At 42.8% G+C, this 144,179-nt stretch overlaps 4 protein-coding genes across 5 annotated transcripts; 3 read left to right on the top strand and 1 right to left on the bottom strand.

The window, feature by feature from the left end:
- Nucleotides 1–22,610: 22,610 nt before the first annotated feature.
- On the top strand, nt 22,611–23,066 carry LOC311183363 (large ribosomal subunit protein uL23-like; the record flags this gene model as incomplete). Its single annotated transcript, XM_084252700.1, has 2 exons — nt 22,611–22,679; nt 22,788–23,066. 2 exons carry the CDS (start codon nt 22,611–22,613, stop codon nt 23,064–23,066), a joined length of 348 nt encoding a protein of 115 aa, XP_084108826.1.
- Nucleotides 23,067–47,872: 24,806 nt separating this feature from the next.
- Nucleotides 47,873–56,590, bottom strand: HAUS1 (HAUS augmin like complex subunit 1; the record flags this gene model as incomplete). The annotated part of the gene is made up of 9 exons (XM_084252699.1): nt 47,873–47,923; nt 49,114–49,161; nt 49,402–49,473; nt 50,209–50,274; nt 50,637–50,760; nt 52,853–52,987; nt 54,055–54,190; nt 55,659–55,833; nt 56,432–56,590. The coding sequence occupies 9 exons, from the start codon at nt 56,588–56,590 to the stop codon at nt 47,873–47,875; spliced, it is 966 nt and encodes a 321-aa protein (XP_084108825.1).
- Nucleotides 56,591–58,908: 2,318 nt separating this feature from the next.
- ATP5F1A (ATP synthase F1 subunit alpha) lies at nt 58,909–67,063 on the top strand (the record flags this gene model as incomplete). 2 transcript variants are annotated; one of them, XM_084252104.1, is made up of 12 exons in its annotated part: nt 58,909–58,968; nt 60,182–60,260; nt 61,496–61,665; nt 63,391–63,498; nt 63,657–63,823; nt 64,035–64,183; nt 64,505–64,656; nt 64,766–64,990; nt 65,820–65,927; nt 66,051–66,195; nt 66,592–66,742; nt 66,860–67,063. In XM_084252104.1, 12 exons carry the CDS (start codon nt 58,909–58,911, stop codon nt 66,939–66,941), a joined length of 1,596 nt encoding a protein of 531 aa, XP_084108230.1. In that variant the 3' UTR covers nt 66,942–67,063. The 2 variants fall into 2 exon arrangements, with proteins under 2 accessions (XP_084108230.1, XP_084108229.1); XM_084252103.1 differs by having other exon boundaries at nt 63,391–63,564.
- An 8,589-nt stretch (nt 67,064–75,652) lies between these two features.
- On the top strand, nt 75,653–142,525 carry PSTPIP2 (proline-serine-threonine phosphatase interacting protein 2; the record flags this gene model as incomplete). Its single annotated transcript, XM_084252324.1, has 14 exons — nt 75,653–75,688; nt 99,012–99,112; nt 116,246–116,323; nt 121,483–121,517; nt 123,471–123,577; nt 128,842–128,904; nt 133,528–133,626; nt 134,676–134,721; nt 136,120–136,199; nt 138,517–138,615; nt 139,840–139,936; nt 140,042–140,123; nt 141,403–141,437; nt 142,476–142,525. Exons 1-14 carry the CDS (start codon nt 75,656–75,658, stop codon nt 142,523–142,525), a joined length of 1,005 nt encoding a protein of 334 aa, XP_084108450.1. The 5' UTR covers nt 75,653–75,655.
- Nucleotides 142,526–144,179: the final 1,654 nt, after the last annotated feature.

Raw genomic sequence — 144,179 nt, 5'->3', positions numbered from 1 at the left:
TATTTAGATAAATTTAGACAGATATATTTAGAGCAGTTTCTGAATTTTCAGCCTGCCTCTTAACCTAAGACTAAATATCACACTACAAAAAGACACCTCCTTTAACCAAAATATTCTTAACATCTGGATCTTTACAAGAGATAAATCGAGTTGTATATTTGTGTAAATCAAGGCATATCTACATTTTACATTTAAACAGGTAAACAAGACTGCTCCTTTGATAATTTTCTCTAAAGAAAAAAAAATCTATTGATTTGATTCATTTTCTAGAAACCACACAACCACCATTTCTTTGGTATCTTTTTATTTGGAGAAAACGGTGTAGTTTCCATACAGCACTTACTCAAAATTATGCTCAAGGCAAATCAAATGATTTTGGAAGGAAAGGAATTATTCAGCAAGAGAATTATAGTTTAAGTAGTCTCACAGCAGTTTAATTATTTTAGTCTTTTTTTTAAAAGGTTACTTCAAAGTCTAATTATTAGCTGGCTTACAGTTTAACTATTCAACCGTGCATGTTTATTACCAAATTCATATTTTAACAAAGATACACTTTCCAAATACTAAAAATCAAAGCAACTGGACTGCCTCCACATGACCATAAAGATATGTCTTATATATTTGGGAATGGGGCTGGGAAGAAAAAAACAAAAAACAAAGTTATGAGCCCGCCAACAAGAGTGTAGCTAACTCCTTAAGATAATAGAAGTTTCTGCCTCCAAGACAGTTATGATATAAAAGATTCCAGTTTGCAACTAACTCATTTTTTTTAAGTAGCAGTAACTTACACAATAAATGGGATCCAGATTTAAAAAAAACAAAATCTATGACAATCAGTTATGAGTCTTTTTTTTTAAAGATTTATTTATTTATGCATACAAGAGCTGGGGTACAGGCCAGAAATGCGGGGGGTGAGTATCCACCAGAGACAGAGTAGGGAAGAGAACAGGCAGATTGACTGAAATACACTGCTGAGGGAAGCAGCGGGTGAGACAGGAGAGGTCTGCCTCGCCATGTGGGTTTCTCCCTAACCGGCTGTGCAGAGGCTGTGGATTGCTTCACAGTGCGGTGCTTAGCCCCTTGCGCCACCAGGGAGGCCCTTAGTTACGAGTCTTTAAACCCATCCTTACTTGTCAAACTTTGCCTACTCTAAGTCTATAAACTTTTTTAAAAAGATTTATTTATTCATGCATACAAGAACTGGGGTACAGGCCAGAGGTGCGGGGGGGAGAGGGAGGGAGGAGTCACCAGAGACAGAGTGGGGAATAGAACAGGCAGACTGACTGAAATATGAAATACACTGCTGAGGGGAGCATCGGGAGAGACAGGAGAGGTCTGCTGGACCATGTGGTTCAGCTCCCTGGCCAGGGATCAAACTAGTGCTGCAGTGGCTCTGGAATGCTTCATAGTGCTGTGACTTAACCCCTTGTGCCACCAAGGAGGCCCTAGAAACTTTTTTAAATACCCAAATTAAGAAGTTTTTAGGTTTTGCTTAGTTTGTTTTTTAAATATGAAAAATAGAGACTAAGCAATCCAGGAAGATAATCCAGGAAGATAAAACTAGAATTAAACTGGGATTTCAAGCAGTATTATGTGCCTACTTCCTTCTAGCATGGCAAGTGACACAAAACAATTTTAAAGAGATTCCATGGTGTTAGACAAGTTGGCTATCAGATTAGATATTGTGACAATCTAATGATGGGTGAGGAAAACAATACTAGCAATTATCCAAGAAAATTAGCACCTAGTTGGGCCTCCCAGGTAGCACAGCAGTTGAGTGCTGGGTTGCGAAAATGCCCGCAGCCTCTGCAAGTGCTTGGTTCGATCCCCAGCTGCTCCCCGGCCACCAGAGGAGGGTCCCACATGGGGCGCAGACCTCTCCTGCTGCCCTCTGCTCCCCTCAGCAGTGTACTTCGGTCCTTCTGCCTGCTCTGCTCCCCGCTCTGGCTCTGGTGAATTCTCTCACCCTCCCGCGCTTCTGACTGTACCCAGTGCTTGTATAAATAAATAAACACATCTTTGAAAAAAAAGAAAATTAGCACCTAGCAATTGTTACCTGACTTTTCTGACTGTGGCACACAACCACAACTGCTATTAAGAGGAGAATTTGGGCCTCCCTGGTGGCGCAATGGTTGAACGCTGGGTTGCGAAGCTGCCCACAGCCTGTGCGGCGCCGGTTCGATCCCCGCTGCTCCCCGGCCACCAGAGGAGGGTCCCGCATGGCGCGCAGACCTCTCCTGCCGCCCGCTGCTCCCCTCAGCAGTGTACTTCGGTCCTTCTGCCTGCTCTGCTCCCTGCTCTGGCTCTGGTGAATTCTCTCACCCTCCCGTGCTTATGACTGTACCCAGTGCTTGTATAAATAAATAAATAAATCTTAAAAAAAAAAAAAAAGGAGAATTTTTTAAAGTAAACAAAAGCCACCCCATACGCAGCAATAATTGAGAAAATTTAAGCCCAAGAAACTAAAAGTTACATGGGAGTGAACTAGTTATTTGTATAGATGGTTTTTACTCACCCTTTCAGTCCCTTTATATTACAATCTCTTTAGAAAACAGATGTTAATCATCTCACAAATCCTAACACATAATAAATTAAAATTTATTAAAGTTATTAAAATTTGTTAAAAAGCACTTAAGAAATATTTGTTGAATTGAACCAAATCATTTTAAAATCACCAAGACGGGCCTCCCCAGTAGCGCAGAGGTTGAGCGCTGGGTTGAGAAGCTGCCCGCAGCCTCTGCAGCGCCGGTTCGATCCCCAGCTGCTCCCCGGCCACCGGAGGAGGGTCCCACATGGCGCGCAGACCTCTCTGCCGCCCGCTGCTCCCCTCAGCAATGTGCTTCAGTCCTTCTGCCTGCTCTGCCCCCCGCTCTGGCTCTGGTGAATTCTCTCACCCTCCCATGCTTCTGACTATACCCAGTGCTTGTATAAATAAATAAATAAAAATAAATATTTAAATAAATAAACTTAAAAAAAAATAAAATCACCAAGACAACAAATGAAAAACCTTGCTTAATTTAATAGTACCACTGACTTGTAAATAAAAACAATATTCCGTAAGATCACCACTTCTGTTAAGAGTAACTTTCCTTTTATCTTCCCACATATTTAACATAAGACAAAAATGGGCCTCCCCGGTGGCGCAGCAGTTGAGTGCTGGGTTACGAAGCTGCGCGCAGCCTCTGCAGCGCCGGTTCGATCCCCGGCTGCTCCCCGGCCACCGGAGGAGGGTCCCACATGGCCCGCAGACCTCTCCTGCCGCCCGCTGCTCCCCTCAGCAGTGTACCTCAGTCCTTCTGCCTGCTCTGCTCCCCGCTCTGGCTCTGGTGAATTCTCTCACCCTCCCGCGCTTCTGACTGTACCCAGTGCATGTATAAACAAAACAAACAAACAAATAAAATAAATAAAGCATGCCTCTAATAAAAAAATAATAAAAAAAAGACAAAAAAAATGACACAGCTACTGAAAGCCTATTAAAGCTTACATTCAGAACACTATTTTAAAATCTCATATATCAGAGACTGTGTACATTGTTGTAGATTAAATATTTGGTAAATCTAAGCAGGTTACTTTATAAGTGAAATATATTTTCACAACATTTAAACTTGTAAATATGAATCAATGAACAAACATGATTAAATAAAAAATATTCACATAAAGTGACTGTATTTACACATAAAAACGAAAAAATCAGGTACTCTGAAACTAGACATATTAAATTACGTAAAACAAGATAAAAAGCATTATCTTACTAAAAATCAAATTGACGCCTTCTCTCCCCTATAAATTCAATTCCGAGACTCTATAACAGAGATGTCCCCAATCTTTTGAAAGAGAAAAAATAACCTTATTTCTAATTTTTATATGCAAATACCAATTTATTTAAATGACAACAGTGTTCTATCTGAAATAAGCACCACTGTCTCAAAACAAATTTGGCTTCTGAAAGACTTATTTCAATTGTCCAGGATTCGATGTTTGGTTTTTTCCACTTAAGTTGTGGCATGGATAATGTGGACAGCTCAGGAAACAAAGATATCAAGATTGAAATAAAAAGACCTACAGAATTACAATTTAGTGGAAAACAGCTTTTCTCCACTGTAACTCAGGTCTTAGCTCTAAAAAGAAGAGGTTGATTGAGCTATAAAGAAGATATAAAAGACTAAAAATTGGGTAAGATGGAAGGCCTTCAGACTGTGGAATTATGTGTAATTAACCAAGGAAGCTAGGCAATGAACATCAACAGCTCTTAACATCAGAGAACCAAATATTATGTGCATCCTGATCAAATACTCTACATGTCACCTATATTTTTGCCCCTGGAAAGGTAAAAGAGAGAGAGAGAATATATACTACAGAAATCAAATCTGATAAAGCCTCTAAGCCTAATGACAATTAACAAGAATCCTGGGGGACAGAAAAACATGTTTAACACCACCACAGGAATGTAAATGGCAAACTCAAACTGGGAAAACTGCTGTGTCTTCAATAAATAATTTAACAGAAAAAAGAAATGGAAGAGGAATCTATAAATTACAAAACAATACACAGACCTTATTTGACTCCTGAATAATTATAAAAACACATTTATAAGATAATGAAGAAATCTGAACACAGTATCATGATATTAAGGAATCACTACTAATTATTTTTCAGTGTGATAAGTTACTTGGCTATTTTCCCCTCAAGAGTGGAAGGTGACTAAGAAATTGGAATGCTGAAGACTTGTTACACAGAAAGGGAAAACAAAAATTAATGCAGTTGACTGATTTGGCCTACCAGAATTGAAATATAAATTGTGAGATTGCAACCAAAAAGAGCAGCTTTGAATGTGTTTGCCAGCCAACCTTTTCTCCACTGATATAAGCTCTAAAAATAGGCCAAGAGTGATAATGGCTGCTCAAATCACTTCATGTTGCAGATATTACCACTTCTGACATGTATCTGGCCAGGCACCAACACTGTGAATAAACTAGCATCAAGTAGGAAGCCAAGGAAGTTACTAACTGCAAAGAATGCACCGCAGCTAATGGAAGACCCTCTAAGCACTCAAAAAGCATCATCAGTGTAAATCAAGAATAATTTGAAGTGCAGGTTCTTGATTTCCTCTAAGATTTCTGTGCTAGCCATTCTCTACCTTCCTCAGAAGATAGTTCACATAAAGACGGGTCACCACATGCTGGGAACTGAGGTCCCCAAAATAAATGCTGCCAAAAATCTGCCCCGGTATATATGCCCTCAGGCCCACAGCAAATATTTAGTGAATTGCATGGAGAAAAATAATGGGAATCCCTTAATGACAAAATATTGATATAAGAGTAAATGTTTCATCCATGCTAATACAAAGACAGGATAACGCTGAAAATCGTAACCACATGATGTTTAGTTCTTAGTACAGAAAGAAAAATAGTCCTGTTTTCCTAGAGTTTTAGTCCACACCCAACTTTCCTATTCACAATACCTTTCTCTAACTGTACGGCACCAAAGTGCAGACTCTGAACATATGGTTTTTTTTTTTAAAAACAAACAACTCAGTACAAAAAAAAACAAAACTTCCAGGGCCTCCCCGGTGGCGCAGAGGGTTGAGTGCAGTGCTGTGAAGCTGTCCGCAGACTCTGCAGTGCAGGTTCGATTCCCAGCCAGCCAGGGAGAAAGCCACATGGTGCGGCAGACCTCTCCTATCTCGCCCACTGCTTCCCTGAACAGTGCTTTCGGTCCATTTGTCTGTTCTGATCCCTGCTCTGTCTCTGGTGAATCCTCTCACCCTCCCACGCCTCTGGCCTATACCCCAGCTCTTGTATAAATAAATAAAAAATCTTTAAAAAAAAAAAAATTCCACTAATGCCTTGGTCAGTATCTTGTTTCCTTGATGTTTAAAAAAAAACATGCTAATGAAATTTTAAATTTCTAGATTACCTAAAGACAATCCATGGAAATGGCTGTAATACGTTTTAACTGATTTCATTTTGTTGCTCTTTGAATATGAACTAATTTACTGATATGTGGGGACTTTAAGTCCAGGTAGACAAAAAAATATTTTGCAAATGAACAAAAAGGAATATTGAAGTTTCCAATTATTTTCTTTTAAAGACCCATTTAAGAAAAAAGCTCTTGCGGCCTCTCTGGTGGCACAAGGGGTTATAAGACACAACCTATGAAGCTGTCCACAGCCACTGCAGCAAGAGTTGGATCCCCCAGCCAGCAAGGGAGCTGACCCACATGGCGCAGCAGACCTTTCTGTCTCCACCACTGCTCCCCCTCAGCAGTGTACTTCTATCAATCTGCCTGTTCTGCTCCCCACTCTGTCTCTGGTGAATCCTCTCACCCTCCCACACCTCTGGCCTGTACCCCAGCTCTTGTATGCATAAATAAATCTTTTTAAAAAGGGGGGGCTCTTTTCTAATACCTTATTTTAAACGATTTTATAAAGAAAAAGACTAGCTCCGTACTATAATTGTTTTGTTATACAGTATTTTTTTCTCCTACAGCCTACTCTTCTATCCACATTTTAAAGCAGGAAAGAAATTCATCTGGTTCCCTAGATTTGAGTTCCTTGGGCAGAAATAGTTTTTCTTACTTTTGTATCCCTACCTACCTGGCACATAAGTGCTCTCTGTAAATGGTTTTTTTACTTAACCAGGTATAAATACCCTCACACACAATTAAGCAAATTCTGTAGACAGATGTCTACTTTCCATTAATCTTCACTTAACTACAAAATACTCATCCAGGCAGCTTTAAAATTAAATAAAGTCATGTTAATAATTTAGGATTTACACCATCTATCTATTGGCTATTAAGTGACAGCATCTGAGCAAAGAGGAAGGATGTGCCCAATAAAGACAAGAAATAAAACTTAGTAAAAACTAAAGCCACAAATCCTGAATAAGACAACCAATCAAATCTGAATCTATCAGTTATTTTATAGTATTTTAAAATCATATTTACAATACCACCATCACTACTAATATGTGAGGACAGACTATATAGTATGTACAACACACATTTCCTGTTTTAACAGTTTAGGAATATGGAAGAGAATAAAACAGCAAGATATTTTTTAGTTTCACCCTGCTCCTTGCTTTTACCACAAGGACCTGTAGGCTGAGTGTGAAAACTGACAACATCAATCCCACTTGTGCTGAGAAGCTGCCCACACAGAAGCAGAAAACACTGTTTATTTCCCTTAAGTTCAATGTGAGTCCTGAAAAGAGTAAGGGAAATAGGTACAATTAAAAATAAAGCTTGAGGGCCTCCCCGGTGGCGCAGCGGTTGAGCGCTGGGTTGCGAAGCTGCCCGCGGCCTCTGCAGCGCCGGTTCGATCCCCGGCTGCTCCCCGGCCCCGGAGGAGGATCCCACATGGCGCGCAGACATCTCCTGCCGCCCGCTGCTCCCCTCAGCAGTGTACTTCGGTCCTTCTGCCTGCTCTGCTCCCCGCTCTGGCTCTGGTGAATTCTCTCACCCTCCCGCGCTTCTGACTGTACCCAGTGCATGTATAAACAAAACAAACAAACAAATATAATAAATAAATAAAAAAAAAATCTTTCTAAAAAAAAAATAAAGCTTGAAAGGATTTAGGAAATTTTCATAACAGCCAAATTTAAATTTGAGGCAAATTAAACAAGAAAAACAACTATCCGATTAGTTTACTGATGATCAAGAATCAACCTGAAAAAAAAATAAAACCAATAGAATTTCACACATTAAGGATTAAAAAAACTTTTTTTCAAAAGGAATGCCTATCTCTACTTCGTATTCCACCTGAGGTTTTTAAATCCAAAAGAATAAAATTAATGAGTCATTTGCAGACTAAACTACCTCTTAAAACCCAGCCTTACCTTCATTTACCCTACCCACCTCTCTGTAAACTCAAGGCATTGGCCACACTTAACCACTCAAGATCATTGCTATACATACCCTGCTGAGGCTGTTTCCTACCCTGGAATGCCCCACCTGTTAATCCATCTTAGACCTCCGGCTTAAATGTATAAATTCCTTGAGCCTCAGGACCTTGTTGGTCTTACTCACTACTATTTGTCTAGCAACTAGGGCACTATTTGCACACAGTAAGCAATCAATAAATTAGTGTTGTAAGAATAGAGCTGTTCTACCCACATACCGCATCCTCTGGGTTTTTTCAATTTTATTAATAGCTTTTCCCCCTTTCTATGTGTCACAGCTCTTCACTTAGTTATTAATGTTTATTTCATTTTTACTACCTAATTACAGCTACCCAAGAGACTTATTTGGCCCCAAACTCTTTCCAAAATTAATATAATACTGAAATCAGTGTGGTTCAAAAGAAAACACATTAAAAGTACATTTTTTAACTTTTACAGACTTTTTAAAGTATTGTCAATTCAGTAAACATGAATATAACAGTGGCTTGCGGGAAATGAGGATGGTCTACCATGATTTACCAGTTACAAAATACAGGGTTTTGGTCTCTATTATTTACCAGTTCCAAACTTTAAATAGAAAAAAACAAGAATTATAATTGCCATATATTAAGTCTATCCATACATACACCAAAACAAAATCATAAAATTGGAGATCTCACCCTAATGATCCCTTGAATAGAGAGTGACTTAACAAACTCACAGAAGTTACTAGTTTTATACTAAGGAAAATTACGGTAACATTGTCACTTAGGAAAGGGAAACCTTTGAAAGACATACATTTAGCACACCATTCTAACAGAAACCCACTAAATTAGATCCTGTAGCAGAATTTATCTTTAATAGTCGGGTCTTGGATTAATCATGACATTCGAGTCTTGTATTAATCATGACTATAAAACAAAGTGATATCACACTCTTAAATACATTTAAGAGTAACAGAAACTGATTTAATGAGTGATGTAACAATTTCACTGCAAACTGAATATGAAACTAACAATGGGGGAAATGTCCTGCTCCAAAATCTAATCCATTCCATCTTTCATAAAAAGATACTGGGGGAAATTTTTTTCCTATTAAGAAATCACTGAGCTGATCCTTTGGGTATAATTACACTGAAGTTTCTCCCTGCCTTTCATATTGTATGCACTTATTTTGAAGTTCTTACCTATGTAATGCTAACATTGTGAAAAAGACGTTTTGAGGTTTTAAGATTACAGTGGTACTGAAAAGCACTGCACAGGAAATGTCTTTATACACGATTTAGAAATGTCAATATACTTTTATTTCCCACTGAATGACTGGCTTGAAATTTCACTTTCCTTATAAAGTAGCATACAGGTCATAGTGGTAAATTCCATTCTGGTTTCCTGAGTGCAAATTTAATTCATAATTTTCTATTTACGGAGCACCTGCTGTGCATGAACTCAATTAGGCATGGTATTGGGCAGATTATTCAACCAATATTACACTTCCGACTAAAAAAAACAGTTAACGTTGTGACTCTCCAGGACAGCAGGTAGTGACGATCAACTGCATGCCTCTAAAACCAAAGGCTCGTTAAACCAAAAGGCAATGATCTTACTGGAGGTCTCCAGACGGCCAGGATCAGAACGTTAATAGCCTCCATCCTCAAAATATCCCAGGAGAAGAAATGGAGTGATTCAAACTATTAGCATGTGCCCAACAATACCACACAACACAAGCCGAAACACAACTGCCAGATGTGTTTGTTGTTAAGAGGTTCGACCACAACAAAGCATCATCCGCGAGATTTTCACGCTCCTGGGTGGCAAGACTCCGAAAGCAGAGGCTCCGGCAAGAAGCGCCACACACGCACCCGCACCACCTGCCCGCGCGGCACGGGGCGGGAGACCCAGCGCAGCCCTGGGTGGCCTCCACCTGCGAGAGTCAGGAGGCCGCGGAGACGGCGGTTGAAAAGGGAGGATGAATGAAGCGCGGTTCGGGGCCGAGGGGAGCTGCCCCTGCAACACACCGAGGTCGGTGCCACAGCAGCAAAGAGCCCAGCACCGGGGCGCGGGGGAGAAGCGCGCTCTCCCTGGAGCCATCAGCAGAGACGACGGTCTTGAACTTGGAGGGAGCCCGCTCCATCCTCGCCGGTGTTCCAAGGAAAGTTGACAAACTCGCCAGGAGAGGTCAATTTTGGGCACGGGCATATCCCTCCCACTGACAGGCGGCCGAGGACCGGCGGGAGTGGACGCGACGCGAGCGAGGCGGCGCCGAGCAGCCTCTTCTCCCTCCTCCGGGGCGGGCGCGCGGGCTCCCGGCCGGGTCCGGGCAGGTAACGCCGACAGACCCCGGCTCGCCGCGCGGGCCGAGCCGCCGCCGCTCCCGGGGCGCGAAAGTTGCGCGCGGCCAACTCCAGGACGGCGCGCCGCCCCCGGGTAGGGCCGCGGGCCCCCAGCCTCCCCCCGGCCCCGGGGAGCAGGGACCCGCCGCGCCCGCGCCCAGCGACCCCGGGGGAAGCGGGGGTGCGGGGTGCTCATCCGCCCGCCGCCTCGGCCGGACCGGAGGACGCGCGGGTCACCGCGGGCGGGCGGGGGGCGGGCGGGGGGCGCGCTGTCCCCGTCCCCGTCCCCGCCGAGCCCGGGCGCTCCCCCGGCGCCCCCGCCGGCTCCGTCACGACTCCGGCGCCCGGACGCCGCGGAGCCCGGGGCAGCGGCCCGCACCCCTCCGGCTCAGCCCGACCCCAGCCCGGGACGCTCCCCGGGTCCCGCGGCTCGACCGGCAGCCCGGCCGCGGCCCTGCGCCCCTTCCCGCCTCACCTGCGCTCCCGCCCGCTGCGCGCGCCCCGTCGGGGCACACAGCGACCCCCGGCCGGGACGCGCCCGGCCGCGGTGACTCGGGGCGCGACGGCCGCCGCCGCCGTCTCCTCCTCGGCACCAGCCCCGGCGGCGAGCGCAGGGTCCCGGTCAGAGCCCGGCCGGCGCCGAAGCGATTCTCGCCGCCTCCGCAGGCTGCACCACCAAGTCCCTTCACTCGTCCGCGCCGCCCGGAGAAAATGTCACCAGAGGCCGTTCCGCTCGGCTCCTCACTTCCGCCCGGAACCACAGAGTCCGCGCCGGTCGGCTAGAGCGGCCGCTGCGGCGGGAGCCTCTCAAGACCGGGGCGGGAGGCGCGGGGAAAGCCGGACAGCGCCATCTAGCGGAAGGGGAGCCTCGTTCCTCCCGCTGCAGAGCTCCCCGAGCGCGGGCATCGGCTTTCCAGACTTCTTTCCCGCGCTGTCTCCATCTGCTGCGCAGCGCCGGTTCAGAAATCTCTTTCCAGGAGGGTTAGGAAAGTCAGTCAACGCGAACCGAGCACACAACTCTAAGAAAAGGGCGGCGCTTCCTTCTCCGTGCGCTGCTCAGTACTCACCTGTCTTGAAGCCTTTCCACACGAAGCTCATGGTGTCTGAAGACTTGGGTCACTCCAGCAGGGAGGCCGCTCTCCTCTCTCCCCACTTTTTTGCAGACGCGGGTAGCTCGGATGCGGGAGGCTCAGCTACGCTCTTCCCTTGCAGTGGCATCAACATCCCGTTCAAGTTTCTGGACCCGAACCTTGCAGGCCTCCAAGATGCACTGCCACCTGCTGGTGGACGGGGTCCGCCAGGGAGGCCCGCTCCGCCCCTACACCCCAAATTCCACCTCTGCTGTCACTTTCCGACTTGCTGTTTACCGCGGAAAGAGGGACGCACACGTACTTTATGAGCTTTCGAGCTGCTTCTTTAAGGTCTGGGATCGAGGGGAACGTGTTAGACGAGGGGCCGGGAGGAAAGGTGAGGTATGCACAGACCACCTGGCGAACTAACCTCACTACTCAAGATCTGGCCACAGGCCCCTGCTTCCTAGAGGCAGCGGAGGGAGGAAGGAAAGAGGGAAGAAAGGGATGAAGAGAGAGAGGCTTCAGGATTCATACTGGTACCTGCGGTGAGACTCCCCAAGAGGAGAGTCTGAAAATCTGGCCCCATTCTCACCTTAAACACAAATCTCTCCTTCAGATCAGGCCTTTCAGCTCCCCCCAGTTTACTCATTTATTCTATCTGCCTACAAGCATGGGACTTTTTTTATCCCTAACTAAATGAATAGATGGGCAAAATAATTTTATAACTGATTTTATTGAATGCTGACTATGTGCCCCACATTATAGTGTACATCTGAATAGGTTCACTTATTTAATCCTCACAAAAACCTTACCTCTTTGGTGTCCCTGCCTTGTAACAGTATGACTAGTACCAGGTGGAAACTGAGTCAAAGAGTAGTAAAGTGACCCACCCAAGGTCACACACCGGTAAGTGGCAGGACTGGTCTGACACACAGACAACTCCAGAACCTGCTTTCTCAACTGTCTCGTTGAGATTCAAGAACATACTGTGTGCCTGATAAAGCATTATGTCTATATATGTTATTTCACTCATTCGCTCACTACTTATTCATTTATTTCCTTGCTACTTTAGTCCTCAAGGAATTGGAGAGGTGGTGGGTAGTAACAAGATCCCAAGTTCTTTCAGGAGAGAAGAAGAACTGTTGAGATCACAACTGTCAGACTTGATATGAATGAATGAATATGGACTGATACACTCAGTTTTAAACAGCTTCTTGACAATAGCATGACTTCTTGCCAATGCTGGAGATACTGAAATAGGACCCTGACTATTGAGGGACCGGGACCATTTGGTTCCTCCTGCTTGAATCCAGCAAGTCAATCCCCAGTAAATGACGTGTGTGTATTTTTGAAGACTGGGGCATTTGATATCATAAGAACTAATATCCTACCTACTGCTATGTTTATCTTGGTCCTTAGTACTATTATGTTTATCTTGCTAAATAGGGCAATTGCTTTCTTTAAGAGCAGGAGGGAGAGGGCAGTTGATCCTACTTCTGCTTTGGAATTGTCTCCTAGAAATCTCCTGTGGCTTAAATACTCAGCTCTCCAAGCTCCTGAAAACCCACTTCCTTGATAAAACCAGCCCAGCCCAGATACAACCAACTTCACCACCCTCTCCATTCCATTGCCTTTACAGAAATTTCTGCAAGACTTCTCTGCACACAGATACTTTTAAAAAACATGCCCTAGCCCGTGGCCTAGCCATGGTGTTTCTACTGTGTCTCATCAGTGGTTCTCCTCTCAACTTCTGTCATGAGCCCTGGACGCCAAGGTCAAGCCTGTCTGAATCACTCTTCACCACCATTTCTTGTGCTTGATGCATCACCTGAAAGGGGTCTGGGCCTGCAGCAGGTACCTGTTAAAAACAGTGACCTGAGCAATAGCATTAGAGTGACGGGCCTGGTCTTGACTAGGTCTGTTCCTTTCCTCCAAGCAGGTTACTTCTACCATCTTCCCCTAAAAGCTGAATGCTATTATTAGAACTACTCTTTGGATATGGAAAATAAGGGATCTGAGGGGGCAGGACCTTCATTTCTGGGATTTGGCTCATCTCTCTCCTCCTTTTCAGATTGCTAAGAACTCTCTCTCTCTCATCATAACTGCCCACTCCCAACATGACTAGAATCCATGAGAATCCCCTAGCATCTGCTCTAAGGCAGTAGAATTAGGAAAATGCTGCCCCTCTACACTGTGGTGGCCATGTAACCACAGACAGGTCACTGCTTCCAGAGTTTACCTTACCTGCTTGGCCTCTCAGTGTCATTCCACAGAATTCGATTGCATCCTCCATATGAAGAACACAGTCATCAGTATTGATATGCATGAATATGAACTAATACATTCAGTTTTACAAGAAGTTCTTGACAATAACATTGACTCCTGGCCTCTAATACTGGAGACACTGAAGTAGGTCCCTAACTATTGAGGGACCATCTTGGGTCCTCCTAGAAACTTTCCAAGGAAGGTCACATGTTCATCAGTACCAGGACCTCTGGAGTCCGACAGATATGAATTTGGATTGGGCTCCATCTCACTGTAGCCCAGTGACCTCAGAGCACCCCACATTCCCATGGAGCCTCAGTGTCCTCACCTGCCAAGCACTGATGACCCCTCACACCACTCTGCAGGCTCTGGTGAGGGGTAATGAGTTGGGGGAGAGGGGTGCACCTCTCATCACAAATCTTGACTCAGAACGAACTCTTTATAAACAGGGCCATTGTTGTGATGGCAACGGTCCAGGCACACACTCACATTGATGGTGCCATCTCTACAGACTCAGCTTTCCTGAGCAGCAAGTTCACGGGACCAGAATGGAACAGAGCAGAAAGATATCACAAAGGTGGAGACATGTGGTGGGCCAGGGTGGCTGTGGGGATATTACAGAGGTGGGTGATTGAGCCTCCTCCGTGTTGAGCTCCAAGTCCTTGTTTCCAATCAGGCGATCCCTCTGACCCTGCTATATGGAAAGCCTATGACTTCTATTGAAAGAGGAAAAATAATACAAAAGACAATTTTTAAATTATCAACAAGTATTTATTGGCTTATCATTTTCTCCATGAAAAAAGAATAGCTGTTAGGACACAATGTGAGACTTTATGGGACCCGGGGTAGGAGGGGCGAAGGCCTCCTCTGACACCCCACTGAACTAGCATCCCCACTGCCCATAACTGCACCTGTGTGTTCTCTTCATAACAGATGCCCTCCCGTGTGCCTCTTGTGCATCTTCGGGTCCATTTCCCACAAGGAGAGCAGGGTAGGGGCAGGTCGAGCTCTCCTGGGAGGCAGAAACTCTGAGCGTGTGTATGAACACAGGAAGTCGGAGCATCTAGCTGGGAGGCTCAGACACCTGGAAGAATGTCCAAACAAGGAAACGGTATGAGGTGCCAAGTGGGTGAGAGGCCATCAAGGAATGCCTGGGGAAGATCTGGAGCCTGAACCACAGTTGTTAAGCCAAGGAAGGCAGAGCTCAATCACTCCTTCCTCCCAGCCGGATGTGGGCCAGGCAGTTCAGTCAATGTTGGGGACTGAATGAGCAATTGTGCAGAGGAGCTGACCTCTGGGGGAAGAGGGCAAGAGGTGGGGAAACCCCTCGGATGTTTGGAGGATAATAACCCAGGGCAGCCTGGACACAGAGAAGGCAGGAGGGAAGTCGGAGGTTGGATGTGAATGGAAGACGGCTGGGCTTTATTAATCCAGCACTAATGGGGAAGCAGGCCCTGCAGTTCTTGCTGAGATTTCTACTGAGCATTAAAGGTCAAGAGCTGGAGGAAGCAGATCCTCCTGACCCATCAACACCTTGGGCTGGGAAAGTGAGTGACCCCACTACTCCTGGAGGCAGGTGGAACTGGGACAGGAAAAGACTAAATTGAGAACTGCTGAGACAGAAGAAAGGAAGGAAGGATTTAGGAAAGAAGAAAAGGGCTCTGAGCCTTAGGGGCCTTCCTTGTCCGTGCACCCCTCTTTTGGGATAGAGGGCTCATAGGGCTTCCTGCCACTGAAACACCAACTTCATGGAGAAGGCCTCTTGCTCTATCTTTCCTGTCTGGCTCCAGCTCTGAAAACTACAACATTTAAGCAGGAACATCAGGGAAATTATGGTATAATTAAAAATACATCTTTGGTCTTATTCCTCAGTTCCTGCCTTGAAGCTCCTAAAATCTTTGGAATTTCCTGAGTGTTAGGAGTGCCTTTTGTTATTCTGAAGAAACCCCTTTTATGCTAATGAAGTTACTCTTGGTTGGGCCCCCAGGTAGCTTAGGATGGGTGCTCCTGGCCAGGGAAACCCACCTCCAGGAAGGGGAGAAGGGCTGGCTATTGAGTTCAATCACCAGTGACAGTCATTTAATCAACTGTGCCCACATAATTAGGCTTAACCGGAAAAAAAAAAAAAAAAAACATCATAAATGATGAGGTCCAGAAGCTTCCAGGTTAGTAAACACATTAAGATGCTGGGAGGGTTGTGCACCCAGAACCTCTGAGCCAGCTTCCACCTCTGCCCCTACTTATGTTTCTCTTCTATTTGACTGTTCCAAGGTGTAGGGTAAGGAAAAAGTATCAGGCTTTTCTGCCTTCCCACCATTAGGATAGATGAGGGAACCCTGTGGTCCTGAATGCATGCCTGATGGCGGGCACCTGAAGTGGGTACACCTGGGCTGAGAGACTGAGTTTATAAGGGCAGCGTCGCGGGGATGCCAGCAGAAGCAAAGAACGAACGAATGGAAGCGGAGAGAAGAAGAGAAGCAGAGAGAATGCCAGAGAGCCCAGATACAGTGAGGATTTGCTGGGGGCTGGGAGGTCTGCCAGCCTCCCGGCCCCCCAGCACCCCTGCCTGCCATGTGCCTGGTAAATCTAAATAAAAGACCTGCAGAAACCACTGAGGACTCCGACTCCTCCTTTACCCTGTCTGCTGGATCAGAAAACCTGCCCTGTGTCATTCCTGCCACTACACAAAGTCATAATCTTCACAATGAATCAGTAATAGTGTTACAGGGCAGCCCCGATATTGAACGGGTTGCCTGGCTGTGGGTCCTCACCTGCGCGCTTAAAAGGGACTTATTAATACTCCCCCAAACAATAGTAAGTGAAGTGTTTTTCTGAGTTCTGTGAGTCATTCTAGTAAACTATTGAACTTATAGGGGAGTGATGGGAACCCTCAAATTTACAGTCTTCAGAACAGAAGTGTAGGTAGCCAAGGACCCTCCTGGTGGCTGACATCTAAAGTAGAGCAGTCTTGTGGGACTAAGTCCTTAACCTGTGGGGTCTGGGCTAACTCTGTGTAGCGAGTGTCAGAATTGAACTGGATTATTGGACATCCAGGTAATGCCAGTACTTGGCATCAGTGGGGGAAAAAAAAATAACAAAAGCACACAACACAGGATCCTAAAACTGTCCTCAAAATCTGTTATATTTGGCTTTAAATAATCATGTTCTATCAAGCAAAACTGTTAGGGGGATAAGGATGTCCTGAAGCTAATTCCATACAGGCTTTGTGGACTCCACCCCCACCCCAGGCCAAAGCCAAATACACTGGGAACTCCAAATCCCATCACCACCAAAGGGAAGGTAGCTGGAACCTGAGGGTGGGGTTCAGCAGCCAGGTGGATATAAAAGACAGACATGTGGGCTTTGGAGGGGTCCCCCATTTTGGCTCTCCGCCAGCTCGCAGTGTCCGGCCAGCTCGGAGAGTGACTTTGGGTTTCCAGGTAGTCAGATCGGGTAGGACGCATTAAAGACTTTATTTCCCTATTTTCTCCCTGAGTTGTACATTTTCCTTATTTCCTTTCCCTTGTAAATAAACCTTTTATTAACCTTTTGTGTGTGCCTGTAGTGGAGTATTCATAAGTCCCTTGTAAGCGCGCAGGGGAGAACCCACAGCCAGTCAACCCGTTCAATATCGGGGCTACCCTATAACAAAACTAGTCCTAGGCCAAATCTCTTCAGAGACCTCCCCTCCCTTACCAGTGACTGTGTCTGCTTTTCAGTTGGAAGCCTCACTGCCCTCAGCCAAGACTCCAGAAGGTGGATTGGGTGCATGCTTTGCCTCTCTGACGGTATTGAAATGGCAGGGAGTGCCTCTGAGGAGGAATTAATCTTTCCTGGTGACACTGCAGGTACCAAATCCTGGGTGGGGGAAATATTACTGGGTGGGGATCACCCAACATTCCTCAGATGCTCCTGTACGTGGCTACCTCCTGTACGTGGGTCCCAGGAGAGCCTAAAAAATTATGCATACTGCACAATTTTATTCAAAATCCACCTCTTGGAAGTCAGCCACCTGACACTGGTAAGCTTTTGTCATGTGGTATTTCATTAATCCTACCTCAAGGAGGCGGGGTAAGTTTTACAGAGAGGAACTGACACTCAGAGACGACCATACCTGTCACCAAGGTGAAGTGACTGAAGGGGAAGAGCTAGGATTCCTGAGAGAGGACACGGTCAGGTCACCTCTGTCCATCTATTAATAAGAGCCAGTCTAGAAACAAATCACAAGTAGTTCACATGGGAAACCTGGCAATCTCTGAAGAAGAAGAGGGACATGTGGGAGGGAGAAACTAATCTCACGAGCATAAAGGACTTCCTGAGAGTGTACGCCTTTGACAAGGGCCTCGGGCACAAAACAAGGCTTCCAAAGTCAGAAGTGAAGAGTCTTCCAGGCAAATTCTGGCCTGAGGAGAGGCTGGGCTTGGTAAGTGCTGGCACAAAGAGACACTTAAGTGATACATCCAGTATTAATAGTCTGGGCCCTTATACCCCATCCTTCAGTTCTGTCTCTATCTTTTTGCTTATTAATACCAATAATGTATGTACAGAGATTACCCTGAATGCTTCATGTGTGAGTTCATCAACTCTTCTCAACATTCCTGAAAGGTAGGTAGAGCAGACATTATACCCATTTTGGAGAGAGAATCTGACTGGCTGATCACAGGAAATTCTGAAGAAGTTCTTATTCAATAAATGAATGACTTGCCCAAGATCACTAGCACTCCGTGGGAAAATTAGGCCCTAACCTTGTTCTGCTACCTCCACATCCCAGCCTCTTGTCTCTGGGGGACTTAGCAAGGCCATTGTTTGTGTATTGGGGGTGGGGAATTAGGCTCATGATTGTGTTTCATAATGTGCTGATCATTCAAAAAAGACTCTCGGCCTGAGAAAAATACAAGCATTCATTAAAATACTTCAATAGGGGCCTCCTTGGTGGTGCAAGGGGTTAAGATGCAACCTATGAGGCTCTCCGCAGCCACTGCAGCAAGAGTTCTATCCCCGGCCAGGGAGCTACCCACATGGTGCAGCAGACCTCTCCTGACTTACCCACTGCTCCCCTCAGAAGTGAATTTCAGTCGCTCTGCCTGTTCTGTTCCCCACCCTGTCTCTGGTGAATCCTCTCACACCCCGCGCTTCTGGCCTGCACCCCAGTTCTTGAATGCATAAATGGATAAATCTTTAAAAATAAAATAAAATACTTCAATAGACTGACAGCAGCAACAATAACTTAAAATTAAATTAAGCAGAGGATCTCATGTGACTCTTCTCTTGAGGAGTCATTGCAAAAGCACCAGGTTTTGGTACAACAGGATGGGCACCCCAGAAGACAGACACAGCAGAAGGTCACAGACCCTGTATGAGGGCAGCAGGCTAGGAGGGTCCCCACCACCCCAGGACTCCAGGATACCAGGCAGCTTCCAAAGCCCCCTCTGTTCTTGAGTAATTGTCATTCATTGAGAACCACAAGTCACCACTGGGCTAAGGAGAGAATCATAGGTATCACCCTCTAATTTTGTAGAAAAAATGGTATCTTTTACTCATGTTACTTTTTTGGAGAAATCTGTCCCTTAAAGTGCTTAGTAGTGCTGTTCTGGCCTTTTAATTCTGCTCCTGGCTGCTGCCGTTAGTCTTGAAGTCCTAAGAAGGGCAAAAGACCAGCTTTGCAGGAAGGCAGCTCAAGATTCCTCTCTGAGGTGATGGGAAGGCTTTGCTGTGTGAAGCCAGGCCCATTATAAGATCAGGCTGAGTACAAAGCTGGAGGATGAGGGCCAAAATGACTCCATTTTTGTAGCCAAGAATGTATGCCCATGCCCTCCAGGCCAGACCAAGAGGAGTATAAAATGTAAACAGTCCCTGGCCATAGAGAACTAAGACCTTACAATGTACAGAACACTGTGAAGTCAAAGTTTGTCCTTGGTGTGTCTCTCCCCACTACATCCCGAATGCTCCTTGATCAATCAGTGCCCTCACATCTTACCACTCAAACCCTCCTCCTCTCTGCAGACAACCAGCTCCTCCTGGACAAGAATTCAATCACTTAGGCTTTTTGTCTTAACAACAATGAATTAAGGCACCTAATTCATACTAGGATGGTATTTGATTAGTATATTATCCTTGCCATGATGAAATACTTTGTTCAGCTAAAATAAGCAATTTTCTAAAAGGTATCAAAGACTGACATACAAGGTAGGAATTTCAGTCTGTAAAACAGGTCAGCTGGTAAGAGGAAGATATTTTTGGTTATCCAGGCTTTCAGAACTCTCAAATCTCAACATTCCAATGGCCTGGGAGGACCAGTTTAGCATACATTCATCTGTGTATTCTTACTGAGCCTCAACCCCAACTGCTTTTGCAGTCCTGATGTACACAACCTGGTACACCAGGAACCTGGGAAATACCAAAAAGCTCTAGAATTTAAGATTCAAAAAGACAAGCATTACTCAAAGAGAAAGAATTATACGAAAATAGTTGAAAGCTAAATCTGTGCTTTTGATTATTAGCCCTACAATAATTCAGAGAAGAGAAAGATGGAAGCTGTGTGGGAAGAGTCCCATGGTATGGTGGGATGAAACTGGGTAGAAACGCCACATAGAGTACAAATATGGAATGCTCTAGACCTTTTTAAAAAGTTCTGAAAAAGCTGCTAAGGGTCCTCCCTGGTGGCGCAAGGTGTAAAGCACCACACTATGAAGCAATCCTCAGCCTCTGCAGCACAAGTTCAATCCCCGGTCAGCCAGGGAGCAAACCACATGGTGAGGCAGACCTCTCCAGTCTTGCTTGCTGCTCCCCTCAGCAGTGTATTTCAGTCAGTCTGCCTGTTCTGTTGCCAACTTTCTCTGGTGAGTCCTCTCACCCCCACACCTCTGGTCTATATGCCAGTTCTTGTATGCATAAATAAATAAATCTTAAAAAAAAAAAAAAGCGCTTAAACTAACCCTTGAGCACTAACCATAGGTCTGAGGCATCCAGAGGAAGAGGAGTGAGATGGGTGGGGAGACAGCACAAAGGACTATAGTGGAAGACTACGGGTGATATGGTGGTGGGAGAGCTGTGGTGACTACACCTGTGAAGGGAAATCCTATACAGTCAAAATACTAACAAGGATGTGAAACAAGGGGACTTCACTAAAAATTAAATAAATCAGGACTTTCCTGGTGGTGCAGGGGTTAAAGTCTCAGCACTATCAAGCTATCACTGCCGCCTGAGTTCCATGCCCAGCCAGGGAGCTGACCCACGTGGCGCAGCAGACCTCTCTTGTCTTGCCCACTGCTCCCCTCAGCAGTGTATTTCAGTAGATCCGCCTGTTCAGCTCCCCATTCTGTGTCTGGTGAATCCTTTCACCCCTCCTCTTCCCCTCACACCTCTGTCCTACACCCCAGTTCTTGTATGCATGAATAAATAAAACACATCTTTTTTTTTAAATAGTATTTTATTTTATTTTATTTTTAAAGATTTATTTAATTTATTTATTTATACAAGCACTGGATACAGTCAGAAGCCCGGGAGGGTGAGAGAATTCACCAGAGCCAGAGCGGAGAGCAGAGCAGGCAGAAGGACCAAAGTACACTGCTGAGGGGAGCAGCGGGCGGCAGGAGAGGGCTGCGCGCCATGTGGGACCCTACTCCGGTGGCCGGGGAGCAGCCAGGGATCGATCGAACCGGTGCTGCAGAGGCTGTGGGCAGCTTCGCAACCCAGCGCTCAACCGCTGCGCCACCAGGGAGGCCCAAAACACATCTTTTAAAATTATTAAATAAATCAATAAATATTCTAAAAATATGGTGCCCTTCTCTTACTTTTTTCTTTATAAACTTAATTGTCTTTACACCAGTATCAGCAGTAATACAATCCACTAGAAACACAGCCACACAGTACAGAAACACACCAAAAAAAAAGGACTTCACACCATTAACACCTCCCCTCCTCAAAGGGAATGCCTATAAGCACTGGTATTCATCCTTTCAGACAATTTTCCCTACGAACATATGACTTAGTCTTGTACTTGTTGATCTCTTTTTAAAGGTTTCCTCATTTCCATTTGTATGGGCATCCACACTGAAGGGTTTTGCAGACGTGTTTTGGTACACGTGTTCTGTGCAATGAAGGAAAGAGAAGATGCGACTCCGCTACCACCCATTCCCATGTTCAACAAGTCCTGTGAAATTTTTATCATTATTTCAATTACTCAGTATTTCCATATTTAGTGGTAAAACTAGGGCATAGCAAGTTTCATTCATTTGAATAAAGCTGCATAGTCAGAACATAGCATCCAGGCAGTCTGGCTTTTGAATTGATGCTCCCAGTGGTGATTTCCAGCAGCCTTGCCAGAAACCCAGCTGTGCTCTCTTACTTTTCCACTTACACATCCACTTAATCTCCAGAAGCGTCAAGAGCCTATCCCTTTAAATCAATGGTAAGCCAGTAAAAAAATGATTAAAAAAAAAAAAAAGCCCATTTTATCAAATCCATGTAATCCTAAGGGTTGGGAGTAGGAAATGAATGAACTCAACTAGGTTCATTCTTTAAAAGAAAAAAGAATACAAATATGGAATGCTCTAGGCCTTTTTAAAAAGTTCTGAAAAAGGTGCTGAAACCAAGCCATGAAAGCTAACCATAGGTCTGAGGCATCCAGAGGAGGAGGCATGAAATGGAGTGGGGAGACAGCGCAAAGGACTATAGTGGAAGACTATAGCTACTACAAGGACTCCAGGAAACTTGCCTTCATCCTGCAGGCCATCACCCTTTCCTATAAGCATGTGCCTCCAACCTGTCCCTTGGGAGTGGTGTGTTCTCAGACAGAAAGCCTATGTGCACATTGCTGAAGTGGAAGAACCAGGGAGACAATTTATTTTCTGGGGAGGCGCATGTCTTTAACCGCTCTAGACAAAAGAGCCTTACAGTTGATTTTCATGTTTATACTTTGGGGCTGCAATGTAACCAGCAGGGCCTTATGAAGAACAGGAGAGTGTTATTAAGTGTTTTAAGTAAAATGTTGCCTTTGTCTTTTATAGATCATATAGAACATGCTCTTCGATTTCATAAATATTTGTTTAGCTTCTCACGAAGATGGTGCTGCAAGCAAAGAAGGAAACCTGGACCTTTCCAAAAGCCAAAGCTTTGAAGGTCAAGAAAGCTGTACTGAAAGGCACAGCCACAAAAAAAAAAAAAAAAGATCTACACATCATTCACCTTCTGATGGTCCAAGACACTGAAGCTCCAAAAAAGAAACTTAAACATCTTTAGATGGGCAATACCAGGAGAAACCAGCATGTGCACTACACGTTATTAGGTTCCCCCGACCACAGAGTCACTGGTGAACAAGATAGAAAACAACAACACACTGTATTTGTGGTGGTTGTCAAAGCCAACAAGCACCAGATCAAACAAGCTGTTCAGAGGCTCCGTGACATTGACGTGGCCAAGGTCGACACCCTTAATCAGACCTTAAGGAGAGGAGAAGGCATTCCATTGGCACTTGACCGAGATGCTTTGAGTGTTGCCGAAAAAATTGGGATCATCTAAACTGAGTCCAGCTGGTTAATTCTGAATATAAATTTTTTTCACCATAAATTTTTAAAAATATTCATTTAAAGTAGAAATGCTATTATTGTAGCCAAAACTACTAGTAATAAAATGTCTGAAATTACTGTTTTTTTATACTTATCTGAAGTTGTTTACCAGCTTATTTTTGTTTGAAATGTGTTTTTTTAAGATTTATTTTATTTATTTATGCATACAAGAGCTAGGGTATAGGCCAGAGGAGTGTGGCAGGGTTGTGTGAGAGAGGATTCACCGGAGACAGAGTAAAGAGCAGAACAGGCAAATCTACTGAAATATACTGCTGAGGGGAGCAGAGGGTGAGACAGGAGAGGTCTGCTGCTCCATGTGGGTCAGCTCCCTAGCCATGGATCGAACTCATGCTGCAGTGGCTAGTGATAGCTTGATAGCACTGAGACTTAATCCCCCGTGCCACCAGGAAGGCCCTGAAATGTGATTTTTTCCCCTTCTCTTCTCAGCTTCTCTCTTTGTTAAAAAAAAAAAGGGGGTTTCTGCTAATGAATTATGCAAACATCTAATGTTTTATATGCCTTTGAACTATATAACTTAATATTTGGATAGTTGATAATTTGATTACACAATTGATAAAACAATGATGAGTATTAATGTTGGTTCAACAATAAATTTATACTATCTGAAATGTGTGGTTATGGTTCTGTAGGAACAATAATTTGTCAGTATTCACCAATTGTAAAAACTTAGTGCAGGCCTCCCTGGTAGCACAAGAGGTTAAGCACAGCACTGTGAAGCTATCCGCAGCCTCTGCAACCCACATGGCACAACAGACCTCTCCTGTCTTGTCCACTGCTCCCCTCAGCAGTGTATTTCAGTAGATCCACCTGTTCTGCTCCCCATTCTCTCTGGTGAATCCTCTCATTGCCTGCATCTCTGGCCTATACCCCAGTTCTTATTTGCATAAATAAATAAATAAATCTTTTTTTTTTAAAAAAAGAGAGAGATTTACATTTTAATCAGTAGACTTTGAGTAAAGCATATTTCCTTCCTAATGTGGGTGGGCCTCATAAAGTCAGATGAAGGTCTGCATGGAACAAAAGGTCAACCTCCCCAGGGCAACAGGAGATGGCCTTTGAACTTCAGCTGCAGGAACAACTCTTTTCAGGGCCTCCCTGGTGGCACAAGGAGTGAAGACACAACCTATGAAGCTGTTCACAGCCTCTGCAGCACTAGTTCGATTCCCGGCCCCCCACCAGCCAGGGAGCAACCCACATGGCACAGCAGACGTCTCCTGACTCACCCGCTGCTCCCCTCAGCAGTGTACTTCAGTCAGTCTGCCTGTTCTGTTCCCCACTCAGTCTCTGGTGAATCCTCTCACCCCCCAACACCTCTGGCCTGTGCCCCAGCTCTTGTATGCATAAATAAATAAATCTTTAAAAAAAAAAACAAACCTAGTGCATGCAAGGGTTTAAACATCTAAATAGATAATAAAATGCATTTATAAAAAAAAAGGCGTCCTTCTTTTTCCTGCTCTTTGTGCACATCTGCTGTGGAGTCATGGCCTACCACTGGGGACACGGAGGTGACCATAGGAAGTCTTTCTAGGTACAGTGTTCAACCTAGTCTGTCTTAGTGGAGAAGACAGACACTGAGGACACTTAACATTGAGGTGACATGACAACATAATAGAAATATGTACCCAGAGTCATAAGAGGTGAGACAAGGAAGCTGTAAACCAGCCGGGGCCCCAGGAAGGCCTCTCTAGGAGGAGAACTGTGAGCCATGAGCTGAGAATGTAGAGAATTCTGCAGCATAGAGATGAGAGGAAAGGCATTTTATTTTTTTTTTTAATAGAGGCATGTTTTTATTTATTTATTATATTTGTTTGTTTGTTTTGTTTATACATGCACTGGGTACAGTCAGAAGCGCGGGAGGGTGAGAGAATTCACCAGAGCCAGAGTGGGGAGCAGAGCAGGCAGAGGGACCGAAGCACACTGCTGAGGGGAGCAGCGGGCGGCAGGAGAGGCCTGCGCACCATGTGGGATCCTCCTCCGGTGGCCGGGGAGCAGCCGGGGATCGAACCGGCGCCGCAGAGGCCGCAGGCAGCTTCGCAACCCAGCGCTCAACCGCTGCGCCACCGGGGAGGCCCAGGAAAGGCATTTTAGACAGATGTCATAGCGGAGTCAAAGAGGCAGGTCATTCTGGGAATGGGTGGGCTTGGAGGTAGTCTGCTTATTTAGGACTGATGAAGGTAATAGGAATAGTTTAGAAAACAGTGAGAATCAGGGCCTCCCTGGTGGCACCAGCGGTTACGCACAGCACTGTGAAGCAATCTGCTGCCTCTGCAGCATGATCCCCGGCTGACCAGGGAGCAACCCACATTGCGCAGCAGACTTCTCCTGTCTTGCTGCTCCCCTCAGCAGTGTATTTCGTTTTTGTTTGTTTGTTTGTTTGTTTTTAATTTTATTGTTATATTCCCCATACAATTGCAGCCCCCCCATTCTGACCCCAATCCCTCCCCTCCCGCCCCCGCCCCCCTAAAAGTGTCTCTGGTTCATAGTTTTTTGTTGATTTTGATTTTCACTTTCTTATAGTTATTCATTTTCCTGGTCCCTTATTTAAGTTTTCTAGATTCCTGCTATGAGTGAGACCATCCGGTATTTTTCTTTTTCTTTTTGGCTTATTTCGCTGAGCATGATCCCTTCCAGCGCCATCCATGTTGCTGCAAATTGCATGTGTTTATCTTTTTTGAATGCTGAGTAATATTCCACGGTGTATATGTACCACATCTTCTTGATCCAGTCATCTATTTTTGGGCATTTGGGTTGTTTCCAAAGCTTAGCTATTGTAAACAGTGCTGCTATAAACATAGGGGTGCAGGTGTTCTTTGGAATTGATGTTTCTGTGTCCTTTGGGTAAATACCTAGGAGTGGAATTGCTGGATCATATGGAAGCTCTATGTTTAGTAGGTCCATAAATCTCCACACAGCTTTCCACAGTGGTTGGACCAGTTTTCACTCCCACCAACAGTGTAGAAGAGTTCCTTTTTCTCCACACCCTCGCCAGCATTTGTTGTTGCTAGTTTTTTTAATATGTGCCATTCTCACTGGTGTAAGATGGTATCTCATGGTAGTTTTGATTTGCATTTCCCTGATGGCAAGTGATGTTGAACATTTTTTCATATGCCTGTTGGCCATTTGCATTTCCTCTTCAGAGAAGTTTCTTTTTAGCTCTTCTGCCCATTTTTTGACTGGATTCTTTTCTTTGTTGTTGTTGAGTCTCATCAGCTCTTTGCAGATTTTTGTGATCAGTCCTTTATCATTAGTGTTGGGTGCAAAAATGTTCTCCCAGTTGGTGGGGTTTCTCTTTGTTTTTGTTATTGTCTCTTTTGCTGTGCAGAAGCTCTTTAATTTGATGTAGTCCCAGCTGTTTATCTTTGCCTTCACTATCACTCCCTCAGCAGTGTATTTCATTCAGTCTGCCTGTTCTGTTCCCCACTCTGTCTCTGGTGAATCATCTCACCCCTCCCCACACCTCTGTATCCCAGCTCTTGTATGCATAAATAAATAAATCTTTTTTAAAAATTAAAAAAAAAACCAACAGTGAGAATCATAAAAAAAAGAAAAAACAAAATTTCCAAGAAAGATGTATTCGTAACATGGGCTGTGATTTTTTTTTTCCTTGTGGGGTGAGGGTCAAGTTTCAATAAATAACCCTCTCTCTTCCTCGCTTCAACTCTGGAACCAATTATGAAGTAAGACATGGGTGAGAAAAGTTGACATTTGTGAAGCCATTTTTAAAATGGAGCAGATGAGTCATAACAGAGAAACTACATTACCTGTCTCCTTTGAACAGGTGCCAAAGATCTTTGGACTGGGTCAAAAAGCAATTGTTTTAAAAAACCATCAAGCAGGGCCTCCCCTGGTGGCACAGCGGTTGAGCACTGGGCTGTGAGGCTGCCTGCAGCCTCTGCAGCATCAGTTCATTACCCGGCCGCCTGCGAGGGTCCCACAAAAAAAAAAAAAAAAAAAGTCAAGCAAACACTTGTTTGAGAAGTCACCCAAATCCTGAGGACTGAAGATAATGGACTGTTGGCCTCAGAATAGAATCAGTAACCATTTATGTATTGCCAAGAAGAGTGTAAGCCTATTTGCACGAATTAACTCTTTTTTTACTTGGGGCCTCCCCTGGTGGCGCAGCGGTTGAGCTCTGGGCTGCGAAGCTGCCCGCAGCCTCTGCAGCGCCGGTTCTATCCCCGGCCACAGGCGAGGCGCGACAGACCTCTCCTGCTGCCCGCTGCTCCCCTCAGAGCTCCACTCCCCTGTATTTCATCACTCTGCCTGTTCTGCTCCCCATTCTGGCTCTGGTGAATTCTCTCACCCTCCTGCACTTCTGACTGTACCCAGTGTTTATATAAATAAATAAATCTTAAAAAAAAAAAACACCTTTTTTTACTTACCTATCTTCTTTTTTTCTCCCCATAAAAAAAAAAAAAATCCCCTGATTTTGTCCCTCCTCAGGGTACATTTCAGGTTTCTGCCTGAATTTCTGTAACCTAGACTGCAATCCTTTGATTCCAAATAAAAGTGTTTTGCCCTTTTAATGGCCTCCTGAATTTTTAAGTTGACATAGGAAACAGAAGAAGAACTTTATGGTAGATTAAAGCTAGCTTAGAGAACATGAGTAGTCCCCACAGACTTTCTTATGTGTCCTGGTTGCAGTTGGACCTGGGCAACCTCAGCCTTTCCCCCCAAAGGCTGGTTTGCTTGCTACAAGATGAACAATGAAGAAAATGCCCCTCTTAGAGTAGTCAGGCAAGTCCTAGAGAGAGTGTTCTACTAGTTGTCCAGAGCTGCTATAATAAAGTACCACAGACTAAGTGATGTAAACTTCCTCATGGTATTGGAGAGGTCTGGAGCTACAAGTCCAAGGTCTTGGTGTTTGCAGGTTTGATTTTTTCTTTTTTTAGAGATTTATTTATTTATGCATACAAGAATTAGGGTACAGGCCAGAGGTGTGGTGGGTGAGAGGATTCACCAGAGACAGAGTGAGGAACAGAACAGGTAGACTGACTGAAACACACTGCTGAGGGGAGCAGTGGGAGAGACAGGAGAGGTCTGCTGTGCCATGTGGGTCACCTCCCTGGCCGGGGATCAAACCCACAGTGCAGTGGCTGTGGATAGCTTCACAATGCTGTGCTTAACCCCTTGCACCACGAGGGAGGCCCCAAATACTCGTTTTCATTTGACTCTAAGGTCCCCAACACAAAACTCTCCTTTATCTTTATATCTTGCTCTCTGCAAGACTGAAAATCAAACAACTGTTTTGTTTTTTTAGAAGATTTATTTTATTTATTTATGCATAGAAGAGCTGGGATGTAGGCCGGAGTGGTGGGAGGGTGGGTGAGAGGATTCACCAGAGACAGAGTGGGGAGCAAAACAGGCAAATCTACTGAAATACACTGCTGAGGGAGAAGTGGACAACACAGGAGAGGTCTGCTACGGGGTATGGCTTTGCTCCCTGACCAGGGGTCAAACTAGTGCTTCAGTGACTGGTGATAGCTTGATCGTGTTGACACTTAACCCCTTGTACCACAAGGGTGGCCCTCAAACAAATGTTTTAAAGGGAATTGAAATAAGAGATCCTGAGAGGAGCTAATTGCTTTGAACAGACTCCAGGGCTTGGCGTAAGCAGTGTGCTTAGTTATATTTGCATTCCCTAGTGTTCAGCGTAGTGTCTAATCAGTTCATGTAAGTGAAATGAATGAATAGTTGAAGGGCCAAAAAACTGGGAACAGGAAATGTCACATTTTTGTGACACATTTTGTCACATTTTGTGACACAAGTGGCTGAGGAGGGGTTCTTCAAAACTGGTGCAATCACTGTGGAAAAGAGTATGGAGGTTCCTGAAAAAATTAATAATAGAACTACCAAATGATCCAGCAATTGCACTTCCGGGTACTGACCTGAAGAATATAAAAACCCTCATTTGAAAAGATATATGCATGCTTACATTCACTGCAGCACTCTTTACAATAGCCAGGATATGGAAGCAACACAAGTGTCCAGTGATGGATAATTATTACAGATAAAGAAGACGTGGTATATATATACACAATAGAACACTACTCAGCCATAAAAGAAAGATAAAACATTGCCATTTCTGATAACATGGGTGCAACTGGAGGGGATAATGCTAAATGAAATCTGTCAGAAGGAGAAAGAAAATACTGTATAATTCCACTCATGTGTGGAATATGACCCAAAAAAACAATTGAACAAATGATACAAAAACAAACCCTTAGACTCTGAAAATAGAATGATGGTCACCAGAGGGAAGGAGGAGGGAGGGACTGGGTGGAAGGACCTACTAGTTGGGGTGGGTGGTACCTGGGCATTTGGTGGTGGGCATGGTCAGGTCTATACTGTTGCTGTGATGAAAACCTATAGCATGTTAGAAACTAATGTTACCTCAACAAAAAGAAAAAAATGGGGGAAATAAGAATACAATAAACACTAAAGATTTTTTTTTTAAAGATTTGTTTATTTATTTATTTATACAAGCACTGGGTATAGTCAGAAGCATGGGGAGCAGAGCAGGCAGAAGGACCAAAGTACACTGCTGAGGGGAGCAGCGGGCGGCAGGACAGGTCTGCACACCATGTGGGACCCTCCTCCAGGGGCCTTGGAGCAGCCGGGGATCGAACCCTGCGCTGCAGAGGCTGCGGGCAGCTTCGCAACCCAGCACTCAACCGCTGCGCCACCAGGGAGGCCCAACACTAAAGATTTTTAAAAAGGAGGGATTCTTCAAACAATAGAGCAATAGCCTTGGCATTGCTCTGAGTTTCTGCTGGGCACTTCTCTCCATTCTCCAGGGATCTTTAAAGGTCATCTTGGGCTCTTTCCTCTCCTTCATCCCTATATCAAATTGTTTCCAAGTTCTCCTATATCTCCCTTTTTTCCATCTCTGTTTCCACATCCTGGCCCAGGCCCTTATCGCTTCACGCTCCTCTGGACTCCTGTGTCTGGGCAGGGTTGGGCAGAGGCCTGGGAGGCAGCTAGGAGGTTATCTCTGGAGATCAGGCTGCAGTGGGCCTTGGTTTGCCTCCCTCGCCTTCCACAGCCTGTGTCTTCCTCTTTATCGGCTCCCCTCACACGCACCCCTAGTCTCCTCCTCCCAATCAGCTCCAGACCCCTCACTCAGCCAGTCACACTCCCTTCCAGTCTTTTTCTGCCACTTCACTCTTGTCTACCCCTCCCCCAACCCCTACTTCAGGTTTCAATTAACTAACTGCCCAGAGAAAGATTCCAGCAAATTTATTCTCCCTGAAATAGAAGTGACCCATAACCAGGCTTAATGAAATCATCCCCCAAGGAATTTAACAAGGGACAATTGCTTCAGCCAGTCAAATGAGTTGTCAGCTGTGTCTAAGGGAGAATTTGCGGAAGAAAGGCAGTGAGTTGATGCTCCAACTCTGGGGTGGTCTGGCACCCCTGCCACAGGCTGCAGAGGTATAGAAAGTATGGAGACTTGGCAGATGGGCTTGGTGGGAGAGCATAAAAGCACAACCTCCCCCACCTCAGAGGTTGGCCAAGAGATCACAGGAAACCTGATGCTTCCCTGACTCAGCTTCCCACGAGTTCCCCAGGTCAGTTCCTGAGGTCAGTAGCCTGAGAGTTTTAGGTGTCTCAAGATGAGGATTTTGAAAATGACCCTTTTTGTCCCCTTTTAAATTGGCAAAGATGGGAACAGATGCCCAGCATGATGGAGCTTCCCTTACAGAGCAAGGAAAAGGAGGTGCTTGTTTTTCCTGCTTTTGAAAGCTGATCGCCTTTGCAGCCAGGAGCAGTGCCAGCTGCGGTCAGCATCCAGCCTGGCAGATGGGTCATCAGGGAGTCAGGGTGAGTCCTCAGCTGTCTGCATTCTTCTCTGCCTGTGCACCAGCCACTTCAACAGCACATTTCTTCGGCACCCACCGTCCTCTTCCGGCTTCCCCACTTGCTCAGCCACTAGAGATCCGTTCTCCCTTCTTGAACACCGTAACACCCAGCATCTGCCTCATCCACAGTCTCCAAAAGCTAGAGCTGGAAAGACTCTTAGGTGTGACCTAGTCCAACCACCTCCCCAATTTGCACAAGAGTAGTTAATGCCCCCGGGAGGTTGAGGGATGTCTCAAATGTACTAGTTCTCTAGATTGCATCAGAAAGGACCACAACCGAGTGGATTAAAATGATGCACACTTACTGGCTCAGACGCTCAGGAGTCTGAGGGTGGAGTAGTTGGGCTCTTTGCTTGAGTGTTTCAAACAAGCGGAAATCACAGTGTCAGCTGGGGCTGCAGTTTTTTCAGAGGCGTTAATGGAGAAAGATCTGCTTCCAAGCTCTCTTGGCTGTTGGCAGAAATGATCTTCTCTTGGTTGCAGGAGTGGTAGCCCCATTTTTTTTCTAGAGGTCAGTGGGATGCTCTCGGTCAGTAAAGGCTGCCCACATCTCCTTGCCTAAAAGTGCTATCCACAGATGGCAACTTCATCGATACCAATTATGGAGAGTTGAGGGATGTCTGGTCTCAGGAAGGGCCCAGATTCTCTTTTAAAGGGTTTTACCTTATCAAGTCAAGCCCACCCAAGATAATCTTGCCTTTGATAAAATAAAAATGAACTCATTTGAGATTCAATTACATCTTCAAAATCTCTTCGTCTCTGCCATATGTTGTGAGTTAGGAGCAAGTTACAGGTCCTGCCCAACTCTCAGAGGGAGGGGTTAGACAGGTCAGGGATAGCAGGACGTGAGTCTTAGGCTACCCTAAGGCCTTTCCACCAAATTAATGTCACACAGCTAGACAACAATAGAGATAAGTTGTAGAATATAGATTCCACAAAGAAACAGGTCCCAGGGGCCAGTTATGTTTCTGAATTCAGACTATTGCAGAATTTAAATAGACAGTCAGGTGCTTATACCATAAATCATAACATCCACAGTGGAGTCTAGGACAGCACCCTGGAATCAGTGAAATGTATGAGTACTCACACTAAGCAGTTAGCTGCATGGTCGTTCAGGTGAGGTTTTCAGAATTAATTTGAATTCCAAATGAATTCAGATTAGCTTAGGTTTTGCCAAAAAAAATGGGATTTTGGGGTTTTTTTTAGAGATTTGCAGGCTTTGGGAATCCCAGTAAGGGACTATGGACACATAATAATTAACGCTCATTGAGTTCTTACCCTACAGCAAACTTGGGCCAATTTTTTTTTCAAATATTTATTTATTTATGCATATAAGAATTGGGGTTCAGGCCAGAGGTATGGTGGGTGAAAGGATTCATCAGAGACAGAGTGGGAAACAGAACAGGCAGATTGACTGTAATACACTGCTGAGGGGAGAAGAGGGCAAGTCAGAAGAGGTCTGCTCTGCTATGAGGATTATCTCCCTGGCCTGGGATCAAACTCATGCTGTGGTGGCTGTGGATAGCTTCATAGGTTGCGTCTTAAGCCCTTGTGCCACCAGGAAGGAGGCCCTTGGGCCAAATCTTCTGCATTCTCTGAACCACCTTGGAAGGAGAAATTTTCTAAGATATTAACTTATTTCCTGCCTTTCCTTCTTCTCATTCATGTGGCCCCTGCATTCACTGATGTGGAGTGATGGGGCAAGTGGGTAGGGAAAGTCTCTTTTGCTTGCTGTCTTCTCAAAGCTGCTCAAGTCCCAGATTGGGGAGAGGATATAGAGGTTTTACAAAATATTTTGGACAAGCAGAAAAGTGAGCCAGACTTAACCAAAAGCTGGAACTAGAGTCTTTATCTTGGACTAGGGAGATGAGAGGGAAGGACGGAGGGTTCCTGATATCACACATAAACTGGAAAGATCCATCGGGTGAGGGCTGCAGGCTGTGTGCACAGAGGCCGACCTCTTGGGTGGCCTCTCCAGTGCTTCCACAAGTTCATTTTTCTCCACCCAGTACAAAGCTGGTTGTTGAGTAGAGAAGCTGGTGTTCAATAAAACCTTGTTGACAAACTCTCTTCAGACAAGTGTTGATTGTGGGTGCCGTAGGCCCCTCCCTCTAGGGTTTCCCTGGTACTGGCCTTCCTCCCTGATGTTTTGCTGGGGAGACCCTCTGGATTTTTTTCATTATTGCTCCTGTCAGTTTTCATGACCTCATCCTGCACAGGACACCAGAGCCTGTGATGAATTGGGACAACCCCAAACCTGAAGTGAGAGAGGAGTTTGGATGCTGGGCTGTGTCCCCGTTGGAGTGAATCCCATCAGGAAATTTGACATTGGTGGGGAACACCAGAAAGAGCCTTCTAAGAATGGGTTTGATCTTTTTCCTCCCCTTCGAACGTATTTTAAAACTATGACTGCCCTCTGGTGGCTAAAATCATATATGTAAGCGCCCCCTGCCCTTCAGACACAATCCCAAGTGATAGACATGATTGGGTCCCAGGAAGGACCTTGCTGGATCAGGTTGCCCAGTTTGTTTGGGATTAGGGTGGGCAAGTGGGCAGTAACACCCTTTTCTGTGTTTGGTGGCCCAAAATCAAGCCAACAAAATGGAGACTTAGGGTAGATGATTGGATCTGGATCATTTCAGCTACAAACTTCATGAGGGCTGGGAACCACTTCTGCTTTGGTTCACTGTTCTATCTTAGTGCCTAGCAGAGTGTCTAGCACACAATATGTGCTCAGAAATATCCACTGTATGAATAAGTGAACTACATGCGTGCCTTGAAGGGACCATCCCCCACCTCAGTCATTGTGACGCTTCATTTGCTTCATAATTGCTGAAAGGGCATTTGAAACATTCACCATCTATCTACTCTTTATTTTTTAAAAACTCAATAAAGGGGGACCTCCCTGGTGGTACAGGGGTAAAGTCTCAGCCCTATGAAGCTATCACCAGTCACTGCAGTATGAGTTCAACCCCCAGCCAGGGAGCTGACCACATGGCTCAGCAGAACTCTCCTGACTCACCCACTACTCCCCTCAGCAGTATATTTCAGTAGATCCGCCTGTTCTGCTCCCTATTCTGTCTCTAGTGAATCCTCTCACCCTTCTGGACCTCTGACCTACACCCTAGCTCTTGTATGCATAAGTAAATAAAATAAATATTGTTTTTAAACTCAGTAAAATGGGCGTAGATGGAATTCTTTGGCATGGTGAATTAAATCTGAATCCAGACTTAAGGAGAATAATTTCCACTCAACTCAGGAACACAACAGGGCTGTTGTTATTTGGAATAATATTTCCCATTCTGAATGCTCTTCTTAGAATGAATGTAATCCTGATAATTCACACAGTAGGTGGGAGGGGCTATATTCCTTCCCTCCATATTTTATGGTGGAAGTAATACTTTGTGACTTCCAAGGCTAGAGCATAATTATGCCATAAACACAAGCCTTGCTCTTTTGAAAGTTCACTCTTAACCACCTGTTCCCAGGTTGAGGGAAACTCAACTTGCCACCATAGAGAGACTGCTAAGAGAGATGATGTGTAAGTTTTAGCCAGAAACCGAAAGTCTAGCAGAAACCCCAGTGAATAGTCAGTAAAAACTGCCCTATATGTGAATGAAGATGTCTCTCTTTGATGACCCTTCAGCTACCATATCTTCTCAACCTTTCAATTCCCCAATTGGAGGCATCAGACAGTGAAGAGCAAAGACAAAGCTTGTCCTATGTGCCCCGTCCAAATTCCTCCCCCATGGGATCCATGATTGGCTTATGACAGTTTGGGGGGGCACTTGTTGAAACATTTACTGCTACCACCACTACCACAATATTACTGTAACAAAGTAGCAGCTTCTGAGAAAAAAACCTAAAGGACCAAAACTGATGAGGAGACAAATTTATCATTATTTGCATGTGAAATAATTATATATTGGGGCCTCCCTGATGGTACAGTGGGTTGAGCGCAGTGCTGTGAAACTGTCCGCAGTCTCTGCAGCATTGGTTCAATTCCTGGTTGGCCAGGGAGAATCCCACGTGGCGAGGCAGACTTCTCTTTTCTCGCCTGCTGCTTCGGTCCATATGCCTGTTCTGCTCCCGCTCTGTCTGGTGAATCCTCTCACCCTCCCACAACTCTGGCCTTTACCCCAGCTCTTGTATAAATAAAAATAAATCTTAAAAAAAAAAGAAACAATTATACATTTGCAAAAACCAAGATAATCAGTTGGAAAGGCATTAGGATACTAAAAGAATTCAATGAGGGTCTGGGTTTAAACCTAATTTCTTTTCATTTTTTCCCCCCTTTTTGCTTGCATTAATTACCAGCCAAAATTGTGACTCCCATAATCACTCAAGGTGAAATGATAAAGGAGAGGCTGCCAGAAAGCAGGGACCATTGAGGATCATCTCAGGGGCTCCCTGTCACCTCCTTTTTATACATTTTCCTGGGAAATACTTTTATTCCAAATAGATACTGTTGCTCAAAAAGCAAACCCTGATCCCTTCCCTCCTGAATTTCTTGGCCCAGTGCTTTTAGTAGCTGAGCCAAGTATTCAGAAGTCTTTCCACTAGGTTTTTATCTACCCAGTATTACTTGAATGGGTATGTCGTTACTTGGGTCCCACACAAATAATAAAATATGAATTACAGTATTTGCATCTTTATATGTTCACAATGTCACTTAAGTGGAGGAGTCAGTTATAAATATATGTCCAATTGATATAAGGTTTGAAAGGTGATTTTTGCTTCCTACAAAAGGATGGGAACTGAAAAGGTTAACTTGAGAGCCAGTGAGTGGTATGGAGAATTCCAGATTAAGGTATAAATTTGGGCCTGTGTGGATAGATTAATCTATTTACTGAGAACAACTAGAAAGGCCAGAAAAAAGAAAAAAATCTGTTGGAAGGCATCAGGGAGCTGCCCAGGCAGCCAGCACAGGAGGAGCCAAGATTCCAGAGAGAAAGGAAATGCAGAGCTGAGCCTCTGTGCCCTTTGAGGAATGTGCTGAATCATAAATGGAGAGGATAGAGATGTTGAAAAGTTGAGCAAAAATAGTTGCTAAGAGACAGGAATCTTAGCAAAGTTTTTGATGGTCTCAATGGGCTAGGAAGAAAAAATAATCAAGAGTTCTGAGCAACAAAAGCAGTCAGAACTTGAGATGCCAAGGCCACAGAAAGAAAGGAAACTCAGAGAACTGGACTTAACAGTGTTTTGTTTGTTCCCCTTGGGGCATTTTTGTATTTGTAAGTAGTACAGGTCACGAAGTAGAGAACTGAGAGTAGGAATTCAGCCAATAAACTGAATGAACTAAGAAACAGATCCTTTCTCGCCAAGGCCCAGGTAAGAACTTGTTCTTGATGAACACCTTATGCTGCCTTGTCAAGGGCCCAGCTAAGCTGTGTCTACATACCTGACCCATAGAAACTGTAAGACAATAGAAGTGTTTTTTTAAAAGATTTATTTTATTTTATTTATTTATACTTACAAGAGCTGGGGTATAGGCCCGAGGTGGGGGGGGGGGTTGTGTGTGAGAGGATTCACCAGAGGCAGAGTGGGGAGCAGAACATGCAGATTGAAATACACTGCTGAGGGGAGCAGCTGGTGAGACAGGAGAGGTCTGCTGCACCATGTGGGTCAGCTCTCTGGCCAGGAATAGAACTTGTGCTGCAGTGCCTGCTGATTGCTTCATAGTGCTGAGACTTTACTCCTTGCGTCTCCAGGGAGGCCCAGAAGTGTTTTGTTTTAAGATACTAAGTTCGTTTACAGGGATGATAACCAAGATCAAAATGCATCCATTCTACAAAAATGAAAAATTATGTAAAAATATATAAAATTAAAAAAAATAATGGTTCCAACTCATAGGGCAGTTGTGAGTATTTAAAAAAAAAGATGCTAAGTTCATGGTAACAGTGTTACACAGTGATAGAAAACAAATATGATAGAAATAAGAAAATACTTGAATTACAAATTTAAAGTGTTAAAAAAAATAGCTTCCAACCCATAACTAAAAGCCCAGAGAAAATAGCTTTAAAAATGAAGGTAGGGACATCCATGGTGGCGCAAGGGGTTAGAAGTCTCAGTGCTTTCAAGCTATTGCCAGTCACTGCTGCCTGAGTTACATCTCTGGCAAGGGAGCTAACCCACATGGCTGGAGGGTCTGACCTTCCTGTCTCTACCGCTGTGCCCCTCATCAGTGTATTTCAGTAGATCTACCTGTTCTGCTCCCCACTCTGTCTCTGGTGAATCCTCTCACTCCCCAACCGCCCCCCACCTCTGGCCTGTGCCCAGTTCTTGTATGCATAAATAAATAAATCTTAAAAAAAAAATAGAGTACCCAAAGTCAACAAGCATATGAGAGAAAATGTGCTTAACCTCATTAGACATCAAGAAACTGCAAATTTAAAGTACAATGGGAGGGGCCTCCCCGGAGGGGCCTCCCCGGTGGCGCAGCGGTTGAGCACTGGGTTGCGAAGCTGCCCGCGGCATCTGCGGCACCGGTTCGATCCCCGGCTGCTCCCCGGCCACCGGAGGAGGGTCCCTCATGGCGCGCAGACCTCTCCTGCCGCCCGCTGCTCCCCTCAGCAGTGTACTTCGGTCCTTCTGCCTGCTCTGCTCCCCGCTCTGGCTCTGGTGAATTCTCTCACCCTCCCACGCTTCTGACTGTACCCAGTGCATGTACAAACAAACAAACAAATAAATAAATAAATAAAGACATGCCTCTATAAAAAAAAAAAAGTACAATGGGATACCACTAAGGCCCACAAAATGGTCAAAAGATATTTAAATGACAATACCAAGGATTTATGAAGATGTAGGGTAACTAGTGTTCTCATACACAGCTAGCAAGAGATAAATTAATATAATAATTTTGGAAAATATTTTCTCAGTATTTTTCCCCAGTATTTTTTTTATAATTTTTAAAAAAGAATTATTTATTTATGCAAGAACCAGGGTACAGGCCAGATGCGTGGGAGGGTGAGAGGATTCACCAGAGACAGAGTGGGGAACAGAACAGGCAGACTGATGAAATACACTGCTGAGGGGAGCAGCGGGCGAGATAGGAGAGGTCTGCCCCCCATGTGGGATTCTCGCCTGCAGGCCAGGATCGAACCCGCGCTGCAGAGGCTGCAGACAACTTCACAGCGCTGCACACAACCGCCTGCACCACCAGGGAGGCCCCCCTCCCAACCCGTATATTTTTTTTAAATAAAATCTGGGATAATTGACTTACATTGACTTAATGCATCAGTTGAATTTGATTTGTTTGAATGTTTTCTCTACTTCCCCCACCACCACCATTATCCCATGTGTCACTTTGTTCTTTTTCCTTAACCTCCCTGTTAACCTCAGAGTCTCAGGATGCTTTTTGGTATCCAGTAGTTTTCGACAGTGCTTTATGTAGTCTAGTTTTGTATTATGTTAATATCCAATGTTTGTTTTTAACATTCTTTGCTGAACATAATTTTCTCAAATTTCCTCCATTTTGTTGAAAACAGCTGCATTCCATCTTGCTTGTAGGCTATATAATTTTCTGTGGTATGGATGTACCACATCTTTTTTTGCCAGTATTTTAAATAACATACCATCAATTTTAGTTCTAGGCTTATCTGTCACATAAATGCATACAACTGAGCACCAAAAGACATATATGGGAATGTGCACAGAAACTTTATTCATAAGAATGTCCACTGGGGCCTCCCCGGTGGCGCAGGGGTTAAAGTCTCAGAGCTATTAAGTTATCACCAGCCACTGCGGTATGAGTTCCATCCCAGGCCAGGGAGCTATCCACATGGCCCAGCAGACCCTTCCTGTCCCTACCGCTGCTCCCCTCAGCAGTGTATTTCAGTAAATCTGCCTGTTCTGCTCCTCACTCTGTCTCTGGTGAACCCTCTAAATCCCCTTGCACCTCTAGCCTATACCCCAGTTCTTGTATACATAAATAAATATAAATAAATCCTAAAAAAAGAATGCCCATTAACACTAGAATGAATAAATGGAACTAAGAAATATTCTAATCGACAATTTGGACTAGATAAATTCTTTGTTGTACGGGGCTGAGCTGTGAATAAAGACTATTCCCATAGCATTCCTGGCCTTTACCACTAGATGGCAGTAGCACCCCCTAGTTGTGACTTCTAAAACGTGTCTCCAGGGGCTTCCCTGGTGGCGCAAGGAGTTTAGATGCAACCTATGGAGCTGTCCTCAGCCACTGCAGCACGAGTTTGATCCAGGGGCTTCCCTGGTGGCGCAAGGAGTTTAGATGCAACCTATGGAGCTGTCCTCAGCCACTGCAGCACGAGTTCGATCCCCGGCGGCCAGGGCGCAGCAGACCTCTCCTGTCTTACAAGCTGGTCCCCTCAGCAGTGTTCTTCGGTTGATCTCCCTGTTCTATTCTCCCTCTGTCTCTGCTAAGTCCTCTCACCTCCCATACCTATGGCCTGTGCCCCAGCTCTTGTGTGCATAAATAAATAAATCTTTAAAAAATAAAATAAAATAAAACGTGTCTCCAGAGGCTGCCAAATGTCTCCTGGGGGAATCAAATCCCACTCTTCACCACCCTCACCCCTGTTGAGAATCACTGTTCTAAACCAATCAAAATAAACATCAGCTACTTGCAACACTACAGACAAATCTCAATTATACAACGGGTGAAATCAAATAGAGTACAAGCTGTATGATTCATTTAAATAAAGTTCTAAAGCATCTGTGGCTTAGAAATTGGGACTTTATTACTCTTGGGAGAGTAATGATTGATAGGGGGCATATGGAAGATGGTCTCTATATATCCTAATCTGAGTGATGCTCACAGGTGTGTGTTCACTTTGTGAAAATCCAATAAGCTATACCCTACCCTAAGTCTTTGCTATGTATGCTGTGCTTTAATAATAGTTACTTAAGAATATAAGCCTAGAGATGAAGTGTTTATTGTAAAGAATTCTAGCAATTCAAAATTATGTAAAATTTAAAAATCAAAACTCTTTCCTACTCCTATTTCCAATTCTACTCCCTGAAAGTAACTATTATCATTAGAATGAATCCTTCTAGACTTTTATCTTGGAGAGATGAATATTAAACAAATGTTTTTAAAAGTTACTTTAAAAATGCAAGCAGAAGGGGAACTCCCTGGTGGTACAAGGGGTTAAGATGCAGCCTGTGAAGCTTTCCGCAGCCTCCACAGCACAAGTTCGATCGCGGGCAGGCCAGGGAATAGACCTTGGTGCAGCAGACCCACATGGTGCAGCAGACCTCTCTTGTCTCGCCCGCTGCTCCCCTCAGCAGTGTACTTCAGTCGATCTGCCTGTTCTGTTCCCCACTCTGTCTCTGGTGAATCACCCCCATCTCTGGCCTGTACCCCAGCTCTTGTATGCATAAATAAATAAATCTTTTTAAAAAGTACACAAAAAAAATTTAAAAAATACAAGTGGAAGGGAGTCCAAATTCTCAGAATAGAAAAGAAAGAAAAACCGGGCTTCATTGAAACAACAACCAAAAGGCAGAAAGAGAAGTGGCAACACTAGTAAAAAGAAAGAAAAGAGACTTATTTCCATAAAGAACAGCTAAAAGACAAAAGTCGTCTCAGCACTGGGAGGTAAAAAATTTCGCTGTGGTAGGTAAAAGGTTTGGCATGGTAAAGAAGAGAAGAGCCAGGATAAATTTTCTCAACGGAAAGGAAAATTTATTGCGCCCCAGATGGAATTCACGGACCCAAGGTGGGGGTTGGTGAAGTCATGCATGTTGGGGGGGGCAGGCTTTTATAGGGAGAAGAGAGGTCAGGTGGGAGAGGGTTTGCATGGCAGGAAAAGATTCTGTGGTGGGGAGGGGTTCATTGTCTGAATTTTCTAGGCAGGCTTCTGCATTCCTGCCCCCAGGTGGGCTTCCTGGTGGGTTTTTGCATTCCGGCCTCCTGCATCAACCTTTCAGTAGGGACTTCTAGTTACCTAATTCTTCCTCTTATTACTTAACCAACAGAACACTAAATTTATTCTGTGCAACAATGCCCACGAAAAGATTGCATTTTCTAGTTCCTCTTGCACCTAGGGGTTGTTCAGAGTGATGCAGACACAACAGCTGGTGCTGCAGCAGTCATCAAGTGATTATGAGGTGACCTTGAGGATAGAAGTCAGCACCACAGCACAGTGGACCACAAAGAAGTCCATCAGGGACCACCTGAGTCCCTGATGATCACATGACCATCTCCACCTTGGACTGCCTTCTTCCGGCATTTTACATGAAAGCTAAACCTCTCGTTTAAGCTATGTTTCTGTTTTCTGTCCTATGATGTTAATTGTGATTCATCATTTATACAATGATCCAGAGGGACCTGTTTGATGGTCAAAAGAGAGTATTTAGTATGACAAATATATGCTAATGATCATTGTAAAGCAGTGGTTCACAGCAAAAAAATTGGGGATAGGACAGGGAGAACAATGTTGTCAGGAGGGATCATGACTCTATATACACACATATGAAAACCTATAGCCTGTGTACACCATTTATATATGGTATGACATTGATGAAAACTATTTTTCAAATATATCTATAGATGCTATTTCGATACATTCAATTTGACATAAAATGGTGTTAATGTCTAAATTCATATTAGCTTTTTTTTTTTAAAACAGCTCATGTTTTGGTAGCGCAAGGGGTTAAGAAGCAACCTATGAAGGTTTCCGCAGACTCTGCAGCATGAGTTTGATCCCCAGGCCTGCCAGGGAGCAACCCACATGGTGCAGCAGAACTCTCCTGACTCCCCCACTGCTCCCCTCAGCAGTGTACTTCTGCTCCCCTCTGTCTCTAGTGAGTCCTCTCACCTCCCACACCTCTGGCCTGTAACCTAGCTCTTGTATGCATAAATAAATTCTTTTTTTAAAAAAATCTTGTTTTATTAAAAATTTATTTATTTATGCATACAAGAACTGGGGTACAGGGCAGAGGTGTGAGGGGTGAGAAGATTCACCAGAGACAGAATGGGGAACAGAACAGGCAGATTGACTGAAATACACTGCTGAGAGGAGCGGCAGGCAAGTCAGGAGAGGTCTGCTGTGCCATGTGGGTCACCTCCCTGGCTGGGGATCAAACTCATGCTGCAGTGGCTGCGGACAGCTTCATAGGCTGCATCTTAACCCCTTGCACCACCAGGGAGGCCCGAAATTCATAATAGCTTTTTTTTTTTTAAAGATTTATTTATCTATTGTATTTATTTATACAAGCACTGGGTACAGTCAGAAGCACAGGAGGGTGAGAGAATTCACCAGAGCCAGAGTGGGGAACAGAACAGGCAGACTGACGAAGTACACTGCTGAGGGGAGCAGCGGGCGGCAGGAGAGGTCTGCGCGCCATGTGGGACCCTTGCCCAGTGGCCGGGGAGCAGCCAGGGATTGAACCGGCACTGCAGGGGCTGCGAGCAGCTTTGCAACCCAGCGCTCAACCGCTGCGCCACCGGGGAGGCCCTCATAATAGCTTTTTTAAAAGGATTTATTTTCATTCATTTATACATACAAGAACTGGGGTGTAGATCGGAGGTGCAGGGGTTTAGAGGACTCGTCAGAGACAGAGTGGGGAGAAGAACAGGCAGATCTACTGAAATACACTGCTGAGGGGAGCAGTGGGCGAGACAGGAGAGGTCTGCTGCTTCATGTGGGTTAGCTCCCTGGTGGGGATTGAACTCATGCCACAGTGGCCGGTGATAGCTTGGTAGTGCTGAGACTTTAACTCCTTCGACACTAGGGAGGCCCTCATATTAGCTTTTAATTGTTTATTTTCTCAATCATTGGATATTAATTTTACAACCCTAATGGAGTTAAGGATACCTGATAATTTTTTATTTTAGGAAGTATTTTCAATCAGGGACTATCTAAAAATTACAAAGTTAATATAACAACATGGTGAATAGAAAATGAATGTACGTGTTGGATCTGCATAGATAAAAGTCTAGAAGGATTCATTCTAATGATAGTATTTAGTTACTTCCAGGGAGTAGAATTGGGGGTAGGTGAAGTGAAGAGTATAGACTTTTAAAGTTTTCATAATTTTAATTGCTATAATATTTCACAATAAGCATGCAAGCGGAATACCAAACCCAACTTGGTCAGTAACTGTGTGTGACTTCTGGACAGTCATTTCACATCTTAGGACCTCAGTTTCCTTGTCAATAAGAATAAAATTTGGAACAGACAGTTCCTTCTGTTATAGGACAGGGAGAGGGGCAGCCCAAACCCCGCAAACCTGCCTATTCTAAATGGGTTCTGCCATCCGCCGCATCAACACAAAACATATGAGACTTTAATGGGAAGGAACTTTAATAAAACTAGGAAACAATACAGGTAAGGCAAAGAGTCTACTTTCTAAATGAAGCACCCAAAGTTACCCATCCCCTCGTGGGTAAAAGTCCATCCATATGGGATTGGTCCAGAACAAGGCCCCAAAGCCTGCCACAAATTTAAAGCATCTTCCAGTGGGGACCCACAGAAAAGGGTCAGAAGCAACCAGACAAGCCCGGAAGGAAAAGAGCAAAATCAACATCAAGATAAAAGCTGCCATTGTCACCTCCCCACGGGTCTCACCCACATCTATGTCACCCAGTCCACAACCAAAAGACAAGCACAGTTTCTTCACGTGTCTCTAGGCTCCATGAGCCTCCTCCAGGTCTCCTTCTGGCTCCATCCTGCTTCCTTCCTCAGTCTCCTCTGCAGCTTCTTCTCTCCCTGCTCAGCTCCACCCTCCCTTGGGTGGGGCAGGGAACCTGGAACCTCCCCCTTTCCTGGGAACCACCCTGTTACACTTCCAGCCTGATAGTCTATGGGTTTATAAACTGCCTCTCTGAGATTGAAGAAAAATTTTATTTTTATGGTTCTACTACCTAACATTTATTATTTAACAAAACTTGTTAACAAATAAGCAAAGGAATGAATGAGTTATAAGGAGGCAGGGTTACTGTGATATCTATTGGAAATCTGAGAGTTTACGTGCTGACTTTAAGATCATGTTGGTAGGTAACGTAAAAGCTAGTTTTCCTGCTTAGTGCCTGAATGTGCTGCAGAAAATCTGGATGCTGAAGAGGCAGAGAGCAATTCTCTGTCCCAATGCAGCCAACCCACACTGCTGATGCAGAATTTAAAGAAAAGTATAAATGTGAGATTTGGGCAATGCAAGATAAACCTGAAAATTTAGACCTGCACAATGTGAGGGAGCTCTGCTAAGATCAGGAGTCTGTGTAGCATGGTACTAAATAAGCTGGCAGAGTGGTCCTTTGGGTAGTGTCTCACCAAAGCCAGAACATCAGCAGTCCAGGCTCAGGGTCATCGCCAGACTACAGTGAGCCATCGGTCATATGCGCCCACCATAACCCAGTAGGAAAATTTCCTCTGGCAACCCAACAGGTTCCAAGGACATCTACACACAATTTTCAGTCTACTCTGAAAATAGCTTTTAACGCATTTTGATGAGGAATATCTTTTCACTCATGCTGCACTTCTTACCCAGTATCCAGCTTCACATGCTCCCCAAGGAGCAGAAGCTGCAATAGTTAATCCTTTCTGCTGGTAACTTGAGCCCCTGCCTAGAGCATGAGTTCTTAATTTAGTAAAGGCAAAGTGATCTTTTGCCAGTTCTGTCCCTCCTACAGTACTCAGGCAGCACTTGGGCAAAGGAGTGACTTTTTGGGGCATGGGCCTCAATTTGCATGAACCCTAGGATTGTGCCACCCTAGTTAGACTGCTCAGATAGCTGAATTTGGGTGGGTGGGGGGAGGATTTTGTAGGCCTAGAAACAGGTATTTAATGGAGCAGTAATAGCAATGTGTTCAAAACTAGGTATCAAAAGCAGATCTAGAACAGGCACAGCATGATTCTAGATTAGAAAAACAATTATATAAAGAATATTACTGAGACAATTGGTGACATTTGCATGTGGACTATGTTAGACATATTTTATTAAGAGACAGACATATAGTCCTGGGGTAAGAATTAGAATAACAGAGGCTCCTGCTCGCACACCCAGCCCCATATTTGTGGACATATATGTTAGAGACCTAGAAATGGAATTGGAGCAAAAAAGTTTAATTCTGGGCAGCCTCAACCCCTCCATGATCTAATCCATTCTCTTTGCTGAGTCCAGGTTTTTGACTTACTGGGCCAGACTTTACTTTTCAACCCCAAATTTTATTGAAAAAAAAAGTATTTTTTAAAAAGATTTATTTATGCAGACAAGAGTTGCGGTATAGGCCAGAGATGCGGGAGTATAAGAGGATTCACCAGAGACACATTGGTGAGCAGAACAGGCAGATCCACTGAAAGACACTGCTGAGGAATCAGTGGGCAAGACAGGAGAGGTCTGCTGCACCATGTGGGTCAGCTCCCCAGTCGGGGTCAAATTCCATTGGTTGCAGATTCCATCAAAATGCAAAGTATTTGGGCCTCCCTGGTGGCGCGAGGGGTTAAGCACAGCACTATGAAGCTATCCTCAGCCTCTGCAGCACGAGTTCAATCCCCAGTCGGCCAGGGAGCTATTTACATGGCACAGCAGACCTCTCCTGTCTTGCCCGCTGTTCCCCTCAGCAGTGTTTCAGTCAGTCTGCCTGTTCTGTTCCCCACTCTGTCTCTGGTGAATCTTTTCACCCCCTGCACCTCGGTGCCTGTACCCCAGTTCTTGTATGCATAAATAAATCTTTTTAAAAAAATGCAAAGTAATTACTTTAGATTCTGGAGATGAGAATATTAATAACAAAGCTATATCTATGCAAGCTCCATGACAGAAGCTCCTTTGTTCCAGGCTCTCATCCTGTTTCTCTTCCATCTGGCTGTTGATGTACTTGAAAAGAACATGAGTCCAATAGCCAGTGTTAGGTACAAGGTTCTTTATTAGATGAAGTTTGTTAATTGTATTGTTTAAATATTTTGTATCACTGCTGATTTTTTTAATGCCTGTTTTACCAATTACTGAGCGTAAAATGTTACCTGTTTTATAACATTATGCTATTTCCCAGTTTCCTTTTTGATTCTTATTTGTACATACTTGTCTCTCCTTTTTCTTTGAACATTAATTTCCAAGGCTACTTTTAACAATTAGCTATTGTAAAACAAATAAACAAAATTAGCTACTTATGGCTATCAGCTCAAAATTTATTTTATATTTTATTTTATTTATTTATTTTTTTAATTTTTTTTTAATAGAGGCATGTTTTATTTATTTATTTGTTTGTTTGTTTGTTTTGTTTATACATGCACTGGGTACAGTCAGAAGCGCGGGAGGGTGAGAGAATTCACCAGAGCCAGAGCGGGGAGCAGAGCAGGCAGAAGGACCGAAGTACACTGCTGAGGGGAGCAGCGGGCGGCAGGAGAGGTCTGCACGCCATGCGGGACCCTCCTCCAGTGGCTGGGGAGCAGCCGGGGATCGAACCGGCGCCACAGAGGCCGCGGGCAGCTTCGCAACCCAGCACTCAACCGCTGAGCCACCGGGGAGGCCCTTTATATTTTATTTTTTAAGATTTATTTATTTATACAAGAATCGGGGTACAGGCCAGATGCGCAGGAGGGTGAGAGGATTCACCAGAGACAGAGCAGGGAACAGAACAGGCAGATTGATGAAATACGCTACTGAGAGTAGCAGCAGGCAAGGCAGGAGAGGTCTGCTTCACCATGTGGGATTCTCACCAGCTGACAGGGATCAAACCCTCACTGCAGAGGCTGTGGACAGCTTCACAATGCGGTGCTCAAAATTTAAAACAAGCCTCAGACCGTGGGGCTGCTAATTCTAAGTGGCCTGTTCAGCCACCATTTTTTGTTACCTGCAGTTCTGCATTCCTCTACAAGGTCAGAACTGCCCAGTCAATCAGTCATAGAAGCCAAACCTTACAATGTACCTTTCAAATCAACCAAGAAGCAGAAAGCTTCATCACTCTGGGAATGCTATGCATTTCAAGGTGTGACGAGGAACACCTGAGGAGCTGATGACTGATGCATAAAGTACTCTCCTCTTACACCGCTTACATCTCAGGAGGTATGACCTGAATGAGGACCGATATATTTTAAGGCCATACAACTTTCCAGAAGCTGATCAGTGGAAAGCCTTGTTAAGATTGAAACCATGGGTGGGGATCTAGGGCTTAATCTCAATTACAATACCAAGTCATGAGAGCAGATGAGGAGTGCCTGGAGGGCAGACTCACAACCCCTGCTACTACAGATGACAGAGCACATTTTCTAGTTTCACCCCTCCCTTTTCTTTTTGTCCTCCTGCCCCTCACAACTGATGCTGTACAATTATTCTATCAATAAAAAGGCCAGGATCTTGCTCTTCAGCAGCATCCTGCATCCTACAGCTTGCTCCACAACTCCCCTTTGTCAGTGTGGTGTTGTCAACGCAACATCAAACAACAACTATTTATTATTTCTCATAATTCTAAGGATTGACTTTGTGGATTTCCCGAATTATTCATCTTTCTACTACTGATTTAAAAGGTCATCTTTTTCATAAACTACATTCTGCATATATTAACATTTGGAGATAGGCAGGTGAGCTGATCAGAAATAACAGCAAGGCCCTGGAGAGGGAAGAGATGGAGAAATGTTAACTGCAGTTGCAGAACCTTTTCTCTTCACTTAGCTGACCTGATGAGCATGAGCACTGCCATAGCGTTCACCTAACAGAACTACTAACGCAGACTTAACCACCAGCAACACCGAAAACCAACAATGCAACTTAATATGAAAAATATGTATTTGGACAAAAAATATAATACACAACCAGAAACCACTATTCTACCAATGACATTATTATCTCATTGAAGAACAAAAATTAAGTTAGTAAGGAATGCTAAGAAGAAACAACTTTTTAAAGTCCTATTCAATTGACTTAGTTAGATAAAATGACATTTATTTGGCTCCGGTCACAGTTCCATCATGTCTACTTTCTTTGTGAGTTCAGCTTCAATGGTATCCTAAAGGAAGAAAGAAACACTGTAAATACTATAAATAAGGTGCTTTACTGATATATAGTAAATAAAACAGGTGATCTAACTTCTAATGCTACTTAAAGTAAATGAAATAAGAGAAAACATGAAAACAGAATTTTTTTAAAATACCACCATGAATAGCAAATGTTTTTAGACATTCCCTGATTCTACATTTCCCTCCTCTCAACACACCTCTCCCCAAAAAGTTTTCAGACTTCTGATTCTAATAAACATGTAAAGGAAAAAAACCCTCTAGAAGGATTAATCAGTGTAATGATACAGGAATATTTTTTTCTGACTTTTACTCTGCATGCTACCTACTTCCACAATGCCGCCTACATCACTTCTTTTCCATCCTGATTGCCACTGATCTCATTCCTTCTCATCTGGCCTACACAGGCCAACTGGTTTCTACAGTTTTCTCCTTCCTCTGACCTAACCTAAATACTGATTCCAGAATAATCTTCCTAGAGAACAAGCTCAATCAAAAAGCACAGCTTTGATCATCTCTCTCTTTAGCTTAAAAAACAAGAAAATACACAGCAACTTTCAGTGGTCCTGTAGAGTCTCTTTAGACTTAAGGCTTTTTATACCATAAACAAATTAGCTCTGTCTTCCATTGCTTACTCCTAAGACCTCATTCCTTGCCACAGCTTGGAAAAGACCTATGCCTCTGCTACTTCCTTTCATCTAGAATAGTCTGTCACTCAATCCTCTTTTCCACCCAGGAAAATCTAAGCAAAAATTTAAAAGATACAAAAGACCACTATGGGCATAGCAGACCTCTCCTATTAATCCTCTTAGCAATGTATTTCAATAAATCTGCCTATTCTGTTATCCACTCTGTTTCTGATGAATTCTTTCACCCCCACACCTCTGGCCTACACCCGATTTTCCCCATGACACTTATAATACTAGCAAAATAAAAACTGAAAAAACAAACCAAAAAAACCCCAAAAAACCAAAAACCAAAAGATCACTATGTATTTTTTTATGGAAAAAAAAATACATATACACATGTGCCCCCAAGCTAGTAAAAGGTGCATGGAAATCATACATAGCAACTTTGGGACAGTGGCTTACCTCTGAGGATGGAAAGAAGGACAAAGGAAATTTTTAACTGTATCAGTATTTATTTCCTTTTTTTAAAATCTGAAGAAAAAAATGAAACTTACTAATTCTCGCTTTGCTTCTTCAATTTTCACTTGAGCAAGAGAAGGATTCTTTAAAAAAAAAATAAAACAAGGAAAGGTTATATGCCTCAATTAGGGCTCAAGGGGGAATATGCAACAATCCTTTTCAAAAGGCAAAAAACTTCACAGTATATCCAATATATATACAATACTAAAATTCAGCATAAATTTTAAATCCTTAAATAGAAACTCACCATTTTCATGGTTATTTAGTGTCATTGGGGAAGGGTAGAGGAGATAGCTTTTTAAAAAAGTCATAAAAATAATTACCGGCATTAAATCTAAATAGGACTCTAATTTTTTCTTCAAAGGTATGGTCTGTCTTTTTAATTCTGCCAGTTTCTGGGGGTGAAAAAAGCACAGGGTCACACAGCGATAGAGATATTCACAACTCAATGTTGCTTATTTCTGAAATAAACTATGATAAAATATTAACATTAGGATTTTAAATAATGTATCAGAGATACATTAGACATACTACATAGTACATAGATAAACAGACTCACTTCCAATGGAAACAATGCTTATAAAATGTTTATAATAAGAAACCACACACCCACCCATTAAGAATTAGATTTAGGGGCCTCCCTGGTGGCAGAGGGGTTAAAGACACAGCGCTATCAAGCTATCTGCAGCCACTGCAGTATGAGTTTGAGTTCGATCCCTGGATAGGGAGCTGACCCACATGGTGCAGCAGACCTCTCCTGTCTCACTCGCTGCTCCTCCCAGGCAGTGCATTTCAGTAGAATACCTGTTCTGCTCCCTGCTTTGTTTCTGGCGAATCCTCTCACCCACCACCCCGCACCTCTGGCTTACACCCTAGCTCTTGTATGCATAAATAAATACATCTTAAAAAAAGAAAAAGAAACCACACAAATGTGAGCATGTATACAGCTAAGCAAGTAATAAAGATACAAACACTGATGAACATAAGTTACAGAGGGAAAGGAAGAGAAATTAGGTCAATAGTGAATAAAGCTCTATAAAAAGAAACAAATGAAAAAACAAATAGTGGACAAATTTTAAAGGAAGTTAAATTGGGTTAAAAGAAGTTAAATTGGGTTAAAATAAGCTTACCTCGGAAAGTGCTACCAGTGACTGATGAGACAGAGAAGCATCCATGCCTCTGGCTGAAAGCTGTTCCTACAGTTACAAAAAAGGAGGTTCCGTTAAGAAAAATCATTTGAAAGCGATCATTATAGCAAAGTGAGCTGCAACTCATATGAAAAACTGTAGATGAATCTAAGCACCTTTATGTTGCATGAAAACCATTTTCACAGTTCAGATTTGTGACAGTGGGTGTGATGTTCAAGAGTTTGAGCTTTTGGATCTGGCTGGCCTTTGAATTTGATGTGTTAAGTTGCTATGTTGCTGTGGATAAGTTACCTGTATTCTCTGTCATTCCCTTATCTATCAAAAGGGAGTAATAATACTGCCTAGTTACAAGGATGAAGGCTATAAAGAAGTCTGGAGAGAGAAGACTATATGTAGTCCTTCACACAAACCTCTGAAGCTCTGATTCCAAATCTGAACTCCTCTGATTTTGTTTTTAGAAAGTCCATGTTCTGAAGACGATTGTCAACTTTAGCCCGTTCCGTAGACAGATGCATCTCTGCCTTCTTGAGATCCCTCAAAAAATAAAGGAAACAAACTACACAGATGCCTTTAAAGAAAAAAAAACATTTGCTTCTCCTCAGTGAAATTATTGTTGAGTTTGGACTCAACTCTGAATTAGTCAAAAGTAGGTAACCTGGGCCTCCCTGGTGGTGCAAGGGGTTAAGCACCGCACTATGAAGCTCTCTGCAGTCTCTGCAGCATGCGTTCGATCCCTGGCAGGCCAGGGAGCAACACACATGGCACAGCAGACCTCTCCTGTCTCGCTGACTGCTCCCCTCAGCAGTGTATTTCAGTTGATCTGCCTATTTTGTTCCCCGCCCTGTCTCTGGTGAATCCTCTCATCACCCCGCATCTCTGGCCTGTACCCCAGCTCTTGTATGCATAAATAAAAAAATCTTAAAAAAAAAAATAAAAGCAGGCAACCAACTTGCTGGATTGCCACTCCACTTTTTACATCCCTGAGTAGCTACCACACATTTCTAAGAGTTGATTTTTTCCAAGTTGCCATCTGGTATTTTTCTCAAGGAAAACTAAATAATTTTAAGATTAACGTATGCCAGTTGCTCTTAGAAAAAGTAAACCTGCTGCTCAAAAGAGTGATTTCACATATCTTAAAGTCAAATTTGAGTTACAGAGGTACTAAAGCTTCTCTCCTAAATGTGACACGACACAGTACCTTGCATACACCTATCAATAATTGTTGAAAATTTACACACCACCAAATTACTTGTGCCTATACATACTCCTATCCATACACTCTAATCTCAGGGTCAACAGGGATCTAAAGAAGGTCCAGATTGTCAAGAGGGATAGCAGAGCTCTAGTCAGAAATGGTAACAAAGTATAAAGTGATTTTAAATTGTACAGGAGTTGATAACTTCAATATCACATAATTTCAAAAATTATAAAACCCAGTTACTTGCAAGAGATGGAAAAAAAATTCTATGAAGTAAAAGCTGAAAGTCTGTATCCAACCATCGCCAGCTTCACCCAAGTCATTTTCTTCTTCTTTTTTCCCTAATATGTAATGCCTTTTATTTATTTATGCATACAAGAATTGGGATTTAGGCCAGAGGTGCAGTGGGTGACAGGACTTACCAGAGACAGAGAGGTAGCACAATAAGCAGATTTACTGAAATACACTGCTGATGGGAGCAGTGGGTGAGACAGGAGAGGTCTGCTGCACCATGTGGGTCAGCTCCCTGGTTGGGGATTGAACTCAGGCTATCGCAGTGATAGCGCTGCTGAGACTTAACCTCCTATGCCATCAGGAAGGCCCAAGTCATTTTCTACTTAAAAAATATTTTATGAGGGCCTCCGTGATAGAGCAAGGGGTTAAGACGCAACCTATGAAGCTATCCGCAGCCACTGCAGCACGAGTTTGAACCCTGGCCAGGGAGCTACCCACATGGTGCAGCAGACCTCTCCTGACTCACCCGCTGCTCCCCTCAGCAGTGTATTTCAGTTAATCTTCCTGTTCTGCCCCCCACTCTGTCCTTGGTGAATCCTCTCGCCCCCCCCCCCACTTCTGGCCTGCACCCCAGTTCTTGTGTGCATAAATAAATTAATATTTTAAAAAAAAATTATGAACTCCATTTTTTTTTAATTTATTCATGCATACAAAAACTGGGGTACAGGCCAGAGGTGTGGGGGATGGGGGGAGGAGAGGATTCACTGGAGACAGAGTGGGGAACAGAACAGAGAGATTGACTGAAATACACTGCTGAGGGGAGTAGCGGGCAAGGGGTACAAACTGGGGTACAGGCCAGAGGTGTGGGGGATGGGGGGGAAGAGAGGATTCACTGGAGACAGAGTGGGGAACAGAACAGAGAGATTGACTGAAATACACTGCTGAGGGGAGTAGCGGGCAAGTCGGGAAAGGTCTGCCATGTGGGTTGCTCCCTGACCGGGGATCAAACTCATGCTGCAGTGGCTGCAGATAGCTTCATAGGCTGCATCTTAAGCTCTTGCGCCACCATGGAGGCCCTGAACTCCATTACTTAATATGTTGTTTTAAATCATATCATTGTCAAAGCTGAATCTGATAATGTCCTGTTACCACCGTTAGAACAAAACTGTCACCATTCCCAACTCAATTACTTACTCCTGGAGACATTTTTCTAACACCAAAGTTGCAGTTAGATTTTTTTCAAGTTTTGTCAATTCAAGCTTGATTTCTTCATTTTTGGATTTGGTACGAAAAAGATCAGAAGTTAAATCATTCACTGCAGGGAAAAAACTAAAAGAAGACTCTGGTTACATAAATGAACATTAAGGACAATAATTACAACTATTCCTCACTTCTAAAAGCTATTTTATCTCTATGTGGATTTTTCTATAATCATACTGTTTCTTATCTCTATGATTTTTTATACACAGTTTCCTTTTTCAGCTGCAATACACTTTTTCAGCTGGCAATTTTCCATTTGTCACTCAAAACTCAAATAAGATTTACTCCTATCCTGGAATTCACTCCTCTTTCTCTATGCTTCCTCGCTACAACCTTCACCTTCTTGTACTTTTGTGCATATATATATTATATATATATATTTAAGGCCTGTATGTAGGCAATTATGCGGAATAACTATACAGTTCTCTAGTTACAAATTATAGTGGTAGGTAATTCTCATGCCTGCCTGTGTCTACGCAGGTGTTTCTTTTTCCTTTTTCTCTTTTCCTTAATAAACTTGCCATGTGCTGACAAAAAAAACAAAAACACAAAAATTGTAGTGGTAGTCCCAGCTAAGATATGGCCACTAGTGACAGTCACATGGACTTTAGAGCAGAATAGATTTGAATCTCAACTCTGCCATTTACTAGCTCCGAGGTTATTTAATTTTTCCCATCTGAGATTCAGTTTCCTCTTAGAATTGTTGTTGGGAAAACTATGTCATTATACAGATATAATACATGTCACACAAGAATGAAGAGCACTAACCTACTCTACCCAATAGGGTAGGGATAGGACCAAAATTCACTATGCTCTATCAGTGGTTTTGCCCCACAGCCTTTCTGAATTGTTTACAGTGAACAGTGTAAGTGATGCCCAACCCCTTTCCAACGATACCTCAGAACCAAATTTCAAAAAACCAGTGCTACAAAAAAAGACCCGCTAAAAGTTAAGCAAATATCAAGTTTATGTGAATTATTCATACTCATTAACAGTGATAAGGAGTTCACTAAATTCAGTGATCTGTATTTATTTAAATTTTCTATATGGAGTTAGCTTGAGAACCACAAAGTCCTCAGGTCAAGACTTTATAGCACATGTGTGATTGTAGAAATTAAAACTTTCACAAGAATTACCTTGCTAGGGAGGTATCCTTTGTTTCAAGGATCACTGCACTGTCAACCAAAGCATTCAGATACCTGGAACCAGTGCTAGAAAGATTGGCAGGGGAAAAATCTACACTTTCCATGAGAAGGTCTTGAAGATGCTTAGCTGAAAAGATATAAGCGTTCATTGGTGACAAAGATGTTTTATTTCAATTTTTAACAGCTTTATTGAAATAGCTCACATATCATACAACCCACCCACCTAAAGTATATAATCCATGGCTTTTAATATATTCACAGTTTTGCTCTTATCAATAGCATCACCTTTAGAACATTTTCATCACCCCAAAAAGAAACTCTGCATTCCTTAGTCATCGTCTTTAGGTTTTTCATTACAGGATATCATAAAAAGGAAGTTTTTACAAAATGAGATTTTTCTAGCCCCACAGCCTCTTTCTTCACACAGTATTTTAATAATGACAAAAAAATTACTTAAAAATTAAACAACTTTAAAAGCATATGGCAGAGGGCCTCCCCGGTGGTGCAGCGGTTGAGCGCTGGGTTGCGAAGCTGCCCGCGGCCTCTGCAGCGCAGGTTCGATCCCCGGCTTCTCCCCGGCCACCGGAGAAGGGTCCCACATGGCGCGCAGACCTCTCCTGCTGCCCGCTGCTCCCCTCGGCAGTGTACTTCAGTCCTTCTGCCTGCTCTGCTCCCCGCTCTGGCTCTGGTGAATTCTCTCACCCTCCCGTGCTTCTGACTGTACCCAGTGCTTGTATAATAAATAAAATAAATAAATAAATAAATAAAAAAAAAAAGCATATGGCAGAGTATGACCACAAAGGAGCATTACAAGAGATGTTTTTGGGGGTGATGGAGCTGTTCTACATCATTGATTGTCAGAGTGGCTCCAGAATCCATGTATTTTAAAATAGTACACCAAAACAAAAAGTCAATTTTACTGTATGTTAATTTAAAAAAGAAAATGGGGGGGGTGGGTTGTAGAAGGCCTGTATGCAACAAAACTGCAATAAAGCTGTACTATATTCAAAACATTGTGTATATAAACATACAATACACCTGGTTAAATATAGGGCAAATGTAAGTCTTCCCTTTAGGGGGCCATATTATCACCCATAAAAAGGTATTTTATCGATCTTTATCTTCTGTGGTTTGTATCACAAGCACAATAGCTGTCTTGATTGTACCTTTCAAACTCCATATGTACAGAAGAAAATTCTCTGTACATATGGCAAGCCATGAACATATAGAAACAGAGTGATTTGTTCAAGTCTCACAGTTCATGGCCTCTACCTCAGGTATCCAGTGCCTCACTGTGTCTACACATGGGGACTAGAAACAGACCAAGAAAGTTGTAAGTGAAAAATCACAAGACACTTTGAGTGTCAGGCTATTAAGTTTTGACTCATCTTTTAGGGCTCACTGTTTGCTATCAGACTGCCAACAGAATAGTACTATAATGAAATTTATGATTTATTGTTAGTATGATGACAGAGTGGAAGGCAAATGTGGGTAATATAAAGTAGCGAAACTAACAAGTAGTCTATACTATTTAGTGTTATAAAACCTGGTTAGTTCTAGCTATATTTCATTCAAAACTCTGGAATTAATCTCACCTTCTGATTCATATTCACTAGCCTTCTGTTTCAAGTCCTCTATTACCAAGTGGACATCATTGTCCCGTACCCTGTTGCGTTCTGAGAGATGATGTAAAATCTCTGTGGTCCGTGGATTCACCTCATATTGTGGAATGGGATGCTCTCCAAATACTTTTTTCAACCATGCAGCAATCTAACCATAAAAGAAAGACACATATTATTATAAGCTTGTTTATTACAAAGGCACATAGCAAATACGACAAAGTGATCAGAAGCAAACTAAATGCTTTGTATGACTTTTCTGGTTTCCTACTTCACATCTTCAGTTGTTTTTAGGGAGACAGACAGGGATATCAGAAATACTTAAAAGTGTGCAAGCACAATGACCAGTGGTATGAGTCAAAATGACTAGAAAACAATCCATCAGTTCCCAAAGCTACAAAAGCATGATAGGCTAATAATGTGCATCACTCGAATAACTGTAAAGCTCAATAAGCAGATGCTAAAGCATCACTACACGTGCAAAGTGTGAAAATGAGTGTCCCAACACTATAAGCCTCCCAGTACCGGCGCTGTGGAGCGCCGAAGGGATCAATTCTAATAGGAGCTGCTATTGAAGGGAGAGACTTGGCTGGACATGGGGTGTGGGTTGGTAAGTCACACGCCAGTCGTACCAGGGTCTCCTTAAGCCCTCTTAAAGCCCGAGTCCAAGCAAGGGCAGGCCTGGGAAGGAAGGGAATCGCCCTCTCCTGATGGGCAAGCAGAGGGGGTTTGGATCAGGAAGGCGGCACTGAAGATGGATGAGCAGAGGAGGGTGACAGAGAAAGTAGATGCAGCGCGCCCAGGAGATCCACCAGCACCGGGAGTGTGTCAAAGACGGCTTTTCCTGGGGGCCACAAGCCCCTCTCCCGCAACTTCACCTGCTTCTGTCTTTCTTCCTCCGCCTCCATCGCCACTGCTCCCGCCAACTTGTCAAGAAGCTCCCAGCTCGCTCTGAAAGTCCCGCCCACCGCCGTTGGCCTTCGACCCCCCCCGCCCCAGAGCAGGGATTTCTGGGAATGGTAGTTTTTGCAAGGACTCCATCCGGGTCTCTGAGACCTTGGCTTCTGCGGGTCTTAGGCGCCAGCAGTTTTGTCGCTTTCCATTCTCTCCTGCGCTCTCTCTACTCCAGATAGCCAGGAAGAAGTAAAGTCACTTGTATTTTTATTTCTCACTTGATTCACTATCTTAAAAAAAAAAATACCTGAAACTTGTGTTTTGGATAGCAGGTGTTTGTATTTCTTCCACACGGAATACATTAACTTAGAATTTTTATTTTATCCTGATAATATGAGCTGCAACAATCTTAATCATATCCCTCAGTTTCCACTACCAAAGTGCTAAATGTGCTGGAGAAGGTTTTAAAATGCCTAGGTTGGGCCGACCGCATCCAACTGCAGGCACTGTCACTGCCACTCAGCAACCCTTCCATTCATTTCTTGCCTTCCCTAAACTTCCCTCCTCCATCACTGTAGTTAATACTGTGAGAGGTTCTTTATGTGTATTTTTCTCTATTTTTGCTTCATTCTTATGGGAGCCCTATAAAATAGATGGGTACATATTATAAATTTACCTGATTTTATATTAAAGACATACACACGGGGGTGAGAGATTCACCAGAGACAGAATGGGGAGCAGAACAGGCTGATCTACTGAAATACTTTGCTGAGGACAGGAGAGGTCTGCTGTGCCATGTGGGTCAGCATCCTGGCTTGATTGAACTTGTGCTGCAGTGGCTGCAGATAGCTTCAGAGTGCTGAGACTAAACCCCTTCTTCTTAGACTTACCCCTTGTGCCACCAGGGAGGCCCTGTGGATGTCTTTAAGCACTGCTTTCTTGGATTTCAAAGCTTTTCCCTTAGCTTTGACTTTGGGAGGGGCAGGGACTTCTTTTACTTTTGGCACTACTTTGTGAAAAGCTAGTTGCTTATTTTTGTTTCAGTTAAATTTTTCTCTGCTAAGTAGCCCAATTTCAGACAACTTGGTATAGCCACTGAGAAAAGGGGGAAGCATTGTCTTTATGCCCTTTGTTCACTTTTATCAACACAAATGGCTCAAATATCTCTGCAACTTTGTTCTTACAAACCAAATTTTTTTCTTCATTAACCTGTTCCTAACCATGAGTCCCAGGATTGTCACATTTCCCATGGGTCACATGAGAAGGGGAAATAGATTAGTGAAAAGGGCTGCTGACCATGTATTTGCAAGTCATGTTTCCCAGGTATTCATATGCCCCACACAAACTAAGGTTTTGGTTGTAAGCCAAGATTTGGTAGATGAAGCTAAAGATGGTTCTCAGAACAGTAAAAGTGAAGGCAATATTAAAATTCTCCACGATAACAAAATACCTTCTCCCCAGTTCTGTTTATATTACAAAAAAATAGGTAGAAATGAAAAAGTCCCATCCTAAATTTACTCAGTAGGTATAGAAAGTGAAGAGTTCCTGCTGTCATGAAGCAAGTAACTGTTAGAGGAAAACTTGTACCTTAGCCCGGCCACAGACTAGATTAATTCCTCTCAGGAGGATTGACACCCACACTTTGCTTGAACTCCTGGGGTCTGTTACAATTTTTTAAACAACATGCTCTAATTCACAGACTCTAAAAGATTTGCGATTCTCCACCTTGGTTGCGTACAGTCACCTAGAATAATGTGGAGGCTTGTCAACAATCTAGATTGCCCCAAATTTCAACTCAGGGAATCTGGGTAGAGCCAGCAATCTGAGGATTAACCGGTTCAATAGGAAAATCCCTGTTTATTACTGCTACTGCATTAAAGCTTAGCAGTTTTAACAGTTGTAGCCTTGGACCAGGTGACCTCACACCTGCTCATTGCCAAGCCAGGCTGGTGCCCAAACCCGGTGACGTGAACCATCTCTCGCGCCGCGAGGGAACTTGGGAAATGCTTATCAAATTCCGTTACCCACGTGGTCGCCAGGGGCAACCACAAGGTCGAAGGAAAAGATCAAAATAAATGCGTACCGAATGTCTGTGCCGGATCTGGCGAAGGTCTAAGCACTTATTTTGTGATTTAATTCTAAAAATGATATTTTAAAAAGGTCATCCCCATGACAGCGGCAGCCAATTTCGCGTCCGGACGTAAAAGACAGGGGCGGGACTTCCGGGTCAGGTGGGCCGGCTGCCTTGACCTTCCTCGCCGCGCGGCCATTTTGTCCCAGTCAGTCCGGAGGCTGCGGCTGCAGGGGAACCTCCCGAAGCGAAGCTGCAAAGATGCTGTCTGTGCGCGTCGCCGCGGCCGTGGCCCGCTCCCTCCCTCGCCGGGCCGGGCTGGTGAGCGCGAGGGGCCGGCGGGAGGGAGGTGGCCCAGGGCGGCGCCCGCGGGTGCCTGTTGGAGCGCTGGCTCGGGAGCTCTTCATGCAAGGAGGGTGAGGGGCTGTGGTGGCGTCGCCATCTTGCTCCGCTGACGGCTCGCGCTCTGGGCAGGGCTGGCGGCGGAAAGGGCCTTTCTGCTCATCCCCCGTGCGGGATGGTGCAGCAGGAGGCCCGGCAAGCAGCGACCCCGATGCTGCCCGGAGATGGGCCTCAGGAGGATTTGCCTCTCTGACCGAGAGCGGTGGGAGAGGGGCCTTGGGCGAAAGTCAGGGCTTGGGCGCTGGTTCTTCGAGGCCTGCTCGGAAACGGCGAGCCTCGGCGCCGCGGTTTCTCAGGGACTCCCTCGCTGAAGGTCAAAGGACTGTTGTCAGCCCTTGTAGCAGAGGGTGAAGGAGCTGACATTGCGCGAAGGTCAGCAGGCCCCGGCGTTTCACCTCTGTCCGGAGGTCGGTTCAGAGGAAAGCGGTTAACGAAGGTGGTTTTCTGAATACCAGAGGCCACCACTTTGTGCTGAATTACCCAAACGATTGTGAAAATAGCATGCTGGTGCAGATACGCTTTTCATGTAGCTGACACCATGACAGCTTGAAACGAGTTTCTCGGTTATCTCAGTCTTGTCAGGAGGAAGACTTTGCTTTTGATACTTGGACGTGATTTAAGATTTCGTCCTTGAGGAATAGTGTGACAGTGATTGAGAACTCAAGTGCAGTAGAAAGATTGAGAAATGCTTACCGAGGCCACTGCCCTTCTTGACTTAACCTCCCTTGAAGTTAACATTACCGTTAAGTTTTAGCTTCACTTATTTTATCACCCTAAAAATACATCCTAATTTGGCAGGTGAACTTACAGGTTATTTTAGTGCCCTAACAAGCCTCTGTAGCGTCTTGGCTTTTTGTTAGCAAAAATGACCTTCATCCAGGTCGTACAGAAGGTGGTAGCCTTAGAATTGACGGTGACAGATCACTGCATTCCAACTTGGAGGAGGGGGTCCAAATTGCTGCAGGCTTTGTGGAAGACAGTTTTAAAAAAAAATGTTAAAACTCTGTTGAACCTCTTATTTTTTAATCAAACTCTGTGGCTGATTAAATAAACTAAGCCTGCATTTGTTTTTAAGCTGGCCAGTTTTATAAAAACTTTTAAGTCAGATTTTAAAAGATGTTTTTTGCAATAGGTCTCCAAAAATGCTTTGGGAGCGTCCTTCATTGCTGCAAGAAACCTCCATGCCTCTAACACTCGTCTTCAGAAGACTGGTAAATTGCTATTTCTCTCTACACCACACTTATTCCCTTGTGGGTAAATGAAAACGTGGGTTTTGTAAATGCTGTGGGTATTTTTCACTTGTTGATTTCTTTCTGTTTTAGGTACAGCAGAATTTCTAATTCATAATGTGCCAATTTAGCTATTTAGAGAATAGGGAGGTGGGCATAGGGAGGTATTATTGGTTGGGGGATTTTCTTTTGAGAAGGGTGTTAGGGCTTTGGAAATAAGTTGTTAAAATTATATGAATGTAGTGCATATGCTGAGATGAAAAATGATACCTGCATGTCCTTCCTGGGGAAAGTACTTTTTTTTTTTAAGATTTAAGATTTTTGTTTTTAAGATTTATTTATCTATGGATACAAGAACTGGGGTATAGGCCAGAGGTGGGGGTGGGGGGAGAGAAGATTCACCAGAGACAGACTGAGGAGCAGAATAGGCAGATCTACTGAAATACATTGCTGAGGGGAGCAGCAGGCAAGACAGGAGAGGTCTGCTGCGTGCCTTATGGGTTGATAGAGCTGAGACTTAACCCCTTTGCCACCAAGGGAGGCCGAGGATGGGGAGGTACCTTTATTTGTAAGTGTTTTTTGTAGTAGAGACTGTACTTTAAAAATATTTTTGTAGGGCCTCCCCAGTGGCGCAGCGGTTGAGCGCTGGCTTGCGAAGCTGCCCGCAGCCTCTGTAGCGCCGGTTCAATCCCTGGCTGCTCCCCGGCCACTGGAGGAGGGTCCCACATGGCTGCAGACCTCTCCTGCCGCCGGCTGCTCCCCTCCCCTTCTGCCTGCTCTGCTCCCTGCTCTGGCTCTGGTGGATTCTCTCACCTTCCCGTGCTTCTGACTGTACCCAGTGCTTGTATCAATCAATCAATCAATCAATCTTGTATAAATAAATAAATTTTAAAAAAATATATTTTTGTAAGATTTTACCAAAAAATTAGGTTTTAACCTAGGTACAGATTTTTAAGAAATTGAATCAAAGGGGTAGAAGTTGGAAAATATAAGGGTGTTGCTAAATTTATTGACTTCTTAGCTGGTTTGATTTGTCTGTGATGTTTCCTCAATCACTTGGGTTCATTTTCAAAGTGGTAGCTCTTTAAAATAGAATCATAAATATTACATGATTTTGATTACTGTGATTGCAAAGTTATAGTTTTTACATGTTGGGAATATGGGTTTTTAAAAGATCTCAGGACCAGATTTTTTTAATGGAATTGTCCTTTCAATAGGCACTGCTGAGATGTCCTCTATTCTCGAAGAGCGGATTCTTGGAGCTGATACCTCTGTTGACCTTGAAGAGACAGGACGTGTCTTAAGCATCGGTGATGGTATTGCCCGAGTACATGGACTGAGAAATGTTCAAGCAGAAGAAATGGTAGAATTTTCTTCAGGCTTAAAGGCAAGTTATAAAATGAAATTTTGGTGTTGTAGGATTAGTGTCTTGTCAGATGTTCATTTTCTGAATTCATAATTTAGAGAGCATGTCAAATTTTTGTTTTGTTTTTAACTAAGTATCAATTTGCTTCAGTTTTTGTTTTTAGTTATTACAGATTGTGAAAAGGATAAACTTGAGGGTTTTGGGTAACCAAGTTTTTTACTTAGGGACTGATGTACATCTAACTTGTACCCACTAACTCCAAAATATAAAATTGAGTAAACTTTCACCCTAATTCTTGAAGTTTGCTAACTTCAACTAAATTCATTTTGGTGGCAGGTTGAAAGTTAATGACTTTTATTTGTAGCACATTAGACCAATTTTTGTTGAAAGGTGAGCTAGTGGTGTAGCTATCAGAAGTTTTCTGTGATGATATAAGTCTGTTCTATTTGGTTGAACCTAGTTGACCAGTGAGTTGAGAAATAAATGTTGCAGGAGTCATGGATCTCTGAGGAGAACAGACTGTGTATACCAAGGGCAGTAGGATTATCCAGTAAAACAGGGGCAAAGATGGGTTGGCCCTCTTGCTAGTATTTAGTGTGGAAAAAGAACCACTTGATGTGGAAGACTAATTATAGAGCCAAACATTTTATCATTAGGTCAAGACCTTGACTTAAACATTTAACCTCTTCTCTTTACTTTTTATGAAAGATGAGTTTGGAATGGGTGAACTCTAGAGGTTCCTGTTTGCTCTTAAGAGCCAAGTACCTAGACCTATACTCTCCAGTAGAACTTTCTGCAGTGATAGGAATGTTCTGTGTTTATGTTCTTAAATACAGTGACTAATATATATACACGTGTATGTTTATTGAGTGTGTGAAATGCAGCTATTGTGGCTGAGAGAAATTTGACTTAGCTATGTGTGGTTAGTGACTTGTGGTTATCAGATTTAGCCTATAAAGGTTTTGTACCTGCCGTGATGTTCCATGGGCTTTCACTGTATTTAAACTGTTTATGGAAGTACTCACAGATAGTAACAAATCAGTCTTAAAATTCTCAGTTGTATGTGTTTTTTTCCTAAGATTATTTTTATTATTTTTTTATTTTCTTTTTTAAGATTTTATTTTTTAAGATTATTTATGCATACAAGAGCTGGGGTACAGGCTAGAGATGCGGTGGGAGGGGTACTGGTGGTGGTGAGAGGATTCACCAGAGACAGAGTAAGGAACAGAACAGGCAGACTGACTGAAATACACTGCTGAGGGGAGCAGCGGGTGAGACAGGAGAGGTCTGCTTTGCCATGTGGGTTACTCCCTGGCTGGCCGGGGATCAAACTTATACTGCAGAGGCTGTGGATTGCTTCATAGTGTGGTGTTTAACCCCTTGCGCCACCAGGGAGGCCCAAATTATTTATTTTGGTCACTATTTTATTCTGATCACCCAGCTCAAAAGTCATTGCCAGAGGAAATGCAATGGGAAAAACTTGACCTGTTTGATTTCTTTGCTGCGTTAATTTCTTTCAGGAAGTGGTAATGAGTGCATAGTAGGCTTGTTGTAATGCTATTCTAAAATTAATAGCTATTTTAAGAGTCTTAACCAAAGAAGGCTGTTGGAAGAATACCAGAGTAAACCACATGAAAAATACAATACCTCCCACCCCTTTCCCCCTAGCTATTTTGTATAGCATTGTGTTTGGTATATGAAGAGAAGTCAGGCTTCACTGATGTTCAATTGTAACCTTTTTTATAGGGCATGTCTCTGAACTTGGAACCTGACAATGTTGGTGTTGTCGTGTTTGGAAATGATAAACTAATTAAGGAAGGAGATATTGTAAAGAGAACAGGAGCCATTGTGGATGTTCCAGTTGGCGAGGAGCTCTTGGGTCGTGTAGTAGATGCTCTTGGTAATGCTATTGATGGAAAGGTAGGTTTAATATTTATTCGTTGTGGGTGTAGCTTCTAATAAATACTAAAACTGATTTTTGTTTCTGATATATGATTTTTATTTTTTTATAGGGTCCAATTGGTTCCAAGACCCGTAGGCGAGTTGGCCTGAAAGCCCCTGGGATCATTCCTCGAATCTCTGTGCGGGAGCCAATGCAGACTGGCATTAAGGCTGTGGATAGCTTAGTACCAATTGGTCGTGGTCAGCGTGAGCTGATTATTGGTGACCGTCAGACTGGGTAAAAACTTAATTGCTTGTTGAAAGTTTTGAATAAAGTTTGCTCTATGGAAAGTTTACTTTTTAGGCTTGAAATGAAAAATGCTTTGGATATAATGGGAAGAGTAGAACATTGATAAGCGGATTAGCAGTATTAGTAATAGTAGTAAAATTTTAGTTGGGAAATCTTTCAGAGAAGTATTGGCTAAAATTTGTTTGTTCTCTTTGTAAAGCAAAACATCAATTGCTATTGACACCATCATTAACCAGAAACGTTTCAATGATGGAACTGATGAAAAGAAGAAGCTCTACTGTATCTATGTTGCTATTGGTCAGAAGAGATCCACTGTTGCCCAGTTGGTGAAGAGACTCACAGATGCAGGTATTAAAGAGTTTTAGTCTCGTTGCTATTACCTTCCCAGATTTTGTGACAATACCCTGTTGTTGCTAATCTTAAGATAGCGTGCACATAGTGAAGCCTGATTTTATTACTTCCTAATGAACTGAGCTTTTGTTAATAAAAGTAAGTAGAAAAATAAAAAATGAATTTAAGGCTTTTGTCATTTTCTTTAAAGAAGATACAGAATTTTAATTTTAGTAGTAAGTCATTTAGTAAAGCAATTAGATAATAGATAATTATTGTAGTGCTTCTAATTTAAAATCACAGTATTAATAACCTATAAAACTTCGATTTTATCCTCAGATGCCATGAAGTACACCATTGTGGTTTCAGCTACAGCTTCTGATGCTGCCCCACTTCAGTATTTGGCTCCTTATTCTGGTTGCTCAATGGGAGAATACTTCAGGGACAATGGCAAACATGCTTTGATCATCTATGACGACTTATCCAAACAGGTCAAAGGAAATGTATTTTTTAGAATCTGTATGTTTTTGCCACAGAACAAGAAAGTTGACAGATACGGCTTCTGGTAGGTTACCCTAACAGCCTTTTTCTGCATTGCAGGCTGTAGCTTATCGTCAGATGTCTCTGCTGCTCCGCCGACCCCCTGGTCGTGAGGCCTATCCTGGGGATGTCTTCTACCTTCACTCCCGTCTACTTGAGAGAGCAGCCAAAATGAATGACACTTTTGGTGGTGGCTCCTTGACTGCTTTACCAGTCATTGAAACACAAGCTGGTGATGTGTCTGCTTACATTCCAACGAATGTCATTTCCATCACAGATGGACAGGTACTTTTATGGTTAAAATAGGTGTAAAGACTGAATGCTTTCGGGCCTCCCTGGTGGCGCAGTGGTTGAGCGTTGGGTTGCGAAGCTGCCCGCGGCCTCTGCGGCGCCGGTTCGATCCCCGGCTTCTCCCCTGCCACCGGAGGAGGGTCCCACATGGCACGCAGACCTCTCCTGACGCCCACTGCTCCCCTCAGCAGTGTCCTCTGTCTGTCTGCCTGCTCTGCTCCCCGCTCTGACTCTGGTGAATTCTCTCACCCTCCCGCGCTCCTGACTGTACCCAGTGCATGTACAAACAAAACAAACAAACAAACAAACAAATAAATAAATAAAACATGCCTCTATAAAAAAAATAAACAAAAAAAAAAAAGTGAATGCTTTCAAGGCATTGGTTGAAACTAGTGGTTATGAATTGATTAATTGAATGTCTTAATTTATTATGGAAAATTTCAAGTGTAAGAATAGTATGAACCCACATATATCTCTCATCATTTATCAATTCATGGAATAATGCACTTCATTCTTGCTTCATTTATACTATTATTTACCCCTCTCAATAATTTTGAGGCGAATCCCAGAGCCTATCACTTTACTTTTATGTTTCAATATAAATATGCTACCTATTTTTTTTCTTTATCTCAAGTCTCCTAATCTTAGCACTATAGATCATTTAAGTTTATTTGGGTTGCAAAACATTTGAGTGTTTTTTTACCATAAGAAGACACTTAGCATTCTTCCTTGAAGATTTTGAGGGAGATTTGGGGAACAGTAGCGTAATTTTGAAAATAGTTTATCTCTTTAAGGTGCTACCCCGTGTATTTTTATTTTGTAGATCTTCTTGGAAACAGAATTGTTCTATAAAGGTATCCGCCCTGCCATTAACGTTGGTTTGTCTGTGTCCCGTGTCGGATCTGCTGCCCAAACCAGGGCCATGAAGCAGGTAATTTGCATCACTTTGTCAGGGAGGAGTATCACTAGATAATCAAAATCAAACTGTATTTGTATTGTGCTGTGTCAATGAGTTAAATATATATATTGTATGAGTGAACTATCTGTGTTTCAGGTGGCAGGTACCATGAAGCTGGAGTTGGCTCAGTATCGTGAGGTGGCTGCTTTTGCCCAGTTTGGTTCTGACCTGGATGCTGCCACTCAGCAGCTCTTGAGTCGTGGTGTGCGTCTGACTGAGTTGCTGAAGCAGGGACAGTATTGTGAGTTCTTCACGTTTGGTCATGTTCCGACTATGTCTTGTGAACCATAATACATGCTATTATCTTTTGTCAGACACACAGCCTTTGTGTGCAACTGATGCCCATTTTCCTTAATTATTGTTCTTAACATTTTCATGTAAATGCTTAACTAGGAAAACTTACTAAGTATACTTAGTACCTTTCTTTTGGGAATTAAGGCCCCCACCCCCACTCTGGCTACATGAGTGTAAATTTGACAGATTTAAAAGATTGTTGGTACATATGTGTTTTGCTGTAAAATTTCAGTAAATTATACCAAAAGCAATGTCAACTCTGCCCAGTATAAGTTACTCATGACTTTGGAAACATGGCATGTATTTCTTCAGCAAATCTTTAATATTTTTTGTTTCTTTTCAGCTCCCATGGCTATTGAAGAACAAGTGGCTGTTATCTATGCCGGTGTAAGGGGGTATCTTGATAAACTAGAGCCCAGCAAGATCACAAAGTTTGAGAATGCTTTCTTGTCTCATGTTATCAGCCAACACCAAGCACTGTTGGGTAATATTAGGTATGAACACAATTGATTTTTTAAAATAATTTTAAGAATTTTGATTTTTGTAATTTGGTTAGTTACTGAATTTGTTTTTAGGTAGACTAATCTTTTTTTTTAATCCCCCCCAAATAGGGCTGATGGAAAGATCTCAGAACAGTCAGATGCAAAGCTGAAAGAGATCGTAACAAACTTCTTGGCTGGATTTGAAGCTTAAACCCCTGTGGATTCACATCAAATGCCAGTTTGTTTTTGTTATTGTTTCTTCTAGTAATCAGTTCCATTTGTAAAGGGATTACTCTCATGCTCCAGATGTACAGAAATTACGTTAAAAATAAAGGTTCCATGTTGCTTGGTGGTTTTCTGTAGTTTGATTGTTAAAGAACTGAGACTACTTTGAGTGATTAGTAAACATGCTACTTAGCTATGTTACTTAAAATAGTAAAGTCAGCATTGTCTAGATTAAGATTTACAGTCTACAGAATTCCAAGTGTTTTGGTATTGATTAGAGATGTTCATAAACTGGATAAGGGTATATGTGGCAAGATTTCACATTTGTTAAATGTGGATGAGACTGACTTACCTATCTAAAGTAATCTACATTAAGAAGATGCTGTAGGCAGGAATAATAGGCAATTAGAATTCTCAAGAAAAGGGAGGTAAAATGAAAGCTGAAATACAAAAAATGGAGAAAGGAGATCCTAACAGTGAATAAAATGAGCACATTATTTCTTCAGTATTTAACACATCTTTCTTAAGCAGCCATTCTTGATTATAATGTAATCTATCAGGTTTTATGGTTGGTTTTGACCGACCTTTGGGAATCTTTGATACACAGTCAAAAAGATTATTTTCTATTAAGAGTTTCTTTTTTTTTTTTTTTTTTTTTTTTGGTATAAAACTCATTTCTAAGAATTCTGTGTAATTTTTATTTTATTTTTTTTTTATAAATTTTATTGTTATATTCCCCATACAATTGCAGCCCCCCCATTCTGACCCCAATCCCTCTCCTCCCGCCCCCGCCCCCCTAAAAGTGTCTCTGGTTCATAGTTTTTTGTTGATTTTGATTTTCACTTTCTTATATTCATTTTCCTGGTCCCTATTTAAGTTTTCTAGATTCCTGCTATGAGTGAGACCATCCGGTATTTTTCTTTTTCTTTTTGGCTTATTTCACTGAGCATGATCCCTTCCAGCGCCATCCATGTTGCTGCAAATGGCATGTGTTTATCTTTTTTGAATGCTGAGTAATATTCCATGGTATATATGTACCACATCTTCTTGATCCAGTCATCTATTTTTGGGCATTTGGGTTGTTTCCAAAGCTTAGCTATTGTAAACAGTGCTGCTATAAACATAGGGGTGCAGGTGTTGTTTGGAATTGATGTTTCTGTGTCCTTTGGGTAAATACCTAGGAGTGGAATTGCTGGATCATATGGAAGCTCTATGTTTAGTAGGTCCAGAAATCTCCACACAGCTTTCCACAGTGGTTGGACCAGTTTGCACTCCCACCAACAGTGCAGAAGAGTTCCTTTTTCTCCACACCCTCGCCAACATTTGTTGTTGCTAGTTTTTTTAATATGTGCCATTCTCACTGGTGTAAGATGGTATCTCATGGTAGTTTTGATTTGCATTTCCCTGATGACAAGTGATGTTGAACATTTTTTCATATGCCTGTTGGCCATTTGCATTTCCTCTTCAGAGAAGTTTCTTTTTAGCTCTTCTGCCCATTTTTTGACTGGATTATTTTCTTTGTTGTTGTTGAGTCTCATCAGCTCTTTGCAGATTTTTGTGATCAGTCCTTTATCATTAGTGTTGGGTGCAAAAATGTTCTCCCAGTCGGTGGGGTCTATTAAGAGTTTCAATGCAGGTTGTAAAGTTGTCTAGAGAAACAGACAAATGGAATATGTATATAGAGATTGTGAGGTGCGGCCCTCCGTAGTGGCACATGGGGTTAAGCACAGTACTGTGAAGCTATCTGCAGCCTCAGAAGCATGAGTTCAATCCCTGGCCCAGCTAGGGAGCTACCCAGATGGCGCAGCAGACTTCTGTCTCTCCTGCTGCTCCCCTCAGCAGTGCATTGCAGTCAGTCTGCCTGTTCTGTTCCCCACTCTGTCTCTGGTGAATCCTCTCACCCCTCCGCACCTCTGGCCTGTACCCTAGTTCTTATATACGTTAAAAAAAAAAGTGCTGGGGCCTCCCCGGTGGCGCAGCGGTTGAGCGCTGGGTTGCGAAGCTGCCGGCGACCTCTGCGGCGCCGGTTCGATCCCCGGCTGCTCCCCGACCACCGGAGGAGGGTCCCACATGGCGCGCAGACCTCTCCTGCCGCCCGCTGCTCCCCTCAGCAATGTACTTTGGTCCTTCTGCCTGCTCTGCTCCCTGCTCTGGCTCTGGTGAATTCTCTCACCCAGTGCATGTATAAACAAAGAAACAAATAAAAAAAAAAACATGCCTCTATTAAAAAAAAAAAAAAGTGCTGGCAGGTTCAAGGGACGGATAAATTGGAAACACAGGAGTTGCTCTGGGGAGCAGAATTTCTTCTGGAGGTACCTTGGGTTTTTCCCTTCAAGGCCTTCAGCTGGGTGAGACCCACCCACATAATGCAAAATCTATTGATAAGTGTCAATCACATTTAAAATACAACTGGCAAAAACAGGATATATCCTTGCCAAGTTGACCATCACAGACCATGGGTGTGAGGGGACGGAAGGGGGAGAGAGAAACATTTGAAAGTAAGTTGCAGGCATCCTGACATTTCTCATGGTTCACCTAAAAACCACAATACCACTGTACCTCAAAAAGTTAACATTGGGCCTCCCTGGTGGCACAGTGGTTGAGTGCTGGGTTGCGAAGCTGCCCGCAGCCTCTGCAGCGCCAGTTCGATCCCCAGCTGCTCCCTGGCCACCGGAGGAGGGTCCCACAAGGCGCGCAGACCTCTCCTGCCGCCCTCTGCTCCCCTCAGCAGTGTACTTCGGTCCTTCTGCCTGCTCTGCTCCCTGCTCTGACTCTGGTGAATTCTCTCACCCTCCTGCATTTCTGACTGTACCCAGTGCTTGTATAAATAAATAATAAATAAATAAATCTCTTAAAAAAAAAAGTTAACATTGATTAGGTAATTACATTAATTACATTAAAAATTTTTTACCTCCCCGAGTTGTTTTTTTAAAACTATATGACTATCTTGTTATCTAGACTTTCACTGAATATTTTTAGGATCTAGTTATCTTGACTGAAATAGGTTGAGAGTTGTAATATGGTGATTTGTAATTCCTTTTTTATATTTAGCTGGCATTCTATTGAAGTTTCTCCTCATCAGTATTGACAAAGGATACTTTTTTTTAAATTTTTTGTAGTTGAATATGTTAGATTCTTCCAAGCAGAGAATGAAGGTCAGAGATCACAGATAAGATAGCATGCACAAAGGAATAAGAGTAGGAAAGTGATATATTTGGGGAGTAATGTTTCTAGCATATGGTATATATATATATATACACACACACATTAGGGCTTTGTTTTGGAGGGTTTATAACACTAAAGTTCCTGTATTCCTTCATGCAGTATTGAAGATAAATAGCTATGTAGGACATGGACATCATCATTACTACTAAGGAAAATATAAAACTAATTCATCCATAGCTTGGTGCTGGAAAATCAAAGTCAATCCAAATTTTCTGGTTAAAAAGAAAACGGAAAGGGACACGGTATATCTGAGGGATTCACATCTGTGAACACTAACCATTTGTATGGAATAATTGTGTAATTCCAGGCTCAAGAAATAACATATCAAATCATTCCAAATAGTATTCTGCTACTTTCAGTTACTAGGGGAAACCTGTATTCATAGCTCCAACTTAGTGGGTGTTGAGTATGTTCCACTTACTTGATGCCAAGATTCTGTAAACTGTTTTGGATTCTATGTGAAAGGTTTGTTTAGTCAATTGTGTACTCAATCACCTCGTTACAGCAGTATGGACTCATGGTTATTCTATACTTTTGGGTTACAGTTTGATATATTTTGTACAAATTATTCCAGCTTTGACCATCAGGACCTCTCAGGTGGCTCCCATGTCCCTTCAAAACTGGTCTGTGTATGATTTTTGGCACTACCAAATGCTCTAGGCCTACTTGCTACAATTCCTGCTTAGCCCTAGAAATAGTCCTGTGGCAACTTTGTTTTCAATATGCTGTCTGCTTTTTTCCCCTTGAGTTTTGTAAGTTTATACACACATGTATTTGTGTGTGTATCCATCTCTATATGTACATATATAAATCCTTTGCAGGACAAATGTATCATAAATTTCTCCTGTGGCTTCTCTTTCACTTTCAGAAGGTGACTTAAAAATTTTCTGTACCTACCCTGTAGGTATAGTCCTCATAGTTTTCCCACCAACGCAGCACCTGTGCATCATCACCACAGTCCCTTGTGCTCTTCCCTCCCGCTTTTGACCCCACTCCTACTCCTCCCTTCCCTTGCTGTTTGCTTCAACTCTGGTCAAGTAGTAAATTCTGTCTTATTCCTGACCTTTTTTTTCAGTCTTTATTTATTCCACCTATAAGTGAAACCACCTGATATTTTTCTTTTTCCTTTTGACTTATTTCACTTAGCATAATCCCTTCCAGCACCATCCATGTTGCTACAAATGGCATGAATTTATCTTTTTTGATTAGACTAGTATTCCACTGTGTATACCACATCTTCAGAAGGTGACTTTTTAAAAAAAATATTTATGCATACAAGAACTGGGGTGTAGACCAGAGGTACAGGGGGTGAGGTGAGTGGATTCACCAGAGACAGTGGGAAGCAGAACAGGTGGATCTACTGAAATAGATTGCTGAGGGGAGCAGCAGGTGAGATAGGAGAGTTTTGCTGTGCCACATGGGATAGCTCCCAGGCCTGGGATAGGTGCCCCTCTTGCTGAAGTGGCTGGCGCTATCTTGATAGCACTGAGACTTTAGCCCCTGCGCCACCAGGAAGGCCCCAGAAGGTGACATTTGATGGGGGGAAAAAAAGTGGGTTGTGTCCTATGATGTAGATAGCAGCTTTCCCATCTCAAAACTAGTTTGACCTGGAATGGATTCTTTGAGTTCTTAAGTTACACTTAAGAAAAGTCCAATCTTGATGGTATTTAACCCTAGCTCTAACTATTGCTAGCCCTTAGGCATTTCAGCTTCCTCCTGGGTGTTTGTCCCTTGTATTCTATTCCTGTCCTGTCCTGTCTTGACCCTTTGTTCCATTCCTCAACTTAATTAGCTTTTAACCTTAGTGACAAAATGGAGTCCCTCTTTTTTTGACATTCACTTGGCAGGCCTAATAACACAGATTACTCTTGCCCTCTGGTGCTTTTATAGCATGGCTTTTACTTGACCATGTCCTGGTCCTTGCACCCCATCTGGCTTTAGTTACTTGGCTAGTACCATTACTAGGTTTCCCTCTGCTTACTTGGAAAGGTGATGATCAAACTATGGGAACTGACATAAAAATTTGCTATTGCTTTTGATGATGAAAGTGATTTTAGGGCCTCCCTGGTGGCACAAGGGGTTAAGCACAGCACTGTGAAGCTGTCCGCAGCCTCTGCAGCACAAGTTCAATTCCTGGCCGGCCAGGGAGCTACCCACATGGCGCGGCAGACCTGTCTCGGCCTCTGCTCCCCTGAGCTGTAGTTCAGCCAGTCTGCCTGTTCTGTTCCCCAGTCTGTCTCTGGTGAAGCCTCTTACCCCTCCGCTCCTCTGGCCTGTATCCCAGTTCTTGTATGCATAAATATTTTTTTAAAAAGTGAGTTTATTGAATTCCCTGACTGGCCCCAAAATTGTCTAGTACCAGAGAGTACATGAGCAAATACCATCCTTATCTTGAGGTGCTTTGTAGTTTTATTGGGGGTGGGGAGACTTCCAAGAGGAACAGAAATTAGAGAAGAAGAACATAAGGAAATAAGTAACCTATTATTAAGTGCTAGTTTGTGTGATAAAAGATGACAAGTTCTAGAAATTGAAGAAGTGAAAAGACGCTGAGGGCTGGAGCAGGTGGGGAAGTTGTGATAAGGTGGAACTTGAGCAGGAGCCTGCAAAACTTGCACAAAGATGGGGTGGCAGGATAGAAAGACCTGCCTAGTCTGGAGGTAGGAAGCTGAGAAAATAGATGGGAAAGGTTTGGGCCAGACTAGACTCAGAGAGGTCGTAAGAGTCATTTAGAGAACTTTGAGAGTTAATTCTGATGGCCAGTGGGGAAACTTGGAGCCTTTCTGAGGAGATGAGAGAATTGAAGAAATGGTGCCTTAAGGTTAAAAATTGAAGAAGAGTAACCTGATAATCAGTATGAAGTTGGATTGGCAAAGGCGAGGAAGAAGAGGAAAAGTAGATAATCACTTTTTTTTTTTAAGCATGAAAAGAAATTTGGGGGTTTTAGTGGGCATTTGTTATTTTTGCCATCCACCGTTCCTTTTCCCCATTTCAGTGAAAACATCCCTTATTCCCTCCGGGCAAGCTGTCTCCTTCCTCTAGTCCTGAGACTATAGGATACTGTCCTAGAAAACAGTCAGCACTATGTTTCAAATACCCTAAAAATGTTTGTTCTTTACTCATAATTCTATTATGAGGAATTTTAACAGAGATTTATATAGGGATATCATATTAATATTTCTAAAAGTTTAGGGAAATGCCGTGAACGTATTGGGAAATAATTGGGGGAATGTTAATGGGAAAGTATGGGAAAATTTAAAATGATATTGAGTTTTTTAATTTTGGGGTGGTTTGTAATAAACTCACATGGTGTAAACTCAGGGGTCAAAAGATAAGAAATGAAAAGTAGGTCTCCTTCCCTCCTCTGTTCCATAGCCTCTCCCCTCTTCAGAAGGAGCCATTAAAAACATGTTTTTGGGCCTCCCCGGTAGCGCAGTGGTTGAGTGCTGGGTTTCGAAGCTGCCCGCGGCCTCTGCTGTGCCGGTTCAATCCCCGGCTGCTCCCAGGCCACCAGAGGAGGGTCCCGCATGGCCCGCAGACCTCTCCTGCCGCCTGCTGCTCCCCTCAGCAGGACCTCGGTCCTTCTGCCTGCTCTGCTCCCCGCTCTGGCTCTGGTGGATTCTCTCACCCTCCCGTGCTTCTGACTGTACCCAGTGCTTGTATAAAATAAAATAAATAAATAAATCTTTTTTAAAAAAAAGATAAAAACATGTTGTTGATCATTTCATTATTTATAATTGCTATAGTAGTATAATTTCACTTTTTTAGTAGAATCTCCCAAATTGGTTATTGACACTTAGATAGAGTACATATTTTATTTATCTTTTTACTCACAGCATCTGTCCAGGATATGGGGCTAATGAATGTTTGAGGAATGAATATTTTCCTGCAACGTGCCTGCAACCACTTGCTATGTGTAATTTTGCCACTAGGTGGTGGAAGAAAGTTAAAATTTGGGGTCTGAACCCCACAAATAAAGCACAATGTACTCTGAGAACTTGTAAGACTCAAAAAGTAGATAAGAATACATTACATTTAAACTCAGGCAATTAGAAATGCATCTAAAATATTTCTTCATAAATATTAAAAACATTCAGGAAAAATGTTGGTGTTCTCTTGTCTTTCAATTTGTTTCATCACCCTAGTTCTTTCCTTTTTTTGATGTATATATATATTTTTTCTTATCCCTCCTGCAGTTTGCCTGTCCAGGTGCCCACCATGGCCTGTGCTGCCCCCGATGGTGCTGCCATGCTTCCTTTCCTTCCTTCTAACCTCAATCTTTCCAAAGAGATGAACAACTCCAGAAATAGATGGGTGTACTTGGAGTGACCCCGGGCTGGAGGCCACCTCTCCATCTTCCTAATCAGGTGTGACTCCATTAGAGGGATTTTTATCACAATGGGACTGGGGGTTGCACTACCTTTTAACTGTCCGTTGATTGTGTCTGGACCAACTAAAACCTGCTCAGGCAAATACTTGCCCTTTCAGGCCTGGGTTGTGGGCTGGGCATCAGCCCTGGGTATCAACCTTGACCTTTATTCTCCCCTTCTGAGCACTCTCTGGCCAGGGTAGGTCTGTCCTGAGATTCTTTGACCCGGGGCCTGTTTAGAAGAGCAGAGCTCTAACAGATTTCTTCATCTCTTGACGAGGCTGAGATCTTGGAGAAGTCAGTCAGCCTCTCTGGCCCTCAGTTTTGGCTCGGGGCTTTGCCAGAGTCCTACACTGCTACAGACTCCCTAGGGTGTTGTGTGACTCCCTAGGGTGTTGTCTACGGCAGTGAAAGAGTGGAGGGAGAAGAAGGCCCCTGGAGTGGAATTGGAAAAGGGTCTTGAGAAAGGGGAGAACCGAACTCAACAATTACCAGTGACCTTTCAGTGACTTTGAGACTAAATCCTGCCCGGGGGCTGATCGGCAGCGCCTCACCTGGGCTCACACTACTCGCTGAAACCTGCCTAACTTCTACACCTCCCAAGATCGCCGACTTTGTCCATCCCCAGGCGTTAAGGAGCTGACACTTGGTCCTGGCGACCACCCGCTGAGCAGGTGGGGACCCTTCCCCCCCGCCCCCCCAAAGACTAGATCTCTCCGCGCCGTGGCTCGGTGGCGGTGGGGGAGGGTGTCTTGTGGGCGGGAACAGAACCCAATTTGGGAAGCTCCTTCCTATCCTCAAAGGCTTCCTGAAGGAGGGGGGAATTTAGGGCTCACGATCTGGTGGGTGCCTGACGTCGGGGGGCTTAACTCGGCCGGGGTGCGGGCTCCGGACGCGGGAGCGGTGGGTGGCTGGGGCCGCGGCCGCGGCTCCGACTCGGAAGGCGTGGTTTAGCGCGGGGCGGGCCCGCTGCCCGCTGCGAGCTCCGGAGTTGGGCTTCGCCAGGCGCGCCGTGACCGCCTAGCCGGCTCCCCGAGCGCGCGCCCCGCTGCCCGGCTGCCCGGCTGCCCGGCTGCCCCGCTGCCCGCCGCACCCCTCCGCGCGCAGCCATGACTCGCTCACTCTTCAGAGGAAACTTTTGGGTAAGTCGGCTGGGCGGGCGGCCGATCGCGGGGCTCGGACTCTCCGGGTGCCAGGCCAGCGCGGAGCCCGGCGGCGGGCGCCCCAGTTCGGCGCCTCTCGGGACAGCGCGGCGCTGCGCACCCGGCGCCCAAGGGTCTGGGGGTGGGGAGGGCCCTGAGCCGAGGCCGGTCGCTGATCCCTCTCTACCGCCGCTGCGTCCCCGCCTGCGTGTCCGCCGTACCCGAAGTCTCCGGTGCTCCTGGCAGCGCAGACTCAGACTGAATGGTGTAACCAGAGCTTCTTGGCGTGGGGGCATCCACCCCTCATCTCCGAGATGAGGAAACCCAGACCCAAAGGGAGGGAGACCCGTGCAGCTTGAGTCGCGGGTCTTCCTGGAGGCAGCGCCAGGAAGGATTTGGGGAACCCTTGTAGGGGTCTGGGGTGAGATGTCACGGGCTGACAGCTGTAGTCACTGGTGGAGTCAGGGGGTGTCTTTCCCAGTGGACAGGCTGTCTGGGCTCTGGTCCTGCCCGAGTGTCCCCTGCAGTCCCTGAAGGGGTTCGCTGGCAGAGGCTGTATGCCCTGGACCACAGCCCTGTTTCCTGAGCCCCTTCCCTAGGCCTTTGCCCCAGTCTGCAGAGAGACCCACTCAAGGTCGAGATACTTTTAGCTGGTGGGGGCTTCAACACCCAATCTGGAAGCAGGGCATCTTGCCTCCCCACTCCCTCCACCTCATTCTCCAGGTGCCCTGCAAGAGGCTGAGGCCCCTCTTTTGGAGAAGCCACCCTGATCCCTTTATCCAGGAGTAGGACATCAACACCCCTCAAATTAAGCCAGGCTGCCCTGCTTTTTACTTTGGATCCTACTTGCCCCACATTTGTCTTCACAGATGCCTGGCAGGTCTGAACCCCTATGGTGGGCTGCGGGGAGAAAACAGGCTTTGTGGCCTCAGGAACGTAGGTTAGAGTTTTTGAGGTCCTCCAGGGATACTACCCACTTGTAGGGTGCAGGGCAGTGGCAGCTTCACAGAGAGGGTGACACTCACAGCTGGCCCTGTGAGGAGGCCTGGGATTTTCCAGGTAGACTGTAGAACTTTTGGGTCACATGACAGGCGTCGTGGACAAAAACAGGACAGAGAGAGCTGCCTCCCCTCCCTCCTTATATCCATAGTGTGACACCCAGTTTTCAGATCTTGATCTAAGTGCTACCTCTTCAGGGAAACCTTTCTGATTTCACACAAAATACATCCTTCACCTGCTTACATGGAGCACATTCTGACCCTTTAGAGCATTTGTCAGTTCCTGGTTTTGCATTTGGGGGCCTACAAGCATGTGAGCACCTTGTGGGCAGGTACCAAACTGGCTTTCATGCCACAGGTATGTATGCAGAGTGAGTGCTCAGCAAATCATTGCTGAATGACTGGAGTGGAAAAGACACACAGGGCATGTCACAGGGTGGAAGCAGTTTCTATATTCAGAGGACCCCAAGGCCACACATTAAGGCAGCCCACCTAGTGGCCCCATGCAAGCTTGCAGGGATAATTAGGGGAGGGGGCTGAGTGAAATCTGGGTTGGAAGTTAGAGATTGTGTGAAAGTCAGGGGAGAGAACTTTCTGGGATTATATTTCAGAAGTTATCTGATATCCTAAAATACCTTGCATAAGTATCTTTCATCTCCGCTTTCCTGTGACACTTCATATCATGTAACAAAAACAATAATAGATGACATTACTGTGTGTAGAGTCTGTGGGAAGTGCTGTTCTAAGCGCTTCACACACACTAGTCATTTAAGCCTCACAACCACCCTATGGGGTAGTCACTTACTATCTCATTTTACAAATGAGGAACTTGAGTGGCAGAGAGGCTGAAAAACATTTCCCTGGTCCTAGGACTCTTAGGGCCTTAGCAGTAAAGTCTGCGTGGACTAAATACTTCATGAGTGCCTTCAGTGAGGCTGGGGCTCAGAGAGAACGTTCCAGCATCCCTGTCTGCATGGCCCTTTGACACTGCTAGAGGTATCCAGTGGATCACTTTTGGCTCCTGAGGGGTAGACTCTAAATGTCACCATCAGGGCCTCCCGGGTGGCGCAGCGGTTGAGCGCTGGGTTGTGAAGCTGCCCGCAGCCTCTGCAGCGCCAGTTCGATCCCCGGCTGCTCCCCAGCCACCTGAGGAGGGTCCCACATGGCATGCAGACCTCTCCTGCTGCCCGCTGCTCCCCTCAGCAGTGTACTTCCGTCCCTTGCCTGCTCTGCTCCCCGCTCTGGCTCTGGTGAATTCTCTCACCCTCCCTCGCTTCTGACTGTACCCAGAGGTTGTATAAATAAATAAATAAATCTTTAAAAAAAAAATAAATGTCACCATCATCTGAACCCCCAGCACCTGCCATAGTGCCTGGCAGATGGATGCATAGGATTCAGACAGATAGGGCATTCAGCCAGGATTTAGGAGAAAAGGGGGCATCAGGGAAGCTATTGGAGACCTCAGGGACTGCTGGCAAGGCTTTCACATCTCACGGTTTAGGGGAAGCAAGGCTGTTGCTGGAACTGAGGGGATGGCAAGAACTTTAATGTTTCCAGAATGAGAAGGTTGTGATTGGATAAGGTAGGAAAACTTTGGAAACAGAAGGGGATCAGTTGACTGAATTTTTTAAAATTAATTTTTATCATTTAAGCATAGAAGAACTGGGGTGTAGTCCAGAGGTATGGAGCGGGAGAGGACTCACCAGAGACCAAGTGGGGAGCATAACAGGTGGATCTACTGAAATACACTGCTGAAGGGTTCAGGGGATGAGACAGGAGAGGTCTGCTGTGCCACATGTGTTAGCTCCTTGGCCAGGGATTGAACTCATGCCTCAGTGGCTTGCAATAGCTTGATAATGCTGAGACTTAACCCCTTGTGCCACCAGGGAGGCCCAATGGACTGAATTTAATAAATATTTATGAAGTGCTTGCCCTGTGTAAGGAGCTTTAATGGGGGTGGCATTAGCAGCAGCAAGATTGCCACACTGATTAGAAGATAGATTCTACATGAGGAAGCGAGGTTGGGCCAGCTTTTTTTGGCCTTGACTGCCTGGCCTCAAGGATGTGGAAGAGCTAGTGGCAGGGGGTAGGGAGAATCTAGCAAGCGTCAGGGGAAGAAGGGGCTGCAGGGTGGAGAACACAGAGAAGGGGAGAAGATGAGGCAGATAGGGCCTCTATGGTGGCACAGGCGGTTGAGCAACGCACTGTGAAGCTGTACGCAGCCTCTGCAGCGTGGGTTCGATCCCTGCTGCTCCCCTAAGCACTGTATTTCATCAGTCTGTTTGTTCTGTTCCCCAATCTGTCTATGGTGAATTCTCTCACCCTCCTGCATATCTGGCCTATACCCCGCTTCTTGTATAAATAAATAAATCTTTAAAAAAAAAAAGACAAAAAAAAAAGATGAGGCAGATGGAAGACTCGAGTATAGGTAGAGGGTAGAGGAGGTGAAAACCATAGGACAAAACAAGTAATTGAAGGTGAGCTACATTTGACTCATGAGTCAATGGAAATGAAATACGGGCCCAGAAATAAGGAAGTCAGGAGGAGGAACTGGTTTGTGGAGAGAGGAGGTGGCAGAGGAGGGAGAAACAGTATTAACCATACTGAACCATAGGGGTAGCACCGGCAAGGCCAAAGCCAACAACATCCTGAAGTTCCCACCCCAGTCCAGCCCTTGACCCCTGGACCATGCTGAGGTGGCTGGATCTGGGGAAGTCTTGGGGGAGAGGCAGGGTCCTGCGGTGGAGACGAGGGACCTGGCAGCAGGGTTTGGAATTATTTTCATGTTTTACTGGTGCAGACATGTTCAGTGAGTACTCTCTGATGTCAGCGTTCTGGGTGTTAGGAGGTGGTGGAGATGGCCCCGAGCCCTTGGGAAGGGTGTCCAGGTGTGAGAGCTCACAGAACAGCATGAGGAAGGGTCATCAGTTATCAGCAGAGGCTCTGGCTAGACTGGCCTGATTCGAATCCTGGATCTGTCCCATACTTGCTGGGTGACCTTAGGCAGTTACTTCAACCCCTAAGCCCTCGTTTTTTTTCTATATATAAAAATGGAGATAATAGCCGTGTCTACTCCATGGGACTATTATGTGAGCTAAATCAGAGTTCAGTACAGTACCTGGAACATAATGAGCACTTGTGATCGTCAGTTATTATTATCATCAGCACAGAGGTGCTAATTAAAGGAAGTGGGTGATAGTCATTCACTGAGTGAAGGAAGACATAAAAAAAAACCCTCTTGGCAAATGCCTGTGTCATGCAGGAGGAGAAAGGGCAGAGAATGAGAGGCAGAAATCCGGAGACAACCGAGAAAGGACCATTATAGGCCTAAGAGCGGAATGTTCCATGGCCAAGTAGAGGTCTATTTAGGTACATGTTCCTGAAAAGGTGTGAGTCAGGACATACTTTACACATTATCTTATTCAAATGCCCTATGGAAATACTTATCTAAAGGAAACTTTTGATGGGTCTGTTTGAGAAGGGAAGACTCAGCTCTATTTAAAACAGGATTGGAAAAATAAATAAATAAAATAAAGTAAAATGGAGATTGACCCCAGCTGAGTTTGCCTGACCAGAAGCATGCTTTTGTGTTGTTTCTCTCCTGTCTTTCTCCCACATGAACCTTCTTTGTGGCCCATAAGACAATCCATGGTACTGTGAAGACCTCTTTACTGTTTGCTGTTAGATGATCAGCTCCATGAAATATGTCCAGTAGTGTAGTTCCACATCTGTATAGCTCCCAGCAGGTATCAGACCCTCAATGTGGGAGTGAATGAAGGAACAATGAAGAAAGAGTGAGCAGCGTATGTGGCTGTGGATAGAGGTTGCTCAGCTAAGGAGACACTCTCTCCTCACACTTCCCTTTTGAGGGAAGGGTCTCTCCACAGGCCTGGCCAGTGGTCCTGTACTTTGGAGATTGGGATGAGCTCTGGCTCCACTAGAAGCCCCAGACCCTAAACGGGGCCAGTACTCAGATGAAAAGCAGAGCCCATGAACGTCTTACTAACCACCTGTGAGACACCCTATGACCAACAGCCAAAACACATGAATGGCTGAAGGGAGGAAATTTCTTCAGACATTAGCAAATCTCAGGCCGTTAACTCAACGGTTCTCTATGAGGCACTGAGTGGTGGCTGCTGTAGTCACAGAGGGGCACCTAGGACATGTCGCCTTTAAGTGATTATAATCCACTCAAGGAACTGAGGCTCACCTGATATGTTAGAATAACAGTTTTTTTTTTAAGATTTATTTATTTATGCATACAAGAACCGGTGACAGGCCAGATGTGCAGGGGGTGAGAGGATTCACCAAAGACAGAGTGGGGAACAGAACAGGCAGACTGATTGAAATAAACTGCTGAGGGGAGCAGCAGACGAGACAGGAGAGGTCTGCTGTGCCATGTGGGTTGCTCCGTGGCAGGCTGGGAATCGAACTGGCACTGCAGAGGTGGACAGCTTCACAGCGCTGCACTCAACCACCTGCGCCACTGGGGAGGCCCTAGAATAACAGTTTTTAATATTAACATTGCAATGTTAAGGCCATTGGAAATATATTATTAGGTGCTTTCCCCAATTTTTCCCCCGTGCATAGTTGTAATCATAGTGTGTGTACTATTTATGTTCCTCTGTTTCAATATAATATAACTATAAATATGATCATAAAATATCATGCATATATTTTATGCCTGGCTATCTATTTTTCCTGATAATCATTTTAAGAAGTGTTATAGTTGGTGTAACTGTTCTCTTGTTGTTTGTCTTTGATGTCATTTCCAAAACTTTCTTTTTTTTTTTTCCTAAAATGTTTTTTTTTTTTTTTTTAAGATTTATTTATTTATTTATACAAGCACTGGGTACAGTCAGAAGCACAGGAAGGTGAGAGGATTCACCAGAGCCAGAGCGGGGAACAGAACAGGCAGACTGACAAAGTACATTGCTGAGGGGAGCAGCGGGCGGCAGGAGAGGTCTGCGCGCCATGTGGGACCCTCGCTGGCAGCCGGGGATCTAACCGGCGCTGTAGAGGCTGCGGGCAGCTTCATAACCCAGTGCTCAACCACTGCGCCACCAGGGGAGGCCCATTTCCAAAACTTTCTATGATAAGTAATGCTGTGATGCGCAAGTTCGTTCATGTACAATATTTAAAATTCTTGAGGGACCTATTTCAGGAAACTCATGAAAGAACTGGTCACTGCCCAGCCATTTTACTGTGCTTCATGAATAAGCTCATCTCTCTGTTTCCACGGTGGTAATGATGAATGTAGTGAAACTGGTATCTGAGTCAAGCTCCACATCCCTCCCATACTCTCCCTCTGTTTTGAGGATTTGCCTCCTATTCTGTTAAGAAACCAGAAACCAGTGAGCTGTTGAAAGCTCACTAATATATAAATAGGATTACGTTTAACTGTGAATTAAAGGAAAATCCAAAACAACAGTGGCCTAGATAAGAACAATGTTTATTTCTCTCTGACACACACATGCAGTCCCCAACAGTTCATTTTAGGGCTGGTTGGCCACCGGGGGTCAGGACTACTGCCCTGTCCGGCTACTCCAGTGGCACCTGGTTCAATGCCTGCCTGTAATAGACTCACAGTAGTAGCTATTGAATGACTGAAAATAGCACTTATTGACAATAGGACATTAAAAACTTCTGATCTATAGGGTCAGAGCAATTCCCTAAAGGGCATACAGTCTCAGCATCCACAATGCTGTGTGAAGAGACCAGTTTCACTACATTTGTCATGGGCAGAGTGGTCATTTTCCCTGCTAATTTAATAAGCAAAAGTGGGTACTTTAGGGCCTCCCTGGTGGCACAAGGGGTAAAGACACAATCTATGAAGCTAGCTGCAGCCACTGCAGCACGAGTTCGATCCCTGGCCAGGGAGCTATGCACATGGCGCAGCAGACCTCTCCTGTCTCGCCCACTGCTCTCCTCAGCAGTGTATTTAAGTCAACCCACCTGTTCTGTTCCCCACTCTGTCTTTGGTGAGTCCTCTCACTCCCTTCACCTCTGGCCTGTACCCCAGTCTTGTATGCATAAATAAATAAATCTTTAAAAAAAAGTGGGCACTTAATTAGATTTTCAATTGTTTTTTTCTAATCATAAGGGAGTTTTTCACCCTTATTATTGTATTTCCTCTTTTATAAGTGGTTTTAGTTCCTTCTTCCTGCTTTACTTATGAATGTGCAGTTTTTTTAAGTGATCAAGATATTCTTTGCCATTTAACTACAAATATTTGTTTATATAGTCTAATATATGCATATATATATATATATATATATACACACATATGTATACATAGTTGGGGTAGAGACTCTGGCTCTTTTCACAGTTGAAAATCTGGTCATGGGGGCCTCCCTGGTGGTGTACAGGTTAAAATCTCAGGGCTATCAAGCTATTGCCAGCCACTGCAGCCTGAGTTCTATCCCCGGCCAGGGAGCTCACCCAGATGGCGCAGCAGACCTCTCCTGTCTTGCCTGCTGCTCCCCTCAGCAGTGTATTTCAGTCGATCTGCGTGTTCTACTCCTCACTCTGCCCCTGGTGAATCCCCCGCACCTCTGGCCTGCACCCCAGTTATTGTATGCATAAATAAATAAATAAAAATAAATCTTAAAAAGGAGAAAATCTGGTTATGACTTTGACTCCCCCCAGAACTTAATTTCTGAGAGCCTGCAGTTGACTGGAATTACATAAGCAGTTGATGAACACATATTTTATGTCTTATATATTACACATTGTATTCTTACAACAGAAAGTAAGCTAGAGAAAAGAAAATGGTGTTAAAGAAAATTCTGAGAAAAATGCATGCACAGTACTATATTGTATTTATGGACACTGTTAAGTTTATGTGGTTTGTTAACAAGAATAGCCACATGTTGACTCTTGTGGTTCAAACCCGTGTTAGGTAAGGTCAACCCTGCTTATAGTTGTGTGTGCAATTCACATGTGCTAGTGTCCAGTAAGAGCCATGTGCAGTGTGGTAGTGAAAGGAAGTCATTAGGCTTTCCTTTGGATGTGCTGGCTTTGAATCTAGCTTCTGCCCTTTTTCAGCTGAGGGATGTGCCCTTGTACAACCTTCCTAATTTCAGTATCCTCATCTGTAAAATGACAGACCTAAATCTCTATATGTATTTTTTTTCTTTTTAACTTAATCTTTTATTAGGGAGGACACTGGTACCCAGAGTTTTCTCACTGCATGGCATGTTGGTTGGTGCTGCTTGCTGTGGCTTCATTACACTAGGGGGGACTGGAGAAAGGGCAAAGTGTGGGGCCTTAAATGAACCCCTTTCCCAGAAGGCCAGCACCACTATGGCTGGGTCATGCAGCTGTGCATTTTCAGGAGGGTATGGCATGGAATGGCACCAGGAGGAATGTTTGGATAGGATGTTTCGGGGAGGGGAACTGAGACCCCATCCCTACCTGCAAGTCACGTTTGAGTGAGAAGAGTTGGTTTGACTGCCCTTGAGGGACAGAGGCCTGGTTAAATTTTGGGGTTAGTTTTGCTAAGTAAGAAATTCAAACCGAAATGCTGAGGAAACACTGACAGGTTTCCCTTCCTTCTGCGCTCTTACGCTGCAGCACTGTATCTCTGCTCCTAACTGAGCATAACTTTGCATAGTTGAGAATGGATGATGCAGTGACAGGTTCATAAGTGGCCACACATGTCAGAAAACACCAGAAATAGGCTTCTAGGTCCCTTCATTGCTCCAGGCCTTCACTGCCCCGCCTCTTGGAATCTGCTCAGAGGTAATATATATCCTATGTCATCAAACACAACCTAAGCTCTCTCTAACCTCAGAGAGTCTGGTCCTGTCCTACAGGGCCTGAACTAGGGGACCAAAAAGAGCTCAGCTCTCAGGAATAAAAAGTATTACATTAGCACTTCTGCTGATGGCCAGGTCTGGACAGTTGACCAGTCCTTTGGGCTGCCTGTCCCCTCTGGCCTCTGTACTTACCACTCCTAGTTAGCATCTACCTGTTTCATAAGCATTCCCAACTAAATCCTAGTCGACCTTCATTCTGATCAGTGTGGTCCAGAGCCGCTGCCTTGGTTGGCAGGCCTTCACAGCTGTTCCACCCTTTTCTGGTTAGCATAAAAGGGGAGTATGTGTACGCAGGACTGTGACATTCCTCCCAGATGTCCTCAGTGCTGAGAGAGGGAGCATAAGTGCTGCAGAGCCAGGCACCTGCCTGTGACTCACACGCAGAAACTAAACTGAAAGTCCCAGGGCCAAAGGGCTAACCAGTTAAAAGTCCCAGAGCAAAGTCATAAGTCCTGTGGGTGATGTTTCAGGTGGGGAAGCTGGAAGCCTGGAAGGACCTGGGGGTTGCCGAGAGACTTAGTGGGCACAATTGCAGAAATTCAGAAGGAGCTGTGGTTGACTTGGAGAGAACAGGAAGTTGGGGAGGGAGAGCATTTCCATCCCTGGCTCTATAGCACTTGGGGTCTAAGCTCCACTTCACCAGCTAATTACTCTGATTTTCCTATTGTCCAGTCTAATGAGGATAATAATATCTGGCCAGCCCAGACCTAGGACTGTAAATATGTCTCAGATGATAAAATAGATTATAGTTTTGTTAAGGCGGCGGAAATGCCAATAATGCAATAGAATGTCAAGGTTGTAGTGAATTTTAATTTTAATTTTCTAAAATTAATTTAGAAAATTGAGATAGTGAATGAAAATGAGTAGAATGATGATCACTTTAAAAAAAAATCTAAGGAATTGTTAGAACAAATGAAATAGAGCCCCTAAGTCCTAAAAATTATGTCTTAAAACAAGCACCAGGAAGCATATTTACAATACATTAGGTTCGAAAGTTTACTAATTTGTAAAAATAAGACTTGATTTTTATTTTAAAAATATGAGTCAATGGTAATTGGGAAGCTATCTGGGGTTTGTGGAACATACTGTTAATGATTGTCTTCTTTGGGGTTTACATGATAAGAAAAATTTAATTATTTTCTTTTTGTTCATCTGTACTTTTCAATTTTTCTACAATATAAGTATAACTTTCTAAATAAAGAATTAAAAGGGTCTTTAATTCTCAGTCTGTTCACAGGTACAGACTGACCAGTAAAAACCAATTCAGATGGACATGAACCAGCCTGAAGAGAAGGAGTCTGGCCACCAGACTTGCCAAAGTCAAAGGTTTTCCCTGTAGGGCATCCTCCTGGCTGGGAAGATACAAGCGCAGGGGTGATGCCCCTCCAGCTTCCCCATATATTGGTGGCAGGGCAAAAGCATAAAACATCAAAGTCTCTCCCTTAGCACCTCAAATTTCAACCTCCAGGGGTAAATTATAGTCATTTTCTAGAGGTTTCTCTAGGTGTACCTGACTCTCTACATACATACTTGTATAACTTGTCTAAACAAGCTGTTGAAGTAGTATATTTATGATCATGGCAAGGAATAGCAGGTTACAAAGCCATCCCTGCCTGCAACTCAGTGTTTTTGTATTTGTTAAAAATATATAAATGGAAGTTACATATAGTTTTTGATATTAAGGCTGATTTTTATTTTTTATTTATTTTTTGGTTAATGTGTTCATTGTGGAATAATCAACTGCTCTATAAATCAAAAAATATTTTTTAAATACCTCCTCAGGAAATGTAATGGTTAAGTCATTTACCCCTTTCTGTGCTGACGGAGGCCTTGGAGGGAGGCATAGCTGGTGAGTGGGGAGAAGGCAGAGCAGGACTAGAGTGAAGTCCTCACCTTGGGCATAAAATTTAAGGGGGTGCAAAAACAAAACCCTCAGTAATGAAGAAAAATAATACTTTACTGTGTTATTTGTAAAAGTAAAAATGAACGCAAAAAACCTCCATAATGAACAAAGTACCAACATTTTAAGAAAGCATGCACCTGCTTGACCCTGCCTCTCTTGTTTCACCCTAGTCTTGGCCCTCTCAGAAGGGGTTCTTTGGGAATAATGAGCACTCTTGGAGCAGGAGGTTCACAGTAGAGGGGAGGCCTGGGCTGTGGGTGGGTTAGGAGAAAGTAGAGAGGGAGTTGGTAGAGCACATGTGGGGATCAATTTTACACAGGGAATCCTTGCAAATTCCCTGACCAGCTGTGAGTTCCAACTTGCTAAGGAACAAAGTTACTAGAAATGGGCCCAGCACAGCCTTGGAAGTCTCCACCATCCCAACCTCTCCAGGGCGCTTTGAGCCTTGGGCTCACAGAGAAGGTCCTGACCAGCCAGCATGTCTTTGCTGAAGAGAGAGAGAAGGCAGAGAAAGAGCATGTTTTTGGGGCTACTGAAGAGCCAGCTCTGGAGGAAGCTCCCCAAACCCCTGAAGATCAGTTAGTGACTTACTGGACAACCAACGTGCATATAAAAGATCAGGTTTTCTCTTGTAGTAGAAACTCATCTGTTTCTCCATCTTTTTGGCCTTTTCTTATTTTAAAAATGATCTTTCCAGGGCCTCCCCAGTGGCGCAGCTGTTGAGTGCTGGGTTGCAAAGCTGCCCACAGCTTCTGCAGTGCTGGTTCAATCCCCGGCTGCTCCCCGGCCACCGGAGGAGGGTCCCACATGGTGCGCAGACCTCTCCTGCTGCCCTCTGCTCCCCTCAGCAGTGTACTTCGGTCCTTCTGCCTGCTCTGCTCCCTGCTCTGGCTCTGGTGAATTCTCTCACCCTCCCGCGCTCCTGACTGTACCCAGTGCTTGTATAAATAAATAAATAAATCCTAAAAAAATAAATAAAAAAATAAAATAAAAATGATCTTTCCAATCCATAAATGAGGGTCTAAAAGGGAAAATGTAACAACACAGATTTAATTTAAAATCCAAATTAAAACAGTACTGCAATTACATTGTTCACCTATCAGATTTAGCAAGATTAAAAACATAGATATGAATGTAGATGATATAGGCACCGATATAGATACAGATATAATGTAGATATGTTAAGTGCAAGTGCCTTCCTCTGGGGAAGGTGTAGTGAAACCAGTTTTTGAAGTCATTGCTGGTGACAGCTAAAACTGGGAGATATTTGGAAAAGATTTGGCTGTAACAATTATAGGCTTTGACCCAGTAAATCCTCTCTTGGCAGGCAAGCCAAAGGAAATATTTCAAATACGACATAAATGCTCCTGCAGAAAGGTGTATATTGCCGTGTTGTTACACTTGATCTTAGCCAAAAGGCCGAGAAGTGATATTTGCCGCGTTATTCATACTCAGCAAACATTTGGAATAGTCTGGGAATGCTTAAGATTGGATTTTGTACTATGACAGAGTGGTCAGCTGAGGATATAGTTTCAGGCATCCATCCAGAGAAAGAAAGGCAAAGAAAGCTTGCTTCAAAGAGCCATCTGCCTGGCGCCTACATCCAGAGGCCCAGAGGGAGCTTGTTCTAAGGACCCCTAATCCACAAATACTTTCTAATAATGATTTCCAGACTTTAAAATTTCCCCTTCCCTATGCCCACCCACAAAGATCCTAAATTTTATTCAATAGACAAATTTTTCAAATTTATCAAACCAAAAATAACTACCACTACTACGCTTTTCCACCTAGAAAATTCCTTCTTGAGGTTTCCAGAACATCTCTTTCTGTGAGAGCTCCTTTTATCATTTTGGGCAGTGCTACTCCTCTATCCCCCAAAGGCATCTCTGCTTCTGGCTCATGGTGTAATCTTCAAGGGCTCATGGGCATTGTAGCATAGGCTTTGGCACTGGAAGGATTTGACCTTTGAATTCCTGCTCTGCTGTTGCTGTGTGACTTTGGTCTGGTGGTATAACCCGAATATCTTTGTCTGTAGCATCTGTCAGGGTTGGGGTGAGGAATCTTTTCTATAATGAATGTTTATTAAGGACCTATTCTGTGCTAGGCAAGATAACAAATTTTGGGAGCTTGTATTCTAATGTGTGAGAACTGTGGTGGTGAAGCAAATATACCACACAATTAAGGAACTTGGTGGCTGCAGAGAAGGAAATCAAGTGTATGAGTTTCCTATTGCTTCTGTAATCAATTGCCACAAATGTAGCGTCTTAGAACAATAATTTATCCTCTTACAGTTCTGGAGGTTAGAAGACTCACTGGGCTAAAATCAAGGTGTCTGCAGAGCTGTGTTCCCTCCGAGAGCTCAAGGGGAGAATCTACTCCTTGCTTTTCCCTGCTTCCAGGAGTCACCCTCATCTCTTGGCTAATGGCTGCCTTTCATCTTCAAATCCAGCACTTCACTTCATGCTTTTTGAGACTTTTGTGATTTTGAAAAAGATTTATTTATTTATGAATACAGGAACTGGAGTATAAGCCAGAGGTGCAGGAGGTGAGGGGATTCACCAGAGAGAGTTGGCAGCAGAACAGGCAGATCTACTGAAATACACTGCTGAGGGGAGCAGTGGGCCAGTCAGGAGAGGTTTGCTGTGCCATGTGGGTCAGCTCACTGGCCAGGGATCGAACTCTGATGCAGTGACTGGCCATAGCTTGATAGCTCTGAGACTTAACCCCTGTGCCACCAGGGAGGCCCCGCAAGACTTTTGTGATTAACATGGAGTCCACCTGGGACATCTTTCCATCTTAAATTAATTAATGTAATCAGGTCTGCAAAGCAGCTTTTGCCAAGAAAAGGGATTAGAACTTTTTTTTAAAGCCCAGGGGAGCTGTTATTTTACCTACCACCCTACCTATATGCTCAGTGGCTAGTCACTGGGTGTGTTTGTGGGGACGGAGTGGTCAGCAGGAGCTTCTCTAAGCAGCAGACAATTGAGCTGAGACAGGAAGCTAAGGTCCAGCCTGACTTTGCAGAGGGCTGGGGGAAGGGAGGGAAGACAGCAAGGCTGGAAAAGACATGATTGTTGGAGAAACAGAAAGATGGGTGTGACTTGAGCCAGAAAGAGGCCAAATTGCTGAAAATCAGTTTGACAAAAGCCAAGTTGCTGAAATGATCAAGCCACTAGAAACTTGTTTCTAAGTAGTTGCCTAGAAAGACAGAAAATGCTGTTACCGTGGTAAGTTTCATCAATATTTTTTTAAATTAATAGGTCTTATTATTTAAAGCTGTTTTAGGTTTACAGGAAAATAGAACAAAAAGAGAGCTCCCATATTACCTCCACGTCCCCCTACTCTCTCCTATTATTAATATCTTGTGTCAGTGGGTACATTTGTTATGAATGCTGTGCCAATATGGATATATTTTATTAGCTGAAATTCATACCTTACATTAAGATTCAGATTTGTGTTTTTTGTGTTTTGACAAGTGCATAGTGTTATCCACTATTATAGTATCATACAGAAGAGTCTCATTTACCTGAAAAATCCACTATTCATCCTTTCTTCCTTCCCCCTGAGCTCCTGGCAACCACTTGCCTTTTTTTTTTATAAGACTTATTTATTTATGCATACAAGAGCTGGTGTGTAGGCCAGAGGTGCAGAGAGTGAGAGGATTCACCAGAGATAGAGTGGGGAGCAAAACAGGCAGACTGACTGAAATACACTGCTGAGGGGAGCAGCAGGCGAGACAGGAGAGGTCTGCTGCACCATGTAGGTCACCTCCCTGGCTGGGGTTCGAACTGGTGTGGCTTCATAGTGATTAGACTTAACTCCTCGCGCCACCAGGAAGATCCACTGTTTACAATTTAAAATGCAGATTGGAACTCATTCCATATCAGTTCTTAGATTCTTCCCTCTTTTTTTTTTATAGGTGATAGAAGTCCATTGTGTGCCCATCCCACAGTTTACTACTCACCCTCCTATTTGTGAGCATTTGGGTTGTTTCCAAAATTTTGCAATTACAAGCAGAACTACAATGAATAACTTGTGTATTTGTATATATGTATTTTGGTTTTGTTGGAGGTATATCTTTAGGGTAATTCCTAGAAGTGGGATAATTAAATCAAAAGGTAAACACATATGTGACTTACTAACATATTATTGAAGTTCCTCTCTAAAGTTGGGTCTTGTTTCATTTTCATAAGCAATAGAAGTGACTGTTTCTCAGTTTTAAAAATAATTTATTTATTTACATATATTATTACATCATTGTGCATTTTTGTACAATGTTTACTTTCTGTTCTCAGGTGTAGTCCTCATAGCATTTCCACCACCAATTCACCTGTGTACCATCAACAAAGTCCCTTCGCCCTGAGTGCCCTTGTTTTGATCCCTCTTCCTCCCCCTCCCCTGCAGAATGTCTCTGATTTATAGTTTTCTGTTTATTTTTGTTTCTTTTTTTATTGTTATTATTTGTACCCCTGATTCCTTATTTGGTTCCCCAATACTCCTCCTGTAAGTGAAACCATTTGATATTTTTCTTTTTCCTTTTGACTTATTTCACTGAACATAATCCCTTCTGGCTCCATCCATATTGCTGAAATTGGCATTAGTTATCTTTTTTTTTTTTTTTTAAATAGAGGCATGTTTTTATTTATTTATTTGTTTGTTTTGTTTACACATGCACTGGGTACAGTCAGAAGCGCGGGAGGGTGAGAGATTTCACCAGAGCTAGAGCGGGGAGCAGAGCAGGCAGAAGGACAGAAGGACACTGCTGAGGGGAGCAGCGGGCGGCAGGAGAGGTCTGCGCGCCATGTGGGACCCTCCTCCGGTGGCCGGGGAGCAGCCGGGGATTGAACCGGCGCCGCAGAGGCTGCGGGCAGCTTCGCAACCCAGCGCTCAACCGCTGCGCCACCGGGGAGGCCCAGTTATCTTTTTTGATTGCTGAATAGTATTCCATTGTGTATATTTACCACATCCTCTTGATCTAATCATCTATTTTTGGGCATTTGGGTTGTTTCCAAATCTTACCTATTATAAATAGTGCTGCAATAAACAGCACTTTTGAACTAATATTTTTGTGTTCTTTGGGTAGATTTATAGGAGTCGAATTGCTGGGTCATATGGTAGCTCCATTTTTAGTAGTCTGAAGAAGCTCCACATAGCTTTCCATAGTGGTTGGACCAGTTTGCATTCCCACCAGCAGTGTAGGAGAGTTCCTTTTTCATCACATCCTCGCCAACATGTGTTGGCTGCTAGTTTTTTTAATATGTGCCACTCTCACTGCTGTAAGGTGGTTCTATTTGTGATTTTGATTTTCATTTTCCTGAATATGTTTCTCACAGTTTTGTCAACAATATATTGTCATACTTATTAATTTTTGTCATTCTGAAAGGTGAAAAATGGCATCTCAGTTTTCATTTGCACTTCTCGTTTTTTATGGGTGAGACTATATATCTTTCTATATATTTAAGAGTATGCCCACAGAGTAATTACCTGATATTAGAAAGAGCTCCATATTTAGTTTTTGGCAAATGGACAAGCAATAACATGCATTACATAAGTTGCCCTTTGCTTTCTTGTTCAAAATGTTTCCTTTATCATATGTTAAAAGGTCATATCTATATAAATAAATATGTAAAAATACATTTTTAAAAAAATTTTAAAGATTTTTATTTATTTATTATTTATTTATACAAGCACTGGGTACAGTCAGAAACGCGGGAGGGTGAGAGAATTCACCAGAGCCAGAGCGGGGAGCAGAGCAGGCAGAAGGACCGAAGTACACTGCTGAGGGGAGCGGCGGGCGGCAGGAGAGGTGCCATGCGGGACCCTCCTCCGGTGGCCTGGGAGCAGCTGGGGATTGAACCGGTGCTGCAGAGGCTGCGGGCAGCTTCGCAACCCAGCGCTCAACTGCTGCGCCACCAGGGAGGCCCTATAAAAATACATATTTATATATATGGCCATTTCTTTTCTGTTGTTGGTATTTTATTTACCTCATTATCAATAACAATGCAAGTAGTATACTTATAAATTTTTTTGTTACTTTATACTGCTTTTTATGTAATAGGGTAATTCCTCACTCATTTTATATCTTTTCAACTTTTGGGGGGCTATTTTCATTTACCTTCTCTTCCAGGGGGATGTTAGAACGAATTTAAAAAGAATCCCATTAAGATTTCAATTTTGGGGCCTCCCTGGTGGCGCAGCGGTTGAGCGCTGGGTTGCAAAGCTGCCCGCAGCTTCTGCAGAGCCGGATCCATCCCCGGCCGCTGGCGAGGGTCCCACATGGTGCGCAGACCTCTCCTGCCACACCCACTGCTCCCCTCAGCAGTGTATTTTGTCAGCCTGCCTGCCTGCTCTGCTCCCCGCTCTGGCTCTGGTGAATTCTCTCACCCTCCCGTGCTTCTGACTGTACCCAGTGCTTGTATAAATAAATAAATCTTAAAAAAAAAGATTTTAATTTTGATTGAAATCATTTAACCTTTATAGAGTTACTTGGGGAGAATGGAATCTTTCCAATTTTGTATTTTCCCATCTTGGACTAGAATATATTTCTAGGTATACTGAGCTCTTTGATTGTAATTTTGGGTAATATTTTATAGTTTTCCTTCAAAAACCTTATTCCTAGGAATTTCGTAAGTTCTACTGATAATATGAATAGAATTTTGTATTTTACATTATATTTTTAAATGGATATTGTTGACTACAAGACAATTATAGCTTTTTAAAAGTGATATTTCATTCAGTCCCTAGCTTTTTACTTGATAATCTCTTTCTAAGCAGAAACTTACATAAGAAATAATGGCAATTTCTGATATTTTTTTAAAGATTTATTTATTTATGCATACAAGAGCTTGGGTACAGGCCAGAGGTGCGGGGTGGGGGGGTGAGAGGATTCACCAGAGTCAGAGTGGGGAACAGAACAGGCAGACTGACACCGAAGTACACTGCTGAGGGGAGCAGCGGGCAAGTCAGAAGAGGTCTGCTGTGCCATGTGGGTAGCTTCCTGACCGCCCGGGAATCAAACTCATGCTGCAGAGGCTGTGGATTGCTTTATAGTGTGGTGCTTAACCCGTCGCGCCACCAGGGAGTCCCAATTTTTGATATTTTTACCTCTGTCTGGAGTGAGAATATGGGAAAGGTGCTACCTCGGAAGTGGAGGCATTCATAGGGCCTTAGACTTGTGCAGAACTTGTTTGAAATTTTAATTGTAGAGGCCTTGTCAATACCGGGTGACAACATGCTGTGCTGTTCTGGTCTTCATGTTCTTGCGAGGAGCCTGCTGCAGGGTGGAGTTCTCACCAGCAGTGCCTTTGGCACAGAATTAGGAATCAGCTGCTCTGCCTCTGTGGGGTGGAGAGCTGGCCAGCTTCCCCAGGTCCTACAGACACCCTGCAATTTCTCCATGGCTGCTCCTGTTTCAGCTCCTGCTGATTTGAGCTTGGCATTTTCAAACTTTCTTGAGAATGTTTGTGTGGGTTGGAATCCTGGTTCCCAACCTCGGTCCATGTAGTCCCATCTGCTTTTTCATAATACTGACATTCTACAAATCTGACTTCTCTTGGGCCCTTCACTATTTTCTGTTGTTGCTATGGGTCACTTGTTATATTAGTGGGGTCTGGAGACCCATGAGAGAGGTGAAAAGACTTCAGTTTGCCATCTTTAGGGGGAGGCAGGGAGAATTACTAGATTATAGAAATAATGAAAACATACTGTAAAAAATGTGGGCATCTGCTAAGTAAAGAGCTGTGTTCAACATTTGGTGTACATCCTCCTAAGTTTTTCTCATTTTTTTCCTGATGCAGTGTTTTTGCAGACACTTACTTTCTCAGGTTTCACTTTCACTTATTTTCAGCGGTGCGGAGTTGTAACACTTGACAAATTCAAAGCACATATTCTCTTTTGAGCCTTCCAATTACCCACATTTTACAGTCTAGTGAATTAACATAAGAGAAACTGAGCTTTCAGCTCAAAGTCACAAAGCTTCCGTGTGGTGGGTTTGGGACTCAAACCCAGGTCTGGTGTTGAGGACCAGGTGTGTGCCATTTAGAATTCAGGGAAATGGAGTAAAAAGTGAAGATTCTCCTACCCCAGGCTGGAAATCAGCAGGTCTAGGGTGCTGCCTCCTGTCCTTCATGTCTTTGAATCTTTACTGTTTTTATTTGCCTTTTAATATTTTTGAGATGTACTTTACATAAGTGAAAATGCACAGATAAATACACATCAGTACAATCCACACCTCTATAGAAAGATCTTGATAATTATGTGAGTCATGTGGATGTATACATTTCCATCATTCCAGGAAATTCCCTGTGGCCTTTCCTAGTCCACTCTCAATTGCTTCCTGACTCAGGGAGTCACTGTTCTTTTTTCTTTTACCATATAAATAATTCCTAGAACTGTTGGCCTGCCTTAAACTTCCATATAAATGGGATCAGTTTGGAAATACTTTCTGTACTTAACATCTTTTTTTTAAAAGATTTATTTATTTATGCATACAAGCACTGGGGTACAGGTTGGAGGTGTGTGTGTGGGGGTGAGAGGATACACCAGAGACAGAGTGGGGAACAGAACAGGCAGATTGACTAAATCACACTGCTGAGGGGCGCAGCATGTGAGTCTGGAGAGGTCTGCTGTGCCCTGTGGGTTAGCTCCCTGGCTGGGGATCAAACTCATGCTGCAGCGGCTGGTTAATAGCTTGATAGCACTGTGCCACCAGGGAGACTCAGTCCTTGTAATTTCTTTTAGTAAACTTCTTAGTTTTTTCTATATACAAAATCATGTGATATGCAAATAAAAACTGTTTTTTTCCCTTTCCAATATGTATGTATTTCTATTTTTTTTTGCGTTATTTCTTGCTTTATTTTCTCCTTATGAGGAGGAAAGTATTTTATGTATGTGTCTCTACTGACTCCTTAAATGAACAATAAGCTCCCTGATTGCAAGAACTCTCTTATGTAACCTTTTGAGTAGCTTGTCTGTAATTGGTACACAATTAAACATTTCCCAAGCATCATTAATGTGGAAGCTGCTGTAGGTATCACCCAGATACTCTTTAAGATGTTAATTTAAAAAGATGTTAACTTAAACACAAAATACAATATGTAGTGAGAACCATTTGAGAGTAACTGGTTTTAACCACTTCAGGCATTCAGAAGGGGGAGAGGAGACTATAGGGTGAGTTATTTGAGGAAGACTTCAGAGAGGAAGACTTCAGAGAGGAATCTGAACTGGCACAGAAGCAGAGATGGGGTTTAAGTGAAGAGGGAGAAGATGACATTCCCACTGTGGGAAATGCACAGATAAAGGTCCCGGGCAGAAATGTATATCGTCCATTTGGAAGACAGGGAAGAGATCAGTGTGGGGAAAATTGGGGGAGAGATGCCGGGGTATTATTATGTGGAGGCTCCAATTATCAAGTCAAGGATATTGGGGTTATGGATTCGGTACACTCACTTTGATGGCAGATCTGTAATGCCATCTTAGAGCTCATGCCTATTGTGTTCCCAGCCAGATGCATTAGAAGGGACAGTGAAAACAAAGACTCCTGAGTGAAGGAATGAATGGACAAGGGTCAATGTCAAAGTTGGTTTATAGACAGAAGTGCTTTGTTTTTCCTGGAGACACTTGAACTCTCTTTTTAATGATACTCATTTGGAAAAAAAGCGCTTTCCTTTTTCTTTAGTAAGGATGGATAAGGAGTGTGGAACTAGTTTCCTGGAAACAAACCAAATGCCAGGCCTCCTGGCTGCCAGCCTGAAAAAACCAGAATTTCCTATTTGGCTGTCATGTTATGATTTCTGTGGGTCAGAGTTTACCGCAGGTGCTTTCTGAGTACAGGGTAGTTTTTCCAAGACAAATCCTTTGCCACTTTGTACTAACCCTTGACCCTCTTTGTATTCTCTTGGGGGATTTTCTTACTTGGTGGCTTTACAGCCTATCCACTCTTCTGAAGTCACAATTCTGGTTTTTTTAGGCTGGCAGCCAGGAGGCCTGGCATTTGGTTTGTTTCCAGGAAACTAGTTCCATACTCCTTATCCATCCTTACTAAAGAAAAAGGAAAGCACTTTTTTTCCAAATGAGTATCATAAAAAAGAGAGTTCAAGTGTCTCCAGGAAAAACAAAGTACTTCTGTCTATAAACCAACTTTGACATTGACCCTTGTCCATTCATTCCTTCACTCAGGAGTCTTTGTTTTCACTGTCTCTTCTAATGCATCTGGCTGGGAACACAATAGGCATTTTCATCCTGCAGAGTTTTGCTTTAGGTTTGGTGTATGTAATGTTAAGGTAGATGTGTGTGTGCGTGCACGTGTGTACAGGGTTAGTCCACGACTTGGAAGAAGTTGCTGGAATTTGCAGTTGAGAGTCGGGACAGCAAAGCTACTGACATGGGTGATGTTAGATGGCAAATCCAGAAGTTAGGTTTTTAAGATCCCAGAGTAGGGAACATGGGGCCTGTTCAGAGATGACTTCTGGAACATTTGAGGGTTGAGAGGCTGGATTTGGATTTGGGAGGGGATGATGTAAGCATCATCTTAGAGTTGAGTACTGCATTTCAGGAGGCAGGAAGAAATTTTCGTGGTTGAGGCAGAAGAGTGTGTATGGAGGGGGTGAGCACAGGAGTGAAAGTCTGTTTCTTTAGGTGTCACATTGCTTAAATCTATGCTCCAACAATAGCTACAAGTCATAGGGTGAAATATATTTCTAACTTGGATTTATTTATATACCCACATGCAAAATTTATCATACTTACAGGAACCTTTTTTTTTTTTTTAAAGATTGCTTCCAAATTTACTATTTCCACTATGTTTCCACACTTCTCTGCTGGAATATCATCCTCTTCAAATGCACATTCACTTTCTTTTCTTTTCTTTTTTTTTTTAAGATTTATTTATTTATTTATACAAGCACTGGGTACAGCCAGAAGTGTGGGAGGGTGAGAGAATTCACCAGAGCCAAAGCGGGGAGCAGAGCAGGCAGAAGGACCGAGGTACACTGCTGAGGGGAGCAGCGGGCAGCAAGAAAGGTCTGCGTGCCATGTGGGATCCTCCTCCGGTGGCCGGGAGCATCCGGGAATCGAGCCGGCGCTGCAGAGGCTTCGGGCAGCTTCGCAACCCAGCGCTCAACCGCCGCGCCACCGGGGAGGCCCCTTACAGGAACCATTTTAAGAAATGGTAGGCATGAGTTATGGACAGTAAACTTTTCCAAGCATTGGGTTGAAATAAGCTTCAGACCTTGGTCCTGCTGAGTTTCTGTGGGACTCCTGTTTGCTCAGGTAGGCCATGAGGAGAAGCAGCAACTGGAAGGAAGGAATTCTGCTTCCCTAGTGCCCAGGGCTAGGTAGAGAAGGAGTCCCTCCCCTCCCCTCAGAGGCAGAGTTGCATCTCTGTGAACAGGGGATTGAGAAGGAAAATCCACCTTGGCTGCCTTGGGCTGGGTGAGTTCAAAATTCCCCAGGACACACCCAGAAGCAACCTCATCAGCCTCCCTATAGATTGGAGTTTGAATCAGGCAATCTCTTGTGTGCATTTGGGAATAGAAAATATAGACTAACCTCATTAGGGGACCCTTCTTTGGTTTGGGGAACTGAGGAGGTTTTGGTTTTTAAAATGTACTGCATCTGGGGCTACTGCTTTGGGAGACTAGGCAGCTCCAGCCACAGAGCACTCTGTAGACTCAAAGAGGACTGCACTGCTAATTTAAAATTAGAAAATAATTCTTTTCCCCCAAATGGGACCAATGCCCATGTGGAACATATTGGCTGCTGGACTCCCCTTCATGCTCCCCAGTGGGATGTTGGCCTATCATTCCCACTCCTGGGACTTGGCTCCTGGCTCAGAGGTGCTCCCCTCAATCCTCAGCCCTCGGACTGGGCTTGTTGGTTGTGGTAACTGAGGTCAGAGTCAAGTTTAAAGACAAAGTGGGGCCTCCCCTGGTGGCACAGCGGTTGAGCGCTGGGCTGTGAAGCTGCCTGCAGCCTCTGTAGCGCTGGTTCAATCCCCGGCCGCCAGCAAGTGTCCCACAAGGCGCAACAGATCTCTCCTGCCACGCCTGCTGCTCCCCTCAGCAGTGTATTTCATAGGTCTGCCTGTTCTGTTCCCTGCTCTGGCTCTGGTGAATTCTCTCACCCTCCCGCGCTTCTGACTGAACTCAGTGCTTGTATAAATAAATAAATAAATCTTTAAAAAAAATAAAATACAGACAAAGTGAACATTTCATAACCTCTGGTTAAAAAGGTTGCAGGGTGTGAGTCAGTTTCCACTTAATAGGGTGAAGACACACCCTCCAGATGGCTGGAGGGTGTGCCCAGTGCCTGCTCCCAGGAAGGGACACCAGCAGCTCAGCTCCCTCATCCAAGCATCTCTCAGCCCTCTGTCACTTCCTTCCTGTTTTGTGGCCTTTCAGTTTCATAATTTTAAAGACTCTTCCACAGCTACTTGCAGTCTTACTTCTTCTATTTTTATTCCTTTTGGCCATGCATTTCTTGGAAGTCAAGTGTTTGAGAAACCTCAAACATGGCGGGTTTCCCAGTGTTCTATCCACTCCAGACCCTGGGACTGCCCATCTGTCCCTGTTCCTGGTCTGACTCGATGTTGTCTTTCCTGCCAGTGTTCGGACATCCTCAGCACCGCCGGCTACGACAGCATCATCCAGCACCTGAACAACGGACGCAAAAACTGCAAAGAGTTCGAAGAGTTTTTAAAAGAAAGGTACTTGTGGTTTCCACTCTGAAAAGAAGGTGGAGGGCAAAATGCTCCCATACAAACAGGGAACAATTGTTCTCAATGGTGCACAAGACACTCTGCTGTAGGTTGTGGAATGAACTCAAGAAATAAATGGTATCTCTGGCAGAAAGTTCTTAGAAAATAGTTTGAGGAATGAGAGTTATGAATAAAACAACAAGCAAAACACAGAATACCTCTCTTACTCAAAGTTCACATGACACCACTTTGCTTTCACGAAAGCCCTAGGTTAGTACCTGTTTCTGCTCACAAAAGAAACCCAGAGGACTTTCCTTTTGTGACAAAAGGTGAAAAGCAAAAATAGCATTCAGTGTTTTGTTCTTCACAGCTGAAGAGGCAGGAGCCCCTGACATCGAGTCTCAAGAGCTGCTTTACATAAGCTGTGTGTTTACCATGGCATTCCTGCTTTTAATAGGTGTTAGTGTTATTTTAGGTTTATTTTAGGTTTTATATACTATTTGATTTGATATGATTTGGTAAATCTATTTTGAGTCTGGGAACACTCAAAAATTTTTCCTTATAAATAGATGGGAATTGCTCCTTCTGCTTTAGGCCATTTTGGTTTACAAAAGATTTCATAGGAATGTTTCACGTTAGAACAGCAGGGAGAATCTGCATAATAAAACTCTATGTAGGGCCTCCCCGGTGGCGCAGCGGTTGAGTGCTGGGTTGCGAAGCTGCCCGCGGCCTCTGCGGCGCCGGTTCAATCCCCGGCTGCTTCCCGGCCACCGGAGGAGGGTCCCACATGGCGCGCAGATCTCTCCTGCCGCCCGCTGCTCCCCTCAGCAGTGTGCTTCGGTCCTTCTGCCTGTTCTGCTCCCCGCTCTGGCTCTGGTGAATTCTCTCACCCTCCCGCGCTTCTGACTGTACCCAGTGCATGTATAAACAAAAAAACAAACAAATAAATAAATAAATAAAACATGCCTCTATTAAAAAAAAAAAAAAAAGACAAAAACTCTATGTAATGTGAAAGACCTCCTGAGAGACAGAGAGATTGTGGAGGAATGAGAATAAAGTGGGGGGGGGGGGCAGCTTCCTGGCAGACATCCTTAAGGTGGCCCTCGAGGGCAAGCTGGTTTTGATAGGTCAGGAGTATCCAGGTATCCATGGGAGAGAAGCAGCTAGGAGGTGGGAAGGACCTTGGTTCCTGTGGTGGAGGGTGGGGAAGAGCCTCATTCGGAGACCCCTGGGTGGAGAGCAACAAGAAGTAGGCAGGGCAGGTATGCCTGGGGCAATTGGACTTGGTGGGTGGGGGCAACGTGCATGGTTTGGAAAATTTTCTTTTCTTCTTAATGAATAAAGTTTTGAAAAATTCTAAAATTAATGGGGTTAGTTTTGTGGGAAATCTTTTTTTTTAAAGATTTATTTTTATTTATAAAAATAAAGAACTGGGGTGTAGGCCAGAGGTGTAAGGGGGAAAGGATTCACCAGAGACAGAGTGAGGAGCAGAACAGACAGATCTACTGAAATACACTGCTGAGGGGAGCAGTGAGCAAGACAGGAGAGGTCCGCTGCACCATGTGGGTCAGCTCCCCGGCCTGGGATCGAACTCATGCCTCAGTGGCTGGCGCTAGCTTGATAGTGCTGAGACTTTAATCCCAGTGCCACCAGGGAGGGCCTGTTTTATGGGAAATCTTATTCATCCTGAATAATCCATTTCCCAAGGATTCTGGATGGAGTGCTTTGGGGGATTTTTGTCAGGTCCCAAATTAATTAATGGGTAGTATCAGTACTTATAAGGCAATGAGTGAAAGAGTCATCATTTGGACATACAATTGTTATCACGTGGGCCGTGGCTGTTATTTATAGGGCTCCACCTCATCACTCAGATCCACCCCTAGTTCCCCGTAGGTAGTCCAACATGGCAGCATATTCCTCCCCATGTTCCTGGAGGTGGTGAACATGATACACCCTCCCCAACACAACCATCAAAGTGTTTTTGGTCAAGTCTCTTTACTTTCTACTCAAGAGAACTTTAGGTGACACAGAACTCAGGTTACTCACTGTTGGAAAGTGAAATTATTCTCCTTGAACTTTACAAATGTCTGGGGGAGCTGGAACCCCTCCATATAGTGAGTCTCAAGAGGGATGGATGGGTCTGTCTACTCTCAGCCTCCAGGGAGCTGGTCACTGCACCTCTTCCTTTGGGGAGCCCAGCATCCCTCTTCTATCTGAGCTAATAGGCAGCACTGACATTAAGTTACACTTTTCCTTTCTCTTGCCAGGCATTGGAGATGGGCTTCCTCTTTTCTTACCAAACAGAGCTCTAACAAACGAGTTTCATGACTGTGCAGGATGTAGAGATTGCAGAACACCATTTGTTTTTTGTGTTCCTCCTCTAGCTATGCTTTTATAAAATTTCTTCTGAAAGTGAAATAGCTTTGCCTACATCCATGAAGGAATGGCCAAGCTTTATTCCCTGCCCAGGAGGACCATCTAAGCACCCCCTGGCATGATGGGCGTGGTGGTCTAAATGAATGGTGTCCACACTTTTTTGAGAATTTTTTTTTTTTTTTAAATAGAGGCATGTTTTATTTATTTATTTGTTTATACATGCACCGGGCACAGTCAGAAGCGCGGAAGGGTGAGAGAATTCACCAGAGCCAGAGCGGGGAGCAGAGCAGGCAGAGGGACCAAAGTACACTGCTGAGGGGAGCGGCGGGCGGCAGGAGAGCTCTGCGCGCCATGTGGGACCCTCCTCCGGTGGCCGGGGAGCAGCCGGGGATCGAACAGATGCCGCAGAGGCCGCGGGCAGCCTCGCAACCCAGCGCTCAACTGCTGTGCCACCGGGGAGGCCCTGTCCACACTTTTTTGAATGCCCTCATTTTAGAAATGTATTTGGTGCTGCCACACAGTATGCACATGCATAAAACAAAAGTTTAGTAAAACATTACTACCCTTTTATTTTATTCAGCTATATTTAATTTTTTTAACAACCAAAACCATTTCTTTTACTATCAAACTATTACTTCAATATTCCCACTCCCCCTGTGCCTTTAAATCTTCAGAAATATTTCAATCATGTAAATACAAGAATTAGAATTCCTCTTACAATCAGTTGTAAAATAATTTTTGAACATTTTAATAGCATTTTATTTAACCAGTGTTAAATAAATAAATATCCTAAAATATCCTCATTTCACCATGTAATCCAAATGCAATTATTGAGATAACCAGTGATCTCCTTTTGTGTGTGAGCGAATTTTAATTACACAGGGCAGCGTTATCAACTGTAGTCACCATGTTTTAGGTCAGGGTGTCAGACGAAGGTACTCTGTGTGGGGGTTTGAGACCTCCAAGCGAGTGGTTAGACTGGCCTCTAGACTTCCTCCTCTGTGTGCCTGCCAGAAGTTGCTGTGTCTCTGAGAGAACATGTGCTCCCTATATAGGGGAAATCCATGGGAAGAAGTGAAGTCCTCTGCAGGTTTGGGGGTACAGCCTTAACTCTTGCTCAGTTAGGTGTGGGGTGCTTATAGGGCCTGGTGCTTTGTCTGTCAGACCTGGGTCACAGTATGACATTGCTAAAACATCCTCCTTGGGTATGGAGCACAATAATACTTAGCCACTGTCAATTTCATGTGGAACTCTGGGACCTGAAGGACTAGATGCAAAACACACACCAACACAGGGGCAAAAATAAAAGCAGTTTACCATAGATTGCTTATTTTGAGTTCATGTATAATTCACATGCATTAGTAAAAATATTATATGACATGTGGCGAACATGCACCTTACCTAATGTGGCAGTTTTAGGATTCCCTGACCCGCCCAAAGTGTCAAAGTCCTGTCAAGGAATTTCTGGCAGTTCAACGTGCCCAGAAAGCAGCAAGGTAAGGAGGAGACAGTGTACCACCAGGTGAGCTCACTACCTCCCATACCCTCTTGGGGAGAAACCAGGACTGTGTCCCTGCACGCCAGGTTTTACTGCCATTATGGAAACTAGGAAGTGCTCCTTTCCTGGGTTCTACTTAAATGGATTGCAGTAAACCTGTTTACACTTATTTAGGGATGAACAGTGACCCAAATGCAAGACTTAGTGTCCTATGATATTCTGGGGCAGGCAGGAATGTTGCTTTTCTGGCATCTGTACCTCTGATACCTGAGCCGAATTTCAACACATGCTATCAACTGGGTGATTTCTTTCAACTCTGCAAAATATAACAAAACAGAGTAACCAACAATCCATCAGTAAGTTGTAAATTTACTGAATTTACCCTTTTATCAGCTAGAAAGGCATAATGGTGGTAGAGATTGATGCAGCCACATTAGAATTTGTTAACCAAATTCTAAATAGTTATAACCATATATTGAGCATTTGTAGTGAGGTGATAAGTAATCTACTAGGACAATCTAGATGGTGACAGGATCCAGAATAGCTACAGGGAGATCTCACACAGATCCAGTGTTTATGACTCATCAGCTCTGGGCAGGGCAGGTGGCTCTCCAGGGCAGTGGATTGTTTCCCAGCACAGAGATGTTCTCTCCTTCCTTGTCTTCCGGTTTCATACATTCTTACTCATTACACCCACTCTCTATTCCAGCCAGACAGGTTTATTAGTGAGCAGGATTTGGATGTCTGCATCTCTTTATCTTTACTCCATTGTCTTCCCACTTGGAATATCCTCCTTTTTTGATCCCTAGGCAAATGCTCCCCATCCTTCAAAGTCCAGGTCAAATTTTCCTCTTCTTTTTTCTTCAAGGGAAGTTTTCTACATAACACTCCAGTCTGAGGTCTTCCACTGGTTAACAAAATGAACCTTTCTTGTCATTGGTAGTCCATTGGAATATCCTTTCTCTAGAACCCCAGATGGGGTCAGACATCTACAGAGCTCATGATATGAGCAGGAAGTGAGAAACATAAAAGCGAGGATAATTATACCACAAAAGGGAACTAGGAGTGGTTAAATGACATTATTTTAATAGCTGCCATTTATCGAAACCTTGCCTGATATGAGCTATCATATATTTTGCATACATTATCACATTTAATTCTTATAACAGCCCTGTTTGATAAGTTTTATTGTCCTTATTTTACAATTAAACTAGAACTCAGAAAAGTTATGTAACTTAGCTAAGGTCAGACAGTGACTGAGAGGTAGATCTTGTTTCAAACCTAGGAAAGTTGGACCCTGGAATCTGTGCTGTCAGTCACTGCAGGGTGGCTAGTACAGTGCCTGGCACACAATAAGTACTGGGTAAATGGTTCTCATTACTAATATAATTGTGTGAAACCTGGGAGGTAGGTAGGGAATATATCATTACCTCTATTTTACAGATAAGAAAAGTTAAGTTGTATTGGGGTTTAAATAATTTGCCCAGGGCCTCCCTGGTGGCGTAGCGGGTTTCGCACAGTGCTGTGAAGCTGTCTGCAGCCTCTGCAGCGTGGGTTTGATTCCCAGCCGACCAGGGAGAAACCCACATGGTGCGGCAGACCCTCTCCTGTCTCTCCCGCTGCTCCCCTCAGCAGTGTATTTCAGTCAGTCTGCCTGTTCTGCTCCCTGCTCTGTCTGTGGTGAATCCTCTCACCTTCCTGTGCCTCTGGCCTGTACCCCAGTTCTTGCATGAAAATAAATAAATCTTAAAATAAATTGCCCAAAATTACAAATTCAGTAAGGAACGGAGGCTGAAATTCTATTAACCCTGTGTCTGGTGATTTTTCCACTTTATTTAGTGGTCTCCTAAGAAGGCTGGGCATATTTTGTAAAAGGGGGTTTGGCCAGAACTTGGCAGCCAGGTCAGTTCTCTCAATTGTGCACAGTGACAGGATCCTAATTAAGGAGGATGGAGGCAGCTCACAGAGCCCTTCACCTCTGTGCACACTTGCAGGTTAGAGGTCATACCTGTGGACTGTCCATTCCACATCCCCAATACTGTAGGGCTCTGGTCTCATCCTGTGAGCTGCCTGTAGCTCTTTTGTAGGGAGTGGTCAACCTGCCCTGGTTACTGTCATATTCTGGGACCCTCACTGTGGGCCAGTTACCTCTCAGGTTAGACCGAAGGGTGGCAGTTTGCCAGGGTGGGAATGACAGACTTCCTTAGGCATTAGCACTCTGCGGTCAAGTTACAGTCAAGCTATTTTGGACTATATGAGTTTCCTAGGGCTATCATCACAAATTAGGTTGCTTAAAACAATTGAGATTTAGTCTCAGTTGTTTTGGAGGCCAGAAGTCCCAAATCAGAATATTCTGCAGGATCATGCTCTCTTGAAGGTTCTAGGAAAGAATGTCCATGTTTTTCTCTGTCCTTGTTTTTTACTGTCTGTTCCCTGTTTTTCTTTTAACTACTGGTGCTGCTGACAATCCGTGGCTCACAGTTGCTATCTCCAGTTTCTTCCTCTGTCATCACATGACTTCTTTTTTTTTTTTTTCCTACCATGTAAAGGTATGATTTTACTAGAAAATGTATTAGAAAATCTTCTCCAAAGAGGATACACAAACTTCTGTTTTTCTAATAAAATTAACATAAAACATAAGATAAATTCAAAATAATTTATAAATTGTCACTTTAAATATTTTTTAATTTTATTTTTAAAAAAACAGTTCATTCCTCTAATGACATTTAAAGAGAACCTGCTTATCTTTCAATAGTCTCAAAGTCACAAGTATGAAGGACTAAGGATTGAAAGAATGTATTTTAGAATTAAAAGGAAAGATAAGGAAAGGCTCCTACAGAATTTCTCAGGCAAAGAACAAGTATGACATTATCTTTTGTGAATGCAAGGAAAAAATAATTGTAAGATCAGACATCATCAAAATAGGACTTCCTATTAATTAAGGTCCACATGGAGTTAAAATTAACATATGTAAGCATATTGGTAGACAATAGGAATGTTTCAGAAATCTTATTTTTAAAAAACTAAAAAAAAATCAGAACCTGTAAATATTTTTAAAACATCTATGTAATCCTTAAAAAACATAAGTACAGACATACTAAGGTGACTAAATGAAAGAGTTATGCATTATCAACTGCCACTCCTTAAGTTTCAGGAACTAAAATTTTTTTTTTTATAAATTTTATTGTTATATTCCCCATACAATTGCAGCCCCCCCATTCTGACCCCAATCCCTCCCCTCCCGCCCCCGCCCCCCTAAAAGTGTCTCTGGTTCATAGTTTTTTGTTGATTTTGATTTTCACTTTCTTATAGTTATTCATTTTCCTGGTCCCTTATTTAAGTTTTCTAGATTCCTGCTATGAGTGAGACCATCCGGTATTTTTCTTTTTCTTTTTGGCTTATTTCGCTGAGCATGATCCCTTCCAGCGCCATCCATGTGGCTGCAAATTGCATGTGTTTATCTTTTTTGAATGCTGAGTAATATTCCATGGTATATATGTACCACATCTTCTTGATCCAGTCATCTATTTTTGGGCATTTGGGTTGTTTCCAAAGCTTAGCTATTGTAAACAGTGCTGCTATAAACATAGGGGTGCAGGTGTTCTTTGGAATTGATGTTTCTGTGTCCTTTGGGTAAATACCTAGGAGTGGAATTGCTGGATCATATGGAAGCTCTATGTTTAGTAGGTCCAGAAATCTCCACACAGCTTTCCACAGTGGTTGGACCAGTTTTCACTCCCACCAACAGTGCAGAAGAGTTCCTTTTTCTCCACACCCTCGCCAACATTTGTTGTTGCTAGTTTTTTTAATAATCACATGACTTCTTTCTCTCTGTCCTCATATATTCTTTTTAAAGACTTATTTATTTATTTATTTATACAAGCACTGGGTACAGTCAGAAGCACGGGAGGGTGAGAGAATTCACCAGAGCCAGAGCAGGGAGCAGAGCAGGCAGAAGGACTGAAGTACACTGCTGAGGGGAGCAGCGGGCGGCAGGAGAGGTCTACACGCTATGTGGGACCCTCCTCTGGTGGCCGGGGAGCAGCTGGGGATCGAACCAGCATTGCAGAGGCTGCGGGCAGCTTCACAACCCAGCGCTCAACTGCTGCGCCACCGAGGAGACCCTGTCCTCATATATTCTTGTAAAGACACCAGTCATAATGAAGGGCACCTCCTGCTCGTGTGACCTCGACTAATTACATCTGCAGTGACCTTATTTCCAAATAATGTCATATTCTGAGATACTAGACATTAGGACTTCAAAATATTTTTGGGGGGTGAAACACTTCAACCTATAACATGTCCCTAATAGAATGGTCTGGAAGCTGAAACCTGCAAGGTAAGCACAGCTGTGAGATGAGAACCCAGACACTTGGCTTGAGTTCCCTAATAGCTAATGCTGATATTAATCAAGGGCCCAGGCCTTTTTTTTTTTTTAAAAGATTATTTATTTATTTATTTATACAAGCACTGGGTACAGTCAGAGGTGCGGAGGGTGAGAGAATTCACTAGAGCCAGAGTGGAGAGTAGAACAGGCAGAGTGACGAAGTACGCTGCTCAGGGGAGCAGCGGGTGGCAGGAGAGGTCTGCACACCATGTGGGATCAGTGGCTGGGGATCTAACCGGCGTTGCAGAGGCTGCGGGCAGCTTCGCAACCCAGAGCTCAACCGCTGCGCCACCGGGGAGACCCAGGCCCAGACCTTTCTTATGTCAGTTTCCTCCTCTGTAAAATGACGGGGTTGTGCTTTATATTCTGTGAGATTCCCTCAGGATCTAACATTGTGGTTCTTCTCAAGGAATTTGTGATTCTATTGAGGTACTTTGATTTGGCATTTAAATAAAAGTAAGCAAAATATCAAAATGTCAGATCTAATAGCAAAAACTACTTCATTATATTTACACATTTTCACTTTGGTTCAGCTTGGAGCTCTGGGTTTTGGATCATCCTGAGGCTGCTTTCTGGCCCAATGGGAAGGGCTAATTAGGATGATGTTTGCTGTGGGTCACGGATAAGGAAGTGGCACATGGATTATTCCTGGTTTGGAAATTTGAGTAAGGGAAAGGTAGAAGTGAGCTGAAGTTCTCAAGGAGGGCTTTGTAAAGAAAGTGTGCCAGCTAAGTATTAAGAGGAGTAGTATTCCCTGTTCTGTTTCCTGTATTATTTTGTGCCTTTTCTTTATGGCCCTTGCTACGTGGTAGTAAACCGAAGTATTGGCTTATATCTCTCCACCAGATTATGTATTTCAGACATCTCTAGGTTTTCCTGATATGAAGTTTGGCACATAGAGGATGTCCAATAATGACAAGTTGATGAACAGATAAGAGGGAAATTTTGAAAAAGTACTGGGAAGGGAGATCTAGGTAAAGCATACCTATTTAAGCATGATTTTTGCAAAAAAAATTCAGTAATTCTTTTATTGGCTCTAGGGTCTCATTTGCTAGGGGAAAATAACCCTCGTAAGCTTGTGGTTGTTTCCCTGATTTCATAAAGAGGATGCTGTAGTTTCACTTTCATTAAAGTTCCTTCTTTTTTCCAAGGAGCATGCCATTGTGCTTGCTTGAACTCATTACTAGCAGGTTCTAGGATTTTCCACTATTCCATCAGATGATGCTTATGGTGTGTTCAGATTCATGATGCCTTAATGTTAGAAGAGAGGAATTGAGTGTCTTCTCTTCCGGGAACCACAGAAGATTATAAAGAAATCTTAATGGATATAATTCTGAAGGGATAAAATATATGTATCTCATATATATCTCTATATATTTATGTGTGCATATATATTATGAAAATGGCCTTAAGATCTTTTTGCAAGTAAAAATATTAAATATTCACTGTAGAGAGTCATACATTTTTATATAGATATAGTAAACAGAGATTCAAAATGGTAGAAATAGTTTCTAGGGACTTAGACTGCATCCTTTCATACAACTCAAGTCAGTTTCAGGTGCATTTCACTTTACATTATCTGTGGTTGACAGAAACTTTAGAACTATATTCCAAGAATAGAGTTTCGAGAAATAAACAGGATTCTTGTTGAATTAGTAGTACTGAGGGGAAGTACTATCTAGAAGATCAGATGGGCGTGAAGGACAATGCCCTTAAATGGTCTCAGAGCAAATAAATAGGGTTTCCCACAATGCCAGGAGCAAGATGGGCCCAAATGTACAATAGTTGTGCTGAAACAACCACCAAAAAAAGAAAGAAAGAAAGAAAGAAAAAAAAAAACGAGAGGGAGAGTGATAGGAAGTTAAAAGCAAGAGAAAAAAATCAGGGTCCATAAAAGATGATCCAACATCTGGGTAACTGATCCCAAGTATAAATCACCAAAGGGAACACTAAAATTATTCAGAGGTACAACCCAGGAAGTTTATAAAATAAAAAACCAAATAGATCTAAAGAGTACAGTGTAAGCCAGGAAACAGTGATATACAGTAACCAATAAAGATTATGATTACATAAGAATTAAATTAACATGCATCTTGGTTAAGTAGCCAAATTAAAAAAAGAATCAGAGTTTCCAGGAAGGTTAAAAATAAAACAAAACAAAACCCAACAAAATCCAACAACAACCCAGTTGCCCACACAGGAATAGGTAGGGGAGGGGGAGGATCAGAATGGAGCTAGGCTTCCTCAGTGACAAAAAACAATGGAACAGGTTCAGCAGAGTTTTGAGGGAAAGTTAAAAATTATCCATCATATCAGTGTCATTCAAACACAAAGGCCAGAGGTAAAAAATCTTCTCCACTTCCTGGTTGTTTTGACAAAAAAATCATTAAGTGATGAAATTCAGTCAACCAAGAAATGAACCAAAATAAAAATCTTAGGATGGATAAGCTAAAGAACCAGAACTGGTGGTGAGCATCAAATCCATTTTATTTTATTGGGAAAGATTTATTTATTTATACATATAAGAACTGGGGTGTAGGCCAGAGGTGCAGGGGGTGAGAGGATTCACCAGAGACAGAGTGGGGAGCAGAACAGCTGGATCTACTGAAGTGCACTGCTGAGGGGAGCGGCGGGCGAGACAGAAGAGGTCTGCTGTGCCATATGGCTTAGCTCCCTGGCCAGGGATGGAACTCATGCTGCAGTGGGTGGTGTTAGCTTGATAGTGCTGTGTCATTAACCCCTGCGCCACCAGGGAGGCCCCAAATCCATTTTAATAAGCAGTTAAGGGGCCTCCCCTGGTGGTGCAGGTGGTTGAGCGCTGCGCTGTTGAAGCTGTCCGTAGCCTCTGCAGCGCTGGTTCAATCCTGGCTGGCCTGCAAGGGTTCCAAACGGTGTGGCAGACCTCTCCTGTCTCACCCGCTGCTCCCCTCAGCAGTGTATTTCAGTTAGTCTGACTGTTCTGTTCCCCATTCTGTCTCTGGTGAATCCTCTCACCATCCCGTGCACCTGGCCTGTACCCCGGTTCTTGTATAAATGAATAAATAAATCTTTAAAAAAAATAAGCAGTTAAGGCTAAACACTTGGGAGAATTATGATTGGAGAACACAAATGAAGTACAAATAATGTAAACAGCAGTGTTAAAGAGGAGGTGAAAGCAAATGTTAATTGGTTCATCTTTTCAGTGTGTTGTGGAACTCCTACCTAAAACTGAAACAAGTAGTTAAAATAGTTTAACGTCTTATTCCTCTTAATTATTTTCATAAACCTTTCCAACCTCTAAAGGATCTTTTAGGAATGAAGTTTTCCTGTGACAAAGAAACAATTCTTTGAAATTCAGCAATTGTTTCAGCTTCACTTTGTTTTCCTTTTCTTCTGCAAAATTGAAATAAAGTCAGGTTTAATATTCTATTTAAAAAATAGTATGGTCTCATTCTTTTAAAATTATCCATGTCATATCTATCAACCTATCTTCACACTTGCATAAAAGAACAAACAAAATAAGCAAAATACTCCTAGATCTGGACAACAGGATGGCAGCTACCAGAGGGGAAGAGAGTTGGGAGGAAAGTTTCTGGGGCTTGCTTGGCGGCTGGTGGATGGTCACTAGACCTTTGGTGGTGTGAATTCAGTGTTAAGTACATTTGTCAAGGTGTGAAGCTGTACTCCTGAAATGTATACAGTGTTGTCAACCAATGTTACCGCAACTAAAAAATAAATGCCCTTTGAGAAAGCACAAATAAACAGGATCATCAATGAAAGAGGAGAAATCACAATGGACACAGCAGAAATCAAAAGAATAATCAGTAACTACTATGAACAGTTATATGGAAACAAGTTTAACAATCTAGAGGAGATGGACAAATTCCTACAACTCTACAATCACCCAAAGCTAGATAAAGAAGAAATAGAACACCTAAACAGACCAATTACAATTAGCGAAATTGAAATGGTAATCAAAAACCTCCCCCAAAACAAAAGCCCAGGACCTGATGGATTTACAAATGAATTCTACCAAACATTCAGAGACGAATTAGTGCCTATCCTTCACAAACTCTTCCAAAAAATTGAGAAGGAAGGGACAATACCAAACACTTTTTATGAAGCCAACATTACACTAATACCAAAACCAAACAAGGACAACACAAAAAAGGAAAACTACAGGCCAATCTCCCTAATGAACACTGATGCAAAAATCCTCAATAAAATTTTAGCTATCAGAATCCAACAATGTATCCATAAGATAATTCACCACGACCAAGTTGGATTCATTCCAGGGGCACAAGGATGGTTTAACATCCGAAAATCAATCAACGTTATCCAACACATCAACAAAAAGAAATATAAAAACCATATGATAATATCAATAGATGCTGAGAAAGCTTTCGACAAAGTGCAACACCCATTCATGATAAAAGCCCTTGAAATTCTTGGGATACAAGGAACATACCTCAACATCATAAAGGCCATCTATGACAAGCCAACAGCCAGTATCATTCTCAATGGTGAAAAGCTGAAAGCAATTCCATTAAGATCTGGAACAAGACAAGGATGTCCACTCTCACCATTGCTTTTCAATATAATACTGGAAGTCCTAGCCAGGGCAATAAGACAAGAGAAAGACATCCAAGGAATCCAAATAGGAAAAGAAGAAGTCAAACTATCACTATTTGCAGACGATATGATATTATACATAGAGAACCCCAAAAACTCCACAGAAAAGCTAATTCAACTCATCAATCAGTTCAGTAAAGTGGCAGGATACAAAATCAACACACAAAAGTCAGTAGCCTTCCTATACACAAACAATAAATCTGAAGAAGAAGAAATCAAAAAGACCATCCCTTTTGTTATTGAAACAAAAAAAATCAAATATTTGGGAATAAATCTAACAAAAGAGGTAAAGGACCTATACAAAGAAAACTATAAAACACTGTTAAAAGAAATAGAAGAAGACACAAAGAAATGGAGAGACATCCCCTGCTCATGGATTGGAAGAATAAACATTATTAAAATGGCCATCCTTCCAAAAGCAATATACAGATTCAATGCTATTCCAATCAAAATTTCAATGTCATTCTTCAAAGAAATAGAACAATTATTGATGAAATTCATATGGAATCACAAAAAACCCCGAATAGCCAAAGCTCTCCTGAAAAAAAAAGAAGGGAATGGAGGCATCAGACTCCCAGACTTCAAACTATACTACAAAGCCATAATCATCAAAACTGCATGGTATTGGAACAAGAACAGACATACAGACCAATGGAATCGAATAGAAAATCCAGAAATAAACCCACAGATTTATGGTCAACTAATCTTTGACAAAGGTGCAAAGAATATGCATTGGAGCAAAGAAAGTTTGTTCAATAAATGGTGCTGGGAAAACTGGGTCGCTACATGCAAAAGAATGAAGCTTGACCACCACCTCACACCATACACAAAAATCAACTCAAAATGGATTAAAGAACTAGACATAAGACCTGAAACCATAAAATATATAGAAGGAAATATAGGCGAAACACTACGTGATTTGCACATCAAAGACATCTTTACAGACACATCACCCAAAGCAGTGATAGTGAAGGCAAAGATAAACAGCTGGGACTACATCAAATTAAAGAGCTTTTGCACAGCAAAAGAGACAATAACAAAAACAAAGAGAAACCCCACCAACTGGGAGAACATTTTTGCACCCAACACTAATGATAAAGGACTGATCACAAAAATCTGCAAAGAGCTGATGAGACTCAACAACAACAAAGAAAATAATCCGGTCAAAAAATGGGCAGAAGAGCTTAAAAGAAACTTCTCTGAAGAGGAAATGCAAATGGCCAACAGGCATATGAAAAAATGTTCAACATCACTTGTCATCAGGGAAATGCAAATCAAAACTACCATGAGATACCATCTTACACCAGTGAGAATGGCACATATTAAAAAAACTAGCAACAACAAATGTTGGCGAGGGTGTGGAGAAAAAGGAACTCTTCTGCACTGTTGGTGGGAGTGCAAACTGGTCCAACCACTGTGGAAAGCTGTGTGGAGATTTCTGGACCTACTAAACATAGAGCTTCCATATGATCCAGCAATTCCACTCCTAGGTATTTACCCAAAGGACACAGAAACATCAATTCCAAAGAACACCTGCACCCCTATGTTTATAGCAGCACTGTTTACAATAGCTAAGCTTTGGAAACAACCCAAATGCCCAAAAATAGATGACTGGATCAAGAAGATGTGGTACATATATACCATGGAATATTACTCAGCATTCAAAAAAGATAAACACATGCAATTTGCAGCCACATGGATGGCGCTGGAAGGGATCATGCTCAGCGAAATAAGCCAAAAAGAAAAAGAAAAATACCGGATGGTCTCACTCATAGCAGGAATCTAGAAAACTTAAATAAGGGACCAGGAAAATGAATAACTATAAGAAAGTGAAAATCAAAATCAACAAAAAACTATGAACCAGAGACACTTTTAGGGGGGCGGGGGCGGGAGGGGAGGGATTGGGGTCAGAATGGGGGGGCTGCAATTGTATGGGGAATATAACAATAAAATTTATAAAAAAAAAAATAAATGCCCTTTGCAGTCATCACCAAATGTTATTACTAATTATTTTTACTTGGTAGAATTTTGGACAGTTTGTTGCTTTCTTCTCTTCTCTTTTATTTTTGCTTATTTTTTGAATAATAATTATGTGTCATTTTAATAAAATGGATAAAATCATTATTTAGAAAAGACAAATGATAGAAATTTTGTAAGATGTGAGAATAAGTATTACTCTTCCTAATCTATAAAGAAATTTCAAATAATAGGAAAAAGGCAAGAGAGTTAAAAATTGGGATGATATGAATTGGTAACCTATAGAAGAATAGGTCTAAATTGGCAAATGTTCAATAAACACATGAAAGGATGTACAACTCACACTAGAAATCAGGGAAATGCAAATTAAAACAATAGTTTGTTTTAAACACTCTCCCTAGACTAGTAACAATTAAAAAGGATTATTAATATCCACTGTGGGTGGGAGTGTTTTGGGAATGGAAACTCTTTTCCACTTTTGATGGGAATATGAATTGAAAGGCTATTTGGAGGGCAAGTTGGTGCTATTTCCCCAAATTTAAAACTAAGAAAGTAGGGGCCTCCCCGGTGGCGCAGCGGTTGAGCGCTGGGTTGCGAAACTGCGCGCGGCCTCTGCGGCGCCGGTTCGATCCCCGGCTGCTCCCCGGCCACCAGAGGAGGGTCCCACATGGCGTGCAGACCTCTCCTGCCGCCCGCTGCTCCCCTCAGCAGTGTACTTCGGTCCTTCTGCCTGCTCTGCCTCCCGCTCTGGCTCTGGTGAATTCTCTCACCCTCCCGCGCTTCTGACTGTACCCAGTGCATGTATAAACAAAAACAAACAAACAAACCAGCAAACAAATAAATAAAGCATGCCTCTATAAAAAAAAATAAAATAAAATAAAATAAAACTAAGAAAGTATATTTAGGTTTTTGTTTTTTTTTTGGCAATAGTGAAATACTGGAAATAAATAAAGGGAACCTGAACTATGGAGGACTTCATATTAGAACACAGTGCATCTGTAGGTGCTGATAAGTCAAGTTCTGGAAAGACCTTTGCACTGAAACATTGTAAGACATTGTTGAAAGAAATTGAAGACACACAAAGAAATGGAAAGATGTTCTGTATTCATGGATTGGAAGAATTAACACTGTTAAAAATGACCATTATACCTAAGCATTATATAGATTCAATGCAATCCCTGTAAAAACTCAAGGAAAGTTCAATAGGACAATGACTAGGTGAGAGAGCAACAATTAATAGAATGAATTCAGTTATGCAACTATAACAACTTATATTTATTTGAGGTAAAAAAATGTAAAAGAAGAGAGGAAGGACTAGAAAGACACCAAGATTAACACTGGCTGTGCCTGGGGAGATGAGTGGGGATGAGGAAGAATGTGAAGGGGGGTGTTCATGTTTATTCCATTTAACTTCGTATAGTTTGAATCTTTTGCAATAAAAATATATTCATTGATTACTGGTATCATTTTGTTAAATTTGAAGAAAGTGGGGTAGAAGAGTCTAAAGTCCAAACCAAATAATTATGGTTTAGATAAGGGAGGATAGGAACATAAATTTGGAATGATGACAAATCATTCCAAAATGAGAAGGGAAATGAGAAGGGACTATTTAGAGCTGTAGACAAACCCATGCCACACTGAGTAGCAATTGGTGGTTTTGTCAGACATATGCCCCCTGCATAAGGTGCAGGCCTTATATACTGAAATTTCTCCCTTTTTTGTACAATTCTGTATTTGTGAATGAGGAACTTTGCATAAGATGGTTGAAGGGTATCAGAGATGGTGGGAGGAGGCTTGGGTCTCAGAAAGTAGCATGTTATGGAAATTTTTCTTACTTCATTTATTACCTGTACTATACTTACATATTCATTTATTAACATGTTATATAAAATTTACCATTAATATTAATATATTAATATTAATTTATGATACATTATTAGTCTAATCAATGTTATATATTTTATAATAATAATATAAGTGCATGAATGAATCTCCTGGACCATAGTTTTGAAAAGTTAGCCTGTAATGTATCAGCCTGTGCTGGTCAGGGAGCCATGCGGGGTTTTGCTGTAAAGCCCATCCTGGGGACTTCAAGCTGGAGAAGACCACCTTAGAGATAAGGTGTTGGTCTTGTACAATTCTTCCATTATATAGAGGGAGTTCTGTGTTTCAGAGATTGGTCTTAGAGCTGAGCTTCTACTGTCAAAGGTGCAGTTTTACTTCTAAAAAGAGCACCACACATCTAAGAATCCATCGTGAGGAGGACTCAAACCTCTCTCTTCTATTCCCTTAGGGCGTCAATTGAAGAGAAATATGGCAAAGATCTGCTCAACCTTTCTAGGAAGAAGCCATGTGGACAGTTTGAGATCAAGTAGGTGCCACATTTCTGGTTTCCAGACCAACTGATACTTCCCAGGAAACCCTGTCCCTTCAGCAGACAGGGTGGCTTTAGGGTAAAATGTGTTGGGTGAAAAAGAAAGCAATAATTGTGGTGTTTTTTTTGTTTGTTGGGTTGGTTTTTTTTTTTGTTTTGCTTGCTTCCATTAGTGAAAAATATAGAGTAGAAAGAATGCTAAATAAATAAAGCCACAGCCCATTATTAATACTTTATAGATTTTCCTTGAAGTCTTTTCTATGTGTATTTTTTATATATTTTTTCTGTTTTATAATTTTTTTTGACTTTTTTGTGTTCTGTGTACATTTTTTCATAGGTACAATTAATACTATATAATTTAATACTAGAAATTTAACAGGAATTTCTACACACACATATATATATACACACCTATAGTTTGTGATAACTGTGAGAGACTATCTTTGCTACTTTATAGTTTTCATCATCAAAGTGAGGTTTTGACACAATTATTTATTCTTCCATCATTAATTGAATATCTGAGGATACAGAAATGGTCAGGACATAGCAACACACCCCCTCACACACAGGGCTGGATTCAGAGGCAGCCAGACAGGATCTCACACTTAGGAAGGCCCTGTAATTGGTTTAATGTTCCTTGCTGTGAACATTTTGAAATTCATAATTGATAAAAAAGGAGTCTCATATTTCCTTTTGCTGTGGGCCTTACGAGTTATAAAGCCATTCTTACATGAACATTTCTAAATCCCTTCACTAACAGAAGCATGTTGAGGGAGGCTTGGGAGAAATAGTTCAGGTAGATGTTTGCAAGTCTCTAAAGCCTAGCCATGTCACTAACTGCGCTGCATTCTGCTCTGGCTGAGCTATAGAAAGCTGCGGGGATGCCCTGGGGTCTGTGAGTCTGCAAAGGTCCTTGTGGTGGAGGGACCTCCCTGGTGGCCTAGGGGTTAAGTTAAAGTCAGTGCTATCACCATGAAGTCCCATCACAATGGCCTGAGTGCAATCCCTGGCCAGGGAGCTGACCCACATGGCATAGTAGACCTCTCCTGACTTACCCACTGCTCCCCTCAGCAGTGGATTTCAGTAGACCCGCCTTCTCTGCTCCCCACTCTGTCTCTGATGAATCCTCTCACACCCTCCCCCAGCAACTCTGGCCTGTGCCCCAGTTCTTCTGTGTATAAATAAATAAATAAATCTTTAAAAAAAGATCTTTGGGGGCACACAAGACATTGTACTTCCCCTTCTCTTGCTCTAACACACACACACACACACAAATACACGCATGTACGCACTCACCCCAGACTGCAAAGAAAAAACTGGGTTATTGAGGAGGAAAACAATTGGGTGATATTTGAAATAGTAAATTTACATAAGCTAAAAACAAACTTACTCTCCTCAGACATAAGATATTAGTTCAAGGAGAATTTGTTTACTGATTTATTGATTGTATTTTATTTTTGATATTTTAAATGAAAAAATTTTTAAATATGTAAACAGTGAAAAATAAAGCGCTCTCTAACCATTACCCAGATTTAACAATTATTCACATTTGCCATATTTTCTTAGTGTCATTTTTTTTGATCATAGTGTTTAAAGTACCAGCTATTTCCATCAAGGAATCAACTGTTTCTCCAAGTGTACCAGATTCCTTTCAGTGATTAAATATATTTAGAGATGAAACTGAGCTCTAGTGTGGTCATTGCCACAGGGATAGCTCTGTTTCTTGACCCTTTTGGGGGACAGATTTTAAAAGCATGAGTTCACATTGCCCAATTTGATATTTCTAATTTAACTTTATAGGGGTTTGCTTCATGTATTTAATATTTTATTTGTATTTATTTCTTCTTGCACTAAAGAGCTTAGGTCCTTACAGGAGTAACAGATTTATTTGCTTTCTGCGACAAGATATTACAACTATGAACCAGAGACACTTTTAGGGGGGCGGGGGCGGGAGGAGAGGGATTGGGGTCAGAATGGGGGGGCTGCAATTGTATGGGGAATATAAAAATAAAATTTATTATTTAAAAAAAAAAGATATTACAATGTCTAGAAACAGTGTCAGTACAGCTTCTAGCAACAAAGCTTCTGAATGAAGTTTGTTAATTTCTTTGTAGTTCCTTTCAACATGAATATATATTCTACTATGAGCACTGGGTTCTAAAGTCACTTAAAATGTTTAATTTTTGTGTGATTATATAGAAGATTTCATATGTAGTTAAGTTTATTTATTTCAGTTTGCTTTAAACTAAGGATTGTTTCTTCTCCCTGTCTGATTAGTTTTATTTTTTGAATATGTAAAACTTATTCACAGATTAAAACTGTGTAAACTTAGATATGTTTCACTGTTATTCAAAGGCATTCATATCAATGTTTAGATAATTTCAAGGAAGAAAGAAAGAAAGGTGTTTACTTATAAAGAAAGCCATTTGGGAACATATCCAAGAACTTTTGAATGTGATGGAAAACAGCCGTGTTCCCTCACGTGGTACTTCTCGGAAAAGATATTCAGCAGGATGTGTCTGATCCAAAATATTTCTTACATTCTTACTCATTTAATTTATAATTTAGTAAACACATAGAGAAATAGAGAAATGCTAGCACCATTCTCTTCTGTTCCATGATCAAAGCCAGGCAGCTTTCCTTCTAAGAATATACCTCAAGAGGAAGATGAAACAGGATATGAGACCTGGGGACTGTGTCCCTAAGACTGAAGTGAAAGGCCACTTAGTTGGCTTATGTGCTGTCCCTTCCCGATGACTTTTTTGGGAGGTACCTAGACAAGGGCTCATGCTTTTGCTTGTTGGTGAACTAGGTAAGGTTTTCACCTCAATGGCCATGTCCGAAACTGGTGTCTCTGATAGGGCTTCTTAGGGCTTTAAACCACCATGCTTATTGAAGGATGGTAAGATATTTTCTTTTCCCACAATAAAGGGGAGCACCATGGAGAAGAAGAGAAGGAATAGACATTGCTAGAACACCAGCCCCAAGGTTGAGATACTACCCCTGGATAGTCTTCACGTCCTGAACATGGGAGATGGCAATGAAGTGATGATGTGAGACAATGAAGCTGAAGTTGTCTAACTAAATAGAGATTGGGTTGTTCTTTAAGTGACCTTTTAGGTACTTGGGGAGGAGAAAACTCTTAGAGCCTGAACAGACTGTTTATTTGAAAGCCTGGCCTTTCCACTCTATGGCTCACTGTAGGAATGGCCTCCACTTGTTCCTGCTGCCAGGTCCATCTGTCTTTCTACTCCCAGTAATAAATCCACTCTTCAGTCATGTTCATGCCTTCTCCTGGAGCAGTGGTGCATTTATTTGGAGAAGGGCACTTTTTTAGCACATTGTTTCCTTAAGAAATGGTATCAGAAGATGGGTAGAGCATATGGAAAATGTGCTGTGATGATTTTCACTTTGATGGTGTGTGAGAAAGGAGAAGGAAAAAGAAAATCTCTTTGCTTTGGGATAAATAAAGAGCAGTAGAAGTGAGATGGCTAAAAGAAGGGACCAGCAGGAAAACATGAGGATTTTTATTTGCAAAAGAACAAAACTTAGCACACACATAGGCAAAATGACCCATGACCCCGTGCTGTTGTCCCTAAAGAGTCCATGAATTCACAAAGCCCCAGTTCACCCACTTGAGAGGCTGGAGTGAACTCATGAGATCCACCTCCACAAAGGCAGCAATCAGCAAGAAAATTCTCTGGACTAACTCACCTCAAGGGAGTGTTATTTAAAGAAGTATGATGGAGGAGAACTAAAACCACTGGTTGGGGAGAATATAAAGAGGAAGAGCCCAGGGCTATAAGAGAGAGGAAGAGGAAGACTGAGAAAAGTCTGAAAAATGAGTTATGACCTCTGTGTCCACTATATGATAGACTAAATATTAGGAAAACCCTTGTATTAGTTAGGGTTCTCCAGAGAACAGAACCAGGAGGATGGCTAAAGAGATAGATAGATAGAGCCTGAACAGACTATTTATTTGGAAGCCTGTTCTTTCCACTCCATGGCTCACTGTAGGAATGGCGTCCATGTATGCCTGCTGCCAGGTCCATCTGTCTTTCCGCTCTTCACTGTGTGTGTATGTGTGTGTGTGTGTGTGTGTGTGTGTGTGTGTGTGTATGGAACTGGCTCACACAATTATGGAGGCTAATCTGCTGTCTGTAAGCTGGGGAACCAGGATAACCAGTGGTATAATTCATCTCAAGTCCAAAGGGAACCAGGAAAAGATCAATGTCCCAGCTCAAAATATCAAGAAGGAAGGACTAAATTCTTCCTTAAGAGAAGAAATTTTTGAAGTGAAGATATTGCTAACTTTCCAAAATGTACAGGAGCTACAGGAGCTCCTTTTCAAGAAGGAAAAATATATAATGATCAGAGTTAACACACTCAGGTATTTTATTCCTTAGGACTATGTATTAACTGTAGACTTTGAGTTTAGAAGCAGACTCTCCCCCTGTCAAATCTCCAGATGAGAGGGAAGTCTGGCTCACACCTTGATTGCAGCCTGTAAGACTCTAAGTAGAGTCTAGCTACACGAAGTCTGGATGCCTTGCCCACAGAAGCTGTGAGTAATCAGTGTATACTGTTGTAAGCTGCTGAGTGTTTGGTAACTTGTTATTCAGCACTAGAACACTACACAATATGTTTAATCTCTGTCTCCTCTGTTAGACTTGGATCTAGGACCATGTCTGTCTTGTACCATTGAATTACCAACCTCTGACACATGCCTAGTCTATAGGTTGTGCTTCACAAGCATGTGATGACTGATGAATGGATGAAAAAGGAGGCAATCAGGAGCCAGAGTTTGAACCATTTTTTTATTGGCTTGTAATTACATTTATAATCACCATACTCAGAGAATGACTGGTATTCTTAATGTGAAAGGGACCATAACTCCTGTGTTATTACTGGGGAAAACAGCATAAAGAATTTTGGCATCTTGCCCTGGCCAGGTGGATAGTGAAGAATTTATGGTGCTTGTGCCTGAGATTAAGAGCGTAATGAATGGAAGAAGTCTTGATCTTTTGCTGTCTTCCTGAGTCACATGCAAAGACTAGTCTCTAAGTTACAACATGGACAGAGAAAAGCAAGTAGCACCATTATAAAAGACTGCGCAACCGTTTCCAGTACTGAAATGATGTGTGTTTGTTTTCTAGCACCCTGAAGCGGGCCCTTGAAGTCTTCAAGCAGCGTAAGTGAGTCTTTAAAAATGTACTTGGTTCTTGGCAGGTCTGTGTCTGTCATGAGAGGTGGGTTTTAATTTGCATGGCAATCTCAGATTGGGTGGGGAAAAAAATCAGAGCAACTCCTAAAGTGAGCATTGGTTCTGCAGAACTAAAATGAACTGTTGACCACTCCCCTACCTCACACACACTCTTGTAAACATCATGATGCACTTTTGATTTAGAACAGCGGTTCTCACACTTGAGTGAGCAGTAGAATCACTTGGAAGGCTTGTTATTCACACAGATTGCTGGGTCCCATCTCCAGAGTTTGATTCAGGAAGCATGGAGAGTGGCCTGAAAATTTGTACCCTTAGTGATTCCGTAGTCATTGGCACAGGGACCACACTTTGAGAAGCACTGCCTTCGAGGATGGTCTCTGCTGCTTACTTCTCACGCAGAGACAGTCACTCAAGTGCTTCGTTTTTACATTTAAAATTTTTACTTTTACAAAATTCTAAAGTTTGTTAATATAATTCCAGAAAGATTGTACTGATCACTCCCCAACAGTGCTGTTTCCCCCCCTTGCTTGCCAATAACTAAAAAGATGCACTTCTAAAATATTGACAAACTGAAAAGTAAAAAATGACTTGTTTCTGGGTTTTAAGGTGTTAATATTTTTCAATAGTTTTAAGTCTGACTATATTTGCAGCAACATGGATAGATCTGGAAGGGATCATGCTCAGTGATCCAGAAAGAAAGTAAGCTAGAAAGAAAAAGAAAAATACTGGATGGTCTCACTCATGGCAGGAATAAAGAGGATCCAAATAAGGGATCAGGGGAAAAAAACTAATCATAATAAAGTAAAAATCAAAATCAACAGGCAACTATAAATCAGAGACATACTACATGGGGGGGAGAAGGGAGTGGGATCTAAACAAGGGTGGGAAGAGCACAAGGGACCATGGTGATAGTTCACAGGTGAATGGGTGGTGGGAATTTTATGGGGACTATAACCAAGATGAAAATGCATACATTGTACAAAAATGAAAAAATGATGTAAATATATATATAAAATAATTAAAAATAAATTTGAAATAAAAAATAAAATATTGACAAACTGAAAGTAAAAAGTGATCTATTTCCAGGTTTAAAAGTTCTAATATTTTTCAATAGTTTTAAGTCTGACTATATTTTCAAATATTTGCTTATTGGCTATCTAGCCGACCTTTTTAAAATTTTGTGTTCTTTAATCAATTTTTTAATGCTGGCATATATATCTTTTTCTTTTAATTTGTGAATGCTCTTTTAATATATTTATTCTTGGTTCCATAAATTACAAATATTTTTCCAGTTTTTCATGTGTCTTTTAAACTTGTTCAAGTTTATTTCAAAATACACAAGTTTAATTTTTTTTCCTTAAATCAGATATGTCAGTCTTTCCAGCTTCATTGTTTTTTAGTACAAGTGAAAGGAAAAGTACAGTTTTTCTAATTATAAAGGTAAGCCATACTCATGCAAAGGTTTTAAAAAAATATGAGGGAATGTTGTCAATGATCCTTCTGTCTAGAAATAATTACTAGTAGCCAAAACTCTGGTGTAGAATGTGTCTTGTACATATCCAGTAAGGAAAGAACTCTAGAGGTGATCCAGTGAGAAGGACTGAATTTGAAATTATTGTGGATTAGTAATGCCTCTGGCATTGTACCCTCTGTGAGGTGTGGCTTTGGCTGTGTTTTTCTCCCCAGACCTGGGCATATGCTAGGTTAGTTACAGTTAGTGGTAGGAGGCTAAGCTAAAGGTTTTCTAGCTTGGTCTAAGTGGCCAGGGCACATAAGGAGCTCAATAAACGCTGGTGACCAAATGAAATGTGTTAATTTTATCACTTACTGTGGTATTTTATATATATTTAAATTTCCTGTTTGTTTTTGTTTATTTGAATTCAGACAAATTTAGATACTTTGTTATTATTCTTTTTGCAGAAATAGACAATGTGGCACAATGTCATATTCATCTTGCACAGACTCTGAGAGAAGAGGCCAGGAAGATGGAGGAATTCAGGGAAAAGCAAAAGCTACAACGGAAAAAGGTTGGATGGTCATATGTATTAAGATGCAGTCTTTCCTTTGACAGAACTACTTAGCTGGGCTCCCTCCCTCTTCTTTTAACCTATGAGATCATTTCATGGGGACTCAGTCTAGGTGGTGATGCCTCTGTGACCTTCTGCACCCCAGGCCAGTTATATTTTAATTCTTGCAGAATTCAGGGATCCAGTCTGTTTTCCTCATCTTTTCATCTGCTGCCATTATTCAGACCTTTTGTCTTTTTTTTTTTTTTTAAGATTTATTCATTTATACAAACACTGGGTACAGTCAGAAGCGCGGGAGGGTGAGAGAATTCACCAGAGCCAGAGCAGGGAGCAGAACAGGCAGAAGGACCGAAGTACACTGCTGAGGGGAGCAGCGGGCGGCAGGAGAGGTCTGCGCGCCATGCGGGACCCCCGCCCGGTGGCCGGGGAGCAGCCGGGGATCGAACAGGCACTGCAGAGGCTGCGGGCAGCTTCGCAACCCAGCGCTCAACCGCTGCGCCACCGGGGAGGCCCCAGACCTTTTGTCTTCAGTTGTCTAGAGTACCCATGCTGAGGAGGCCCAGACCTCCTGGAGGAGGCAGTATGAGAAGGGTAAGAAGTAGAGGAGAGAGCACATTCTCCCTAGAGAGTGTATGTGTTCAACCATTCTATTTTACAAGTAGGGAAACTGAGGCTCTAGGAAATCAAGCTCTTTATGTCTCCAAAGCAGACATGCATATTCTTTTTCACTGGTGGGTTTGTTCTGGCCAACTCAATGGAAGGAGATGGAGGTGAGCAAGACTTAATAAAACTGGCAAACATTTGGGAAATTATAAAGATCAGAAAGTCCAGATTTATATTAAAATGTTATAGACTACACCAGTCAGCGTTCTGTTCCTAAAAGATTTCTATGTTCAGGTTGGTCAGGCAGGAATAAGTAGGACCCTTCTGGGACTGTTACCATTTTTTTTTTTTAATCCGGTCTCCAACATTGGAACACCAGCTTCATTTGGGGAAAAGCTTTCCAAAGATATCCACCCAGGTCTCCTCAGAGAGCCCTGCATGGGCTTTTGGAAAATTTTCCCTCAACCTAACACTTCATCATCCAAGGTAGTTGTCTGCAGTGTGTGTCTTCAGTAATCAGCCAGCTGTTTAAGGCTGCTCAGGCTGATTCTGCCTGTCCCTGTCTCAGCAATGTTGCCTCTGTTTCTCAGTCAGAGTCTAATTCCAGCTTCCTTGGTGGCCTCTTGGATTGGAAGTGGCAACATCTAAAGAGCTTGGCTGCCTTATATCTATTGTACTCCTTGAGCTGCTCTTACAGCATGTCTCTTACTGGAAAGTTATGTTTAAGGAGCACCATATCAAGAGCATTCATGCACACTCAAGCTTCATTGATCGGGCTTGAGGGGCACATTGGTCCAAAGTATTTTTCAAAGCAGAAGTATGTACATTACACACACCCATTGGGTGGTCAGACTTTTTAAGGTTGATATTGCCCACGCTCCCCAGACTGCTAGAGGAAAAACTTCTTCAGAAACAACCAAAGTCTATTCACATCATTTTCAGCAAGAGAGGAGGGTCATTTCCTCATGTTTCAAGTGTCCTTGGTAGCCCTAAGTCATTTCAGGGAGAGTTTTGTTAATTTTGCAAGGTTTCTGAAATTTCCCCACCCACCTCCAATAAGTTACAAAGACCAAATTCTCACAGCTAGCACAACATGGTCAGAATTGTTAAGCAATAGAGAAGCCTGTGCTCAATCCACTTCAGGTCCCTATATTCTGTGGGTGCTCTACAATAGGAATATACCTTCTGGCTTTCTTGGAGAAGTCCAAAGTTTATTAATAAAGTTGTAATGGTGTCAAAACAAACTGCCTTGTACCTCTTTTGGATTTACTTAAAAAAAAAATCAAACATTGGGACAAAATATGTGAGTGGTAACTTCTCATTTTCACTAGTCAAAGCCTGCACGCTTTGGTTTTTCACTTCGTGGAAATTAAGCCATTTCCACTTATCAAGAAAAGCCATCAGTGAGTTTAGTTAGTAAACTGGGGTGGGGGAGGTGCGGGTAGAATAGCTGGTCAGAGGTTTATGGTTGCTTATTTATATAACTCTTTTTGAGGGTGGTGGTCATCCTTCCTTCACTGAGCCTGGTCAGAGGCTGATGTGACGCAGTCATCATGGGAAAGTATGATGAGGCTTAAATGGTAGAAAGTACCACCTGAGCATACAGTAGTTTCAACTAACATGGGACTGGTGGGCTCCTGGAGAAGTGACCTTAAGCTAAAACCACAAGACTCAAGGGCAATATCGGTGAGGGTTGTGAGGATGAGGGGCACATGCTGGGGTTTGATGGTGAATGGCGGAGTCTTAGGAGCCAACCATAGGAGTCTTGATGTTTCAGTGTGTTGAGGTTCCTTTCCCAGCCCAGAATGTCCTGCACCTGACAAAGACAGCAGGTGGGTGGTCACTGTCTTCTCTGGTGCCCACATTCTGTATTTCCATCTCAACTAAGATTGGCATGAACATGGTAGAACTTTAATCTGCCCATATGGAGAGCAATCTCCAAAGACAGGAATCTCCTTGGTTACAGAAAGAGTCCTTCCAATATTCAGAATGTAGTCTGAGTGTGGTAGACACGAAAACAGAACACACAACAGCTGTTGTACTAATTTACTGCAGAGTCATTTGGGTCACTTATAAATTTCCTCTTCTGTTTCCTCTCCCTCTTGCTTTCCCACTCTATAGCAGAGATGATTGTATTTGCCCTATTTCTTGTTACCATTGGATTTGATCTGGGCAGATGTCTTGGAATCCTAAAATAAATACTTTCCCAAGGAAACCTAAAAAAGAACCTTTGACTTCCTGGGGTCCCCATGAATATGTCATCTTGTAAGAACATGTGGATATAGAGACTTAAATCAAGGTGACATGGCAGAGAGAGCTGGACTTGGTGACAGTGATTACTCTTGAAGAAAGGATATCACCTCAGGGGTCTCAGGGGTCACCCCTGGCTTCTTAGAGTTGGAATCTCCCTCTCTAGGATCCTGCTGACATAAATACCTCAGGAATCACTGAGGGCTGAGAAAGGAATGAGATAAAATGAAAAGCTTTGGTTGGGAAGGCCCAGATGAAGTGACCTTGAAGCTCAAATCAACTTCAAGATCACAGGTGCTTGAAGCAGAACTTGGCGATAAGGAGGCAAACACTGGGCTATAAACTATAAAATAGTAATGCCTCCCAAGCTGGAAGGATCATGGAGTAGACCAACATTGCCAACTGATCTGCTCGATGGAGACTGGGAAATCAGGAACCTTATTAAAGAAACCCAACTCTTACTCCTGGCAGAGGTATATAGGTGCTCATGCTAATGTTGTAGCTAGGTCCCCATCTGCAACGATTAGGATCTGTGCATGAGTCTCTGTGGGACTAATGTTGGAGCCCTGTTCGCTAGACCTGCAGTGTCTCCACATTGGCAAGTGCATGGCCACCTCTTGTCAGCTGGGTTAGATAATGATTGCTCAGTTTTTTTGAGGATACCTTGGAGCCCCCAAGAGAATTTAATATAGTCCACAAAACTCACATTTGAAGTGAGACCATCCCAAATATTCTACCCAAATATCTGGAAAATTCATTCAACCATGTTTGTGTGTTCATTTTTCAGAAGAGAAACCACATCTGAATATCATTTTCAATATTATTATCCTAAGGATGTTGGTAGTTTAGGGTAATGATCAGGAATAAGGGCACAGGAGTTAGGCTATGTCCAAATCCCAACTCTGCTACTTGCTGAGTGTTATCTTGGTTTACCCACCTCAGCTAAGCACAAAAACTGCTTAGCACATAATAATGCTTGATAAATGGGGGCTACTATTGTGTCTCAGAGGTATATTTTTAGCTCTATTAGTTTGACTGATACAAATATTAATATCATGGTCACAACAAAGAAGTTGCTCCTGAGTGAACTTGACAGAATGGCTTGGGATAGAGGGGTAAAAAGTAGAGAAGTTCCTTCGAAGTGTTCTACAAACATGTCTTCCCTTCATACTCCCTGGTTATGTTCCTTGCTGTCATACTGCTGGTTAAGGCCATGCCGTTCAGACTGGATCAAGAAGATGTGGTATATATACACAATGAAATACTATTTAGCAATTAAAAAAGATAAACTCATGCCACTTGCTGCAACATGGATGGTGCTAGTAGGGATGATGCTCAGCAAAATTAGCCAGAAGGAAAAAGAAAGATATTGGATGGTTTCACTTACAGGAGGAATATTGGGGAACCAAATAAGGGACCAGGAAAAAATAATAATAGCAATAACAATAAAATTTAAAAATTAGCAGGCGACTATAAATCAGAGACATTCTGCAAGGGAAGGGGAGGCAGAGGGATCAAAACGGGAGGGAAGAGCACAAGGGACTATGGTGATGCTTCATGGGTGAATTGGTGGTGGGAATTTTACGGGGACTAGACCTGAGAAAAGAAAGTATACATTGTACAAAAATGAACAATGATGGAAAAAAAATATATATATATTTAAAAAAAAGCATGTGTCATTTATTGATGGACACCTCAGCAGTGAATGTATGAGTCTCTCATTTAACTGTGCTGACAAAGGCTGACAGAATAAAGACCCCTTTCAAAATATAAATGGTTCTTTAAGAGAAGTTTTATTTATTTTTTTAAAAGATATTTTTTAAGAGTTTTTTTTTTTTTTAAAGATTTATTCATTTATACAAGCACTGGGTACAATCAGAAGCGCGGGAGGGTGAGAGAATTCACCAGAGCCAGAGTGGGGAGCAGAGCAGGCAGAGTGATGAAGTACACTGCTGAGGGGAGCAGCGGGCGGCAGGAGAGATCTGCGCACCATGTGGGACCCTTGCCCGGAGGCCGGGGATCGAACTGGAGCTGCAGAGGCTGCGGGCAGCTTCGCAACCCAATGCTTAACTGCTGTGCCACTGGGGAGGCCCATTAAGAGAAGTTTTAAAATCGCTTTTTGAAATCAAAATTCCTTGACTCCAGATTATCCAGAGACTGGTTGAAGGGACTCATGTCACTATGGTGACCGCCCAAGCTCAAAGGCAGACCCCACCACTAACCAGCCATTGACCTTGGGCAAACTGTCTGCCTCCTTATGCTGCACTTTCCTCGTTTATGAAATGGGAGTAATTACCTTGTGGGTCACATGAGGGCTCAGTGAGATGATCCATGTTGAATACTGAACCCTCAAGACAAATGGTATTAATAATTTGTTTTTATTATTAATATTGCTTGTGCTCTCTTCACAGACAGAGCTCGCAATGGATACTGCCCATAAGCAGAAGAGCTTACAGTTCAAGAAAACCATGGATGTGAGTCATACTTTACTGCTTCTCTCTCTTTCTCTCTTTCTCTTTCTCTTTCTCCCCTCCCCTCCCCTCCCCTCCCCTCTCCTCTCCTCTCCCCTCCCCTCCCCTCCCCTCCCCCCTCCCCTCCCCCCTCCCCTCCCCTCCCCTCCCCTCCTCCCTCCCCTCCCCTCCCCTCCCTTCTTCCTTTTTCTTTCTCTTTCTTTCTTTTTCTTTCTTTCTTTCTCTCTCTCTCTTTCCTTTCTTTCCCTTCCTTCCTTCCTTCCTTCCTTCCTTCCTTCCTTCCTTCCTTCCTTCCTTCCTTCCTTCCTTCCTTCCTTCCTTCCTTCCTTCCTTCCTTCCTTCCTTCCTTCCTTCCTTCCTTCCTTCCTTCCTTCCTTCCTTCCTTCCTTCCTTCCTTCCTTCCTTCGTTCTTTCTTTTGATTTATGCATACAAGAACTGGGGTGTAAGTCAGAGGTACAGGGGGATGAGAGGATTCACCAGAGACAGAGCAGGGAACAGAACAGGCAGACTGACTGAAACACACTGCTGAGGGGAGCAGCGGGCAAGACAGGAGAGGTCTGCTGCGCCATGTGGGTAGCTCCCTGGCTGGCAGTGCTGCAGTGGCTGGCGATAGCTTGATAGGGCAATCTTTAACCCCGTGCCACCAGGGAGGCCCGCTTCTTTTTCTTTATAAAAAAGACCTTCTTTTTTTTTTTTTTTTTTTATAGAGGCATGCTTTATTTATTTGTTTGCTGGTTTGTTTGTTTGTTTTGTTTATACATGCACTGGGTACAGTCAGAAGCGCGGGAGGGTGAGAGAATTCACCAGAGCCAGAGCGGGGAGCAGAGCAGGCAGAAGGACCGAAGTTCACTGCTGAGGGGAGCAGCGGGCGGCAGGAGAGGTCTGCGCGCCATGTGGGACCCTCCTCTGGTGGCCGGGGAGCAGCCGGGGATCGAACCGGCGCCGCAGAGGCCGCGCGCAGTTTCGCAACCCAGCGCTCAACCGCTGCGCCACCGGGGAGGCCCTATAAAAAAGACCTTCTAAAACATGTATGAGAATATTCCTAATCAAACAATCTTTCAATGTTATTGATTAGTGCAGTGTTTTAGAGAAAGTAGTCTTTAGTGATTTGACTTTCCGGCTTTTTAAGTCCATGGAAAGCAGATAGTGGAAATAATGATGTCATCTTTTTGGAAATGTGAAAAAGTATAGCAAGTCAACTGAATTATTTCAGGTAAAGACACCAAGAATATATATTGTAGGACACCATTTATCTTGTTAAATGTGTTATTTCATCTGTTCGATTTCTTACCTACTTTTAGTGACCCTTTCCTGTTTTAAGATCTGCAAATTTATAAATTTCCCTTAATTTACAAAAAATGCTTAACAAGACAGAGCTAAGACATGTTGGAGGGACCTCACTCTAGTTTTTCACAAATCTGTGCACTCTGGATACATGAACTATGTTTTTAGAACATCTATGGCTCCATCTTTGTATAGAAATCCGTGGTATTCTATAGCTATGACATGATATCCAGGAACCTGGTCAAAAAAGAAAATGTCACCAATGTTGATGGCATATACAATCTGTCCACATCGTTTGGGCAGTTCTCTTAAAAAATGACTGGTAAATAGGGATTGGTGTCAGTGGTATGCAGAAATAGTGTTGATTGATATATGATCACTCACAGGTCTTTTCTTTTTGAGCAATCTCAGGCAAGTTTTCTCATAAGAAAATAGAAAGCCCCTGGTGATATAATTTTAACTATTGTCACTACATATATTTCAAATATTGGTGTTGAAATTTTTGCTTCAAATGTTAAAAATAACTTTAAAAACTCAAGAGGAGAAAGGCTGTTATAATTTTCCTTCTGATGTTTGAAAGTTTCTTCTTTCATAGTTTTCTTTTGTTTAAAGAAATGCCTTTACACTTTCCTCAGGACAGATCTGCTTGTGACAAATACCTTTAGTTGTCCTTCATCTGGGAATATCTTAATTTCCCCGTTATTCTTAAAGGGTATTTTCACTGGTGATAACATGATTGTGTTGACTGTTGTTTTAGCACTTGGAAAATGTTGTGACATTTTCTCATAGCCTCCAGAGACTGATAAGAAATCAAATTGATTATAATTCAATTTGATTTTCCCTTATAGGTAAGGTGTCATTTCTCTGTTTTATGATATCTTGTTTGTAGTTTTCTTAAGTTCACCTCTGTGTCCTGTCATGGATTTAGATTTGATAAGCTTCTTAGATCTGTAGGTTTCAGGCATGATTTCTTCAAGTATTTTTTCAGCCTACTTCCCTCTCCTTGCTAGAGTTCCCAAAGACATGTGTGCTAGATCTTTCATTATGGTACTAAAGGTCCCTGAAGTTCTGTTCAATTTTTTTTCTCTCTGTTCAGATTTGGTAATTTCTATTCTATCTTCCAGTTCACCAATTCTTTCTTCCTTCTCTTCCATTCTCAAATTCATCCATTTGTATTTTTTATTTCAGTTATGTTTTTTAGTTCTAAAATTTCCATTTGGTTCTTTCTTATATTTCCCATTTATTTATTCTTTTTCTTTGCCATGATTTTTTTTATTTCTTACAATTTTTTTTTTTTTGCTTGTTGAATGTTTTTATGATAGCTCCTTTAAAATATTTGTCAGGGCCTCCCCTGGTGGTGCAGCAGTTGAGCACTGTGCTGCAAAGCTGCCCGCAGCCTCTGCAGCATCGGCTCGATCCCTGGCCACCAGTGAGGGTCCCACATGGCACAGCAGACCTCTCCTGCCATGCCCGCTGCACCCCTCAGCAGTGTACTTCGTCAGCCTGCCTGTTCTGTTCCCTGCTCTGGCTCTGGTGAATTCTCTCACTCTCTCACGCTTCTGACTGTACCCAGTGCTTGTATAAATAAATAAATCTTTTAAAAAATAAAATATTTGTTAGTTTGAGGTCTTCCTGGTTCTTAGTTACAGTGTGTGATATTCAATTGGCTTTGAACATTTTAGGTATTGTTTTACAAAGCTCTTTACAAGGATCTTATTTAAACCACCTGTTTTAACTGGCTAACACTGATACCACTGCAGCAGGGGGAAGTGAGACACAAATTCTTTCCTGCTAAATGAGGGTGAAGGTTCAAATTCCTCCATTGACCTCTGCTGACACCACAGGGTAGATACAGCCTTGATATTACTAGGAGGTGGTTAAAGTTCTAATTCTCAATCAGACTGTTTCTGACACCACCCCAGCAGGGCGCAGATGCATTTCATTATTGCTAGGTAGAGGCAGAAGTCCAGGCTTCCCACTTGCACCATGTATGAGCCTTTATTACCTCCTGGTGGGAATGAAAGTTCCAGTTATTTTTCCCTCTCTGATACCACCTTGGCAGGGGAGTTGGGCACCTCATCATAGTTTCTTGAGAGTAGAGGTCAAGGGTCCCCTCACCCCGGCCCCTAACCCTTTCAGCCTTTGCTAGGTGCATGGAGGGAGGAATATAATTATGTTGGTGGTGTTTGGTGGCTGCAGAAGAATGTTACTCATTTTTTTCTTTTGATAAGAGAAAAAGCAATATAGAGGTTTAATAATGATAGCGGTAGTTCCTATAGACATGGGAGAAAGCCAGCATGGCTGAGTGACTCACCCACATAGAGGCCATCTTAAATGGCATAACTGGGACAAGGGAGATTGGGGTTGGGGAAAAGAGAAATTCAGTTAGGGCACTTATTGTGGAAAGCAAAGATATTTCTGCTTTCTGCACTGAGGAGAGATAGGGATCTTCCTGGAATAGACATCTACAGAGAAATTTATTGGAGCCACTAACTCAGTTTAGTTTGTGAACTGTTTCCATCTACTTTTAAACTAGCTAAAACAGAATTCTTTAAATCAAAAAGGAACATGCCTATCTTTAAGTTACAGAAATGGTATTGATAGCTTCCCCACTGCCCACATGGTATGGTGACCATAACTAATTTTTTTAAGTTTTTTTTTAAATTCATTTATACAAGAACTGGGGTACAGGTCAGAGGTGTGGGAGGGTGAGAGAATTCAGAGACAGAGTGGGGAGCAGAACAGGCAGATGGACAAAAGACACTGCTGAGGGGAGCAGCGGGCGAGGCAGGAGAGGTTTGTCACGCCATGTAGGTTTCTCCCTGGCCTGCCGGGAATTGAACACACGCTGCAGAGGCTGCGGACAGCCTCATGGCATGGTGCTCAACACACTGTGCCACCAGGGAGGCCCTGCCATAACAATTTTGAGCCTAATTATAGATACCATAACCAAGTGACTGATATAAGTTCTGAGGATTATGAATGTTTTATATATATATATCAAATTATACATTTTATAGCTAAAAAATTTTTTTATTTTGTCTCTCTCAAATTCCCTGGTTTGCTTCAGTTAATTTTTAAAGCTCATGTGCTTTGTGTTTGCCAAGGAGGAATTATTACTTCCTTGATTGAGTTGGCACTATATTCATAATTTGGAAAAGGGTTAGAGAGACTTTCTAAAGATCAACAGAGCAACTGTCTTCCGATTGTCCAAGGTCTAATGGCAATCACAGTACTAATCAGAGTGCCCTGCTCTTTGCAGGATCTGAGTGCTAGGGTGGCTACTTTCAGGGTTAAAATCTACTCACCTGTTTCCGATGTCTTTTGGCTCATTAATAAAGGCAAAGAAGAACTACGAGCAGAAATGCCGAGACAAAGATGAGGCAGAGAATGCTGTCCACCGGAATGCCAACGTGGCAAATCCAAAGCAACAAGAAAAGGTACCTGGGAGGACCACCGGCCTGAATAATCTAAGATTTAATATATCAAGCTAAAGCTTGAATAAGTTTAATTCAAATGGACCTGCACTCTAAGCTCTTGGCAGTCCCTTTCTTTGGGTTATTAGGGACGTCTGAACTAGAAAAACCCTCGTCACATTTGGGGGAGTTAGGGAGGTGGGGATGTGCTAGAGAAATGTGGCTACAGGGGAGGGGGCCTGATGTTTTCATCTTTCTTCAAAACTCAGCTCCTGTCTTCTTTGTAGCCTAGCTGCGTCCTGTCTGGATATATCTTAATGTTATAAAAAATCTAAATATAAAAAATTAATCCAAAAAGATACCTGCACCCCTATGTTTATTATAGCACTATTTACTGTAGTTAAGATATAGAAACAACCCAAATGCCCAAAAATAGATGGCTGGATCAAGAAGATGTGGTACATATACACAATGAAATACTATTCAGCAACCAAAAAAGATAAACCCATGCCACTCACAGCAACATGGACAGAGCTAAAGGATCATGCTCAGTGAAATAAGCCAGAAGGAAAAAGAAAAATATCAAATGGTTTCACTTATAGGAGGAATACAGGGGAAACAAATAAGAGATCAAGGGAAAAATAACAAAAATAATAATAGTAAAACAAAATTAGCAGGCAACCATAAATAAGAGACATTCTGTGAGGGAGGGAGAGAAAAGGGGATCAAAACAGGGGAGAGAAGAGCACAGGGGACTATGGTGAAGGTTCACGCGTGAACTTCTGGTGGGAATTTTACGGGAAATACACAATGATGTAAGAGATATAAATAAAAAAAATCTGAATATAAGATTGTCAGCAACCAGGGGGCAGAGCTTGGTCTTTAGGAAGATATAGGATAAGACTTGATGGGTGATTTTCAGTGGTGGAGGTCAAGTTGACTGATTTGCTCATCAGAGAACCACAGCTAAGACTTGGACTAGAACTTGTGTCTCCACTCACTGTTTTAAAATCCCTTTTGTCTACAGAAGACTAATTCAGCTTTCCTGATCCCTTTTTTCTTTGTCCTCACAGCTTTTTGTGAAATTGGCAACTTCAAAGACTGCAGTAGAAGACTCGGGTGAGGAGGTTGCTCCTGGGTACAGGGCAGACTGCAGTGGGGCTTACATTATCCCAAATCTGTCCCTAAGCAAGGTGGCTTTATATACCTTACAACAGAGAATATATAGTAGGATTAACAAAATATCAGGAGGAAGAGAGAGAGAGAGACAATGAGAGGAATGGAAGGGAGAGAAAGAGGGTGTTTCTGAACCCAGGAGAGTGGGAAATAGATGAGGCAGCATTTTCGAGCCACTGCCTGCTTAGGTCTAGTGTAGCCTTACATGCAATTTAATGGAGGCTAGGGCGGGAGTATCATGGGCAGCTCCCTGGTAATCAGAGACTCACTCTGATATTGGGAACACCTATCTTAAAAGCCCATTTCAGTCCTATAACTCTTTTTTTTTTTAAATTTTTTTTTTAATAGAGGCATGTTTTATTTATTTATTTTTATTTGTTTGTTTGTTTGTTTTTTTGTTTATACATGCACTGGGTACAGTCAGAAACGCGGGAGGGTGAGAGAATTCACCAGAGCCAGAGCGGGGAGCAGAGCAGGCAGAAGGACCGAAGTACACTGCTGAGGGGAGCAGCAGGCGGCAGGAGAGGTCTGCGCGCCATGTGGGGCCCTCCTCCGGTGGCCGGGGAGCAGCCAGGGATCTAACTGGCGCTGTGGAGGCCACGGGCAGCTTCGCAACCCAGCGCTCAACCGCTGCGCCACTGGGGAGGCCCAGTCCTATAACTCTTAACTGCTGTGAAAAACCAAGTTGCAGGACTCCGTCTTCCCTGAAATCTAAGACCCAAACCAGGTCTTTGCGAAGGCTTCTCATTCCCATGGCTATCCTCCATGGCTGCTATTACTTGGGAAGTCTCTAACCCTCCATAAGTAACCACGTGCCCTTCTAGGGCTCACTGATGGTAGTTCTCTCATTGAACAGTTTTCCTGAAAATGGAAAGGGTGAGAGCTATTCAATTAGGTAAAGAAAACCCTGGCTGAGTTCCTCATCAGATTTCACTTCTCTCTCTTTTCAGCATTTCTTACTTATTACTTGTCCAATGTTTAACATGAAAATGAGCATGCATAGGTGAATTGGTGGTGGAAATTCTATGGGAACTACATCGGAGAAAAGAAAGCAAACACGGTTTAAAAATGAACAATGATGTAAAATATATATAAATTAAAAAAATTAAAATCATTCTATCAAATGTTGAAAAATGAAAATGTGGCCCACCTTTGCTTAGTTCACAAAGATATTATGAAAATGAGAGATGAAAGGATGGCTGCCTAATGTTCAGAGCTCTGTGAGGCCTTGAAACCTCAGGTGCCTCTGCCAAGTTTTCTTTGCCATCTGGGATGAACCGGGTGGCAGGTGTGAGATCCTGCTTCCAGCAGGGTTTCTGAACCCAGGTCCCTCCATTGCAGACAAGGCGTACATGACACACGTCAACACTCTGGAGCGGGTCCGTGAAGAGTGGCAGAGCGAGCATGTCAAGGCCTGCGAGGTACCGAAACTGGAAGCTACTAGGGAAGGGGCGGGTCTTCCTCTTAGAATCTATTGAGTTTGCTTTTGTGGAAACAGTCTTCCCCCTTATTGTAGCAACCATGTTCTAGAGAATTGTTTGAGGGAAAATTGGAAATCAGGAATTTAAGAGGAAGGTGGAAGGAACTGGAATGTTTTCCCCCAAAGCTCGTCTGTCTCTCCTGGTATGACCATTCTGACCAACACTAGTGTTTAGTTAGGATGGGCATAAAAAACCTGAACCAATGAATGGTTGATTAAATAGTTACCTTTCTACAACCTTATCTCTTCTTTCTATGTGATAAGGAAAATGTAGAGAGCCAGCAAGCAGGCTTTGGAAATTTTTACCCTCTTTACACCTTTGATTTCACCATTACTCACCTTCATTTTCGGTACATGACCTCACTTAACAATTTTCCAGAGATATAAGCTATAACCCAGCAAGTTACTCAACTTTCTGTCATATTGTGTGAATATTTTTGTTTTCATCAGTGGTTCTCAAGGCAAAGAACAATGACCTGTTGCATCAGCATCACCTGGGAACTTGTTAGAGGTCCCAAATTTTCAGACCACCTCTAGATCTACTGAATCAGAAACTCTGAGATGGGCTCCGTAGTCTGTGTTAATAAACCCTCCCCCTGATGCAACCCTTCCCCTTGCTCCTGTTATAGTGGAAAAGGGGCTACTCCCACTCATCAAGATCCTATCCCACCACCTGGACTCAGGTCCCATCCAAAGGGCTCTCCCCCATCCTCTTGGGTACAGCTCCCTTTACTGTGAATTTCTTCCATTGGTATTATCATTTGCACAAACTCAGCTTATTTCTGGCTTTAAAACCTACTGGTTGCTGCTTCCTCTTCTCTCTTCACTACCAGTCTTCCTGAAGGAATTGTGTCCACGTCCTCATTGCCTCTTCCTTTCCCAATCTATCTGAGTTTTTTTTACCAGAGATCCCCTTGGTGTGAGTTTCAAAGGGACTTTGCAATTTGTACTCTTATTTGACCTGTGTGTATTGATCCCTTCCTAAAACACTCTTTTCTACTTATTTCCTTAACTCCTCACTCTTATAGAAAAGAATGAAATAAGGCTATTTTCATAAGATTTAAAAAACACACAAGGCAACATAATATACACCTTATAAATACAAAAAGGTGTATAAAGTTGGTAGAAACCTGCATGGAAATGATAATATTTAGGATAATGTTCATTTCTGGGAAAAGAGAATGGTGATAGAGATTGGGCAAATAACACAGGGGTTTTAACAGAATCTGGAGTAAATATGGCCAAAATTTTTGACAAAGCTCCATGGAAGATACATAGGCATTTATTATATTATTCTGTATGATTTTATGTGAAATATTCTTTAATAAAAATAATGTGATATTTCAATGCTTATATATAAACACTATTATGTATAAATACTAAAATATTTGCAGGGAAATAATGCATTTGCTTCAAAATACTCTAGATGAATGGTAAATTTGGTAGAGATGTAGATAAAACAAACTGGTTGTGAGATGATGTTTACGTTGGTAATGGGTATATGGGAATTCATTACACTCTTGTCTCTGTTGGCATATGTTTGAATTTTTACATGATAAAAAGTTTTAAAATGTAGTAGTATAGTACTCAATATCTTTTCAAATATTGATATGTAACATCCACTACTGAATAGAATAGTATCCAGATAGCCTGATTTTCCAAATGTTCATATCTGTTGATATTCAAAAAAACTATAGTTCAGGCAGTGAGTTTTATTTTACCCTTTTTTATTACATAAAATTTCAAACATATACCAAGATGGAAGACAAGTGCGAGGGCCCCCATGTACTCATCAACTTGCCTCAACAATTATGACCATCTTGCCAATTGAATTCATTCATTCCTAGGGGCAGGGTGTGGAGTCGGGGGCGGGGGTGGGGGGTGGGGGGGAGGAGCAATATTTTGAATCCAAGGTTGTGGCAGGCTGCCAAGGTAGAGATGCATGCTAGGCTGTTGGAAATGTGAGCTGGAATTCCGGTTAGAATATTAATCTGGGTTTATCATTACCTCTTACTCTCAGTACTATAGCCAACTCTGCTTATGTAAATATAATGTCAGACTCTGTTTGTATTTTTTTTTTTTTGCATGTGGTCAGAGTTTATTAGCTTCCTTGTTGGGGGAAGAAGGGAAGGAGGATCCTAAATGGAACCATAAAATTGCAGAAAATTGACAGTTGACACTGTTTCTTATTCATAACCAATCTAGACAAGTGGTGCCTTTCTCTGCATGTGTGTGTACATGTAGTTGTGTTTCTGTAGGTGTTTGAAGCTCAAGAATGTGAAAGAATAAACTTCTTCCGGAATGCGTTGTGGTTACACATGAACCAGCTATCCCAACAGTGTGTCACGAGTGATGATGTAAGTAAGGCATCGCAGAGAATTGTGACTCTATATTTTGGATTCATTAGAGTAAAATAACTATAGATATTTATCACTTCACCTCTTTGTTTGTGGCTTAGAGGGGAACTGTGACTTGCCCAAGGCATCCTGGGCATTGACAGAAGATCCAGATAAATACCTGGTCTGCTCCAGTCTGTGTGCTCCTGGTCTACCTTATTACTGTGATTTTCACTTTAAGAAATTCAGAGTTATGTGGCCTCCTTGGGGTTAAGTCTCAGTACTACCACTGAGAAGGGGGCCAGGGAGCTAACCCACATATGGGGCAGCAGATATCTCCTCTCTCACCTGCTACTCCCCTCAGCAGTGTATTTCAGTAGATCTGCCTGTTCATCTTCTCACTCTGTCTCTGGTGAATCCTCTTACTCCCTGCACCTCTGGTCTGTACCCAACTCTTTGAAACCAAAATAAATAAATAAAAAAATCTTTTTTTAAAGAAGGAGAATGATAGTAAGGAAGAGTAGAATATATAATGGAATAAATTAAAAAAAAAAAGAAATTCAGAGTTAGGGCAGGTGAGAAGAGGAGGCAGACCCAAATATTGCATGGTTTATGGAAGACAGAGATGTCCTGAATGTGAGTCCCAGAGACCTCTTCAGTCTGGAGGGGGTCACTCCAGGACAGCAGCCAGCACTAGCAGACTGACCCATGCCCTTGGTCTCAGCATGTATTTCAGTGGCATTCCAGGGCCATTATCCAGGTTTAACTTGTGTGCAGATTCAAGTTATCATAACCTTGTTTGCTAAGAGATGGCCACTCTCATTTGATGGGACATTTACTTTGAAGACCATTGAATGCCCAGAAAACCTGTTTATATGACCAGAGGAACTCTTCTGCAAGCAAAGTAATTGTCTTTGCATGTGTGTGTGTGAGGTTGATCTTCTGTCATGGAACTCGGTATCTATTTTCTTTGTCCCACTAGTAGTTTATTAAAATTATTTTTTGCCAAGGTTTTTGTTCTGTCCTAAAGATACATTTTTTTTGTCATCTTAAAAATATTTAATGGTAGATATGTATCAGAGAAATCCCTTTATATGAGTCTGAGACTTGGGAATATCTTTTTTTTTTCTTTTTAAAATGAAATTTGGAGAAGAGAGTTTGGTGTTCATCAAATCTTCTCTTTTAATAAGCATATCACCATGATTATGAACATACCACTACCTGAACTTACCTTCTTTTTGTTAGATGTATGAACAAGTCCGTAAGAGTTTAGAAATGTGCAGCATTGAAAAGGACATTGAGTACTTTGTCAATCAACGAAAAACTGGACAGACACCACCAGGTGAATGGAGTGGTGGGTTGAGGGTTATTTAAGTGAGTCTTTCTTGGCACATGTTGTTGAGAATGGAAGACATCAGCCTCTTAATGTTTCTTGATCAACCCCCAGCACCTATCATGTATGAGAATTTCTACTGCCCTCAGAAGAATGCAGCTCCATCAGGAAAGGCTACTGGGCCTAACTTGGCAAGGTAATAACCAGCTTCATTTCACACGTGGAAAAATGTTCTTAATCAATAATTTTATCATGGCTGTTCTAAGACATTAGACTATATCTACTAATGTATTTGCTTTGCAATCTTACTAGATTTTTGGAAATAGCATTTTTTTAAATTAATATTTTATATAATTCTTACATCATTTTTCATTTTTGCACAATGTATATATTATCATTTTGGTTATATTCCCCATACAATTGCACCCTCCCCTTATTTTGACTCTAGTCCTTCCTCTCCCCTTCCCTCCCCACCCCGTGGTGTGTCTCTGGTTTATAGTTGCTTGTTGATTTTGATTTTTACTTTGTATTAATCAGTCTTGGAGATAGCATTTTTTAGGACAAGCATTCAGTGTCATCTTTACTTGAGTGTGATTATTACTTACGCACGAATTCTGTACCTTCCTTATAGCTGGTAGAAAGCAAGAGTTCAGCAAATTCTGGCCCCCTGTGAGTCAAATCTGACCTGCCTGATTTGGCGGGCCCCATGAGTTAAGAAAAATTTTTACATTTCAAAAATAGTTTAAAATGGTCAAAAGGATACTATTTTGTGACACATGAAAATTATATGAAAATCAGAGTTCAATATCCATATATAAAGTTTTATTTTGAACATGGCCACTCATTGGTTTTGCACTAGAGTTATGACAGAATTGTCCTATGTGGCCAGCAAAGTCTAAATCTGTCTGACCCTTTATAGGAAAAGTTTGCTGCCCCTTATATAAAAGATTTTGAGAAAAGAGACCCCTCTGTTTCACATACAGTCAGCTTTCAGTCTAAGATGTTGAATTTACAATCCAGTTTTAGTAAATATGGGAGTTCATGGGAGGATTACATAATCATTATCTGTATTTAAGAATGCCGGTCCTTGATCAAAACAGTTCACCAGTGTTAGCTCATGCATTCTTTCCAGTGGGGTACAAGCTGTTTACATTTCACACCCTGTGTGTGAGGAGACTGGTCTACAAGAAGATCAGGGTACCTTGCCCAGATGTCTGAGATTTGAGTCCTGCCAGGATGGCTTGCAGGAGTGGGGCTGTTTTTCTGACCACCTGGCATCCTGCTTCTCAGCTTAGTGTGGTGTCTGCAACCAGATTCCTGTAGGTCAGTGACCTTCTGCTCCCCTGAACTTCTCTCTTGATCCTCCAGAGCAGAAGTCAGAGCTGATTAGAGGACTGCATGTTTGTAGTGTATAGAAGAAAATTCAAAAAATGACAAGAATGTATCTGAGAAACAATGGTTTTCATTTCTTGCAGGAGAGGACCTCCCCCGATACCTAGAACTATACCAGGTAGGAAACCAAGAAAGACCTTTTGAGATGTTTATGTCTGGTTTTCTTCAAGGTCCACTAGCTAGAATTTTGAAATTAAGGGAATTAAAGGAGTAAATAGAACTAAGAGAAAATAAGTCAGTATTACACTTCTACCATAATACTATTTTTCACTGAGTGGGAGTGATTGTTGGTGGGCTTTTTTGTAATTTAGGCAAGAGTAATCAATTATGGAAGTGCCAAAAGAAACTTATCATAAGATAATCTTTCCTAAGAGATTATCTCAATTTGGCACATGAGATCAAAACCGAGTTGTAATTTCCTTGGGATTACACAGACATATAATTTGCAGATGGCACAGATGTCTAGAAATATGTAACAATATTATATATTTTGTGCACTGCCCATAACTGGATCTTTCACTAATTACTGGTCTTATTTTTCTTTGAATTCCTCTGACACCTCTGGGAAAACTCAACATTTTACAATATTTTTTATTGGTGTTGTTAGTAGTATTCCTGGATAATTGTAAAATCCAGAAGGGCAGGCTATTTATTCTCCCTTGTATCACTCACAACACCCAACACAGCCCTGGACACATAGTAGGTATTCATAAAATATCTATTATTTGAATAAAAGAGGAAGATAATCCTACCCTTTGTTCAAGGGAATGAGGGAAGAGAGAACTTAGGTGACACTTAACAGTTTAGCAAAAATATAGTTAATCACTAAAATTGTGTCTTTGCACAATACCATAAGGATTTGTTATTTTATATATTGCTGCCTTATAATTACCACTTGATAATGTGCTGTTTTTGTATCTGTTTTTGAGAATGACTTTATGCTGCTGCTATCTGGGCATGGATGAATAAAGGACAAAGAAATCACAGTAGTGATTTCCAGAATGTTCTCTGATTTACAGTTATGATTACTGTACACACACACACATTTTTACAAAAAAGCAGTCACTAATTCCTCAGTGGAATGTCTTGATTTACAAAGGGCTAAGATCTGATCATGAAATAATATTAATGTTGCTCTATGTTCTGTTCTTTGCAGATGATCCAGAATATTCTTTGGTTGATAACTACAGTTTGATCTATCAGTAACATCAATGGTAAGAACCTTTAATTTCCACATAATCAAGTTGCATTTAGACTGGTGATTGTATTTTTGAAATCTTTGAAGTCTCTTTGCAACACACTACAAGCAAGTCAGGTCTTGTACCAGGTGGGTGGCCCAGTGGGTGTGTGTTCCTACAGGATGACCCCTCTGAGTCCCACAACTGAAAGGGGACTGGGGATTGCTTTACAGATATTTGGATGAAATGCTCCATTAATTATTCTGTAACTCATTTTCTGCTCTTGTTAAGTTCTTTCTTTTTAAGATTTATTTATTTATACAAGCACTGGGTACAGTCAGAAGCGTGGGAGGGTGAGAGAATTCACCAGAGCCAGAGCAGGGAGCAGAACAGAGACTGACGAAATACACTGCTGGGGGGAGCAGCGGGCGGCAGGAGAGGTCTGCGCCCTACGTGGGACCCTCGCCAGCGGCCAGGGATCGAACCGGTGCTGCAGAGGCTGCGGGCAGCTTCGCAGCCCAGCGTTCAACCGCTGCACCACCGGGGAGGCCCTCTTGTTAAGTTCTTTCATACCTACACACCAAAGGCAATGCTCACAAAGATCCTGAATGCTGAAGTTATTTAGACTCTGATGTACTCCATCATCCCTAGAGGGTACAAATCAAATAAAAAGGTGTCAATAAAAAGGAGGCAAATGAGGGCCTCCCCGGTGGCGCAGCGGTTGAGTCCTGGGTTGTGAAGCTACCCGCAGCCTCTGCAGTGCTGGTTCGATCCCCGGCTGCTCCCCAGCCACCGGAGGAGGGACCCACATGGCACACAGACCTCTCCTGCCGCCTGCTGCTCCCCTCTGCAGTGTACTTCGGTCTTTCTGCCTGCTCTGCTCCCCGCTCTGGCTCTGGTGAATTCTCTCACCCTCCTGCGCTTCTGACTGTGCTCAGTGCTTGTATAAATAAATAAATAAATCTTTAAAAAAAAAAAAAAAAAGGAGGCAAATGATATCATAGGTCACACTGTGCCAGGTCAGTACTGCTTGGAACTAGAGAACCACAAGGCTCCCCAGAGCACAGCTACTAAACAAAGCAGGACTGCGAGGATCAGTCTTTCTTCCTTGGCATTTAGGTGCAGGCAGGATGCTCCATGCCAATGTCAGTCTTCACAAATGTGAAGGAATGCCTTCATAGCCAAATTAGCAATAGTAGGTGAAACTCCTTGTAAAATATAATTCTTTCAAACCCCAAGGACATATCTTGACAACACATGCATATATAAGTGAAGAAAAAGCCTTAAAGTATGTTTCTCAACAGGCAAGTTTTTCTACGTATTTATCCGTGTGTTTGATTTGTCTGCAGTGACAATTTATTGTTTCTTTAATTAGAAGCTGTTTTTAGGGGCCTCCCCGGTGGCGCAGCGGTTGAGCGCTGGGTTGCGAAGCTGCCTGCGGCCTCTGCGGCGCCGGTTCGATCCCCGGCTGCTCCCCGGCCAGCGGAGGAGGATCCCACATGGTGCGCAGACCTCTCCTGCCACCCGCTGCTCCCCTCAGCAGTGTACTTCGGTCCTTCTGCCTGCTCTGCTCCCCACTCTGGCTCTGGTGAATTCTCTCACCCTCCCGCGCTTCTGACTATACCCAGTGCATGTATAAACAAAACAAACAAACAAATATAATAAATAAATAAATAAAAAAA

The sequence above is a fragment of the Talpa europaea genome (assembly GCF_964194135.1).
Source record: "Talpa europaea genome assembly, chromosome: 13".
NCBI lineage: Eukaryota > Metazoa > Chordata > Mammalia > Eulipotyphla > Talpidae > Talpa > Talpa europaea.
The sequence above is the reverse complement of the archived record's forward strand: the minus strand, read 5'-3'. Positions and strand labels throughout refer to the sequence as shown.